This window comes from Molothrus ater, chromosome 10, assembly GCF_012460135.2.
Source record: "Molothrus ater isolate BHLD 08-10-18 breed brown headed cowbird chromosome 10, BPBGC_Mater_1.1, whole genome shotgun sequence".
NCBI lineage: Eukaryota > Metazoa > Chordata > Aves > Passeriformes > Icteridae > Molothrus > Molothrus ater.
The window spans coordinates 8,957,742-9,079,637 of NC_050487.2; the positions used below are offsets into that span (position 1 = coordinate 8,957,742).

The window sequence follows — 121,896 nt, forward strand, 5'->3', positions numbered from 1 at the left end:
CCCTCTCCAACCCTTCTCATCCCTGTCCTGAAACAGGAGCAAAGAACAGGAAAGGAAATGGAAGTGAGCTGTGCTCAGGAGTAAAGTGAATGTAGGAGAGGGCATTTATCTGGAAACCAGAGCTCTTTCCTGGCCTACAGACTGTTCACTTGTATAAATATAAATAAACCCATCAAACCATCCTTGGCTGGCTGGTTTCTTCCAAAAGAAGGCTCCTTGTTTTGCAGTCATGCTTACTAGAGCTTGGTACAAGGCTCCAGGTTTTGTGTCTTCCTACATGAAGTAGCTAAGAGGAGCTTTCAGTGGTTTTCTGATTTTTAGTCTCCTGAGCTGCTGGATGGGGTTCAGCCCTGAGCATTATTCATTCCGTGCAGTCCAGTTTCCTTTACGCAATCCAGTCAAAGGGAAGGCTACAAAACAGAGCAGCATTTCTCCTTCAGCCCTAGCAGATGGAGCCTCCTAGGTCAGATTCTTGTATGCATAGTTATGGCCTGACACAAACTGAGCCTCCAGCGAACGTCATCTGCTTTGTACTGGGCGAACTGAGTCAACCTCACAGCTCAGGGACACCCAGGGGCAAGAGAAGGGAGAGGGTGGGAGTGCACATGTGGGATGTGAGGAGGCCACCTCTTTTGGAAGCAGCTTGCATTTAAATGGGATTAAGCAGTTTCCTGAATTGACACCCTTGGTTAGATGGGATTTAGCTTCCAGGCCACTCTTAGTCATCACAGTTTGCAGCGTCCCTCCCAGAGGCTGCTCCACAAAGCGTGTGCCACAGCACACCTTCATTTCCAGCCCTTCTGCTCCCTTGTCTGGCCTGGGAGCTGATGGAAGGGTTTCTGCACGTCAGCCCCACTAGTTCCTGACCAGTCAGGGCAGCCAAAGTGTGAAGACCCCTCCAGTGCTCTTCTCAGAGTCAGAAACCAAGGGAAGCCTTGGCCCTGGGCTCTGTCCATGTCACAGCCCAGCAGGTGAGACAGCCCAGGGGACATTGCTGCTGCCCATCAGCCAGCATCAGCCCAGCTCCAGGCAAACATGCTTAGCATCTCCAGAGCAAGCTGATTATATCCTGGGCATCACTAAAAGCCACAGGCAGGTGAATTAACAGAGAACAAAAACTAGCTCCAGCCTGTATGGCTTGGCAAACTGCAGTTGGTTTCATGTCCTCAGCTGGGCTCAAACATGATAGCAGTTCCCAGCACAACACAAGACCTAGAAAAAGCCCTAAACCTGGCACGGTGGGGATGGCAGCTCCTGCTGTCTCAGAGGATGAGCTAAGCAAATTGCACAAGAGGGAGAGGGTGGCAATGCTCAACTTTCACCTTTTCTTGAACTGTTGCAGTTTTTCCAGGAAGGGTGTTGGTTCTTTCAAGAAATCCACTCATCTCCTGTAGATTCACATAGTAAAAGTGCTTGCAGGTACTTTTAAGAAGCAGCCATGGGCCACACATGTGGCTCTCAGCTCCACAGTCTGCTGAACAGCCTTGCTTCCCCTTCTCTCTACATCTGTGGCCAGGCATGGCAGCACTGTCCCAGTTCAGTAGAACTTGTGAGCATGCCCAGAGCTTTACCCAGCTGCTTTGGCTGCAATTCTGTCACTGGGCAAGTGAACCTAAAATCAACATCACTCTGATCCTCTCCTTGCCCCAGCACTGGCTGCATGCTCCTGCCTCTCTTCCTTACATCAGTGGTGATATTTTTCTGACCTCTGGAGCTGAGTGGAGCTCCAGCTGCCAATTGGACAGAAAACTAACCCCACAAGGAAAAAGGAATATGTTTTTGCTGGTTTAAACCATATCCATAAACCCAGAATGGATCTGAACCCTCTATAAGACAGTTTTGAATGGTAGGTTACTGTAAACTTAGGCTCCTCTTATCATTCTGCAATATGTCAGATTTGTTTCACAACCACAGCTAAATTTTTGAAAACATGAGTGTATCTGAAGACCTTATTCTTCAGGAAGTCTTTCTTTCTTAACTCGGGGAAAAAAAACCCAAACCAACAATCTCTTCTTTCTTTCTTAACTCAGGGGAAAAACCCAAATCTGCTCCTAGGAATTTGTTTTTTGAAGCATTTTCAGGAAACAAAAACTTGCAAGATTATTACCCACCTTCCCAAACAATGAAAAAAACAAACAAAAAGAAAAAGAAAAAAAACAACAAACAAAATAGAGAGAGAAGAAAGAAAATTTCAGTTGAAAAAGCAAAAATCTTGGATAATTTCTTATAGTCTTTTACTGGAATCCAATAAACACATTACCAAATTACACTGTATATTTTACTAGGCCAACTTATCTCTGTGTATTAGAGGCATAGCAAGAAGGAAAACAAAAAAAAAATTAACCTCCTTTGTATAACTCAGTAGAGTTATAAAAGATCTAATTGAATAAACTACATTTGACAAGAACAAATGGTGACATTTCCATTTAATGTTGTCTTTTTGGCTTCCTGACAAAGAAAAGCTTAAGGAACCATGAGTTTTGTTTCCTAAGGGCAAGTTCTTCTTCTTGTATCAACTCAGCAATCAATAATAAAGTATAAGCATAAGCACTTTTAATTTATGAACTGTATTCTTTGAGTGAGTTTATTGGTTTCATCTTACACACGTTGCTGTGTGTTTATTTTTGTTGTACTGCACAGAACTGCTTAATGGAAAATACTGCATTAAGCTGTAAAGCAGCCATATATGTAGAAAAACAGAAAAGGAATAATTAAGGCACAGTGAAATTAACACTCTGCTGGTTTCTTGTAAGCAGAAGAGCACCATTGCATTGAGGGGGAGCAAAACCCCAAACAGGGAGCTTGCACTGGTATCATCTCTCAGCAAAAGAGCACCAGCTGACCAGGCTTCCTCTTCCCTGACAACCACCTGTCACTCTTCTTTTTCCCTCAGAGAGTAGAGCTCAGCCCTCCTGAATTTTGGCCCTGGCTTAGGTGCAGTTTTGCAGGCAGCTCCCAATTCTGCCATGTGGCTTGTCCAGCAGGTCCCCTCCAAACCAGCACCCAGTGGAGCTGCCAGCTTGCATGGAGCTGGGAGTCAGCCAGGAGGGGCTACGTGTGTTGGTTTAGACTGACCTAGAAAGGGCTTACCAACAATAACACTTGCCCATAAAAATATCACTCCCATTTGTCTCTGGGAATAAGGAGTGGACTTTATGAGCCTAGCTGTGCAGTGAATCACTGCTGTCCATTACTCACAGCTGAAATTGGACGTGACCTGCACCTGGTGTTAGGGAGAGGGTGGCTCTTCCCACCCAGCTTTTCCCATTCAGACCTGACAAGGGTTTCCACAGTGTGTATTTCTCCTGTCAAAAGCACACTCTTTCACTTTGGGCTATTAATGTTAGCACACATGGGCTTCTGGTTGCCATGCAGGTGATAATGTTCCAGTGAGTTTCAGTTAATATTAAATGGAAAGTGGCTCAATCTGCAGGTCTCTCTAGAAACAACAAAGCAACCAGCTTGAGAATCAATACTGATGATACTCTGAATTTGAAGCAAAAAAATAAACACAGCAACAAGGAGCACATATGATGTGGTGACTCCAATAGCTGTTAAGAAACTGCAGTATCATGCAACAGGAAAAGCAGGACATTTAAAAGAGAGACAATTTTTCAGAACTGTATTCTAATTAAGATCATGCATTAATTATCATAATTATATAGATTGCAGATCATCTATACACAGCAAAAGCTTTACCTGCCAAATCCATATGCTGGTGTAGGTGAGCACCACAGGCAGGAGCAACACACAGGAAGAAGAGGCAGACCCAGGCCAGGTGCAGTGTAGGTCATGGACAGTCCTAGGAGCATTCAGGGGCTGGAAAGAGCCCTCTCACCCCTCTTTGGCAAGGGAACGCATTGCATTTTGGCAAGCCCACATTTGCATTTTTGGATGTGGGATTTTCGTTCTTCTTGGCCTATGAAAATGAGATGAGACAAAGCAGCAGGCAAGGAGGATTAGTTTAGTAATTCTATCTCAACCCACATCACACACAACAAAGAAAAGAGATACTTGCTCACTGAGCTGCTTCTAGCAAGGATAAAGTGCTCATGACCATGTGTGGGCTCAAGTAGCTCACATGGACCTTACCTTTCTCAGAGAAGTTTAACTTCTCAACATGGTTATGCAGTCAGTAATTCATGGAAAACTGCATTATCTGGCATTTCTACACCAGCCAAACTGATAGCCTGCTCTGTTTTATGAGTGCAGCTTTCTTCTAATTTGTGGGGGAAAGTTTTTCAGGAAAGTCTAGAATTATGGGCCCTTCCAACCCAGAGTGGCCTGGGTTGGAAGGGACCCTAAAGACCATCCAAGTTCCAACCCCCCCCCTGGGTTTTTACACTTTTTACTAGACCAGGTTGCTCAAAGAATATGGAGAGTATATTTCTTAGATCACTTTATATTACCAGTAGCCTCACTTCTGCTAAGCATTTAGCTAAAATAGATTTAATCAACTCATCAAAACAGAGAATTGTTTGAATCAAGACAGTTGGTGTGTCTCATCATACAAGCAGCATTCTCTTTTATTTAAACATGAGTGTATATGTACGTGCAAGAAAATTTAAAAAAAATGCTGTGTTCCAAACAAATTTAAAGCAAGAAAAACGTATGGGAGACAGAACTAGCAAAGACACCCTGTGGCTGGTTTGGATCAGAACCAAGAGAAATGCATTTTGGCCTTAGTTTGTCAATGTGCTTATCCCAGGGAAGTCCATGTTTCATCCTAAACTCCTGAGTGGAGGACAGCACTGAGATTGTGGACATGGGTGAAAGACAAAACATGCAAAACACTGAACAATGGGTAGTGCTGGGGCAAACCCTGGTTCAGGGCTGGTGCTGAGCCACAGCTATTCCAGCAGCCTGGATGCAGCTCCTGAGGCTGGAGGCAGGCAGCCCTCTCATTTCCTGATGAGCAGGGCAGCATCTTCATCATCCCCATGCAAACACAAAAGAGGGATGTCACAAACTAACCTGGAATGCAGAAACAATTTGTGCATCACTCAGCAGAGGGAAGGAAAGCAGTGCATGAGTGATTGCAGTCCTCGAGGAAGGGAAAACAGAGAGCAACGTTGTGAAAGCTTAAGTAAAACACAACTGAGTGTGTTTGTGTGTTCCCTGCTCTGCAGTCTCCGCTCTCCAGCCGGCTTACGCAGGCTCACCCCTCACCACGGCACAGAGACAGGAAAAATCATCTGCTCAGCTCAATATGCCATGATTTAATGCCCTAGAAGTCAACTTAATTGTTGATTTTGTAGTATTTTTTTTATAGCTTGCATTTTCAGTTGGACCCAGCTCACTTTTTCAAAAAGATCATCACAGTTTTACCTTTCCTAGTAACAGCGAAGTTATGATGGATGCAAATGATCACATTAGAGTTGTTGCCACGGAAATAAACTGCAGTGTTATAAGCACAAAAATAAAGAGCCTGCTGCAAAAGAAGATGTGGCAGCCACAGCTTCAGGGAAGTGCTTTTTTGGTAGCAAATGATGAACCAATTGCTCCAAACCTCTTGAGCTACAGGAAGTAACACAGCAGCCCCATTTTGCAACTTTATAGGACTGTGCATAATGCCTCAAGTCATTTTAGAAACAGAGTGCCACCTACCTCATGGCTTGAGGTTAAAGGGTAGTTTTGTCATACCAGGAACTCATGTGGGACCTTCTGAAGGGTTCTTGCACTACAGCCTGTTCTTCCCATGCTGAAACACAATCCCAGCAGCACAAGTGCCAAAAAAACACCAAGTCTCTTTTGCAGTGATAATGAGCATTGGTGAGCAGGACTAAGGCACCTTAGGGCAGAGCCATCCTTTTAGGATTTCCCCTTAGGCAGGAAGATTTCTCCACTGGCATATCCTTTGAGCCTGTAGCCATGTGACATCACAGAAATGCATAAGGGGGCCAGAGTCTGATGGGATTTAGGGACCCATTATAAAGGAGGAAAAAACTCATTAAGATCAGCTCTGCTTAGTCACTCTTGCACGGTGAAGGCAAAAAACACATGGACAGAAGAACCTCACCATCAACTAAACAAGGATTTTGAGAAGAGCCATCTCCTCATGCTGCTCAGAGGATCCAGCAGAGCACTGGGAACACCAAGCCCCCCAGACAGGCTGCATGCAGAGGCAGCTGCTGTGGGGGCACACACCAGGTACTGGGGTGGGAAGCACAGGAGTGGGTGGGTGAGGAGAGCAACTCTCACTGCACAGAGTTCCTGGTTTGCACCTGTGGAGTCTGACTCCAGGGCACAGGGGGGAAGGAGCTGCTCCCAGCTGCTCTCTGCTACCTGTTCACGGTGAGCAGTGGGTGCCTGGCTTTTCCAAAGGTGTGTCTGTGCCAGGGAGGGGACAGGGGACAGCAGACTTAGAGAGGACACAAGCCCACTGCTCTCACCACAAGCATCTTCCTTCAGTTAACACAAAGGCTTCTACAGAGATCCTCAATGTTTTATTTTCTAATCTGCTTTTCTAGCCCCAGCAGATGAATCAGAGGATCAGGCTTGCAGTAGCTCCATCCACATCCCTGCCTCACCTGATGCTGACCCACCCTCTCCAGCTGGGATTCTGCCCTGCCTGCTGCAATCCACCAGCCCTGGCAGCTGTCTGTGCCCAACCTGCACGGCGCTGGGCTGCTGGCCAGCCCCACCAGGCCCCCTCCTCCAGGGAAAACAGCCTCCCTGGGAGGCACAGGGGCAGGCAGAGTGGGACAGAGCCAGACCTGGCTCCTGGAACGCCCAGAGGCTGCGGTGGCACTGCCAGAGCCCACCCGCTGCCCACGCTGTGTGCACACAGACTCTGCTGTGCCAGGCTCTGGCAGACTCGTGTCACAAACAGTCAATTAGCTTTGTGAAGTTAAATTAACAAACAGAGAGGAGATTAAAACTGATTTAACTGAAGGGCAGGAAGCATGAGAAGCTGGTTTGCTAGAAAGAAAAGCTCTTGTGCTGAGATCTCCAGTAATTAGCAGCAACAAGACCTACAGAAATTTATGAGGTAAAAAAAAATCCATGAACCCTTCCTGTTTAAATGTTCTCCTTTCACATGTTTTGCTTGGAAGGCTAACTTAAAACACAAACACAGACTGGGTCTCAAATATGGGATAGAGTCATGTTCTGCAGCAGTCATATACTTGGATTGCAAAACAAATGAATGTGTATCAATGCAAGTCCTTTTTTTTCTCCCTCCAAATTATGTATTTTGTTAACACCTATCACACTGACAGCTCTATCCCTCCCTCCCAGCACCTGGAAGGCAATTTGGTTACTGCTGGCAAATGCTGGAAGTGCTCCTTGGAGCACAGTTGAGGACTGAAGCCACTGGAGAGCCAAAGGCCTTTGCCAGGACTGGTCAGTGAGATTCAGTAACAATTCAGCAGCTCCAGTTCAGCAATGGCCCACGTGAGCTGTTTGCAGTCTGCAGTGGAGCTGCTGTTGATTATGCAGAAGCCTACCTGCTTTCCTTAGGCTCAGCAGTGTCCTCCTCCTGCTCCTGGAGCAGCACACAGGCAGGTAATGAAATCCCCAGGCAGAGCTGCAACCTTGACCTGGATTTCAGTGGCACTCCAAGCTGTACTTATGCATCTTCAGCATGGCTGTGTTTACTCCCTTAAATTGCAGATAAACTGAAAATTAAAGAGAGCCCTGCAGATCCATGCCTGCTTTGCTGTCCTGGCTTTGCCTTGCTTTGTTGGATAACTCAGAAGACAACTTCAATCAAAACTGAGACTTGCTCCAGTTGGTTGCAAACCTTAGCATACACTCAGAAGAGCAGCATGAGCAGGCCAGCAGTAATTTCATTGGGAAGGGAGATGGCAGGTCTGATCCTGGCTGCGTGCATGGAGCTCATTAGCATGGAGTTATTATTCTGCTTTATGGTGTGTCCCCAGCGCAGTTACAGCTCCAGGATGCAGCTCTCTGCACATGGCTAAAGATGGTGATTACACTCCAATGCAAAGGTGGAGGAAAGAAATATTGTTCTATTTCCCTGACAGCAAATTGAAAAAAAACCTCAAGGTAAATCTGTGTATCAATGTGAACTAACATAAAGAAGCAGAGCTCTGTGGCCTGATGGCTCTGGGGAGCCCATCAGCAACATTGCTGGGGTGTCCTGCCCCCTTTCCAATGCAGGCTAGCCCTTGGGTACTTGGACTTGGCTTCCAGAAATCACCAGCATCAGTCAGACACTTCCCAGTCAGGATAAGGCCACTGCAGAGGATTCTGAAAAACCTTCAAACACAGGGCAGCCCTTCTTCCCCTTCCAAAAACAACCAACCACAGATGTGGGGAAGAACCCACAGCCTGACCATGTTCCATTACAGCATGTGGTGGCTGTTGCTGTGCTGGGGAGGCTTTTGCCACCCAGTAATATCTTGTGGGAAATGAGCAGAGCAGGGGGCTCCTTTATTTCCTTTGCTAATTTACCACTTTTGCAAGTGTGGAGCCCTTTTTCCAGGCTACAGCCACAGACACAGGAAGAGCTGTTTGACTCCTTGAGCAGTGATCTTGTAGCTGCTTAAAAACCTGCCTGTGGACAAGCTGGAGGTCCCTGGCTGGGGCTGCTCCAGGGCAGAGTGAATGTGGGTATCAATGCTCTTTGGAGCCTGCTGAAGCCTTTTTCACATTAAAAAGCAAATGAGTGGGTGTATATTAAATATACACAATTAAAGTGGTGTATATTTATATTTCTGTCTAAAAAGAGCTCTCCCACAATCCCACTCCACTTATTTCAGCAGAGTGCTGAACTGCCATTAATTTACAGCCACCAGAAGAGAGAAGAAATTAGAACATTTGACTTCTTTAAATAAATATTTTCTATTTCAGTGCTCAACACTGTGCACTTCCTCCACAACCCAGGCAAAAGGTAACAGAGAAGGTTGACAGTACTTGCAACAGTAAAAATACATTCTGAGAAATCCCTATCAATGGAGCTTCCCAGTATCCACCCTCATGGTGACACGAGTGGGGGGCTCAGGTCCCACAGGTGCAGAGCTGGGCAAGAGCTCTGCCCTTCTCAGCCCATCAGTTTGCACTCACAATAATCTTGGCTGAGGAGAAAACCAACAGGGCTGAGAGGTGGAGAAGAGTGGCAAAATCAAGGCTCTTCCTGCACTTGGAGTCAGGCAGGGCTGGAGGAGGTTTTAAGATGGAGAAGGGAATCCAAGTCAGGTTTGAATGCATGGGAAGCTGGAGGCAAAGTCTGAAGTTTCTTTTCACCTCTGGCTCTGTGTTTGTCAGGTACAGCTCCTCCCCAGCCTGCTCTTTGTGCACACCAGTGGAGACCCCACTGAGCTCAGCTCAGCTCTCTGCTGCTCCCAGGGTCTCAAGGAGCCATGGCTGTGCCCATCCTAATCCTGGAATAACGCCCTGCTCTGCTTTATGCAAAGTGAGAGAATGAGCAGGAGGTGCTGATCCCACCCTGCTGAGGGCTGCACCCTCACCAGCAGCCCCTCTGGTAACCCCTTGGCCACTCAGTGGGTCAGACTCTGCTCTCATTGGGCCAAAAGCCACCCCACAAAATGCTTTGGGGTGACACAGGGAGAGTGAGGGGAGCCAGCCCACCCCCCTCTACATAACAGCTCTGCCAGCCCGTGCAAACCCCAAAGCTCCTCCTGCTGTGGGAAATGCTTTGGTGGAGCAGGCTCCTCCTGGGTGTGCAGCTCTACGCCCAGGATCAGTCCAGCAGCCAGGCTGACAGCTGGCCAGGAGGAGCAAGGCTCTGTGCAACTGCTCCCAGAGGAAATGTTTGGGCAGTGGTCCCCATAAGGAGGGGTATGACCTTTCTGCTGCCCTGCAGAGGCCTTGTGAAAGCCAGGCACTGCCTGGCACTGCACTGCTGCAGCAGCTGGGGCCATTTCTGCTCTGGCCCTTCTCCCCACAGAGAATTCATGAAATTACCTCTGCTCCAAGCCCATTGCTGGCCCTGCTCGTGCAGCCCAAACACTGTCCTGCTGTTGACAGTCAGGGCTGCCAATGACCCTTCTGCAGGATGGAGTCCCTGTCTCTGAAGCACTTGCATCAGTAGCCTCTTCTGTTCATTGTTAATCTCCAAAGCATGACTGCACAATGATACAGTTGGTTAAATGAGGAAATCCATTTTTCCAGCCACCCTGATGGCACTCTCATGCTCTGTTGTGCTGGCCATGACCACGTGCACTACAGTGCCCAGAGAATCTCCCCATTTGGCCTTACCTCACTGCTGTGACTTGCTGGTGAGGCTGTTTGCTGTGTCAGCCCCCCTGTCCCACTGCCTCAGCTCCAGTTTGTTCCTCTGCTCCTCCATATGGCTCAAATAAGGGCTCTGATGCTGATTAAAAAGAACTTTAAAATATATCTGGTTGAATTTACATCTTCAAAGGTCTCTGAGAAATGTTAATCTGTATTTTGGAAAAAAAATTAAAAAGTACATTTTTGAAACAGCTCCTGTTTCAGTATATGATAAAAGGTGAGGAAGCAGAGGGCTGGAGAGAGGAGTGAGGTGGGGGAACCCATTTCCCCTCCTCTGGCACCTGGCTGGGGCAGGCACTGGGGGTCACAGGCACCTGCCCAGGCTTGGCCCTGCCTGGGGATCACAGGCAAGTCCAGGTGTGGGGGAAGGCACAGGATAAAATTGAGTTACAGGATGTGGGATGTGCCTGCAGAGCACCATGGCAGCACAGAGCAGCACGTGGTGGCACAGAGAGGGGCACGGTGGCACAGAGAGGGACACAGTGGCACAGAGAGGGACACGGTGGCACAGAGAGGGACACGGTGGCACAGAGCAGCACATGATGGCACAGAGAGGGACACGGTGGCACAGAGTGGCACATGGTGGCACAAAGAGGGACATGGTGGCACAGAGAGGGACACGGTGGCACAAAGAGGGACACGGTGGCACAGAGTAGCACATGGTGGCACAGAGAGGGACACGGTAGCACAGAGCAGCACATGGTGGCACAGAGAGGGACACGGTGGCACAGAGCGGCACACGGTGGCACAGAGATGGACACGGTAGCACAGAGCAGCACACGGTGGCACAGAGAGGGACACGGTGGCACAGAGCAGCACATGGTGGCACAGAGAGGGACACGGTGGCACAGAGCAGCACATGGTGGCACAGAGAGGGACACGGTGGCACAGAGCGGCACACGGTGGCACAGAGATGGACACGGTAGCACAGAGCAGCACATGGTGGCACAGAGAGGGACACGGTGGCACAGAGCAGCACATGGTGGCACAGAGCAGCTTGTCCTGGCAAGTCCACGGGTGGGGGACTCAGCCTGCCAGTTAGAGCTGCCTGAGAAAAGCAATATGAATGACCACCAAAGTACCAACCAGCAGCACTTTGCAGATGCCCTAAAGGTGATACAGGTTCTTTTATGCTCTCCTAAATTAGATTCATGGGAATTCATGTGGCAGTGCCAATACTGCAGGCTCAGGAGCACTACATCATCCTTTATGGGCACATTAATGTGGGTTTCAGTCTCTGTCACATTTAGTATCAGCAATTATTTCACACACAGCTGTAGATCAGCTCCCTTTTGATCACAATCTGCCACCCTTTCCCACCATTCAAATTTACAGCAACATTAATAGTTCAAAAGTAATAGTGTTTACTGCGTACTGGGTTTCAATAAATGAGGGGGGAGCAACACTTCCTGAACAAAGACTCCAGAAAGCACCAAAGATGAACTGAATGTAAGCTTTTCACCCCCATTAACACATCCTTGTCTATTGGCAGAAAGTTTCCATTGCAGCTGTGAGAAAATAATTCCATGGATTATGTCACATCAATTCAAAGTGGAATTCAAAGCCAAAGAGAAAGCAGAAAAGTATTCCCTGTGTTCTTACAGAAAATATCACTGCTTCAATTAGGTGCTACAGATGCTTGGGGTAAACATATTTTCCAGTGGTTTTCTTAGAACCATACCCACTTAAATCTCCAGTATTCTTCTGCATGTTCATTTCTCATCCCAGTTTAATACCACGCCTCTGGGTGTTAGTGGTTAAGGGGATACTGCCAAGCAATGAAAGCCAAGGAAAGCTGGGATAAGAAGGGAAAATATGGCCTTTATATAGTAAATAAACTTTTCAGCCTTAATGTAATGGCTGCTGTCAGCATAACTCAGAGAAAAAAAAATAACCCAGTGCCAGTTGTACTTTTCAGTTCTTGGACCATGTGAATGTCCAGTTCTCCAGTTTTGAATCTGCTCCCAATCCAATGGAAATAATGCACACAACTGAGCATTCAAGCCTCTAATAAATCTCATCTTTGTGCAGAATCCCTGGGATTCAGAACAAAACCAAAGCTAGATAAGACTTCTCAATATGTCAGTAAACACCATCCCTTCAGTAAAATCTCAAGTTCTAGTAAATCTATACATCCTTTTGATGTAACAATAAGGTTGGAATCGAAACACTGAGTAATTAGAACACATGAATACATGTCACACATCTGCAGGTCTCTTCAAAACAACAGCCACAGTTTGCAGCCTTGTTGCATCCAAAATATGAATGCTCTGAAGATACAAACCTCCTCTCTTACCAAAATCCTTCCCAGAAAATTTTCACCCCAAGTTACTGCTGTGTGTATCCTTCCCTTGCAAAAGCAGAGGAGAAGAGGGGAAGCAATCACTGTGTTTATAGGTGTTAAACTGCAGCTTACTTTAGAGCTAAAACATCCTGGCAGATGGTACCCAGCATCTGGGAGAATGCAAATGCCCAGATATAAAATTTGTTTTCTTTATTCCTCTTTATTGGGACTCCATTTGGTTACAGTGTATTGTGCTAAGATCTATTTCCTATGCTTGTCTCTTAAATTTCAATCTCAAAGCAACGTTTATAAACATTACAACCTATCAGTTATTGCTGTATTGCAGAATCACTAATCTGAATTCAGATCAGCCACAGTGTGCATAAATATGTCACATAAAAATACATCTAACAACACTTTCCCAAACAAACATCTAAGATTTTTTTTTTAAAGAGATGGCTGAGGAAGAAGAAAAAAATAGATTACATTAGCATACCTCATGAAAACAAATGGTTTGACCTTGTAGGAATAAAGGTAGGAACAGCTCCATTACTCAAGTAAAACCCCCTAAAATTATAAATGCTGGCCGTTTGGGGGGCAAGAACCATCTCTGCCCTTCCCTGTAATTAGCTGTGGGTAAGTGGGAAAATCTGGGTTTACCTGCTCTGAGTGCAGCTCCCCCAGCCCCCTAGGGATGCCATGCAGATTTTGCTTTTCATCAGTGGTGCTGGAAAACCACAGGACCTCTTCATGCATGATAGCAAGTCAAGGCTGCTCCCAGCCGAATACTGCAGGAGAAAACAACACCCAAAATAAGATAGCTTCTTCCCAGCCCCAGCACCATGCTAAGAACCTTCTGGGCCAACTTTCCCGAGGCTGAGGAGAGTGAGCATCTCTATTTTGCTTCTACATTAGCTGCTAAGGGTATCAAGGGCTATCTGCAACAGCTGTACACCTGTAAAACCTAGAAAACATTCCCACCAGAGGCCTGGGAGTAAGAGACCTGGAGACATGTCTTTTAAAGGTTGGATCTCTCCTTGGCATTGCTCTCTTCTCCTGCCATAAACACAAGTGAGAGCAGGCAGGCGACAGGAGGATGCTGCTAAACACAGCCTGCTGCAAAACCTGCAGCCAATCCAGCTGCTACCAGAAACGTAGAGGGAATGGGAATACTTTCTTCAAAATAAAGTAAAATCTAATCCAAACAGTTTGTTTCCACAGCCCAGTCCCCTCTGTGGTGCATCAGCTCCAGCCCCTTCCCTCCCTCAGTGCCACATCCCTGTCCCGAGGTCTCTGAGGAGCAGCATCACTGCTGTGCACAGGCTGCTCCCCATGCACAGGCTGTCCCATGCACAGGCTGTCCCATGCAGAGGTTACAGGTCTCTCTCATGCACCTGAGGGCCCTTCCTCCCCTCCTCCTGCCTGGCTGGCTCAGCTGCCTGCCCCTGCTCTGGCCAGCCCCCAGCTGCAGCTTTCAGATCTGGGTGGCAAGTGCCAGTCCCACACAGCCAGACTCATGAGAACTCTTACCCATTCCAAAGCATTTGGAAATCAAGCTGCTGGACTATTTATCTAATTCTGAGCACCTCAGTTATTGACTCAGTTATTTCCTTATTGCTGCCCTTGTGTTATTGGTAGTAGGTGTAGATTTCCTTCCTGCCCCCCGATAATGGGGTGGTTCATTGGTCCCCACAGTGGCATCTCTCTTGCCCATTGTCAGCTCCAACACTTTGCTGGGGATGCCCAGCACCAGGCACAGAAGACCCTGGCCAGTGTGGAGGAGGAATCTGCAGCCCCCCAGGAGCTCCCTTGGGGCTGTCTCTTGCTGTGCCCAAGGGTGTCACAACCTGCAATAAGCTAAAAGAGGTTTTTTACACTCCATACCCACAATGGGACATTACTCTGCACTGAGGTCAGGTGTTGTCCAAAAATTTTCCCTTATCTCTGGCCAAGTAAATAGCTGCATGCATGGAAAAGAGAGAAGAGAGAAACTGCCTTTTGCAAATGTTAGTGTGGTCTGCAAGAAATTCATAGGCTGACAAGATAAAATGAGAGTGTGCTTTTAATAGCAAAAATATGTTTTCTTTGGCCTGAATGCAATCTAGGGTTTTCCAGTGCTTCAGTGATATTAATTATTTAACAGGCACAAAAAGAGACCTGAGGAAATTATTTCTTCTTCCTCCTATTCAGTGTAAGGGTACAGCCAACCCTGGGTCTGGGATCACAGAGGGATTTTTCATCTGTTCTGAAAACATGATTCTTAATTTTCCCTTCATTTCCTTCCTGCTAATGACCTGCTTGTGCACAAAGCCTTGGAGTTTATCCATGCTCTCCTACCAGGAGCACAGCTCTGGGTGAGCCCAGTCTGAAGCCCATTGCCTGAGGACAAGCACTGACCCTCAGAGGTGCAGCTGGAGCCCACCAAAACCTGATGCCAGAAGTTTCAGTTCTTTATCTGGTGTCAGGAGGGAGGTGTGGGGTAGAATTGCTCCCTTCTCAGTACCAGGTAAATGCAGCTTTGCAGGAAGGTGCCACAAGGACCAATGTCCATTGGGAATGATCTCCATCCCTGCCGTCTGCCCACACCCCAAGACCTGGTGCCCATGGCTGCTCCTCCTGGTCTCACCTCTGGCCCTGCTGATTAGAAAATACAGGCAATAAATATCCTGCCTAAACTAACAGCAAACTCTTCCTGTCATGGCACAGGAACTGCTCTGAGGGATTGTCCTGGGAAATTAGCAGCTGTAACAATTTCCAGAAGCCAGTGAGTGTACAGGCAGTTCCCAGGGCAGATGATTCAGTGGATTCATCTTGTGTTTTTTCTCAGCCTCTCAGCCCCTGACACCAGAGCCCCCAGAAGAACCCTTTGCCTCAGCTTTTGCCCCACAGTTTCCTGGCTTTACACATGGCATGGGACAGACACCGCTGGGAAGCCACAGGGGAGTCACTGCACAGGGCAGCGAGCAGCGCCCCTGAACAAACACCAACAGCAAACTGATGTAAACAGGATTTTACCATCACCACCATCAGCCTTGTGGATATTTGCTGACTGTGAAATTTAATGTTGGCTGCATTGTTTTCACAAGAGTTTGCACAAGCTGGGACTACTTTAACTCAATTCAAGAAACCCAAACCAAAACCCAAATGGTCAGAAATCATTCAGATGAGTCTTTTCTTATTCTCATTTTTCAGGCTAGGTTGAATAAGATTTTCTCCACACATAACTAGGATGGAAAAAATGTAGATTTGGGGAGGAGCCCTTAGATAAAGCTAAGATGTACTGCAAAAGACAGACTTTGCAAGGGAAAGGAGCTGAAGCAGGGCTGAATAATACAGGCAAAAGGGACAGGTTCCTCATCTATCCCATGATTTTATAAGATGCTGTAAGTGAAGTTAGTTTTAAGAGCTGTCTGCAGCTGGTCTTCCTGAGGAATTTTCAAGAGAAATCAGTAGGGCTTCAACTTGATGTTAACCCTCTGTATGGGAGCTTGCTTCATTTCTATTCATCCCTCCAAGTGGAATGTGAGTGGGGTGATGCTGGGGTCTTCTTTCCAGCCACTGGATCAAGTTTGTTATCTTTTATGACCCAGGTGTAGGATTACTATTGAGGCAAAATAATCCAAATGTACCTTGTGACCCAGCTCCTCTGAGCTGCAGCAAACACCTCTGAGGTTGTTTTGGAATAGATCAGTGCTGCAAAGCCCCCAGTGAAACCTCACAACACTCACAGCCAACACAACAGCAGCCCAGAAGAGCTACAGGGAAACAATGAGGAGTCATTTCCTGCTTTTAGCCCTGGGCAGAGCAGCTCAGTCTTCTCCTGCACCCAGCAGCAGCCCTGTCACACAGGCAGCAAGGTGGGGTGCCACTGCCTGATCCCACACCTTTCCAAGCAAGTCAGTGATGTTCTGGTTCCTACACTCTTCCAGCCCAAGGGTTAGCACCTGCTTCTCCCCTGCCCCATGCCTGCTGCCCAGCCATGCAGCCCCAGCCTGCAGGAGAGCAGCACTGCAGCCAGCTGGAGCCCCAGGAAGGCCATGCTCCTGTTAAATACAGCTTTGTATTGCTCTGCAAGGGGGGAATACTCTGCAGAGGAGAGCTCAGAGCTGTGCTGCTGTCCTTAGCCAACACATTGAACTGCTCTGTCTTCCAAACTCTGTTTTCTCTTCATTTAAAATCACAGAGCTTCCTTTGAGGCAGGGCTGATGACAGAAAGAGAAAAATCTGCCCTGGCCATTTCTGTTGCAACCCTTGGAAAATATTTTGGCTGTCTCTAGGGCCACTGTGTATCTGTGTAATTAAGGCTGACTTACAACACCTTAAGGTGGGCCATGGGTGATGGCTCAAGAATCCCTGGGTTTTCCCATCTGTGAAAACTCCATTTGGCTTTGTCCCAGATCAGAACATGAAAGGTCATGGTTTTGCAACCTCTCTTGAAGCGTGGGACCTCAGAACATTCTTGGCTTAAACCTTCCTTGTGGGGAATCAGCCCCATGGACCTGCTGAGGTGGGCAGCTGTAGCATTGGCTCAGAGCAGGGCAGAGCACCTGCCCAGGGCAGGGAATCACTCCCAGGACACTGCTCAGTGCTGGCCAGAGCCACAGCCCTGGCCCAGAGCCACTGCTGGGAAAGCAGACAAGGATCAGCGTTCCATCAACATCTCCCAGAGGAAACGTCTCCTCCTGCTTTTCTTGATAGAGAATTGAATTCCCCTGCTCCTCTAAATCAAGTGCTGGAATTTTATTTCTTAAAAAAACCCCACCAAAAAAACCCACTATGTTTTACTAAAACCACCTATTTGTCTCAGGAAATAGTGAGGGCAACCTCCCAGCCAGCCCAATGCTCTGTACAGCCCCTGCCACCAAGAGACACAAGCTTTCCAGTCAGGAGGTGCCTTTCCAGCCTGGTACACCACACCACACCACACCACAGCACACTGCCTGACTGTCAGCAGAGCCTCAGCTGGGAAAAACCATGGGGAACCTGCTACACAAGCATGGGGGAATTTTGCCATACCAAGGAAGGTCCATGACCACATTCAGAACATGAAAGGTACAGAAGTTTCTCAGAATTTGTATGAAAACTTGTAAACAAAAAACCCCAATGAAACATAAAAAAAAAACCCCCGAGAAACCAACTAAAAAACCCCAAAAACCAAAACACACTCTGAGTTTTGGTTCTTACTCAGTTTGGTCACAAGAGTCCAGATGTTTTCAGGCTGATAGAGAACTCAATAGCAGGTTCAGGTCAGTGTCAGCTGAGAGTCTGTAGGATGTCAGTGCTATGGACAAGATCACCTCATATTTCTAGATTAGGTGATGACTTGAACTCAAATACCTGTCATGGTTAAAAGCAGATCTTTTGGAAGAATGGAGGGCTAAAGCAAAGGGATATGGTGCTTATTCAGTTAGGAGAGACTGTCCTTTTAATAAATTAACAGACTTAGATGAAAGATCTAATTAAAAGGCTCTGTACACAACGGCAGTTTAGGAAAAAACTTGACTGGAAAAAAACTTTGGGAAAGAACTTTTACTTGTGAGTTGGCAAACCCTTGACTGTTTGACAGGTATCATGTTGACTTCCAGAGATCAGTGATGGATGCTGAATCATGGACATTTTGGCCAAAAGGTGTTCTTACCAACAACTCTTCTGGGAAGCCAGGGCCTTTATAGATCTACAAACCTGTTGTGTTCTGCTACAGATATTGTCCTGCCAAGTGCATAGACAGGTAATTGCCAAACCTCAACCACTCAGAACACAATATGCCCTTTGAAAAAAGGTGATTTGAGGAGAAGTAACAAAGGAGAACATAGTAAGTATCTCCTTTGGAGCATATGGCAGCAATGCCATAAAGCCTGGAAGCTGATCTTTGCACTGAGAGCAGGAGTTTTCATTTATAAAGGCATAACAGAGCAGAAAGACAGATCCTCACAGACATGCACTCCTAGGAGTGATGTGTGTGAAACCTGTGCCTGCCCAAGCACAGCACATGGAGCCTGCTGAGCCAGACTCTCTAGGACATTTCCTTGACCTGTGCCTAAGAGCTGAACATGCAGAACATCAGTTTTGCAATATGTTAGTTGTGCTTATTAAATAACTTTCTGTAACATGTACAGATATTATCTTCTGTCATGGCCTAAAAAACACTTTAAACAACAGTTTCCTCAAAAATCAAACAGAAATTTATATCAAGCTGAGAGATGATGACAGACTTCTGTGGAATTAAGCAATTTCTCTCAGCATTTTTGTGGGCTTAACTAAACTGAGAGATTACAAGCAGAAAGGAAAGAACCACCCCCAGATTTTCCATTAAAAAAATAGTGAGGAAACATTCTGAAAAAACTATAGAAGATAAACAACTGTTAGACATGACGTACCATAGCCTTGACCTCCCATCAATAACTGTTATTCCCACTCAAATCAATTGCTGATATGGTTTTCTTCTCACCCAGCAGCTCCAGATGTTTCTTCCTGAACATTCCTGCTTGCCAAAGGAGAGCATTCACAGGGAGCAAAGGAGAGCACAGTAAAAAAAAACCAAAACCAGCAAAACCTTTGGCTCTCTGAGCACCAAGAGACCAACCACAAGTGCAGCATCCCTTCCAAGAGCTGCTCAGTGCCAAGGCTGGCCCAGGCCAATCTCCTGGGAGGGCTCAGCAGCTCCACACCCCTGCCTGTCCCTACAGCCAGGCTTAGGCCAAGCTAGGCAGGTACTGGCCCATCACTCACCCTCTGAGAGGAGCAGGAGCAGGACCAGCATCACAGATGAGCAGGCTGCTTCTCCAGAGCAATTCAGGGAAGTTGCAGTGACTCACTCTTAGTCACAGAGGGGGAAAAAAGCCACACAGAGGTATTAAGAAGTCAGATGGATTGATTGCACCATCCTCATAGTGGGAATCTCAGATTAAAGCCCCTCACCTGCTGCTTCAGGAGCACTGTACAGCACTGCAGACAGCAGAGTTGGTTATTTTGATTGCACAGATGTATGATTGATAGGAGAATAAACCTGAATCATGCTGGCTGCTGCTGTTAAAACAGTTAGGATAAAGTGTAGTCATCTGACAGAGAAAACCACATTGTAAAATTAGTGATGAAGTCTGCCAGGATGGATTTAGTTGTATTTATGAAGTGCCCATAAGTGATGTGGGTACTGTCCAAAAAAATTAAACAATGTACTTGATTTCTAGAGGAGGGACCAAAGATCAGCTGAAGTTCACAGAGGAGCTTATGCCTTTTCACACAGGCCACAGCCAAGGTGTTCATGGAATGCACACCCTGTACATAGGCTGGAACTTCTAAAGGGCTTCTCTAACAGGTTATTTTATCTTTTGGGGCACAAAAATGACATACCAGATTTCACATTGCTGACTGGACCTGGGAACCCTCACCAGGTTTGTAGCTCTGGCACAATCCCCAGGCTCCAGGTGCCCTCAATCCTCTGCCCAGGGAAGCACAGGGAGAAATGCTGCCTCAAGCCTGGACAGCCCAATCCCCCCTGCCATCCCCCAGCTTGTTGCCAGACATGGCAGTAGAGAGATGAGGGCACTTTTTAGCTTTTCTGTCACCTTTACTTGGTGACACAAGCCTGTGGATGTCTTTCATATTGCAGCAGGAGATCCTGTCAGCTGAGATAAATCTCACTGCAAATGCTGCTTACACACAACTCGTGATTCTGCAGGTTAATGCAGCAATTCTCCCTGCAAGTGTGTCCATGGCACAGTGTCTACACACAGCAATCCTTGCTAGGACCTGAAAACTGGTAACTCTCGAATGCAGCAAACTGTAAATCTATAAATTCCAGGATATTTAATCTGAAATAGAGCAAAAAGAGGGAAGTAAATGGCAGTACCTTATGCAGACGAGAAAAGGTGTCTATACAGATTTTCTGAATGAGCTGGGAAGGCTGATTTGACTTCTCTCTTTTAAGCCAGCAATAAAAGGGAAACATTCATGTTTTCACAGCTATTAGCTGCTTGTTCCACGATCACCAAAGAGTTAAGTACCCAAGGCCTGCAGTTTTTCCAGGGTGTTTTACATTTTTCAGGCCTTAGACTGAGAGCCATTGAGCAGCTACCACAGGCAAGCCTCTCTCCAAGCAGAGCCTGGGAGGCTGGGGCACTGCTGAGCCTGCTCTGGAGAGCTGGGACAGCAGCCAAGCCACACAGAAAAGGACAAGTCAGGTAACTCCTTACAGCAGCACTTTTCTGCTCACTCCTCTGGTGCCCGCATGAACCAAAAGGCAGCAGTGAAGCACGGCTGGGTGTGTGGGAGGCAGGCAGGGAGGGGGAACGGGGCAGAAGGGCTGGGTCACCTGGATTGGGGTCAGGGGGAAAGAATGCAGCATGGGGTCGGGAAAGGCTTGGAACACGACTGCCCAGCCCTAGTGCAGCCCAAGGACCCTGGGCAGGGAGCTCCAGGGGAGAGCAGTGCCCAAAGAACAGGGGGTCCCATCCACCTGGGCAGGTCTGGCCCTGCAGCAGCAGCGCTCTGAGTTTCATCTGCAGAACGTTTGGTTTGTTATTTTCAATTAAAAACAAGGGAGCTGTACTCACTCTGTGCAGGACGCTGCCCCTCAGACTGCCCTTCTGCCCAGCACACTGAGCTGATTTAGAGGGTGAGAGAAACTGGTTTGGAAACTCCAGTGTTCTGGGGGTTTGGCAGTGTGACAGTTTCCTGAGGAGAGGGATGCATGTAATGTCCTCTCCCTTGCTGTTCTCCTCAGCTCAGGCATCTGCAAGCACTTCTCCTGGGATCAGCTGGCAGTGAAATATGGAAGAAGTTAGATTTAAGTAGAGATAGATTAGTTAGATTTTAAGTAGAGCTGACTCTGCTCAGGCACAAGGTTGTTGGTAACCTGGATCAGAAGGGCCAGTTCTCTCTCTGTCCTCTGTGGAGGAATATTCAACAGATAAACTTTAATAGGTAACAAAAACACATGGGATTCACCAGCTTGAACAGTCACTCACCCATCATCAACACCCTAATGCTACTCTGCTACTTCATCCTCTGCTACTGCAGTTGTGCTGAGTAACTGAAGAGAGTAAATTGCTGTTGAAATACCTGTGCAAAAAAGAACACATACCCAAATACTGGATGAATTTTGCTACTAATAATGTATTTATCAACCCGATTTTGCACGGCTCTGATTTCTGATTATGCACAATGCAAGTGCCTAAACATATAATAGCATTTAGCAACTTGCACAAAACACAAAGGAAAGGTGCTCCCAAGGGCTTCATGCCTGTCTCTGCTCTCTCTTTGAAGTGGTGGTTGCTAAGAAAATAGGCAAACAGAGACTAGAACTTATCCAAACTGTGATCAGCATTGCACCACCCTGCCTTCTCCCTGGTGAGAGGAAAGGTTCATTATTTCCCAAGGGAGCTATCCAGGCCAGCCCATGCTGCCCAGAGCAGGGCCAGGCAGCGAGGCAGGGGACAGGCTCTGAAATGCTAAAATCAAGGTTAAACCAGAGACTGCAGTCCTGTACTGGACAGTTGGTGGCACACAGGCCTGACCCTGCTGATTGCAGCAGAATCTCTTCTCTCTCCAGACAGGTGCCCTGCTGTACTCAAGCAGAGATGCTTTTCCATTCCCCATCATCTCACTTTCCCAGGACAATCCTCTTCTGTCACACAGGCAGGACCCCCATGCCAAAGCAGGGAGCACAAAAAGCATCACTCTGCAGTCCCACCACAGCAGTGATTCTCAGAGATGCCCTGACTGCACAGACTCAGCCATCTGCTGTGATATCTGCATGCAGTGAAGGCTCTCTCTGCTCTGCCAAGGAGCTCCAGACCTGCCAAGGATTCCTGTGGCAAAGCCTTGGCAAGCCAGAGAATATTCCCATTCATTTTCCTGTCTCCATAAATTGGCCAAAGCCTGCAGCTCAGGCTCAGCAGAGCTCCTGGGCACAGGGATTATTTCTTCCCAGGGTCCTACACACCCATAACCCTCAGTGCTCTTTCCACTAACAAGGTTTAAAACCCCAAAAGCAAGCAAGGATGAAAACCCAGCAGCAGCACATGATTTGGAATGCAGCCCTAGGCTCATGCCCATCTTTGTGTGTCTCTGTGCCAGTCCCACTGGAAATTTGTGTAGTTTGCTCAGAAATGGAGTGCCAGTCAGGCCTTGGCTCCTGCTTGAGTTGGTGAGGATGCAGAGGTACTTCTGCCTCATGACACAGTCTTACCTCTCCTTCTTTCCCCTCAGTAATTTATGCAATTATGCCCCAAAATACATGTTTTGGCATGAGAGCAAGAGCAGATATCAAAATACTATCTAATAAAAGATTTTAAATGAAACTGCTGGCTGTCTACAACTCTAATTCCCTGCCTGCATTTAAAATTTAACCTGAAGCAGAATCATTATAGCTTTCTTTTTAATGGTTTTGTGGAGAAGTAAAGATATAGGTCAGCACCATGCAATTGTGCAGGATGCCCCCTCAATCAGAAAGAGGAATTTAGACTCCATATCACCCCTGTGCTAGAAATTGCTGCAGCAAGGAGGAGGATGGCAAACACCACAGAGCAGCTGGGAAGGGAGGGGGACACGCAGACACCTAAGGAGCTTCTCAGCATTTCAAAGCAGGGCTCTGCTGTAGCAGAGGATGTAATAAAGCAAGGTGGGTGTTTCACATTCCCTGCTGGGGCACCAGGGTGAATTTTCTCACCATGAAAGCGTGAAGGAGCTCCAGCAGCAGCAGTGTTAAACACAAGTTTTCCTCAAACACAAGTGTTCCAGGCTCACATTCCATTACCTCTGGTGAAATACACCATGGATTGGGCAGCAACTGAAACCTTCCTGCCCAAGTGCCTTGGCATCCTCAGGGCCTCCCAGAGACTGTGCTGGGTGGCATTTGCACAGCACAGACAAGCCCTGACATGCTGAGCTCTAAGCTTGCTTATCTCTCTGCTTATCCCCAGCAGCACAAGCTGCAGGACCCTCCCTGCTGGGCACCTGGGAGTGAACATTGCCAGGAAAAGAAGCACCTGGGAAGGAGCTCAGAGGCACTTTTTAAAGGCATTTTCCAGAGTATTTTTTAAAGAAATTGAAGAGCTTCTTGCCCTCCAGAGGAACCCGAGTAGGGGATGTGCATGGGTGCCAGGGCATAATGAGCATTTATTTTTAAATACATTGCAGGTTTTGTCTGTGTTTGGAGGAGGAGGCATGCCTGGCAGACAGCAGAACAAGAACCACACTGGGGAAAGGGAATAATGTTCAAATTAGGTGGGAGGAGAGGGAGAGGAGGAAAAATAATTGACTTTTCTGAAGTCTGAAGGTGCTTGGCCCAGAAACTACAAGCCTGAGAACAAGAAAACATTAATTATATTTTTAAATGCATATTTCAAAGTATTTGTCATTTCAACTCACCCAACATATTTATATTAAACTGCTTTTCTTTTCTTGGAGACTTGGTCTTTAAAATGTTAATTGGTGACTAAAGAATACCCTTAAGGAAACAGATTTGCTGGCATTTCTGGCTGGGTATGTTCAGATTATAGCTTTGAAAGGCTGGGGTCTTGGGGTGTTCTGTCTTTTTTCCTGTAAAAAGAAAGTAAAAAATAGCTCACAGTTTCATTGCTGAAACTGTATTTCCTCTGAATACCTTCCCACACCCATTATAAAGAAAAAGAGCAAGATTTGAAAGTTTGAGAGTTGGGCTTTTCAGTGACCAAGGCTGGAAGGATTTCAAAGGCTTCCAACTTCAAAACTGCAGTGGTGCCCAAATACCACTCTGACATAAGCTGCAGGCTCTGGCTTTCAGAAGAGTGGCTGCACTCCTGGTCCCTCTGCTGCAGGGAGCCACATTAATCCTTCTTATAAGGAGTGCCCCAAGAAATGAGGTTTCATGGAATGATCTCACCTGAAAAGCAGAAAGGACAGGAGCTCTGACACACAAAGCTCTGTTGTGAGCTGCTCTTGGAGCTGCCCAGGTGAGGTGGAGGAGCAACAGGGCAGGCAAAGATCCTGCAGCAGAGGCTGCTTCAGCAGCCACAGCCTGCGAAACTTTTCTATCTTCAACTTTAATTTCTAGTTTCTTATGAGCTCTGCTAAATGGCAGTTAGATTTATGCCCACTGCAGCTCCTAATGCATTTTTGCAAGTGTAATTTACTCATTTTTCAGTTGACCTACTTCAAGTCAGGCCTGGTATTAAAGGAATCATTCAGAAGGCACTGCAAGCTCTGTGCTATATGCTAAATGTTGTGATAATGGGCGATGCAGGGGGCCCAGGCAGGTGCAGAGGAGAGCCCTTTACTGCCAAAAACCTTTTGGAGCTTTGAGTTGGCTGGTCAAGAGTTCACACAGTTGTAAGCAAGCACCACACACCACAATATGGACATGCAGCACGTCTCTCACATCTCTCCATCCCTATTCCAGCTCTCCCATAGCTCCCTTCACCTTAGCCTAAGCAACAGGCCAGGCCCAGGTTACAGGTTCCCTTCCCTTTTACAGCCTTGCCTGTTGGTAACAGCTGAGCACTTACCTGTGAGTGCCCCTTAAAAGCAGGAAAGGGAAGCTTAGAATGACAGCATTGTGCTCTAATTCCTGATGCAGCTGCAGCCAAGCTGGCATGCAGGCTCTGGCTGGTGGCCCTGTGCCTGGCCAGCTGCTCCCTCCCTGCTCTCCCAGGCAGCTTCAGCCACAGCTGCCTCCAAACCTGCCCTTTCCAGGTGCCTCTAGAAGCTCCACAACTGAAATCAATCTCCTTGGGATTTATTTTTTTCCCCAAGCTAGGTATTTCCCTGAGGCTGAGTTTTTCAAGATGTTAAAAGAAACGTTTGTGTCAGGAATAGGAGGGAAAAGGAAACATTGTCATTTTGACTCAGTGAAAACCTGGCAGAAATTTATCCAGATGTGGAGCAATGCTTTGACATGATGGAAGGGTGATGTCAGCAGCCTTCAGTGTCCCTGTATCTGCTGCAGTTGGAGCATGTCCTGTGCCACTGCAGAGAGAACAAGTACCCTGTGAGACAGGGGTGAGAAGTCAGGGATACAGAGATGAGCAGGAAAGCAGCACATCACAGGGATAACAGCTGGGATGAGGGATTTGAGAGGAGCCATCAGCACTGAAAATCTCCCCAAAGCCAGAGGCAGAGCCAGTTTTGGACGTGGCTGTCTCACAGCTGCCCGTGGCCCCTGGGCAGGAGCACACAGCCCACCCTGCAGGAGAGCACTGGGACCTTCTGCTGCTGCTGATTGCAGTCCTTGCAAGGATGGTGGGAAGAAACAAGATACACAGAGCATAGGAACTGCATTTCTGGCTGTGGGGTTGAACTGTGCCTGAGCAACACCCTGGGAAGGGAAGGAAGGGAAGGGAAGTGGAGCTGGGAGGCTCAGTGGAGCCTGGAGCTGGAGCAGAGCCTGCTGGACCCTGCCGTGGAAACTCAGCTCAGGCTCCTCAGAGCCACAGGCTCCCTCTGGCTCCTGTCCGGCCTGGCAGCTGCAGCTGAGCTGGGATGGGTGGGAGAGCAGCCCAGAGCACGTGCTCAGTCCCTGCTGCAGTTTCCATCTGCCCTGCCCAGCTCTGCCTGGCATTGTCAGCAGCAGGGACCAGCCAGCAGCTCTGGAGCAGGGAGGGCAGCTCTGTCCACCTTGAAGGATGCTCCAAATCTGCAGGCAGGCAGCCCAGCAGTGAGCAGAGGGAGGGGGCAGCCCTCTGTCATGGCTGTGCTGTCCTGCAAGCACAGCAAGGCCCTGCTGCCTGTGTCAGGCTTCACCATGAAGGTGATGGCAGCTCATGTTGGTGCCCTCCTGCACTTTGTCCATGCCCCTCAACCTTTACGGCATTTGCAGGAGAACAAAACTGCCAGCGGCACCTGAGGTCACAGCCTGCACGAGGTCCTAGGGCTGCCTCTGTTGCCCAAGTGTGCCCACAGCACTTCAGTGCTTTTATGCTGAGTGTGGAATAATTCAGTAACAGACAGCCCCACACAGACTTACTGTGAGCACAGCTGCCTGCAAAAGCACCTCCCTGAGCAGGACTGAATTTGGGGGATACTCCAGTCTAAATCTGGGAATCACTGGCCCCGAAGCATCAGGACAATTAGGGTCACATCAGCATCACAGCCCTGCTGGATGGCAGCTTGCCAGTCTCTCCTTTCCTGGCTGCTGCTCAGGACTGGAGGGGGCTGTGGTGCTGGACTGTGTCCCACAGGGAGAAGGAAGGGGAAGGCATGGCCACAGCACAGCCCCCAGAACAAGCACTGCAGCAGGAGAGAACTGCAGCTCCTGCCAGCTGGGAGCCCTGGGACACACCAAGGGACACTGCAAAGAGCTGTGGTCAGCTGGAAGGGCACAGGGACATCCCCTCCCTGCCGAGCTTTCCCAGCCAAAGCCACCAGCTGTCACCATCTGTGCTTGCCAGCAAATCCCCCTGCACCATCAGCTGCTGGGGGTGTGCAGGAGCACCTTTGCTGAGCCAGCTCCCTGTGCCATGTGCCCAGAGCAGGGACCCCAGGCAGAGCCAGCACACCCCTCCCTGGCCACCACGGCCACCCTGCTGCTGTGCCAGCTCCTGCCAGGCTGGTCTCTGCCCAGCCCAGCTCGTGCATGCTCATTCAGCCACAGAGAGTAAAAACTCCCAGACAATACAGCTCATCTGAGGCAAGCAAGGGTGCTGTACACCACCCTGTGCATGGTTCTGGACATAGGATATGTTGTTGGGGGGGGTTTTAGGAGGTATTAACATGGGAAAGCAGCTTAACACTGATGTAACTACTCCAAAAATATTTTGTTTAGTTCTCCGATCCAACTTAATATTTGTATCAAAATTGACTTACTTCAAAGCCCATGGCATAATCATAATTCTCAAAGGATAGAAGCTGCCAAAGTCTTTCCAGGGAGCTGTGTGTGCTTGCCATGAGCTCCATCCCTAGCACAGGGCAGTGAGCTGTGGATGACAAGGGTGCACGCTGCCAGCTGCCTGGGAGATGCCAGCTGGTCCCCTGGCTGATTAACAGGACACAGGGACCTGAGGAGCTTCAGGCACAGTGTGCACAGTGCCAAAGGACCCCACAAAGCCCAGCACCAAGCAGTGAAGCCCTGCTTGGTAACCTGGGGCACGCAAGGCACCTGAGTGGGCAAATGCCAGAGACCTGATCTGTCCATGGGATCTTCTCAGGCAGAGGAGAAGCTCTGCAGATGGCAACTGAACAGAGCCTGGGGACAAACAGCACCTCTGAGACCAGAGAGGCCAAAGGAGGCAGAGCAGCTGTTTCTAGTTCAAGTGGCTCAACAGGCTTCACAGCATCCCAGCCCACTCAGCACTGCATTGGTAGAGCACGTGCCTAAAGGGGCAAGGTGGGCAGGGTCCTAAAACAGCACAGGGAAAGAGTGGGGTGGTGGGGCTTTGTCAAGAGGAGGGCTACAGGGAACTGCCCACCAGAGTGCTGGTGGAGAGGTTGAAAATATTTTCAACTCCTATAAAAAGTATTTAAAAATCACAATTTAGCAAAATCACCTCACCTTTAGCAAAAAAAAAAAAAAAAAAAAAAAAGTCTAAAAGGATTTTTGCAGCCCAGCATAAGGAAGGGCTATGGGTGCACTGCAACTTTACAGGCATGTGTCAGCACTGTATTTCCAATAACTACTGTCCCAAAACCCTTTTAAAATGATAGGAGGTTTGCAATAAGACTGTGACCCTGCTAACTGCAGGAGGGTTCCTCCCAGCTTCCCTTCAGAGAGATGAAAAAGAAATTATCCTCACAGAAATATCATTACTGTGAGCTCACATAATCCCACTTTTAATCAAAGGATAATTTAAGTGTAAGTTCCACTTCATGCATTTAGAAAAACATTGGTGTAATAAACACTCCTATTAAATCCTCATCCTCAAAAAAGATCATTCCCACAGTTGCCATTTAACAAGGCAGGAAAAAGAAACCAGTTCAGAATTTACGCAGCTATTTCATCTCTTTCTCCAAAAAAGATGAGTTTTATATAATATTAGACTCTCATTTAGTAGTTACAGAGCCCAAAAGGGAAACTATAGCAGATTAAGCACACAGATATTTAAGCCTGGCTTTTTTCCTTCTGCAAGATAAACCTACACCTATTCTGTTAATAGCCTTCCTCGAGTAATGCACTAACAAACAACTGCTTTGAAACCATAACTCCTGTGAAGTTTTAGGGACCTGATTTGCTCCTTACTGAAAAAAGTGTGAAAATTGGAATATTGACAGGAACATCAAGAGAGTTGAGATTCATTAGCATGAAGCTCACATCAAAAGCAAGGAGCACACTGAGATAAATGCCCTCGGAGGCCAAGCCACAGAAGGTGCAGCTCACGCAGGATGCGCTGGTCGCTGCAGAGGCCACTCCATCAGCTGGTGTGCCACAGCAGAGGTGATGAGCTGGCTCATTGTTCCTGCTAAATTATGCATGCTGGACTGGGGAGGGAGGGGGGAGGGCTGGGGTCAGGAGTGAAATCAGAAATCATTCCAGTTCTCATGTGCCAGATCACTGGAAACGGCTCCATAGCTGCTGCTGGCAGCAAGGCAGGGCACACACAGGCTGTGCAGGCAGGCACTCCCCACCACAGGAATTCCCCTGTGACTGCCCTGCTGATCAACAGTAGGGATGGATCAGAATGATGCATCAGTGTCCTCTGCAGTGAGCTGGAGAAAGTCCTCTGTGTTAATCCCACATTATCACAGGGATCCAGAATTGCCTGGCTTAATCAAGAACGAGCAAACGCTTTGGGGCCCAGCAGAGCAGAGCTCCCTCTGAGCAGCAGGAGTCTGCCTGAACCCGGCTGGGCACCAGGGGGAGGAGGGCTGAGTTCTCCTGTCATTTAGCATCTTCACATCAAAGTGTGTGAGGAAAAGGCACACAGGAAGGCTGGGCTGGCTCCTCCTCTGCCCAGCCATAGTGGAGTGTTGGGAAAGCTTCAAAGATGTGTGCTGGAGGGAAAAACACAAACAACCCATATACTTTATACATATATATGATATTGCTCTGACTTATAAAAATGCATGAGTGTTCAAACCCTTGAAACAGCCTGACAGACAGGCTCTCACTTCCCAGCCATCCCTAGCTCTGTGCTGAGGGATGCAGGGATTGTCATACTGAACTGGATATTCCAGTTCCTCTCAACAACAGCCCAATATAGATTTCAAGGCATTTGCTTATTTTAATTCATATGCAAGTCCATCCCACAATGGAAATTCTTCCTTTTGGAGATGCTTATCTGGTGGCTGGGTGTTTAGTCTTAAAAGGACAGAGTCCCAGAGGAGCTGTTCCCAAATGCCTGGGATGCAGTGGCTCCCAGCAGCCCAGGTGCTGTGAGCAGGCTGGGTGGCAGGCCACAGGAGCTGTGGAAAGCCATTTGGTGACTTCCCACCCCTTTTCCCAGCCCCACACGGTGCTGGCACTCTGTTTGCTAGCAGGCCTGGGCAGCACAGCTGCAGAAGGTGCTGGCAGAGGTGGAGCACCAGCCCTGGCAAAGCAGCCCTGCACCCTGGGCTGCTGGCACAGCAGGGATGCCCATGGATCACCCACAGCAGGAGCTCACTCGGCCCTGGGAATCCTGCCAGCAGCCCCAGGAGCTCTGCTCACCCCTGGGCATCTGTGACAGCAGCTGAGTGCTCCTTATCAGTGCTGGGAGATAGGGCAGGATGAGAGCAGAATAACAAAAGCCCTGAGACGTGATTTATGGAGGAAAAAATAAACTTAGTATTAGTTTCCAATGGCATTTAAGTTTGAGAGGCCAGCCAAAGCTTCATTTTTTTTACAAAAAAAAAAAAATCTACTTGACTGAAATACTCTTTCCTACAGGGATTTCTCTGTGTTGTGCTTAGGCAGTGCTATAACAATAAACAGGCATCCTTGCCTTAAGGGACTGCAGATACTGCCAAAGCAGGCAACATTTTAAACCTACAATAACCTTTCTCTAATTGCAGAAGTCAAGCCAGACAGCCCAAACAGGCACAGAGCTGGGAGAGCACTTCAAGGAAGAGTGACACAGCATGGGCTTTCACCCAGGCACTGCTGCCAACTGGCTTAGAGAGAAACTTTACATCACCCTAAAGCCCAGAGACTGCCTTCAAAAAACTAACTGGCTCCTCAAATGCACATACAGCTAATGGTCTGTGAACTGAAGCCAATGTGTCATTTCCCAGCCTCCCCAACAAGTGGTGGGGACCAAGGGGAACATGGAGATGCAGCCCCTGACATAGACAAATGTTTCTGCACTGAGCCCCAGGGAATGCTTGGGGAAACCAGAGGAAGGGGTTCCTCTGGCCCACAGCACACAGGCTGAGAGCTGCTACCATTATGCCAGGAAGCAAGGAGGTAAATGACTCTTTGTAATCAGTCCTCCCCTGAGAACTGAGGTTAGCAGGAACTGGGCATGCTGGGGAAGCTGCTCAGCTTTGCTCCTTAGTTGCTTTTCACTGATAAAGATCCATGGTAGCTCATTGAGCATCAGCCTGTTATGGGGTCACTAATGGTTCCAGTACAGCCTCTGGAATATTTTAACTGGGTTGGAGAGGGATCAAAAGTCTCTAAGTAGGCTGATCCAAACAGTGGCATTGAATGCACTGAATGCATTGACAGAGCCCAGGAGCAAGGCCCTGTGGCTGGGAGGACACCTGGGCTCCCTTCAGCTCCCCAGCAGCACTGGGGTGAGACCAGGCACAAAATCCAGCCCACTCCAAGCCTTCCTTCCCAAAGCCTTCATGGGGCTGTGGACCAAGGCCCTTTCCCCTGCTCACACACTAGAGGGGCTCAGACACTTAATTGTAAACCTAGTCAATTTTTACAGTAATTGTTTATGAGCTAAGAAAATTTAATGTGAAATCCTACATTGTTGGGGTTTTTAAAATAAATTAAATTGAGAGCAGCCTCCCCCCAGCCTGGTCCACAGCACTTTCCTCAGTGATGCTCAGTTGGAAGGATCTGGAACTCATCACCACACCATCTGCTCTCTCTGCCAGGTGATCAATCATCCTGAAAGTTTAAACACCCACATTGCCTACTCTATTATAGTGCTCAAATCCACCTATTTTAAACAGTGGAAGGGAGGACATGCTGTCCCCTCATGGCACAGCAGTCAAGCCCCACATTCCATGCCTGCCAAGCTATAAAACCCCAATGTTTCCTACTTTTCACACTCAGCACTGAGACAGGGAATGTCCTTAGGATGGACAGACAGAGCTCTGTGTGACACCACCCTGTAACAGGGCTGCAGGAGCATCCCAACACATCCCTGAGGAGGGATGAGCGCTCCCCAAACCCACCTTCCCTCTGCCCACAGGCACAAACTTTGCTGGGAGTAAAGAGCAAAACCAATGCCTCATCCTGCTCTGGTGATCAGCTCTGGAGGTGCACAGAGGGCCCTTCTCCATAGGACACAGGTAAATTCAGAAACCAGTGAAACCAGATCCCCCCTCTGCTAGGAGCAGGTACAAGGCTGGCCCAGACCTACCACCTTCATCCATCCCTAAGGGACAGTGATGAGTCTACAGAAAAAGTGTGTGGAAACTCATTTTCCTCATGCTGTCTGCAGGAATTGCACAAGGTGGGTGTTTTGGGCCACAGGAAATCACTGCCTGAGGAGAGGAGTGGCCCCCAGTGTCACTGAGGTTGGCTTTGCCCTTCCCTGCCTGGCTCAGGACACAGGCTGGGTGCTGCCAAGGGGGGTGGCAGAGACCCCAGCTCTGCTCCCCCTTGGGTCCCCCTGCCCTGTACAGCACTTTGTGCCTCAGAGGCATCACTGTCCTGTTGGGGTGGGGCTGTGCAGAGCAGAACCCAGCAGAGCCTGCCAGGAGAGCAGCAGGCAGCCTTGCAATACTGCTGGCTCCTCTGGCAACTGCAGCACAAGGCTCCTGTGCTCTGGACTTGGGACACGGTGTGCAAGGCACCAGGGCAGGCACTGCTGTGTGGAACTCCAGGAAATGCCACAAAGCCTTTACTGCCACGTCTGCTCCTAGCAGATCATTACACCCAGACTATTGACAGAGATCAACTGAATGCAGAGCTTCTTACAATGACCCCAGATGACACATGCTGTCACCCCTGGCTTAGAACAAATCCTGGTCAAAAAGTCTCTGTTTGTCCAGATTGGCAACAAACTGTTTGTTTTCTTAAGCAAGAACACCAGGTCGTGCACAAATTCATGATTCATTCTTCACCACAAAGATCTCCACCCCAGGTTTGTGTAACACACAAACCTGACTTACTGAGCCTCTAAAACCTTTTCCTCAGCTTACCTGGAGACACCAGCCAGCTTCACTGTGCTGATCTTCATCTACCAAGAGAAACAGCTGGAGCAGCTGAGGGCTCTGCTCATCACTTCACAGTTCCAGCTCCTGAATGTGGCTCTCCCATGTTGGAAATGGGAGCTGCAGCTGTGCAGGCTGCAATTCCAGAAAACAGGTGGAGGTTCAAAAAAGCAACTCTAAATTGTCTCTATTGGCACTCGATGGGAAAGGAAGCGATTTATGGCACTGTTATGGAGGGCATGTGCAGTACCTAAGAGTTTCCAGGCACACTTACAGACAAGCCTTCCCTAACTCCCACGAGCCTTGCTGTGATAGGGACAAAATAAGAAAATGGAGTGGCCAGGGGAGGAAGTAGAATAAAGTTGAAATATATGAGGATTTTCTAGAGGAGTATGAGATTTAGGGAATTTAGGGGAAAATTAGGCATTGAAGTTTTGTACTAAAACATCCTGGCTTTTCAGTGAAGATATCCAAGGGGCACCTGCACATTGAACAATTGCCAAAGGGACACTGAGCCATACTGTCACTTCAGAGAGGCCACTGTAGGCACCACAGGATCCATGATAACAGAATAAATCTGATAGATGCAGTGTCCAGCCCAGACCTTTGAGCCTCCATCCAGCTGAGGTTCTCTCAGTCCCAGCCATTAGACAGGACAGGACAGAACAGAACAGAACAGAGATGAATCCAAGCCTGGGTGTGAACCCCCCTTCAGAGCCACTTCACCTGCCAGAGCATTGCTAGGCAGAAAAGGATTTCCAGAAACACTCACCTGAGTAATAACTCACTGTCACTGGGAGCCAAAGGTGGCAATTGTCCCTGTGCCACTGACCAGCCAGCCCTGCTATTCTCAGTTAGAAATGACAAGGACAGCCCACGAGACCTGCTGCCTCAGGACTTCACCCACAAGTTCCCCATGGAACTTGTCTTGAAGACAGGTTTCATGAAGAAAAAGGCTTTTTTGAGCTAACAAAGCCACATGAGGATAGGCCAAGACTGATAATTAAAAACTCTGGCAAATGATCCCAAAATTAAAAACTCAGCTAACGTGTGTGCTTTGGGAAAGAACACGAAGGGCCAGGATTTAATTTTCCTTAAGTCAGCTCACAAAATAATTGGCTAATGACAGAGACACAGTGGTGCTCACTGAGATTTCTCTGGAAAGGAGAGGAAGATAAATGTATTCAAGACAGAAGTAGTGTGAGCTAAGGTGTTTTAATTCTCTCCTTCCCCATCCCCAGGTTTCACTCAGTGTCACTCACAGTGCTGGGTTTTTACCAATGTCTACATCTGACACATTTTCAAAGCCCAGAAGTGAACAGCATTTAAAACACAGAGCAAGCTGCTTGAAAGAGCTTCCCAACATTTATACAAACAACCTGGGGCCTTTGAAAACATCTCAAAGCCCCCGTGTCCCACAGAGACCCTCCCTCCGAGGGGGGAGCTCTGCCTTTGGCCCTGAGCACAGGAAAAGGCTGAGCTGCTGCAGCAGAGGTTGGTCACATCTGCCTGAACATCTGGTGGCCATCAGCGCTCCAGGCGGGCGGTGTGATCCCAGCCCTGGGCTGCTGCCATCTCTTGCTAATGGACAACGTACAGGCTCGTCATATGCTGGGCTGTTTGTTGGATTCTCCTCCTGTTTCCATGGGTTTCCTTTCCCAACAGCCATGTTGCAGGAGGAGCAGTAATCACATCCAGCAGACAGCTCCCCAGACACCCCGTGCGTACACGGCTCTGTCAGCAGCGGTGGCACTGCCACCCACCCTGCAGGGACAGCTCCACCTCGGCCTGGGAACACTCTGCTGCTCAGCCTGGGCCAGTCCAGGCTGTTTGCAGCGCTCTCAATCAGCTCCAAGTGCCAATCACAGCGAAATGCTTATAGAGTTTGCAATTATAAAGAAAATGTAGGCTGGCAATTGCATGTCCATCCCTGGCAGCAGGGATTCCCTCTCACCCCTTGAAACCCAGGCATTTTTGTCAGAAGTGCCTTCTCTGAGGCAGCCACGCTGGAAAATCCTTGGCCAGAAATGTGTGAATTAGTCAGGAGCTCTGTGAGTAACAGGAAGGGAGGTCTCAGACCAGATGAGTGCTGCCTCGTCACTCGGGCTCCATGGAAAATGAGAATGGCTTTATTCATCCTGCCACTCACTGCAGGAGCACGTTTCCCCTGCAAGGCTGGGGGTGGTGTGGCCTCAGGGATGTGTCTGGGCAGTGCCCAGCCTGGGGACACCATGGATACTGCCATGGGCCAAATGGGGAACAGGAGCTGTCCTCATGCTGTGTCACCACACACTCACAACGCGTGGAGGAACAGGAGATTTCTGCTCCTGGGAGACAGAGAGGAGCTGATTTAGTGCAGCTGCATGGGTGACAGCCCCACAGCCAGCTGTTGTCAATAAGAGAGCAGCCCTGCCAGTGGGCACTGTGTACCTCATGGGCTGCCATGGCTCCAGCAGCTCAGCCTGTGCCAGCACTGCTCCAGAGCAGAGAGCAGCACAGGGCCACTGGGCTCCTCAGCTGTGAGAGCCTGCAGAGCCCAGCAGAGCCCCCATCACACCTCTGGGGAGCTGCATGGGGCAGGCCCCACCACCCCACACAGAGCAGAAGAGCCAACCATTCCCAAAGCCCTCAGAGAGGCACCTGAGGCTGACCTGGATCTCTGAGGAGCCTTGCTGTGCACCACAGGCTCCTTCAGAGCCTTTGCACTGAGCCTGAAGGGATTCAGAGCAGAAATACTTGAGCACACACTTTCCTGAATCAAGGTCCCAGCTCTAGATTGTTTCTCTGTGTTCAAACAACCAGGTTAATAAATCAAAATAAGGTCTCAGAAGAGTCGTGTTCAAAAAGGATTAAAAACATCAGTGTTTTTGCCAGAAATAGTAGGCTCAGACACAGGGTTTGACCCCTCTTCTGCTGAACACACAGAAAACATCTGCTTTGTCAAGCAAAACTATGGAGTAAACTGGATCAAGGTGATTCTGACCATGTTTGTGGTTTCTGAAATCCTTTCTTCAGATGGGTAACAAGCTAATTCATATCCAAGTGTTACAAAGTCATGATATGCATCAATTTTATGGGGGAGCTTTTATGCTTCTAGGTAACAAAGCAATCTACAAAATGTTTAAAAGAGCACAAGACAGAGAATAGAAGCATTTCCATGGCACAGTGTGAGGCCCTCCATTGTTTGTTAGATTTAATGCACAAATAGAATAAAAAAGGAAGTCATGCTGACAAACGAGCAAGTTTATGCCTGTTCAGCACTAGACACTAAAATTCCAGTATTCACCCATCCCAGAGCAATATCACCAGCAAGTCACTGCCCCACTAAATCAGAAACATAGCAGAATTGTGGGGCATAGCACTGCCCCACTAAATTCACAAACAAAGCAGAAGACCCAGCTCTTGCCAAGAGAACTCACACTGACAAAAGCACATTGGGGCTGATTTAGGCACAAAGGTCACCAAATCCCACTGAAACCAGGTACCTCCACCCAAGGTTCTCTTCACCACTGCCTTTGCCCTAAGCTGTCGAATATCCCATAAAATCTGACTTGGAGGTACTGACCTCAGTGGGCTAAGAGAAGCAGTATTTGTTTAGCTTCTCCCTGACCCAGGTGAGGCTTTGGAAGGGTGTCTGATGCCACATTTCCCTGGCTCCTGTGAGGTGCCTGCCCGCATGGCCCATTTGGGGCAGAGACTGGGGCAGCTCCTCCGGCCTGCCGGGAGAGCACAGCCTTCTGCAAGGTGGAGGGCTACACTCAGAGCTTAGCACCACTGAGATCTTAGCACCCTGGGGAACACTCTTGGGAGAGATTGAAACAATCACGGGCACACCAAGCAGAGCAGAACATTGGAGCTAAAATTGGGTTGTTAGAGCAGCCCCAGCAATGCCCTGTGTGCCCCTGAGCCTGCAGAGCCCCAGCAATGCCCTGTGTGTCCCTGAGCCTGCAGAGCCCCAGCAATGCCCTGTGTGTCCCTGAGCCCTGCAGAGCCCCAGCAATGCCCTGTGTGTCCCTGAGACTGCAGAGCCCCAGCAATGCCCTGTGTGTCCCTGCAGGATGAACCCTGCTCCTGAGCCCTGCCCAGCATGGCTGGCCTGGCTACACCAGCCAAGGGCGTGGGCAGGAGGGAAAGGGTGGCTTCAGGCTATCACTGACAGCTCCTAATTTCAGTGATTATTTACACAGCCAGCCATCTCCTGGACTCACCTTGCCTTTGGTACCATGATGACACAGCTAAGCCACTTTGAAATGGTATGAGGTACTCCCATGTTTTAACTAGAACACTCTCATAACTGTTTAGCTCTTGGCTTCCCTCACTCAGTCAGGAGCACTTCTTACAGCACTGGGCCACCTTCCAGGCATAACATCTACCAAAGGTACTGAGTATGTCCCAGTTTTTCTCAGAAAACAGCCCAGAGCAAAGTGACTGCAATACAGCAAGTGCAGGAGAGAACCAGCAGTGAGGAGTCAAATACTAATTAAAACCAAACTGGGAAAAGAGCAAACCAAAACTGCCTAATCTCCGACCCCAGGAGAAAATTATTGCGAGCAACAAACAAAATCACTTCCAGTCATGCTTTGCAGAACCAGCAGTACACAACTCTGCAGGGCAGCAACATGTGAGCAGGGCCAGCCTCAATGTTTCCAACACCCAGGGCTGCTGGACCTGCTTTCTGTCCCTGGCACAGGCTGGCAATGAGCACTGCCCACCTGCACACTGAGAAGGGACCCCATGGGCGGGTGTGGGGCTCACCTGAAGCACGAGGCAAACCTCTGCAGATGTGTGACCTCTGAGAGGCAGCACCAGCCACACCTTGGCTGACTGACCCAAGCCACAGCAAAGAGCCCTCAGGACCTGGAATCCAAGGCATGCACAGCGCACAAGTGGAACAGCCACTTCTTGTCCAGGGGAAGGGTGGAAATTGCGTGCTGTGAAGGACTTCATTTCCAAGCACAATCAATGCTCCTGCAAAGTAGGACCATCCTCTCTCCAAGATTTTCCAGCAGCCTGTAGTAGTGAGCATGTCCAAAGACATGGGAGGAAAAAAAGACAAGAGTGGTTCAATTAATATAAACATGTATGGAAAATAGAAATAAAACCAGTCATTAATTATTTCTGTTCCCACTACGCACATCCCTCCAAGATACCCTGCTGTCTGTGAGTGCCCAGATTCCCCAAGAAGGGCATTAACTTTAGCCTAGCTGGCCTCTCAACTCCTACTTCAGATGGAAGAAAGACACACTGAATATCTCACCACTGCTCCAAGCAAGAGCCACGTCTTCACTGCCACCCAAAGGCCCCTTCTCCTCCTGCAGATATGCAAAGGCTTCCCTCCCTTCCACCCACCACTGACCAGCCTCCACAGAGCCATTCTCAGCTCCCAGCATCTCCAAATAAAGGCATCACCATTGTTCAACACATCCCTGACAAAGAGGAGTGCTAAAAACTGAAACAGGGAGTGATGGTGCAGCACAAGAAAACAGAGAATCCAGCCTGAGTACCCGAGATCACTGCAGTTTTTACATAGGCCATAACTCTGCATTCATCCTCTTCTACTTGTCCTCATCTTTCTTTCTAAACAATAATGGGTTGTGTTTTTTATTTTTTCCAAATAATAGACAGGGTTCCAACCTCTGGATGCCTGTTCAGGTGTAGAGTCTTGGTGTGCTGTTGAATTTATGTTAAGCCAGCTCATTACCACTGAACAATGGCCTGTGAATTGGCTATTGCTCAAAGAAATCACTTATCAAGGCCATGTCTACCAAAACAAACTGTTAGTGCAAAGTTTTGAAGTGTATGAAAGAAGGATAAAGGAAGAAGGATGTCGCTTTTAATCTGTAAGATTAGGAGATGAGAGATCTGTTTTTTGTTAAAGGGAGTCTCCCTGTGATGTTAGGCAAGCTATACAAAATCCCTGTATTTTCATTTCCTTCTGAATAAAATGAGAATAATACTATTTTCCTATCCAGTGGAGAGGTTTGGATAACTTCAGCCCAAATGCTCTCAATGCCAACCATCAAAATGTCTGTGAAGCGTGAGGTGAAAGAAAAAACAACTCAGCCAACCACATCTGATTGACTGAATTTTTAAACTCAAATGAATTGACTTTCATCCAACTTCCAAAACCCAAACCAACTCCACACGATTAGGCTAAGAATAAGCATGAGGAATGGCACTCTGCAGGGTAATTTTCTGCAGAGGCTGGGAGCCCTGGGAGAGGGGCAGGGATGGGAGCAGCTCCTCAGCCGTGACCGGGCTGTGACAATCTCATTAATTTGGTGCGGCGGCTCCGCGTCCCAGGGGCGTCTGGAGCTCGCTGCTCACCCTGCCAGCCCCAGCTCTGCCCTCACCACAGCCTGGTGGCTTCTGTGGCATCAAATGTAGCTCTGCACCCGGGAGCAGCCCCACTGATGGCTGTCTTGCCCTCCAGAGCAGGCTGGGGCCTGCATCGCTCCAGCGGGAACGGCTGTGAGTGTCCCTGATGGAGGAACCAGGGGTCCTCAGAGCGGCTGTGCTGTGTCCCCTGCTGGATGAGCCAGGTGTTCTCAGGAGGGGCTGTGCAGTGTCCCCCCTGGATGAGCCAGGGGTTCTGAGGAGAAGCCACACTCGGAGCTGGGCCCCGTGAGCTGCAGACGTGCATTGGTAACACCCTGGGCACACCTGGCTGGGGAGGGGATGTGGTCACTCCTCTGACACCTTGCTGGACCCAAGGCCAAGTGCATCCTCAGATTTCTGGGGAAATAACTGCAGTGCTTCCTGCATGTTTTGCCAAAGGACACAGCCCAGACCCCGCTGCCTCTGGAGCCAGATCCCCCTTCTCCATGACATGGCGCAGCTGGAGCTGCCAGCCACTGCTGGGAGAAAGGGCTTTCAATCACTAAAAGGGAGAAAAAGAACAGAAAAAAAATCACTTCAAGCTTGGCAAAGCTTTGTGGTAAATTTTCAGTGTTTCTCCCACACAACCTCTGCATCAGCAAGGTTATTATTATTGTTATCACAATTCAAGATTACAGACAAATAGCTTTTAGAACATACAACGGGTGACTGCTTTCAAAACCCATCCAAAATGTCAGTGTTTAAAAGGGGCTGCTGCATGCCCAAAACATCTCCTTTCCCATTACCAGCAGCAACCCTGTGCAATCCTCCATAAAGTAAAACCACATGCTGGAGCATTAATGATAATGGATGGACAGGCTGAGGCTGCCAGTGTGCATTGCTGGGTGTAGGTCAAGCAAGACAGAGCACAAAACAGACACAGATAGAACAAATGCTTTCAAATAATCACCCTCTGAGCAGTAACCATGTGTTGAATCAAAACCATGATAGATCCTCTTGCAGACAAATCCTACCTAGAGAAACAACTGAGAAACACAGACAAGTTTCTAGGTGGCCACCAGGTGTGGGCAGCCAGCACTGCCATCCTCATCCACCTCTCAGAGGCCCAGGGTGTCCATGGTGGGTGTGGAGGAAGGAGATCTCCATTCAACCTTTGCAATACTTGCAAAGTATTTTCATTGTCAGCACAGCTTCCCTCACAAACTGCTCAAACCCAGGCTCTGGTGACGAGCCTGCTCTGAGGATTGTCATTGCTCCTGCCATAAAAGCACAGCAGAACACAGGAAATACAGGAGTCCATCAGATCTCACAGCTACACCAGAATCAAGGAAAGCTCAAATTAAACCTGGACAAAAATCCCATCCTGCTCTGGTTTTGGTGAATTGTGTGCACTCCAGGTGCAGCAAGCCCCAGGGGCACCTTGCCAGGCAGCCCCCACCCTCCCTGGGGAGCACAGCCCCTGGCAGCACCACCTTGCAGGCTCACCAGGGATGCTCTGAGTCACCAGGGGGGTGGAAGTGGTCTCCACACTTCAAAAGGCCCCAGAACATGCTCTCATTAATCAAACAGCTGAAAATAAAACCCAGCAGCCAGATGAGTGGGGCAAGGGCTGTGAATCTGCAAGACATTAGAATAAAGTGTTTTATGGGTTTTCCTGCCTTCCTCTCCTCCCTGTTGTTTTTCTGGCTAGAGGCTCCAGGTTTTCTCTGAGCACAGCTCTCTACATGCCCCATGAGTGGAAGTGACCCAGCTGGTGCCAGCAGCCTGGCTGGTGCTGTGGGGGCTGCTGGCCTGGCCTGGCCTGGCAGCTCCCACTCTGGGACCTGAATGCCAGGAGCTCCCTGCTCCCAGCACCTGAGTGCTGCCTCTGGGTCACACAGGCTGCTGCCTTGGTGTGCTGCACTCCCCAGCAGGATCAGAGGAGACAGGCTGTGCCAGCAGCAGCACAGGGAGCAGCAGGAGCCCTTCCTCCTGCCCTGCTGCATGGCGAGGGACCAGCGCCAGCCCCTGGCATGTCCTCCCACAGCACCCTGCTCCTGGCAGCCCCTCCACCTGAGCCTGTACTGCACCTCTGGCCCCCACACACCTCCTGCTGCCACCTCTGCCTTGGCAGCAATTCCCTCTGTCCAGAACAAACACCACACAGGGCACAGATGGAGCAGGAGGGTCCTTCAGGATGCCCATGGCACAGAACCTGCCCTACCAATGCCAGCAAAGTACAAACCAAGTGCAAGCTCTCAGAGCAAGAGATGCCTGGGAACAGGGGCTGAGGGGTGCCTTGAGTGGGGAGGCACAGGGACAGCCCTGGGCTGGGCTTGTTCACAGCTCAGCTCCATGGCAAGCAGAGGCAGGGACACAGAGCCCTGGGTGCTGATGAAGGCAGGCAAAGCCAGCACACTGCCACAGGAAGAATTAAATGCTGGGGAGGCTTCTGGCCTGTCATCACTTAGAACTTGTAAATACAACAGTGGTTATGACCAGAGCTGAACAATGAGACTGGAAAGCAGAAGTCTCCACTGAGGCAATTGCTGAATCCAAGCAGCTGAGAGAAGTAAAAGATTTGCTCTTCCCTACCAGAACGTGCTTGGCCTCCCATGGCACCTGCCTGGTCTGCTTTGACACTTTGTGCCAGGGGCTGCAGGGAGAGGTGGCTGAGCTGCTCCAGAGGGTGTCAGGGAGCTGCACCTCAGGGTGGCCACACTTCCAAGCTTGTGAGAAATCTAAACCTCCTGAAATCTGGTTTCACTCCAGCTTGCAAAAAAAGCTAACACTTGTGAAATTTCTCATGACACAGAATGACTTTCCCATCTAGAAAGAATATCTGGTAAACATCAGCGTGAGGCATTTCTGCAATCAGCTGTTCTCTCCACAAAGCCCAGTAGCTCCAAATTAAAACAAGATGAGAAAACCACAGTCAAATTCTCAGGGAAACTCTGCTCTCATCCTACCCCTTCCTCTGGTGTCCCAGCTCACACAGGCTGCCTGGAAACCCTCACAGCTTGTCTTAGTTGTAGATTTTGGTTGTAGATTTTGGAAAGCTGGGAGCCCAGTGCCCTCCTCAGTGTGAAACCACTGAACCTGCCCAGTGAAAGCAGCTGGTGGCCAAAGCACCCACCCAGGGCAGTGGGGAGCCAGTGGGACCCTCAGTGGAGCCCAGACAGTGTCACTGCTCCAGCAAGGCACTCCTGGTGGTGGCAGGAGCAGCCTCGTCAGTCACCTTCCAACCACTCACCTTTGGAGAGTGCAGCAACAGCTTGAAGAGCTGGCTGGAGGCCACACAGCATCCACCATGCCCAGCGGACAAGGAAGCCCCCAGGGAAGTGGAATATCAGTGCCATGAAGTGCTGCATTTCATCTAAGGTTTCACAACACCCATTTATTCATGCCAGTTTTGTGCAGCCACCCCAGTGACCATTTCCAGTTCCCAGAGCACTGCATCCAGAGGAAGCTGCTGCTGGTGCTGCTCCCAGCACATCTGGGCATCCTGAGAGGACACTCCTGTCTAACACAGCCAACAAATAAGGGAGGGACAGGAACACAACCAAGGTCTGCTTGCTTAGTTCTGCTGCCAGACTGGAAATAAAACTTCCAGCCACTGGAATGGCCAAAATACATTCCCTTTGTGCTCACTGCACACTCAGAATCCTTTGTGTTATACGGGGAGGTTCCTTTAGTATAATCTCATTTTTTAAAAATTGTTTTAATTGAGAATCCCTGGGGCATTTTAAGCCAACTCTGGTAAAACAAAAGCAAAACCACAAACCACACTTCCACTTCAACCATGCACTGGTGAAGCTTCAGGTTCAAAAAGCAGCAAGGGGCCAGGATGGCTCAGGTGCCTGCCCAGCACCTGTGAGTGAACTGCTCACACAGTCTCTCCTTGCCAGGAGCTGAGCAGGGATCAGGATGGGCTCTGATGGCCTGGGCTCCCAGTCCAGGCACTCCTGGGAGGGCCATGAGCACGGCAGGGGCTGATCCAGCCCTCCTGTGTCTGCAGCCCCTGACCAAGCAGCAGCAGCACACCCAGCAGGGCCATGCCAGCCCCCAGCACGGTGGCACAAGGGCACAAGGGACAGTGCTGGAAGGGCTGGGAGGCTGGCAATGCCTCACCACGCCTCCATCTCTCACACCACTCCCAGGAGAGCAGCAGTGAGCCAAACCTAAGGCAGGAGCACAACCAGGAACTTTCTCCTCTTTCTCCCCACCAAGGTGCTGAAACCCAGCGAGGCCAACAGGCAGGAGGCTACTTCAGAGCAAGCATCTTTCACCTCCAGTCAGCTGTCAGGGTATCTCACATCCTCTCTTCCAGTTTTGGGAAGGGAGGCTCAATCTCCACCAGCTAACAGCCCCAGCAGCTCCTGCCTGCTCCTGCCTTCCAGGCTGCACCCTGTGAGGCTTCCTCTGAGCCTGAGATGCTGCTGGAGATGATCCCAATTAAAGAAGTGAGGCTGTCACAACTTCAGTTGCACGAGGGAGATGAGAAAATGAACAGTGTCACTGAGTGTCTGCAGGAACAAATTTACAAACCTAATCACCTCCCAGCATAGCCAGGCTGCCAGTGCCTGAAGAGGGGTGATAGGGGAGAAGAAAGCTTTTGGGACTCTTAAAGAATATAAATTCCCCCTAATAGGAATTGGATCTGTCCCTGCCTGTAATCAGCAGCAAAACTGGGATCCTGAACTGGAATATTAATACAAGTGCTCAATGGGAGATGAAAACCTCTCAAAACCTCTCTCAAATAAAAAGAATTAAACATCAGAAACACAGCACAGCAAACTGCAATGCAGTTGTGTTGTCGGGAGGAGCCTGCTGAAAGGGGAGGCTGAGAAATTCAATGGAAGATGAAACTGCCCCCTGGCAGTGCCTGGGACACCAGATCCATTCTGAATGCACACTGACTTCACACTCCAGATACCCTCCCAAACTTGGGTGTGATCCCTGTTTCTCTTTTAAAAATAGGGTAATTGAATTTTTAGTACAGATTGACCCTCTGCATCCTAAAGAAGACAAATACCTGGGAACAGGAAAGAAGCTCCTACTGTAACATTTGCTGTGTTTTGTATTCTGTATTTCTGCTGTTAGGGTTTGGGGGTGGGGAACATCTCTGACACTTCAGTGGGGTACCAAGTATTTGGGGTGTTCAATTTAGGATATTGCATTGCAAATGAGCAACTTGTCCTGGAAATAAACTTGATGGGGAGCACCTCAGACACACTGGAGCACAGCTGGGCTGGGGGAGCTGCTGCTGCAGATAGCAGGGCAGAGAAATGCCTTTCTGACACTTAATATTCCTTCATCTGGTCGTTTTAAAGAAATCTTCTCTGATAACCAAATACTCTGATCTTTAATGTGATTAATCCGATTATATCCATGTGTGTGGGTGATAAATGATGACCAAAGCTCTTTCAAATAAAAAGCTTAACTGAATTTTAGTAGGTAATTGTTATAGAGTTAAAAAGGCTAAATTATTCTGATTATGCCAGCCTGTAAAATAATCCAAGGAAAAGACTAAAAAAATATTACTTATGCCAAAAACTTATAGAGGCTAAAAGCTACTGCTTGTCCCTTTTGAATGTTTGCTTAGATACATTATGTTGAGGCATATATAGATGGAAGTATGGAAAAAATAGTGCATTGTTTATCAAGAATAGGATCAGTTCTATAATGACACCTCCTGTTTGTGCCATTGGTACTCGTAAGATGGATAAAAAATGAGTTTTGTTTAACCTCACGTTTTGTCATAGAAATTTTAGCGAAATCTTTCATGTTCGCTGTCTCTTTCCAAGAGCGATTCTCTGGCAGATTTTAAGCAGCGAATGATGAATGATGAATGATGAGTGATCTCATCACGAGTGAGGGCCACAGGGGGGGAAGGATGCCGTGTGCGGGCAGCAGGCGGAGCTGCTGTGGCAGGGACAGCCCGACCTGCCCAGCGCAGCCGCCACACACGGGGACAACAGGAACCCAGCAAACCTGACTGCCATTACAGCAATGGTAACACCAATGGCACGGACAGTGACAATAACAGCAATCATCTGGAAAGAAGGGACAGTAGAGGAGGCGACCACCACTGCCCCAGCCCTGCACAGGTGGGCACCGATTACACACAGCCCAGGCACGGGCTGGGGCTGCCACACTCATCTTCAGCAAAAGAGACAATTTCTGGTTTGTGTTCCCATCACAAACATGAGATTTCTGAAACATCTGCTCACCCCACCAAGCGGCTGCAAGGCTTTGTTTGTACTGGGTGCAGAGCAGGGCAGCGACACGGGTGAAGAGAAGGGAAGTCCCAGCCCAGCCCCACAGTGTAAATCTGGGCAGCTCGGCTGTGCTCACAGAACTGCCTCAGGATCTACCGAGGCCTTCATGAAAGCTGAATTTGGCCCGGAGTTGAGGAAAAAGTGCTTTCAGCATTTGCATCCCCGAAAGAATCAAGGCTGCCAGCTTCTTTTTAGCATGAGGCCGAGCCTGGGCTCTCACTGACCATGGCAGGGGTTTCCTGCCCACACCGTGCCAGAGTGGGGAGCCAGGGAGCCCCCCTGGCTGGGTGCTCGTATCCAGGCATCAGGGGGTGCTCCCGCTGCTCCCGGGCGACTCATCCCTCAGAAACACCACTGTGCTCGCTTCAGAGGAGACCCAATACACAGCTGCTGTTTCCAGGGGCTAAACAAAAAAAGCAACAGCACTCACCCCTTCAGGTTGTGTTAAAGTGACCCCAGAGCAAGTTCTCCTGCTTCTTGTGAGCCCAGTGTCACGGCTTGCTCTCTCAGCACACACCCGGCTCCTGCAAGGACAGATTTCCTCCCTCCATCACCCAGACTGTGCCAGGGACCCAGGAGAAAAGCCTTTCAGTTCAGATGGGACTGCTCATCACCTTCCCCCGTGGGTACATGGCAGCATCTGTGCCCCTCTGGGGTCACCCCGTGGCTCACAGGAGTCTCAGGGCCATGTCCCCACTCCTGGCATGGCACTGCCTGGCACAAAGCAGAATCCCACCATCCCCGAAGAAACACGCAACTCAAAATTAGAATCTCAGTTAGAGGGTGTTAATCACTGCTGCCCACCTTGGCTGCTGTCCATCAAAGGAACCAGCAGCTCAGCACCCACAGCACCACGGCCCCAGTGGTCACAGCTGTTCCCACCAGAGCGAGTCCTTTATACCAAGCTCAACACACACCAAAGGTAAAAATCCAGTGAATGAACTGGCCTGTTCTGTAGGTTTTGGCCCCCAAATTGAAGGGTTCGTGAGAATTACTTGGCAGGGCAGAACCAGCTGTAAGGGCCCAGAGCAGGGACTTCCCTATATCCCCTCCAGAATTCAGATATATTTAAGGGAGAAAATACCTCTTTGTTGTACTGTTTGGAAGGTAAGTATCCCCAGATATGGCTCTTCTTTGAATAATTTCACCCCTCCTTCATATTCTTCACATCTATTTCCCGCTGAGATTTATTTAATCCTACTTGAGTAAGAAAACTGATCAAGATGGGAGTTATTTCAGCATCTGTTGATGCTGAATCATGACTTCATTTCTCCTGTCCTTTTTACTCTTGAGGATTTAGCAATTCCCTCCAAGATTCTCAACTTCTCTTGTCTTCTGTTAATTAAAAACCAGCTAGGATTGCCAGCTAATTGCACACTGGTTTATAACAAAGCCTGGCCTGTTGCTGTGTTTATTTTAAGTGTCAAATGAATAGGCAGCAGCAGGTTTTACTGGCACTTCTCTTCAAGTGTGTGGTTTTTGCATGTACTGTGCTGAGCTGGGAAAAAGGTCTCACTAGAAATATTTATCGAGAAATATTTAAAAGATTATTCTTATGTTTAAAATCTTGCATAAAACTGACAACACTGATAGATTTTAAATACCAAAAAAGGAAAACCAGCATGACCACAGTGACCATGCCACAAGCTTGTTCCAGTGTGTCCTAGCAAGGGACAGGGAGTCCCCATGGTTGGGGGCATCCAGCTGCTTGGGCAGCTCAGCCGAGCTGCACCTTCAAAACCCATCTGAACTTGTCACTGCCTATTTTTTAGCATCTTAGAACAGCTGTAGGAGTCACATGGCTTATTCCTATTCATTACACAACATACCTCTCACCTATTGTGCATTAAAAAACAAAACCAAAGCAACAACTTTCTGTAAATACAGTGTTATTTTTTTTTTTTTTTTGCTGCAGCCTTTTAAGCATCTTTCCATGGAAATTCAGTGTCTGCCTCAGTGACCCCTAGTGGGATGTCACAGGACAGAGGTACACCCTGAGCAGCAGCAGCAGTCACAGCACATCCCAAAGCTCTCCGCTGTCCTTTGCCAAGCATGAGTCCATCAAGCACGTTTGGTTTCGGTCATATATAGAATTCCTGCTCCTCGTCCGCTGCTGGCGGGGCCGGGCTGGCCCGCGGTGCTGGCGGGGGGCAGCCCGGGCCTCCGTGCGGGGCTCTGTCCGTCCGGGCGGGGGCTCCGTGCGGGGCTCTGTCCGTCCGGGCCGGGGCTCCGTGCGGGGCTCTGTCCGTCCGGGCGGGGGCTCCGTGCGGGGCTCCGTCGCTCCGGGCCGGGGCTCCGTGCGGGGCTCCGTCGCTCCGGGCCGGGGCTCCGTGCGGGGCTCTGTCCGTCCGGGCCGGGGCTCCGTGCGGGGCTCTGTCCGTCCGGGCCGGGGCTCCGTGCGGGGCTCTGTCCGTCCGGGCCGGGGCTCCGTGCGCGGCTCTGTCCGTCCGGGCCGGGGCTCCGTGCGCGGCTCCGTCGCTCCGGGCCGGGGCTCGCAGCGCCGAGCCGGGCAGGGCAGCCCCGGCTCCGGGGTCCGTCAGCGGCCGGAGGCTGCTCCGCAGGGCCCCGGGGAACAGGCTCAGCGGGCGGCGGCCGCTCCGCACGGCCAGCCCGGTGTCCACGTCGGTCTCGGTTCCCCGCTGCCCGCGGCTGTCGGCCGGAGCAGCCCGCAGGCCCCTGCCCGCCTGCCCGCGCAGCGACAGCGCTGCCCAGCCCTGCTGCGGTGCTGCCGCACCGGGAGCAGAGCGCAGGGGCCTCTGGAGGTCACTGCCCGCCCGCTCACAGCCGGGGGCGGCTTCACTTGGGGCACATTTGGTTTTACCCTTCGGAGCTCTGACCTCCTGGCTCCTCCGCCCAGGATCACCCTGTTTTACAGCGAGAGGGGCTGGCACACAGTCCTGCGGGATTCTTCCACTGCCTGTACTGTCATGCTGCTGGGAAAGCCCGATGTTTGTCTCGAGGGTCCTGGAGCTGCTTTGAACCTGTTGAAAATTAGAGAGAAGCCGGTTATCACACATTTCTAGCTTGAGTAACGATGATGCTCTCTGTGCTGGGGTCACCTGCAGCCTGACTCAGCACACATGGGGAAGTCCCTGCCGAAGGAGACTGTGGATACAAAAAATCCACATGCATTCCAGGGGAAACTCGATAGTAAAGGAGAGCCACTGCCAGTTACCACAAGGGGCTTCAGGGAGGAATAACAATTCCATGTGGAGTCTGTGAGCAGAGCCTGGGATTTAGTTTGCAATATGGCAGGAGGTCAGGCCAGGGGGTAAATTGCAGGTACTCAAAAGAAAGATATACAGTAGGGGCTGAAGAGTTGCAGAATAAAGCACTAGGCTGCCAGCCTGCTCTCTGGAGCTTGGACACAAGATACATCCTTGAGTTCAAGTGGCTTACACCTTCCTTTGCAAGGAGCACAGTGCAGCATGGTCACATCCCCAAAAAAGCTTCCAATTTTCCTGCCAGTGAATTCATGTACATCTGTCAGCTCAAAGACCTTGTATCTACAGAGGAAGAGCCACAGAGTAATTTAGGAAGGGAGCTCTGGAGGTCACCTGGCCCAGTCCCCTGCTCCAGTAGGACCAACTTCAAAGCTATGTGTAGACACCCAGGGCCTTGACCACTCCAAAAGGGTGGAAACCAGTTTATAAATTGATATTGATTGAGGCGGCAAGGGCTGCCCTAAGATTAGTGTTCAGAGCAGCACAAAAATAGGCGGAACCAAGTAATTAACTTTACCTCTAACAGAGAACTTCTGGGAGGAAAAAGCCAGGTCAAATAATTTAAAATCCAAATTACAAGAAAAATAACCAGAGGTGGGAGGGGTTATTAGAATAACCCAAACTTCCATTCTACTCACATGTGTAATTCTCACTACATATGATCTCAGCACAGACTTTGTCCTTGTTTTTTTTTTTTTTTTAATTTATATTCATATAACCTCTGGACTGCACACTTAAACAGAAAAGGCAGAGATTTCCTAGGACACAGGTCTTTGTCACTTTTGTCACCTTCAACTCACTTGTGATCTCACAACCTCAATTGCAGGCAGTGCTGTATCAACATTACACTTACAAAACTTCTGGTTTTGGATGCCAAAAATCTGCTTTGAAAAACATTTATACAGCAATGATTTATCAGAAAAAGATTAGGCTGCTACAATCATTTTTTTGAGGCAGAGGAGGGAAGATGTTAAACTAGTGAACTAGTTTGCCCTAGAAAACATCAATAATCTGCATTTCAGGCAAGCAGTAATGATGTTAATTTAACTGTATAAAAACATTCCAAGGATCAGTGCTTATATTTATCAACAGCATCACAGCACGGGCAGACACCGATTACTGCATTCACAAATTCGAAAGAAAACATGAACAAACAAAATCATAATTTCCATTTTGAACCAGTCCTGCTTCCCTTGGAAACAAGTAGATAAAAGAGTCCCACAGACACATACCTTGAGCAGAATCGTATTTCCTTCATAGTCCTGTGTTTGCCACCTGGTGCTGCTGATGGGCACGCAGGGGTTGGGCAGGAGGGGCACCAGCTGCCCGATCTCCTGCACCTTGAACTGCAGGGCCGCCGAGTCGGGGGGCTCGGCCGTCACCCCGATGGGCAGCTGCTTCAGGCACAGCTGCACGGCCACGTGCGGGCTGGAGTGCAGCACAAACACACACAGGGTGCCCCTCTGCACAGTGCCTTCCTTCTGCAGGATCAGCTCGTAGAGCCTCACCGCATCCTCGTAGTTGTCGAAGCTGCAGTGGAGGGTGATGCGCAGGATCTCGGGGCCGTGGCGCACCCGCCTGATGCCCCACACGGGCAGCTGCTCCTCCAGCCCATAGAATTCCTGCTGGGATGGGGCACAGCGGGAATTGGCAAACTGGGCACGCTGGTACCGCCAGGGAGGGCGCTGGAACTGCTCGTGCACCTGGAAGATGCGTTCTTCTCCCAAGTCCTCGTGCAGGAAAAGGAGGATGGATATTCCAGGAAAGCTGCAGCTCCTCCTGTGGTATCTCTCGTAGTATCTCAGCGGAGGAACTCGCTCTGACACCAGGAAAAGGCGAATGTCCAGGCAGAGCCACTCCAGAAGCCGATCCAGAGTTTGCTGCAGAGGGAATGAGCGTCCCAAATGGGTGAGGAGATGCACAGTCATCAGACACTCTGCTCCATCATCCATCGCAAACACTCCAGGCAAAAAATTAAACCAGACAAATTGGTGCCTTCCTTTTACTCTGCCTGGGGAACACAAGGGTGGACTCTGAGCCTTGCAGAGAATGAGTCTGGACTCCTACAGGCTTTGCAGTGACCAGATGAAACACGTGGGTGAGCACAGTGTGCCCCAGAGGGGCCAGGTGCAGAGTGACAAGGCTTTAAGCGAGCGGTCCCAGGTCACATCCCAGCAGAGCTCGGCTCAAGGCTCACTCCCAGCTCTGGAGCTCTGGGCACTGAGTACCTGTGACCCAAGTGTCCAGGAGCAGCACTGCATCCTCCTGCTCCTGCCGTTCACAACAGGGACAGCAGAGTCACAAGCAGCGATTTCCCAGGGTGAGGCGATGCCCACTTGTCTCCGGGCAGTGGAAGTGTGGAAGTGGCTGCTCCGGACCCAGCCCAGTCCCACCGGTGCAATCACTGCCTTTTGCAAAGCCCATGTGGCACTCGTGGCTGAAGCCCTCAGCAAATTTCCTTGTAGTCAGCAGGCTGGCTTTGGCTCATTGTAAAATGCCTGTGATCTCTGTGAGTCCCACCCTTCTGGGGCACACAGATAAGCTGTTCTTTGAAAACAAGGAAGGAAAACAAAATAACAAAAGAAAAAACCCAACCGTGTGAATATGACAGATAACAATAAGGGCAGATATAAATCAGGAAAGAGGAGCTTTGGGAAAAAGCCTAGACTCCCAGTTACACCCTTTCTCAACACAGGTAACTTCCTGCCTAACTGGAAACCAGGTCCTGGGTTATTGTACATAGCCCACTAAAGCTGGGTACCAGGCTTTCCATTCTCAGTGCCCTCTTTGCTTCTTTTTCCTCCTTTACTTTTTTTTTCCCTGAGATACCCATGTACTCAGCAGCCTTAGGCAAAGTCCAAGGGATTTTTTCTTGCTCCTTGGGTTTACATATTGGTACTTAACTTAGCTTACTGCATAAGCTGCAATAGGAATGCTGAAAATACACTGCTTTCCAGCTCTCTTCTAGTGTGAATAATAAATCACACTGTCCCTTCATCCCCCTATTTGCCAGCCCAGCAGCAGCACAATACAGGTCAAGCCAAACCCACTTCCTGTACAGAGCTGCCCCCACTGTAGCCAGTATTTAAATCAAAACTGGGGCCTCTGGTGATCTGTCCAGCTCCATCTAATTAAGAGCAGCACCTCTCTCTCTGCTGACATGCCAGCTTCCCTCCAAACAGCCAAGCACACAAAGCAGTGGTTCACTGTTAAGAAATCCCAGCATCAATAAGTCAATTAATTGTTCAAAATTCAGAACATTTTTTTTTATAACATGACACTAACTTTATATCCTAATAAGTAAAATCTCCAAGGTCTAAAGGTATAAGCAGCAGTGCCTTGGTTTCCTTTAGGGAGATCTCTCTCACGGTAGAAACACACATTCATGCTTTAAAAGATACACTGACACCTATGTACAATAAAAATTAAAAAGACTGTCTAGAAAATGAGGAAAAAGATTATTTTGCACCCACCTGCAACACTTCGAGCAAGTAACTGCTGTTGGGAGGGAGACAAAAAACAAAATCCAGCCTTCAGACAATTGCAGGAAGAGAGTGAAGAGTGCAAGTGCTGAAAACATTAAAATGCTCTAGATGAGCTCTGAACAACACAATTTCACTAAAATATGGAAAAGGAAATGATTCATCAACTCCTTGCTACAGGGCAGGGGCAGGCAGTCATCTGCCTTCCTGCCTGTGAAGAACAGGGGAATTTGCCTGTACAGGAAAACACTGAAACACAAAAAAAAACCTGAACAAAGTCAATTCATCAGGCTTGGGTTGTGGCTGGAAGCTGCTCCCTTGAGCAGGGTCCCCTATTCCCACCCCAGGTGAAGATCCTTGGGCTGCTACAGCACCCCAGCCCCACTGCCCCCTCCCTGGGAGCAGGACCCCCACTCCTGCCCTGCAAACTGCTCCTCCCTCTCAGGGCCCTGAGGAGGAGCCAGGGCAGGCTCTCCTCGTGCAGAGCCATCACTGCTGCCTTGGCAGCTCTCACCCCAGCCCTGCTCCAATCTGCTGGAAAATCTGGTGGGCAGCTGCAGCTCTGGGGTGAAGGTGACAAAGGATAGGGGCTGGGAATTCTTGCAGAGCAAGTGGAGGGCAAGGGCTGGTTAGGGAATGATGCAGAAACCTCAGCCCTCTCCAGCTCCTGCTGTGGCCAGGGGGAGCCAAATTGTTTTCCAGATGGGTAGGTGCCTCCCACAGAGGCTGCTGAAAGTATGCAGCATCTCTCCTGTTTTTACAACAGCCAAAAACCTGAGCCTTACTCACAAAAAGGGCTAAATCTTGAATCCCCCACTGTATTTCTTCTGTGCTTGCTGGGGTGAGACAGGGAAACAGTCACAGCTCTGAAACTCTACCTGATGAAGCTGTCTGGAGAACAGCTTTAGGTCTGGCTCTCAGCTCCCCAGCAGCTCTGGCTCAGGAGCACCCACCAATCCTCCTGCAAGGAGCACGAGAGGAGCTGAAGCTCAGCCTTTGCCTGACCCTCTCCCTCAGAGGAGGGCAGCCCCACCACCCAGCCAAACCCTCCTGTTCCTCTTCCCCTTGCTCTGACAACTCAATATCCTTGGGGAAAGGCTCAAACCAGGCTCCTCAGCCTCGGACAAGGGTGTCCTCATGCCCTCCCTTTGTGTCCAATCCCCAAGCCTTGGGATAAAGCCTGGGTGCATTGGCCCTCACTGCTGCAGCTGCTGAGCTAAGAGCCTCCATCCACTGCTGGGCTCAGGGGAACAGGGATGGCTGCCACCAGAACAGTGCTGGCTTTTGCTGGGTCATTTGAGAAAAGCAAAGTGCTGATTTCACTCTGATCCCTGAATGGAATGAGTCCTTGCCTTCCTCTCTGCCTCCCCTTCCCCCAGCTTCCCAGTCTGTCTGCCAAACAGAATAGCACATTTTTCACAGTGACCTACTGACTGCGCCAAGAAAGATCTCTTCAAGAGATTAGAAAAATATAGCAGGTCAATGGTACATGAAAAGTGGCTGTGCTGAGGGGAGAAGGGGTGAACAATTCTGATATGGGACTCAAAAAAATCAGGGCCCCATTCCCAGCTGGCAGTGACTGGTAACACAGCAGAACAGAGAGGGAGCTGCTGGGGCACTCCAGCTGTGTGCAAGAGCAGGACAAATAGGAGCGGGCACTAATGCAGACACTGGTAAGCCATGCTAAATTAAAGTCCAAACATAAACAAGTAATAAACACTTTATGGTATGAAACCTTAGAGAATACTGTCTGCTCTAAATCTAAAATTCTACAGTGGAAAGGCTTTTAATTAATTTAATTAAAAATTCCTTTTCATAATCAATTCCTGAGTTGTGCCTAGTCATCTGCACGGTTCCAAAGGGCAAAGAGCCCTTAGCTCCAGCTGACACCACCAAAACTGATGATGCATCACAGGATTTAATAAGTTCAGAGCAACATCTGTAAGGAAGGTACTTTACAAAGATTATTAGAATGTAATTAACTGGAGAGAGACTGAGTATGTATTACCTAAGCACCTTGGGAGAAGGCCTCATTAAATACATGACTCAGGCTTCCTAATTTCTTTTAAAAACTTTTTTTTTTTACACCAATCTCAAGCTCTGCCTATAACAAGGACAAAACTACTAAATTAACCTGCTAGATGACAGTTATATACAGCATACACAGTACTGAGATAAAAACCAAGATTAAGACCTTACTTGAATACAAAACTCTTTTCAGAGGTTGTCTCTGGCTTCAAACCCTGTGACTCCAATCCATCACCACTTTGGAGGAACTAAAGACCAAAAGACCAAAACCCCATCTAGCCTACTGCATTTATTTAAGTAGACTTCTTTCCCAAGGTATTCTTATTTCTTATTTTTAGCAAGCTATCAGAAAGTAGTGATCCAGCAAGAGTCTGTCAGCAGGTGATGCAGGCTTTGGGGCAAGGGCAAGGCTGAAAGCAGCACTGAGACACAGAGATGAGCTTCCCAGTAGTAACAAACATGCTGCAGAAAGGCACTGCATGGCCTTGGCTGGTTGTCATACTCAACTCTCACCAGGTGATGTGTGCTCAGCCAGTTACAGGGCACTTGCAGACAGTTCCATTTTTCCTCAGTTTTCAGTTTGTCTAAAATATTTTTTAAAAAAGCCAAGACACTCCATGCACCCAAACCAAGACCCACTAAATGTAATGAGCCAGTTGGAGGTTATAGCAGGAACAAGTATTTGTAACAAAGATCAGAGGAGGGGTCAGGTTGGAAGGGATCTCCATGGGACATCGGGTCCAACCTCCCTGCTCAGGCAGGGCCAGCCCAGAGCACATGGCATAGGATTGGGTCCAGACTGTTCTGGAATATCTCCAGTGAGGGGAGACTCCACACCCTCTCTGGGCAACCTGATCCAGTGAAGTTCTTCCTCACATTCAGGTGCAACTTCCCGGGCATCAGTTTCTGCCATTGCCTCTTGTCCTATTGCTTCACACCACAGAGCACAGCCTGGTCCATTCTCTGGACACCCTCCCTTCAGTCTCTTATAGACACTGATTTGATCCCCTCTCAGCCTTCCTGAGACTGAACAAGCCCAACTCTCTCAGCTTTTCCTGTGGTGTCCTGACTTTGAAGAGGCAGCTTTTAGCACTGACCCAAGATGGCATCTCCAGGATCCCTCTGCCACATCCCCAGTGTCACCCTTCCACAGGTCAGAGTGGGACAAGGGGGAGGTCAGCCTGCTACGTGTGAATTTAAGTGCCCAGCTCCAGAGACTCATTTCTGAAAGATTGAACCCAGCAATGTTTATATACATTACACCTCAATTAAAAATCATCCAGAAAAAGAAAACAGGCAGATCTGAGCAAACCCAAGACTTGCAGGGCCCAGTGAAGTGTTTAATCAGCTCTCATTTGGCATTGTTGAAGGGCACTCAGAGGAGCATTCTTGGAAGGCCAGCAGCAGCCCGGCTGTGACTGCTCCCTGCCGAGTGCTAATAAGGGCGAGTCCCCAGGAGGCGCTGACCCCGCCAGCCAGGCCAGCTCCAGCTCAAGGAACAAGTCAGACCCACGCACTCTGAAAGCTTCTAATTACTCCCTTTCCTGAAGACAGCCTTCCTGAGATACAGAATAATACACCCAAACTTCTAATTAAAAGAGTCTTGGCCTGGATCCCACATTATTCTGGAATTGCAGATTTGCATAATTAAGTTGATACCAAATGCTGTGACAGACAAGCTGCAGGAGATTATTAGCCTCATCTTTAACAGAATTTCAAAAGAAGCAAGATCCAAATAGCCAACAAATATTAGCAGAAGTGGCTCTCAAGGTCTAGGAAACTCAGACTTTACTGGGATCTGGTAACTTTACAAAGGAAAATGTGCACATGAACTCAAAAGCCATTGTAAGGCACCACCAGGCTCTAATGTAGCATCACTCTGAGGACTCCAGGACTTCTTATTGTGAATTTTTCCTCCCAAAACCAGGACTGCTAAAATGACTGCTATTCATAAACAGAGGCTGGAAGTTGCACCTTCTGGTGGATGCCCCTTTTCTCCCTCCAGTTTTACTCAGGCAAACAGGAGCACAGGGCTCTCCAGACAACTTCCTTGTCCTGCCTACAGCTAGTCCAGGTCAGCAGTTCCAGGACTGGGGAGGTGAAACAGGCCTTTCCCTCCTGGGCAGCAATTTGGTTCTTGCTCTAGGACATACTGCTGAGAGCAGGCAGACTGTCAGCTGGCTGCAGACCCAGGCAGATACTGATGTGAGGTACAATCACACCATATTTGCAAGATTTTCTTTGCAGGTAAAAAATGTGGAAAAAAACCCTCAGAGATTGTGTTTGAGAAGCCCAGAACCACCAGCCTAAACCTCAGTGGCTTAGAGTGGAATGGGACAGAGTGCACCTACCAGTCTGTGAACTTCTCTAAAAAAGCTGGGCTGTCCTTGAAAAACTTGGCTTAATTTAAAAGATTGTAAAAATAGAGACATTCACATGATCATATTTCCTTAAAGCAAGGACTAATGCTGCGGCTTTCTTTCCACATATTGGATAAATACAGTGTGGTCAAAAATGAGGCTTCAGGTACTAACCTAATGAGAACAAATAGCTGAGATTAAAAACAAGAGGATAAAAATACCTAAAACATAAAACACGATCCTAACAGCCCACCTGGACAGGAAGCATGATTGTCCTTGGGCAACAAGACCACATCCATGGATTTTTCAGAGCACACTTTTTACTACAGCTAAAGTGCAGAAGATGCCAAAGAAGCTAAAGATGCTAAAAAGTACAGAAGCAGAGTGATTTGAAAACCTGGAGCCTATCTCCTATCCTTTGTGATAGTATTTTCACTCTTTTCTACTATTCACCAATTTCTAAAAAGCTAACTTTTCTGTTGCTCTTCCTTTTATGATGCCATTATTACCTGAGCAGATTGAGAATAAATATTATTCCATGTTGATATCATTCTGTATCACAACCATCAGACAAGAGCAGAGTGGTGCAGTTTCAGACATTACTCCCTCACCTGTGTTCAAAAAAGACCAGCAGTTTCATTTGAATCACAAGAACTTATACTTGCCTCTTTGTGCAACTTGCATCCCTGGAGGAACACAACCCCCAGCTTCATCCAAGAGTGCAATGAGCAGCAATCTCTCCAAGGGAAGAAGCAGCTGAGCTGTCTCTTCATGGAGCACCCAGGGCTCAGTCATGCAGCCTGGGGCTTGGGATGAATTCCTGCAGGTGTCACAGGCGAGTTTCCCAGCTCAGGCTGGATCACCAGTCACACACCAGCACTGGAGCTGTCACCCTGCTGGCATTAGCACTGCTCATCCAGCAGAGCAGTGTCAGCAGCAGACCAGCACCTGTGGTGAACACACCAGAGCAGGGCTCTTACAAGAGCTCAGTGCTGAAGGATCTAGCAGGTGACATTGACTGGTGTGTTGGTGCTGCCCCTGCTTTCACACTCCCCTCTGGGTACCACACCAGCACTGACCAGCTGCTCACTGCTGCCTGGGGAGCCAGCTGCAGTGTCATTCTGCCCAGTGCAGCACTTCATAGCAAGAACCTCTATACAACTGAAAAATCACAGTTCATGATCAAATTTCATCACTCAAAGAACATGACACGTGCACAGGAAATACCCTGTTTCCAAGATTTCAGGTAATACTCTTTTTGGGGGGGCTAAATCCCCTGATTTCCACAATACCTGTTTCCTTTTAAAGGTAATGACCAGTGAGCCCACGTCCTGTCACAGTGTGTAACTGCGGACTGACTGCTGGAACAACAGAGCTCAAGACACCAGGATTTCAGCCTTAGACAGGGTTGTTAGTATTTTTCTGTTCATTTCTTGAAACCACTCCAAGTTCAGGATGTGCAAGACTCTCAGTACATGCTAAGTCTCATAAGTCACTCCAGCTGTGCCATACTTATCTAAAGAAGTGGTTACAGCAAGGAAGAAATAAATAATAAATATATTTATCACTGTCAACTAATCCACATCCTTCTGTGGCCTGTGGAAATCTCAAAAGGTCTTCAGCTCCTAAGAAACATGTTCAAGAAATAAAATGTGGCATCATAACTTAAAAAGGTGTCCCATGACTAGATTAAAAAGCCATGATTTTCAGATTCAATTTACAGATGTGTTTCGTTTCATCATCTGACACCGTGTATGTAACTCTCAGTCCTCATTCAACTCAAACATTTCTTGCACATGGGAATTTGCTTTTCCTGCCAGTCCATGCTATTCCAAAACACATTCTTAAAAGTTTTGAGACACAAACTGCAGGAGCAGCTGGTTAAAGACGCTGCTGGGTATTTAACAGAGCTTCAGTCAAGGAAAGCAGAGGGTGGGAAGGTACCCAGGACGCCCTATAGACAGCCGGCAGTGGGGTCCCTGCCCGGGGCACAGCTCCGGATGTTCGCAGCAGGTCTGCTCTGCACTCCCCACATCCCAGGAACACACAATGGCATGCTCTAAGTGCCCCAGGCTGCCCAAAGCCACCAGCACGGGTAACCTCTTACACATGGTGAGCACAAGTTACTGAAGCTGCCTTTTGCACCCCTTTGCCCTGTGACATCCAGCACTACCTCAAACACGTTTTACCCCAGCTCTGTCGCTCCCCCCAGAGATTCACCTTCCTCCCCGCAGGGCAGCCTGAGCGTCGACAGCAAACAGCCCTTGGGAGCAAACACACCTCCCTCTGCTGCCCTGAGCATCCCCCACCTTTGCTTCAGCTCCTGCCACACCAAATACCACTGCTCTGACAGGGTTTGAAGGAGATGGCACGCAAATGAAGTGAACCACAGCAGCACAGTGTTCACAGAGGAGGAAGAGAGGAGCTCTTAAGATCCAAGGATTCCTCTGTTGTATCTGGAATAAAAGCTTTAAACTGCAGGAGAAAGAATGATTAACAAAACATCACTGCTATATGTTCAAATGTTACTTCTTTTCCTACCCTGTGTTCATCTCAAAGCTACTGCATGCATTAGCTCCCATGGACTTACTCCCCGTGAAAGCTCCAGTTTTGGAGAAGAAAGGAAGGAAGCAAAGAGCAGAAGTGAAGTTGTTTATACAGTTGACACATACTGATGCCAGCTCAACAGGACTCTGCTGGGGCAAGAGGTCCAGCCATGTCCATGCAGTTACACCCAACCACAGCTAAAAGATTCAGAATATTAAATGCAGTTTGGGGGCACAATCTATGAACACTTCCCTGCACAGTGAAGGACAGAAAAGTGGGTGAACTATTATCCTGTACCTTTATCCAGCTTTCAGCTGGACATGTAAGTTCTGCATCGTACAATCTTTTCAAATGAACATTCCAGAGGACCAAGGAACCATTAAACTTTGGACTGAGCACAATGGTTATTGCATTTACTGTCCAAGCTATCAAAATGAGAGTTTCAACAGAAATTCACCTTTGTCCCAGACACACACAAGATGATGCCAGCTATGCACATTATTTAGTCCAGTTCTAGGCTGTCAAACCAACCCTTGCTCTAAAGGGCTCCGTGGAAGGGGGAGCTCAGGATCAGAGCGCAGCTCCCCCTAAGCACCACGAGGAACAAAGCAGAGCCAAAGGGTTGGATTGAGCTATAGAGGTTCTGGCCAGTTTTGGACATGCAGAGGCCACAAGTAGTTCCAGTTTTTGATACTTCTGAAAAGACTGGAACCCCATCTCTGTGCAAGCTTATCCCCACAAATCAGCATTATGAAAGGCTCTATTACCATACGTGTATATATATATATATATACAAGTGCCACCCATCAGGTACTACACAATTTGATTGCAATACATGGGAATAAAAATACTTCAACCACCCAGCATATTTAGTGCAAAGCTTCTGTTTCCACAGGGTGAGGGAAAGTAAATCTGACACCAGTGGCTGATTCTAAATGAGCAGTGGCAAGTAGAACAAATTGTGTTACATTGGAAGCTTCAGGGTCAACAGAGCAAAGTTTGTCTTTGGAAAAGAGGAAAGACATTGCATTCAGGAGTAGTTTAACATCACAGACTTGGTCTGCTTGGCATTCATTTATTCTGTGAATTGCCAGTGGGGAAACTGTATGGATTAATTCCAGGGGACACAAAGAGTAAACCAAAGCTGTAAAGGTAGCGAACATGGAAAAGAGCAAGAACTGCACCAGGGATCCATAGGATCATCACATTTGTTATGATGGTAAATGAGGAATACTCTAAATACTTTTAAATAAACTCATGTACAAGGAAAGTATATACCTACACTTCTTCACACAGCTATAAAACTCAAACCCTACTTCTAATTTTAAAAATTCCAAAGAACTAAACTCCATGTTTATTAAGTCTTGTTAATGCCTTTAGCTGTACATTAATGCAAAGAAACCAAACTTATTAATAATTGCACTCACACATGTAACTACAATCCTACTAATGATATTTTAACAAAATTACAAAGAAGCTTTAAGTAGAAATTAAGAAGGAACTGAAATTAGATAAGGCTTAGCAGAATTCTACTATAGATTGTAAATGAAATCCCAGATACAAACGTGTAAACATCAAACTCACCTTAAGCACAGTACTAGTGATGTCTTCTTGTCTCTTACTGGAACTTTCACGTTCTCCATTTTTCAATCCTCTACCTCATGTTCAATGGCCAAGGGCATATTTTTGAAATCTGACTTCAGCAGAAGTCTCTTCCTGAATAGTGTCTTCAAAATTCTATTAAAATGGAAACTATGCTCTTAATATTTTTTACTGAAAACAGCCATCACCACCTGCTGTTCTTCTGGCAAACACTCTTGCCCACACAGCTTTTAAAAAGACACTCTTCAACACCTAATTATACAGTCATTCACACAACATTCAGCCTCCCAAAAGCCACCAGAAGTAGGAAACTTCAGCTGATGTACAACAGAAGTACAGAGGCAATGCACAGGACAAAGACATCCTGTCCCAAATCACAACACTCATGTCTCTGTAAACTTCACAGGGAAAAGGACTTGAACTCATTTCTCCCTGCAAAGCACATGGGAAAACATTAATATGCAATATCACAACATTGATGCTAATAAAGAGTCCTTTATACATAAAAGAAAACCTTCATATTGGTACATGGAAGAGTAATTTACATTTTGAGGAAGATGTTTCTGATGACTTTAAACAAAATCAAAACCCCAGATCAGCTCCCTGTGTTTAGTACTGTTGTACTGGCTGTACAATGACCACATCTCTACTAAGATTTGCATACCCTGTGCAGAGACAAAGGTGTTTTAGTAACAGCCAGAAAACACCTTTTCAATAGGGCCAATGGTCCAGCTCTTTCCTTTGGGGCTAAATTCCTGATGGACAAGGCAAGAAAGTTCTTCAGCCACCACCTCCTTCTGCTGGTTCAAAAACTACTCTGTGGGTGTGTAGGTGTGTTGGGGGTGTGCAGTAAACTTAAAGCTTCATAAATAAAGCTTCCAAATAGCCAAGCTAAAATATCATCCTAATTCCAGTCCCTCTCTTTAGAAGAAATATCCTGCTCTTGAACAGCAGCCAGGACTTGTACCTTAACAGGCTGCAGAGGGCTAAAATTGTGGGGACACATTGTGAAAAACACCCTCCAGTCACACTGAAATGTTGCACCAGCACCATGCATTTGTTCAGCACAGCCCATCAAGAACTGCTCTGATGCTCTATAACCAAGCTTTTCTTTTTGCTTCATTTCCAGCTCTTCATATTAGAAAGCCCATCCCAACTAGATTTATCAAGATCTATGGGTGAAAGTAATGTGAACCAAGACAAAAAATACTGTTTTGAATTAAAGCAGAAAAATAGTTATGCTGGGAAAGCACAGAATATGTGCACTGGAATGTCGGTTTAATAAAAACTGCAGTACAATGCACACTCAAAAATTTCTAACTGTGAGAAGAATGATGCCACCAAACTGCTATTTTTAATCTATTTTTGCAGCGTACTGTCAAGAAGAAAAAAAGTTTCAGGGTAAGAACTAAAAATTTCATTACAGTAACAATTTTTTATTGCATGTTTAAAATGCATTTTTAAAAACAAATAGTGCACGCTGGCTTCACTTTAATCTCCTGAAATATGCATTTATGATGGGAAGCCCTGGGGCTACAGCTCCATCTATGATGTTTATTAACAAAATATAATCCCAGTACATCCCCAGGGGACAGTATTTAATTCCAAAGATTGTCAACCCTGTACTCTAACACACTTGAATTAGTTGTTTGTGTACACTAAATCCATTTATTTTAAATTTATTTTGTCTACATTTAGTGAAATAAAAACATCGCCCTGTACAATCCACCATCAGCAGTGAGTACAACAGCAAAAATTATTATACAGTTTATACACACTAAAATCTTGTCCTTTTTCCTATAAAGAAACCAGAAAAAACCTAATCAATATAGAGTTTAATTTAGAAGAACTCAAATTACAGAAGGGAAAGCCAAAATTATTACGGTCTTTTCTGAGCCCCCAGAAGTTCCTGATTCATGTTGTTGGAACAGTGAGTGCAGCTGGAAGAGTGAAGCATGCTCAAGTTGTCTTCTTGGGTCTTCAAAAAATTAGCAAGTATTTAAATTAAACATGTCTAGTTAAAAAAAAAACAAAACATTTGAAGCAGAGCAAGGTAAGTGGGAATTTTGCCTTACCACTTGTGGTTTCTTTTAAACCCAACTTATACAATGCGCGAAGTGCTAAGCAACACTACAGAAACACATTTACATCAACACTGAAGATCTGGGGAAATGAAATTCCAACAAATTTATTTTTTTAAATGAGCTGTATTTTCTAAAGTCATTTTTATTTCTCTGTTTTCATACAGTATTGAAAACAAACGCAGCACATTCACATTTTCCCGAAGAATTGTAAGGATGATCTCTACAGGGATAACGTTGAAAAGCCTGAAGCTCAATTAATTCATGTCAAAAACTCTCAAAAGGAGTAAAAGGCTTGATCTGAATGGTCTAGAACATGTACTGTAATTTAATAGAGAAGATGGTCGTCTTAATATTAATGATTTAAAAGAACTTCCCAGTTCATGCGAAGAGTATAGTCCAAGAATAAATCAAATTTTCTGAACGCATTTTATGCTACGTAAGTGTATACTTTGCGATCCTCAGGTGTTCGTGCCAAATATTCTCTCTCAATAAGTCCTTCAATACGTTTTTTAATAACAACTGGACTTGGTAAGAATCGGGCCTTCAGCTGCTGAGTTACCTAAAACAAAATAAAGCCAACAATATAAAATCACAGCGCAAGGAAGATCTTGATGTACCCTAACAGAACACAACAACCAGAAAAATGTATTAACACAGAGATGGTGACAGCTACAGAGCATAAAAAGCAGCTTGCAGACTTCTGACAGTGCCTCCACTTGCTTGCTCATGTTGGGGTATGATTCAAAGCTCCACAGAGGCATGGTCACAACCTGAGAATGCTCCCAGTTTCACAGCTCTGAGGGAGTTCAGGAGGGCAAAATGTGTCATGTCCTGGAGCTGTGTGAGCTTAGCAGTGAAAAGCAGCAGGACTGCTTCTCTGCTCAGTAACATGATCAAAGCCAAAAATAATGTAAAGCACACTGGTTTGCTCTTCAAGCAATTTAACATCCAAGCAGCACTAAAAGTAGGAAGGAAAATTAGATACACCCGTGAGTACATCCTAAAGTGAAGAGTAAGGATTTAGGTGTCTTCAGAGAGACATGGAGAAAAGAAAGGATGGGTTAAATACAGCATCCCTCAAAAGCCTTTCAGAATCATGTTAGTAAGAGCTGTGTAACTTTAATGAGATAATAGCAAAAGCAAAACTCAGTACCAGCATACCTCTGCTACTAGCACATTGTGTTGCATCTTCTTTCTAGATTTCATTATCCGAACTATAGCAGCTTCTATCTCATGTTTTCTGTCATCATCTACTTTCTGCCTTGTTTCTTTCCTTTCTGGATCAGATTCTCCTTGTTTGGCAGCAACTTAAAGAAAATAGAGAATGTAAATTATGTTAGCAAAATTAAAATGTGTTTCATTGTGTGTTAGCTTCACTATTTATTTCATCTAGACATCAAGTTATATTTTCCTGAGTTTTGACATTTTCAAAGTTGATTTTTTTTGTTTAAATGAAAAGCAGCCACAAGAACATACTAACACTTTCTGGCATATTTTGATAGCAACTGACAAGATAACAAACTGTTATTTAATTACGACTATGTTAAAATTTGAACAGTACTCAAATCTGCTTGCAGGCACAAGCACCAGCACTGCTATAAGCTAATGAAGTGGTTATTATACACTCAGCTTCCCTTATTTGTTAAACCCAAATCACTGCCCAAAACCATTATAAGCTACCTGGTACTTGAAAATGGCTGTTGTATCATGGGCTAAAAACATCACTCATTTCACTGCAGTACAGCAACTTATGAGGCAATTTTCCTATTTCTGAATCAATCAGTAGCATATTTTTCATTTTATTATTTAATTTGGATTTTATTTATCTTTCAGTATTTCCTGTAAGAGATAATTACAAATTTTGTAAAGTAAAAGGCTTAACTGACTTCCATACTGTTCTTGGCATTTGAATTTTCATTTTGATGCAACTAATCACCAAGAAAAAAAAATTCTCTCCTTTTACCTCTATGGACATCAATCCTGCAAAAGATAATTTGAAGTTTTAGGGCAGACTGCAAGAGAGTAGAATATAAAGCTGACTTACCCGTCTGAATCTTGACTCTGTGTAGTTTGGATGTGAACTGATCATTCACTGTAAATATGTGACCATTTTCTATTTCTTTTGACTTGGGCTCTTTTGTGAGGACACGTTGTGTTGGTTTGCCACATGCAAGGGACTGTAGGGCTCTAACCAGTTCTCTTTCAGGGATATCAGTTTCTTGCTGAATTTCCTAAAGAAGAATACTTTGTTAGCTCATGGCTGTGGCAGAAGTTTGTGTGTTGCACACAACATCAGGGATTGCTTAAAGTAAAACTGTGATAGTTGTGGCACTTGAAAGGTCAGGACTCGTTCAGCAGCAAGGTCTCAGTGGGTACTGTGCAAAATGATCCACCTGGGTCAACACTCAGTGAATTCTGTCACATGAACAGTCACCACGAGCTGAAGGAGAAGAATGAATAGCCAGCTGTTCCATTTCCCTGTAACTTCTGAGAGGGCTGAAAGGATTTGTTAACTGTTTCCAGGGTTTGCTGAACAGGACAAAACCAAACCTTCTGACTAACTCAGTGATGGAAAACATCCATGATGTTCATGACCATTCATGACCATTCCTGACCAAGAGATGCACAAATACTTTTGTGTTCAGCCACGCTGCTAACAGAGATCTTTACAAATGGAGCAAACAATGTCTGGTTTCACTGTAGCAGACAAATACCCTAGATCATCATACCTCCCTTCTGAATAGCTCCAACAATTTATTTACAGCCCAGATGCCTTTGGCTAGGACTGCTCCAGGTGAAATACAAAAAGAGCCCATTATAGTGCAGCAAATATATGAATTTTGAAGAAGACTGTTTGTAAAACGTGTACATAACCTGGTGTACCTCTGTCAGTGCTCTCAAGAGTCAGCTGAGAGATGGATGTTAGGCAAGTCAACAGTGGTCCTGAGCTAGTAAATAAATTACACTGGATGCAGAATGATGCCTTAATATGCTCTAGGAGAAGGCTAACTATGCTGCTCTCTCAGACCTTATGTGTTTACTGAGCTCTCTTCAGTAAAAGTTCATTTCTTCTCATCTCTTTTCTTCCTATTTCTAGCCTGAGGAAACTGCAGACACTTCTGATTTCACATTCTTATTCAGACTCTTGAGGGACTTGTAGGAGCTAAAGAGACAAAACAAACCTTGCAGACAAGCAGCTGTCCCCAAGAGCTATCCCTTTCTCAGCTTCCCCAACTTTGGTTCCAAGGGCAGTATCAAGCCCTTTTGTCCCCATAAATTCCTGATTCTCGTGGCACACAAGTCCATGTGATGACCTTAGCTTAAAAACAGTAACAACTCCAAGTGATCGAAATGCTAAGATCTGTAAAGAACTATAAATCACTTGTTAAAAGGTCTTTAAAGAGTGACCAGAAGAATCAAACTAAATTCTATCAAATAATGTTATTTCTTGAGTGTACTCAAGTTATTTCTTAAATCAACCCAGAAAAAACAGCTACTTTTCTGTCTTCAGGCACCACTGACAACATACAAGAAAAATGATTTGGATGTAGTGGCTTTGACTCAGACTTTAATCAAGAATTAGACTGCACCTCATGCACAGCACCTCACTACCAGCTCTCTGTGATGCCAAGACTCAGACAAAATGGGCATTATTTTTCACCTTGACACTACACACAGAGGTGGTGACTTTACGTGAAGCCACATAAAACTGTTTTTGACATAAGGTCAAGTGAACTGGAATGAGGTAAATAGAATAAAATCACCCAGTCAAAAAAATAAAAAAATCAGGGGTTTTGGTACCTTCTCCTTATAGATGATTAGGAAATACTATAATGTTCCTAAGAGTATTCTTAGCATAATGCATTCAGAAATACTTATACCATTTGAAGTTGTTAATATCCACATATTTTAACTATTTCCTAGTATCAAATAATTTCTTCCCAAGTTGCTCATAGAAAGTTACTATTTCTTCCTTTGCTGCTTTATTTCAAACACAGTTGTCACATTCACACATTTTTTTTCAGATTCACTACAAAGTAGTATTAAAAAAAAAATCCCAAGAAGCTATAATCCTTTACATGGTCACAACACAAAAACCTTACTGAAATGGACTGATCAGCACAAAATTTACCAAACCAAGGGAAGGTGCAAGATTTTAGAGCTTAGATAAATGAAAAGCCTTAAAGGCTACAAACGAAACCCAGCTTATTAATGATGTAATGCCAGTGACATGCAGGCTCCCAAACTTTGATTTTTGATCAACATTTAAATTAATCCTTTCAAAACTACATCAGTTCTACAAAGCCATATATACATACTCTGCTTTTAACAAAAGTGAAACAAAGAGCAAAAGGGAGTTTGAGGGGGTTTCATGCCACCTATCCTTATATAAACCACTATTTGCTGTTGTACTTCACACTGAGCCATGAACACACTTGAACTATTTCACTTTTAGAATTTATGACCCAGCATTAAAGTAAGGACCACAAAGAATTGCACTGCAATATGCTGCCTCAGAAGGAGCCAAAAATTTCAAGCTGAATAAAAAAAATGCAGCTATGAATGTAAATGGGAATAACAGATGTTCCTGTGCTCTCTTTCCCTCAGCCTGCAGCATAATGTTTTCCTGAACATATTTTTATGTAGATATTTGATGTAGCAGTGAGAAATGTATACTTCTTCCTCATCTCCAAAAATGCCTTATTTTAAAAACCACATTAGATTTGTCCACAGGAGTAGTACTGCTTACACAATCTCAGTGCTAAAATATTATCAAGTGATAGCTCTATCTGGGGGCTACAAAAGAAATCATTCCAGGTATGGAACTCTGACAGTTCTATACAAGAAAATAGATTATTAGAAGGAAAATGTGCAGGGAAAAAAAAGGAAAATAATTTTATCATTTTTATAATAAAAAGTATTTTTAGTTTAATTTACAGACTGCAACTTGTCTGCCTTCCAGAGAATACAGCAAAAGAGGGAATTTCGTTTACAGTTCTAATATCTAGTTTACGGTTCTAATTTCTCATTTTTGTGGAATTATTCCACAACTTCTACTATGGTCACATCTGTATTTCCTGTTTGTTAAACATAAAGAATCATGCTTATTTCTGATGCCATTACAAAAAGTGAGTATCTCACCTTTTAAAATACTGAGCTGTAATGTAAATCAACTGAAAAATATGTTGAGTATAAGACTTGATTAGAAATTGAATTTGTAGAAAAAATTAGCATTCTTAGAAGGCCTGCATGAAGATTCTTCCTCTTCCACTTCAGAAGCATTAACCTACATCTATATGGCCAATAGCTATTTTGCATATACAAATAAAATGTTGCTGTGCAGGACTACAATAAATGTATACACTTTTTTTGTGAAGAAATTTTTCTATGCAGCAATTTTTTAAGTTTCCATAGTATTTTATGGATAATTTTTGCATTATCAGTATCCCATTTTTTCCTCAATCACATGGCCTAATGGTTATTAGGATTATTATGACGATCTCATCAAGTTTGCAATTAATAATCACACTGAATGCAAAATAAAACAGCAAAGTCTGTTCAGCTGTGAAGGCAACTTCAGATGAATCTGTTGAGCTGTGAATCTGCAGAAACACTTTGTGTATCAGACAGTTTTAGGATACAGCAGCACACACAAGTCAGCTCACGTGCTCTGCTGCACTGAAAGCACTCATCTGACACAAGAGAGAAGGAATGGGTGTCCAGCACTCAGCAGTTCATCAGGGTGTCCAATAATCAATGAACAAAGATAAAATGCATTCTCCTCTGAAGTTTTCATAAGCTTTCCTGGCTGGGGTTAAAGACAACTCCCACACACTTCACCAAAGAAACCAAAGAACACAAATATGCCTCCTTAACGTTTTAGTTCAAGTGGGACACAAAGCAAGAGCTTAAGAACTCCCAAACCAGAAATAAACAAAACATACAACCTAAAAGCAGATGGACATATTTCTCTATCACCTGGTCTTGGTAAAATAAAGTATAATTTAGAGCATGTATTAAAAACTGTATGTTTCACTGCTCTCCCAAGTGTTACTTATTCATATGTAGGTAAGGCTCTACTACTCATTAAGCTTTCAATTTGGTGGAAAAAGGCAGCTACCAGCCCAATTTCAAAATCAGCTTCAAGAAAAAAAGAGAGCTGTTAAGTTCCCCTCCTTGTTTTCACTCCCTCAAATATTCTGCAAAGTACTCAAAGCTGTAATGCTCCTGCAATGGATTTCATAACACACAGGACTTTGTGTTCTAAAATAATGTTCTAAATTATCAGTAGTGTATTAAGAGTCCCTTATCAAATCCTGCCTTCCTTAATCACTACTGAGACCATTTCAAAGAAACCTTCTTTATTAACAGGCTAGAAGCATGCCAAGTAAGCTGAAAACACAATCCAAACAAAAAGGCAGATGATTACTATGCATAGCACAGTCAAAAGCAGATGAGAAAACCTGGAAATCAACTGTTTCAAACTGCACCCATACTGCTTTTCAAGGCTGCCAATGCTCTCTCAAACAGAAGATAATGTCCAAAACAAAACTATCAATTTATCTAAACAATATAGTGCCCACACAACAAAGCACATGATCCTCCTCCTCTCCTTAAGCCTTCATCATCATCATCATCATCATCGTCTCTTAGCTGACATTTCAGACTTTCCCAGCAACACCCCTCTAGTCTCCTTGTTAAGAATCTATCCAGACCCTTTTTCACTGTCCTTTCTGGCTGATCAGCTCAGAGAAGGGCTGGAAATTCTTTGATTCATTCTCCAAGCTCGGTCCAGCCTGCCAATTTTACTTATGTATCCAAGAAGCCAGGATACAAACCCTTCTCCACCCTTTGGCCTCTAAATCCAGCTTCTCAAAGACAAAATGAGGAAATGGAGCCACCTGCTGCATTTCAACTTCAGCTTTTCTACAGCTCAATGGCCTAGAACAACCACACTCACAATTCTCAAACATTTCTGAAACCTTCAGCTCCCACATAATTTCCTCCCCAAGAACTGCTTCCCAGGTGCATTGCTAATGATCTGCTTGGCCTGATCCATACTCAAATAAAATGAGAGGCACCTGATCTTCAAATGCCTAACTCAAGAGGACAAGAAAGTGCCCAAAGCAGTTACTTAGAATCAGGTGAGAAACCCACACACTTACCTCAAAAGTGTATTTTTCTCTGTTGTTAAATAGCATTAATATTGTCATCTGGAAAGTGGAGACTTGCAATATGTGCTTCCGTGTGTTTGAGCCAGTTACTTGGGCACCTCCTACACCGACTTCTGAGCCATCTTCCTATTTTAAAATTCCAAAACTACTGTTAGATTACTCTTCACTGAAAAGTGTTTTATCCTGGTAAGATGAAAATTTCATGTGAAACATTTCTCCAGGAGATCAGCCTACAGAAGTGACAGAAAGGCAAACACCTGGGGGCATGGCCAGGATGCTCCTCCAGCAGCTGCCTTACAATGCCAGGGAGATTGAGCTCCATACAGAGCCCAGGCCAGGCCATCTACAGCCACCAATCAAACACTGACCATTGCTAAGGATGGAGACTCCACCACCTCTGAGGCCCCTGTTCCATTACTTATCCACCCTTCAAGTTTTCTTAAGCTTACCTTTAAAGTTATCAACCTATTTATCCCACAGTAACAAAATTTCAACATCCTCACAAGTGCATGTTATTAATACTTTGTTGTAAGAATTTTGCTTTCAATTTGCATAGCCTCCTACATCCCCAAGCATCATACCATTACTAGTTCCAGCTCAGCATTTTAGTACTGGTCTAATCACTATAAAATTCCTTTCTTGTACATATACAAATTAAGCATTGTACTTCTATAAACTCTGGTTTTGAAAAAATGCTGTCTACAGTGCACTCTGCATATGAAAAGCAGGCTAAACTTGGCTTATAAGTAACAAGTTTCTTTTCACTTTTCACTGACAGTCAAAAAAATCCAAACCGCTTAAACGGCTGAGGTCCCTTCAAGATCACATTTATTACTTTTCTACAAGTAAAAGATGATGCTGAGTGATGCAGTCAAATTAAATTCAGAGGGGAAAAAAAAGTCAAAGCAAAACTACTGCACAGAAAGAATCAGACTATAAGGCTGATGGAAGGCATCTTTTTCTTATTACATTCTCAATGGGTTTGCTTCTATTTTACAAAATTCTGAAGTTACAAAAAAATTGCATTTGCTTACTTGTAACAAGAGATACAATATTTATATAATCTTGATTCTCTACCTTTTTAACAGGCCCATAGAAAGTGGCATTGAGATCTGCAGAACCCATGTGATGCTGGAGTGTCAGCTGTCGCCCACTGTGTTTGGCTAAATAAAATCTGTAATAGAATTGAAATGAAAACAATATATAGGTCACATTTTGTATTGAAGAGAAAATAAATTTTAAAAGTTACATAGCCTTTTGGAGCTATTGAGGACATTCTTAAAACTTTTTTGCTTTTTCAAAACATTAACTTCTGTCAGAATTTTATTTAAAAATCTCTCAAAACCTCAGGCATCAAAATACAAGTATTGCATTCTCCAATTTTTACATAAGCCGAAAAAGAACAGTTTGCCAGCACATCTTTAACAGTAAAGCTGTTAAAGCACTAAAAAAAACATCTGTGCAGGTAAAAAAAATTTGTACAGGTAAATTTAGAAAGTTTCTTCGTAAACCTCTACCTAAAAATCTGCAGTAATACATACCTTCTAAATATTTCAAAAGCATGTCTGGGAGCTGGAGGGATGTTGCACTTTGGTGTGGCTGACTGGGTAGGCCAGTAACCTGTTGTGAGGACACGCACTGTGAGATCAACACCTCCTAGTGAGACCTAGGGGTAATTGGAAGAAAACACACTATTTTAAAACAAGACCATGTTTCACCACTTTGTATCAGTGTAAAATATTTAGAATTTTGTCTAGCTACAAAAGAATTAGACATATCTGTAAACATTCTTTTTACAAAACCAGACAAATACATTGATTCATCACTATCAGAGTAGATGGTACAGCAAAAATCCTCTACATTATTCCCCTCTGGCATTTAAGAGCACACAGAATTGAACAAAAGGAATTCTTAATCAAGAACTAAGTGTGTGTGATCATAAACAGAACTTGTGATACGTACAACAAATCTTTGTAAATGGGTTTTTTGATGACATGCAATAAAGCTGGGTTGCATGAAATGTGTCAGTTTCAAAATAACTCTTTCTAAATGTACTCTCTGGAAGAAGGGAGGAGATACTGCTTATCTAATATTGAACCATAGGGAGCTTATCTCTGGACTGCAATGCCAACAGTGACTCACTTTTGCACAGCCCACCTACTCCCTTTCCCTAAGGACAGCCATGACTCTGAATATTCAGCACTGGTGAGGAAACATTCCCCAGCTCAAGTGCTGATCTATAAAGATGTGTTCGTAGATGATAAAGGTCTGGCTACCAGTGATGCATAATCCTCATTAGGTATCCCAACTAAGCTGAGCATTATTAAGCTTAAAATGGACTACTTTCAGCTTTAGGAGTAGAACCAATATCTTCAAAGAACACACATTATGGGCAAAAAAACCCAAAGCAAACAATATTCAACTTACATAAATCCACTACACAGAAATAGAACACATTATGTTTTAGAAGGTCAAAAACTGCTACCTGAACTCTAACTTTCACTATCCAATAGCAGAGCAGCATTTCCATGCACTACAGAAGAGTTTTTTGTATTGTGTGTACTGAAAGTCTGTGTGCACCAACCAGCTTGTGCCCAGGAAACTTCTGACAAACCTCAGCAAGTTTCAACAATTTTCTTCCTCCAGACAAAGTGTGGAAAAAGGCCATCAGTGCAGACAGAAAGATACAGAAAATATATTTATCTGGAACTGAAACATTTGAGCTGAGATGGCAACAATTTCCCAAAAATTTTTGGTCTTTGCCAGACCAGAACAGAGCACTAATTCAGAATGTCTCCCATCCTACATGATAAGCACTAAGCATTTGGTAACACAAAAAAAATTTGGCAGCACTTTATTTTACAAGATGTCTTTTCAGCATGAAAATGGTATGAACTAGTGGAAAGTACCCTGAAGTGACCCAGTCTTTACAGAACCCCAAGAAGTGTTCCAGGATCACAGTTACAGAAATTTCTCAATCTCTAAGCCTGGACTTCCCCTGGTGCTGAGCTTTCCACTTTCTGAGAGCAAATCAATCATCTACACAGCCCTTGGCACTGCCTGTATCTCAGGATAGAGGATCCAGAAGGAAACTTTGCAGGTGGGATTACTGTGAGAAAAGCAGATCCCTGACACCTCTAGGAGGCACTGTACACATTCAAGGTACTGAAACTGTTTAAAAAGGAGCAGAACAAACTATTTAATAAAAAACACAGTATCACCAGCAATTTAACAGTAACAAAATCCCCCAAATCTTCCTGCATTTCCTGAATAGTACTTCTGGAAATTTCATTAAAAGGCCACTATTAGGCTGACCACAAGGAAACCATCACATAAACTGCTGGTGTCTTGCCAAGAGAAAGAAGTAGTTTTAAATAAAGCCTAACAGAACATCTGTTAACATTTTAAATTCATCTTCTTAGCTGTATATAGTTAAAAAGAAGATAGAGATATCATTTATTAACTCATTTATTTTAAGATTGTCATGTAAATGAATCTTTAAGCACAACCCCCTCTTTCCCTACATGTCCAAGCCTGCCATGCTACCAAAAAAGGGGAATACTCCAACAAATTTTTATTGAAATTTATATTACAAGCATTCCAGAAGCAAAACATGACTAGCCTCTAAAGCAGAGAAACCAAACAAACCAGTAGTAAAGCTGCCTGTCCAAAACCACCTTTATCCAATTCCTCTCCATCCTTTTCTGAATCCCCTTAGAGAACATGCTGTTCTCCCACTCATGATGAGTCACAGAATGCTGATGAGGAGGATTTCAGCCAACTGCTTCAAGACAACAAAGACTTCGTATCACCTTGCACAACCAGGGACACTGGACAGAGTTTATCCATGAAAATATTCCTGGCACCCAGACTTCTGAAACTGACCCAAACAGCTTCATGTACTGACCCTACTTACCTGCACACAGGGAACTACTTGGCTGTTTATTATATACTATTAAGTGTTACTGAGCATCAGTACAAAAAAAATAATGTTTTAGAGAAAGTAAACTGATATCTCAAAAAGAATGATGTCTCCCTAAAATACTCCAGGAGCCTACTCTTACAAGGCGGTGTAATTTTTCTAATTAAACAACTAAATCAATATTTGACAATTTGCAAGAAAACTTCAAAAACTAAATTTTGACATCTGCAATAAAATAGCAGTTTTAGCAAAGGCATTGATTGTGCCAGGAAAGCTCAACTTGAGATGGTGTGCTTTGCAAATACCTGCAGCATGCAGCATTTTTCTTGCTCTTAGCAAGAAATACACATCACAACTGACCATTAACCTTGAAGAATGGGAGGCTTTGCTGAGAAATACTCAGGGGCACAATACTGGGGTGGGCACAGCTGGGGGGCACAGCTGGGGGGACGGGCACAGCTGGCAGCCGGGGGGCGGGCACAGCTGGACAGGCACAGCTGGGGGGTACGGGCACAGATGGGGGGTATGGGCACAGCTGGCAGCCGGGGGGCGGGCACAGCTGGACAGGCACAGCTGGGGGGTACGGGCACAGCTGGCAGCCGGGGGGCGGGCACGCGGGCACAGCTGGCAGCCGGGGGGCGGGCACAGGGCGCCCCCTGGCGGTGCCGCCCGGCAGAGCCGCTGAGCCGCGCAGCCACGGCCCAGCCTTTTGGACACACAGATTTTATGGAATGGAACTGGCACTTCTTGAGCTGTGGATGGAAGTCCCAGCTGACTCTGGCATTTCAGGAAATGCTGATACACTTTATAAGATAAGGCACACAGTGAAAAAAGGAACAAGCTGCACAAGCTGACCAAGTCCTCAGCACACACATTTTCCAGCAAATGAAGAGGCACAAGCACAAGAATGGACACAGGTGCAGGGTTTGTACTGAAGCAAAAGATCAAGCACACAGACCCCAGCACTTACCCCTGTTGCCTGAAGATGTTGCCTGAACTCATCCATCGTTGTGTTTGAGATGCTCATGTCCCTGAACATTCCTTCCAGTTTCGACGTGAATTGACATCCACATTCAGTCTAAAACCACAAAATCATTTGTTGTACCAGCACTATGATAACAAAGCTTCTGACAGGCAAACTGCAAGACTAAAGTTAGCTTATAAATCCCCAAAATTACATTTCTGTACTTTTGCTTACTGGAATTTCCATTTGCATTACATTCAGCTCTCAGAAAAGACTCCGACCTTGTACAAAGATCTAACCCTACACAGATCTTGCTTTCCTTCTCTTTTCTCCATTATTGTATTTATGTCTTAGATTTCTATATCATATTAAAAAAACTGTGAAAGCTTATCAAATCAAGACATGCACTTTCACCTGCTTTTAGCACAATTCTGTAAAGGGGAATGACCCTATTTATATCACAAGGAAACCTCTGTTGTCCTGGGAGTGTTTTATTTTGAAGGCTGACTGCAGACTACCCAGCAAGATTCCTAGGCCTTGTGAGAATCAGGAACACCTGCACACGGACAGATGTGCACAGGCAGGACTGTGTGCCCATTTCTAACACATACTGGGAATAGATGGGAAAGGAAGCCTGCTAGATTCAGCATCCTGACCACTCTGCAGCTCTGTAAGAAAAGAGGGCACCTTATGTGCACTGATTCATCTTGCAAATGCATGTGTGCCCTGTGCTTTCTGAATCACCAGGCTCAAAGTGGTGGAGAGGTAATTGAGAAGGAATTAATACTGAGAAATTTGGAGAAATCTGATACAAACAGGCTTGGCTCACTGATAGAATACGAAGTTCAAAAATAAGCAGCAGTGCAGTTTTAGGATCCCTCTGCTTCAGAAGTGCTCTAATTCTTTGTCATGCAACTTGAGAAGAAGCTGCAATAGAACTTTGTTTAAGGTCTGTTCAACTTTAGGCTTTACATTCTTCTCCATCTCGTGGTCTATTTAATCAGTATTTACTCAGCTAAGGAAAATGTGTTTCTAAAGACTGATATGAAGGTTTTTTTTTTTCAAACCACTTAATCAAAAAGGAATTGAGCACTATCACCAGTCTGCTGATGGAGACAACTAAAAAACAACAATACAAGCAGTAACAAAACTGTACTGCAAATAATGGAAAATCCAGGACAAAACATAGTCTTCAAATTCAGTCACTGCAGTTCTCCTATTATTTAAAAACTTGGAAAAAAAATTGTTTTCTAGGTTGCACTCTCATCACAGGGGCTTTTCAGTACTTCCTTCCTTTATTTCCATGAAAATATTTGAAAAATCTTTTGTAGTTTCTGTTGGGGCTTTCAAAATCTGCTCTGTATTTAGCAGCCATTAAGATTATGTTATCTGTATGTCTCATGTAAAACCAGAAGAAACCATATTTATGGAAAACAAAAAAAGAAAGAAAACCCCCTAAAATTATACAAGTACTGTCTTACCTTTAATTTGGAGATCATATTTTTCTCAGAGTCATCTGAAACACTCTTATTTGTGAGAAGCCTTCTTGCCAAGTGCTGCTTGTAATAGCGTTCAAAAACATCTTTCTCTTGCATAAACCTGAATAAAACCATTGCCTTATCCAATATAGTTTCTACTTCTTGCTCTGTTAGCTGTAAAAGAAATAATTTGCTGGTTTTAATCTTCCAGCACAAGTGTCTTACACAACCTAAGTACTTCAAGTAATTCACAGCAGCAGATGGTCTAACAGTAGCCAACAAAACTGGTCCAATATATGATTGACAGCTTAAAGAACAGCACTAACTCAATAAAGTGGAGTAAGAAATAGATCTAAAATGAAGGGAAAGGCAAGAGCAAGGGAAAAGGGAAACAATGACTGAGTAGAATTTGATAAATACAGTAAAATTTCCTGGATAAGTTTAAAACAGCATGAGGGAAATCAGTATTAGGAGTAGAAAAGTTCATTTGGAATGAAAGCTTTTTACTGTTAAGACATCTTTTGCAAAGCCTGCCTAGTGCCACACAAATAAAACCGATTATTTGTTTTATAAAAAACCAAGATTTACTATTTGATTCCCAATGTCTTAGTTGTATGCTCTAATACTAAGTTTTATTTAGAGTAACTGAAGCCTCAGCTGAACCATCCTGTCCAGTCTGGATTCTGTACCTCAGAAAATGTCATGAAAGAAGCTAAGACTGAAGGCAACAGATGTACTCAGAATGAGAACACAGATATGGTAACAGTTCTCTGGTATGTAAAACCAGTAAAAAGCAGCAAAGACAAACCCTCTTCTCTAACCAAATTAATTTTCAAAAGATATTATGAGATAAGGAGCATAGCTGCCAAACTATAAATATACTTAAGGAAATTATACATAAGGTTTGAAAAGAAGAGAGCTGCAGAATCTACCACAACCTAATTGTTTTTTGAGACAGTATCTGCTATAAGTAGTTCAGGTATACTGCTTCAGAGAGTGGTGACAAGCCACAAAGACTTCCTTATGCCTGATTTTTCTGTAAGTTTAGAACTAAAGTGTTATGAGCTCAGACATGTTACATACGCCTTTTTAAGGTAAAATTATAATTTCTCTTAATATAAAAATAATTCTGCAAAAAGCAGCTTAGTTTAATTCCATCCAAGTTGACAGCACAAAAAGCATGATATTTTGAGCTGATTTATACTTACCCCCTTGACTCCCTTTTTCAGCTTATCATCAATAAATAATGAGAGGTACTCTGGAGACCTGGAGTTGAGGTTGAGGAAGTACTCAAAGTCACCCGCAATCGTCTGCTTGAAGAGCCGGTCGTTATTGAAAGACTCCTGGAGGAAGCGATCAAACCTACTCTTCAAGTCCAGCAAACCCTGTCAAAAATGAGAAGAAAGCAAAACCATTTTCACTGATGTGAAGCTGTAAGCTGGGAAACAATAATAATAGATGAGGCTATAGAGAAAACCAGATCTACAGTCAGAGGTTCTGCAATGCTCTCTGTTCAGAATTGTTAGAAAGTATCTGAAATGTCATTTGCCTTTTCAAATTTCCATTGCTGCCATGAATCTCTTATAGAAGCAATTTTCACATAAACCGGCTAAAATATTGGTGTCAAACACTGGTGCAGTTTGTTATAATACACTTCTCAGATTAAGAAAGCTTTTTAAACACCCTTGTTAAACAGGTTGACTTCCTGTGTTTTTGAATCAACAACTTAAAGGGGTATTTGTTGCACTCATTAAGCCTTTTCTATTCCAAACAACACAGACAAAGTCAGTATCATAAACAGCATATGGGAAAGCTGAGGCTAAGCACCCATTAAGTGCATCCCTAGAGCTACTGAACAAGTTTGAGGAGAAAACACACTGCAACAACAGGCCTAAACTTGTCAGTGTTTGTTTCCCTCTAATTTAATCCAGGGACATGTTCTGCATTATTCAGTTGCGTGTTTCTTGCTGATCATTAGGAGTCACTGGAAGCATATGAAAATTAGATACATGCATTAGGGTCCTGAACTGAACTGCCTCCTCTGAACTAAACCATTGGACTCTCAGCATCATTTTTAGATCTCCACTCAAGGTTAAAGAAACTGCAGCTAGAAGGGGGAAGCATCTTAAAATCACCTGAGCACCTTGTTAAGTAAATATGATACACACAGGTTTTAACTGCGACAGCATTTGGCAGGCAGGGGGAGAGAATTTCACTTGAGTTAGATTTGTCATGGACAACCACTGCCTGCAAAAACTCTTTAACTTAAATGATATTTACGTCTTCAGGTTCTTAAGAAATTATTCATATGAGGTTACTTAAAGAAGCCATTCAAGAATTACTCAAAGAAGTAGTAATATTTCTTAGGAACTCACCATCTCACTTAAAGGAATGATCTTTAGACAGGCTAATTAATGCGTATTAGAAATTTTAAATTCAAAGTAAATCCCACTATCTCTCTGTTTACCAAGGTTAGCTCATGTCTCCTCTCCAGGAGTACACCATCTGAACAACCTGGTGTTAAACAGGAGAAACTGTTAGTACCTTGAATTACAAAAGCATTTCAACATCCCTTCAAACTATTATACAAAGTTTTAAATCTAATCCCCTGGCAATGCTGTTGCAAGCATCTCACCAATTATGCTCAGGGTGATGTCATGTTGTGGAAGCAGTGCTGAGCTATGAGGGAGTTTTTTTCTTGATGATTTATTGCAGCCTCCATGTCTGTCTCCTTAGTGCTATTGTCCTTGACAGATTCACATGAACGTGGCTGAGATGAAAAGAGCAAGGTGCTTTCTCAATTCATAGATATTCCTCTCTGCTTCCATCCCCTCAGTGGAAGTGGTGGATAAACCATTCTGGGGGTTTTTCAGTCTGAATGTCAGTCCCTGCCCCAGGATATCCTCATGAGATGGAGTCCATACTGAGGGGCTGAGCTCTGCCAAAGCACATGGGCAAGTCTTCCTCAGCCTCATTTTGCCTTCCACCTTTGTGACAGGAAACCTTGATACTATCTTTATAATTAAGTTTTTAGATCTGTCTTTCTCACTTAAATTTTTTATGATACCTCTTTAGGCCCATCAGGAACTAAAATTACTTCAAAGTAATCCAGACCCTTATTTTTCACATAATTTGCACACATTCCCCTTCCCCTGTTTTATTTTTTTCTAAATCACACCACCACAAATGTAAGAGTCCTTAATCATTAAAGCCAATAAATTTTCAAGGGCATTCTCTCTTCTTTTTACCAGGCCTTGAAGAGGTGATTATTGTGCAAGCCTGGTAAGAAGTTTGCTTCAGCACTGCCAGAAAATTAATGATCCAATCAAAAATGTTTTTATACTCAAATGGCTTCTTCAAAGAGTAACCAGCTCTAGCACAGTTATTGTCTTCAAACAAAACAGCAGATTGACAGACATACATTAAATGTTTCTCATGAAGAACAGACACAAGGACTTGAACCACACATTTTAAAAAAATGCAATGTTTAATGAATACACACTTTCACAAGAAATATAAAACATCTTCCAGCTATAGAAACACAGCTTTAAGGTTCAATAAACTCTGAAGTTTTATATGCAAATTTCAAACCTTCTTCTCAGAGACAATGGAAGAGAAAAGATGACAAATAATTCTGAAGCATATTTTGTGATCTTGATAAATTAATGGTACACATCACTTAGTGAGAGAGAACAAGAAAGAACACTCACATCTTTTAACATGCAGAGCTGTTCTGTTTCTTATGGAGACAGAGAATGGAATGAGTAATTTGTTATGACTTGTAAACACATTCACCTCTCAGTCACAGCTTGCCATGAAATATTGTTATGTTATTTTTGCCTCAATAAACACTGATAGCTAATGTTACATAAAATTAAACAAAGTGGACACTATAAAGCTATTTGTCAGCAGACATACAACCCACTCTGAAGGCATAGCATTTAGGGAAATCCAAGAAGTTTCCAGCAGTTAGATAATTAGGCTGAGTAAGCTGTTTATTAAAAGCAAGTACTAAAAGCACAAAAACTTAGTATGTGCTTTCTAACCAATTTTACTGAAAGTTCTAAACATGTCTGAAGATTCAGAGAATGTACATTAAAAAACATTTATAAATGTAGCTTATTAATAACAGCCCCTTTTGAATCAATACTAAGGTATACCTTATAAATTGTGTATGGTGAACTGCTAACGTGTGGGATGTGGGAAAGAAAAGGAAGTTCAAGTATTTCACTACCTGAATGTAGTCAACTGGATTCTTTCCTTCTCCCTCTTCAGAAACCAGTGCTTTGCCTTGCTCTCTCAGGTATGAGCTCATGCACTCACACATTGTCTTCAGACCATTTGGCACACGGCTGAACAGCTTGTACATGCAAGCAAGGTCTGCAAGGAAGAATGAGAGATTATTCAGGACACCTCTGTGTGTTACACTTCTGTAACTCATTCATCTCAGAGCTAAAGCTGACAGTTGAAGTTCAGCCTCTTGAGCCACAGAAAGCATCCTGTAACAGCTCAGGCACCACATTCTTCTGATCTCCTCTTTGCTTTAGCTGCTGACTGCAGCAGCATCAAAATGAAAATCAGAGACTGTATTCAATTATTCTAGGTTGTCTGTAGCAGGGAACCTGTCATTGCTGACCTCCAGGACAGCAAAAGATGATGCTAATTCTAAAGGATAGTGAACCTATTAGACCTTCAGCAAGATTATGCTTTCTAGGGGTATTTAAGAAGTAGTGTCCAAGATTATCATTCCCAAAATCAAGCATTGCATCCAACTTTTTTTTTTTTTTGAAAGCAAGTTAAACCAAATAGGACAGCACTAATGAGATGCTTGTTTCTGTATTAAAAGCAAAAACTGGTAAAAACTCAGAGTTGAATTTATATTTGTCTTAAAGCCAGTCATACACTTTTACACTACTGTGTTTCATCCACCTAAAATAATGAGAAGTGGCTTAGGTTGAACACTGCTTTCCAAAAGAACAATCCATCCTTGTACCTTGGTGAAAAATCTCATCTTCACAAAGCAGCATTTCCACTCTACTAGTTAATTGAATCAAACCAAGGCCTATAAAAGTTAAACAAATTCCTGTATTTTATGAATACCCTGCAATATCCTTGCACCCTCAGCCTGAAGGTTATCTAAACTGGATATTAAAGAAGAAAGTTTTAAGTATAGTATTATCACTTTCTTTTTAAACAGAGTAATTCTTTTTTACAGCTAGGAAATGTGCTCACTTTGTGCTCTGACTATCACCTAGTAATTGTGAAGCTGCTTTAATGAACAAAGGCCATTAATCTGAGCAGCAAAGCTGTTCCCCATTTCTCATGGCTTTAGAGTGAGCACTGATTTCTAAATATAGATATACTACAATCCCTCTCTTCATTATGCTGCTTTAGAAACTTAGGTTCTATTTCCATAATATTTTCATTCAGTCACTCTGTCCCACATTAACCTCTATTAGGGAAAAGCAAATCGAGCCAAGCCCTTCTGTTTCAACCACTTCAATAAGCTGCTTCTTATCCTCAGAAAGAGCCAACTCCTTTCTGCAACAACATCCCCTCCCCAAGAATTGGCCCTGCAATGCTTCTGTTTAAGTCTTTTACACAAGTACTTTTAAAATAGCTGCCTGTGGGCCAAAAAATTGTGATGCATTTTCACAAATACATATTAGAGGAATGGAAATAATAAAATAAAATGGCTCATGGTCAACTGCTGACAAAAACCACTAGAGTAGTATTCAATATTCAATTCAATAGTATCTCATTTCTCATGAGATACTTGGTTTACCAAAAAACTACCTGTATCTGGTACTAAACAGAAACAAGTTAAGTGTATGGGCTCTGTTTTAAGAGCCATTTAATAGTCACTGAATATTCTCAGATGTTTGTGAAACAGTTACTAAATGTTTCCATGATTACACAGAAACACAGATGTTAAACTTGACTTATCCCATGTTTAAAAACAATAAGCAGTATCAGAAGCATTTGTGTCTCACAAATGATGCAGTCTTACCTTCTGTCTTCCCATTTTTCAGCATATGAACTAGCCCAGAGTTCTCCATTTCCACTATAGTTTTCATATGCTTGGAAATAAGCTCCCTCTCAACAACTTTCACAATGGGTTCTTCTGTTGATTTATCCAGACAGTGCATCACCCGTTCTATTTCTTCATTAATTCTAGCTTCTACTTTCTTTATATATACAGAAGCACTGTTTTCAGCTAAAAATTTCTGACTTTCCATCTGTGATTAAGACAAAGTAATACTTTAGATTTTTTTTGTAAAGGGTAAAAAGAAAACATGTCAGATCAGCATTTATAAGCAAGTTTAAATCAAACACAGCACGTTCAACACATCAAAGATTCACATACACACTTAACATAAAATAAAGGTTCTATTATACTAAATGTGTTACATAAGGGGGTACATGCAATATAAACAATGTGTTTTTCATAGTAAAACAACCCAAGCCAACTTAGTTTCCAGTTACCAACTACAGTTTTAGCCACAGGTTCAAAGAAAACAAAGATGGGGAAAGGAAAGAATCAAAAATTCCTTCCAAATACCAGTTGATGGCAGTTCTCCTTATTCTGATTAGCAACAATGCTGAGCACATTATTGCATGTCAAATTGTTTTTATTCCTACTGGACACCAGAATCTTTGGAGAAAAGATGTCTTATTTTTCAGGCAAAGCTAAGTAATAGAACTTAAATGAAAGTAATTATTTTTCTTAATTTTATATAAACACCAATGAAAAACAGAACACTGACATTTAAATGGCTGTGCAACATATGCTTCTATTTTTCTAGGAAGTTAGGAGATTAGAGCATATGACAATTGATCCTGCATAAGAAATGGGACACTCACAAATTACCTTATCTAGATATTTTTAACATGATTTTAATTCTATCAATTTCCAGCAATAGATGACCATGATTACACTCAACAAGCACTTAACTGGCTTTCCTCCTCCAAGTATCTTACAAAAAAACCCTCAGAAAATATTTGGAATGTATTATTTGGTGGTTGATGAACAACTGGAGAGCCACTTGGATATGCTTAGTTCCTTGACTTGGTTTATTTCATTACAAAAAAACCCTCACAAATGTGGAAACTATGAAGGTATCAAAGTTTCCTCAAAGGCAGTTTGACAGGTTTCCAAGCCTGAAACATTTTGAACCTTTCATGCTACTGGCATTTCAAAAAGACTGTGGGGCAAAGCAGATCTAGATTAAGTTACATGAAATAATCTAAAGCAGGCACAAGATTAGCATGATGATTACTATACATGTCATTGGCACCCATAGCTCAAAACTTCATTCAAATTATGCTAATTCTGTAAAATCTTGGTTACTTTTCCTGGCAAAGTTACTGATTCTTTTTCTTATTTCATTTAATGGAGATGGACATACTCATCAAAAAAGCAACAAGTATGTAAAGTACCACCAAATCTGACAGTTCAGAGATCTGAGAGTTATAACAGCATTCCAAATATGATATTAGAATATTGCTGTACCTGAAAAAATTCTGCAGACATCTCCAAAAATGGAGCCTCAAAGTCTTCTTCATAGACTGACCTTCCTTCAAGACCTAGAATCATTAACATCTGGCAAGCATTTCTTATTGCGCCTCTGCCAAAAAGTAAGTTGTTAACAACTTGAGAAATCTACATGGTTGTAAGACAGAGTACACAGCAGAATAACAACTCATAAGACAACATTAACTTTAATAAAATGTAGCAATAGAAAGTCCATTCTAATCTGTTTGGTACATGGCATTTTCAGGAACACTACACAAGCACAGTCTTTTGGTTTTGTTCAAAACTAAAGAGCTGACAATGTTTATTAAGTATTTTAATGCAATTATTAAGTATTTTAAATGCAATGACAGGGACAAACAGCTCAAGTTCCACTAATCCATAAAATTATGAAGAATATATATGAATATATAGGAAATACAACCCAAAATAGTACTTCAAAGAAACCTGCACACATATGTCAGAACTGAGCAACTGCAACTTCAAAACAACTGCACATGTGGAAGTTGCTATGCAAAGTCTGAGGTTTTTGGATGGCTGGCTGTTTAAAACAAAACCAATCACACAAAAATCTAAAAAAATGAAAAAAACACAGCTGAACACAAAATAAATGCCACCAAAATTCAAATGTATCAGCAAGTTAATGAAAACAAAAGAACTGCATCTAGAAAAAGATTCCACTTTCTGGCAGTAGGGGACAATACACAGCTGTAGCTGGGGAGTCTTTCTTTTCCTGAATTGCATGTTGGGCAATCTTAGTCACAGAAATGCAGGCAGAGTAGCAAGGAAAATATTGAAAATGGTATTAACAAGCTTCCCTGTTTACCATTATGCTAAAATACAATACACAAAGAAATGTTACTCCAGAATTGAAGAAATTTTAGTCACACATGTGATCTTAAATAATGAATTACTTGTGCATGTTCTTGAGTCACTCTTTATAAACTGACAGCTATTATTTACAACAAAAGACTCCACTTACAAACATCTTACCTGTCTACAACTTCTCCTTTCCTCTCTCTTGCAATCATATCCAGCAGAGTTTGCCTCAGGTGATCCCTGATGCAGCCATAACGTACAACCTGATCTCGAAAAATGATCAGGCCCAAGTTGTAGACATTCTCCACATTGTTCTGCTGCACATACACCCGGTCCTGCAGCAAGGGCATGAACGGAAATAAAACTGTGAATTCACTGCAGCAATGCTATTCAAAAATGCAAGAGATTGATTGCTTCTCCACGTTGGAAATATGACCAAATGTATCTCTTCTCTCAACAGAAAGAAATTATGTATACCCTTCAAAATTCAAAATCAGTCCCATTATCCAAAACTTCATTTACACTGGAAGTTTTATTTGGCTTAAGAGTATAAGCACAGCATTTATGACTAAAGCAAGCCATAGCACATCTACAGCCTTCCCACATTTTAGTCTGGGTGCAGAGGAGTCTCCAAGCACTGACTAAATGCATAGCACTATTTGCAAGAGGTTTTACTTACCTACTCAAACTCTTCCATCTCTTTCTGATCTTTTAAGAAAAATAATTTAACTTCCCCCTCCCCTCTATGCATCTTCCTACCACTCCTTTTAGGCAAGAGATATTCAATATTCAGTGAAATTTCCTGAAATAGCATCATTAGATAAAGAGCAGCAAATACAGAGCCAAAACAAAAAGAGTTACAATCAAAATCTTTATGGATTAGTACTGCAAAATTTTACATAAGACTTCTGTAGCCATCCCTCCCTCCACCTCCCCAAATCCATTTTCATTCCACTTGAGCAATATTTCAAAACTTTGTTATGCTTCATTATAATCTCACCCATACACCACCTCCTCCTCAAAAAAAGAAGAGGGAGAGAAGAAAATATTTTTTACATTTCCATGTATGTTTAAATTCTATCTCCTAATATAATCTCTATCTATGGGAAGGATCAAGCTCCTCAACTACCCATTTTTATGCACCTACATTTAAAAACCAACACTGATCCTCAGATCAGCATTTTTAAGAATGCACTGTCCAAAATCCATCGTACAGATTTGACTGAGAGTGCTAAGCAGCCCCCGAGTCTCTTACTGCTACCCAAAGAAATGCTCCAAGCATTTCTTAAGCATCAGGACAATGACATTAGAAAAAACTAGGAGTTTTGTACCCACTCACAAATCTGACTAGGATGAGGTTTTGTAAGAATGTATCTAGCTATAACAAAAACAATAATACTAAAAAAGAATCAAATTCTATAAAGGTTGATGGTTAATTTATGAAAATGAGTATAAAGATTAGCTTCTCCACCGGTTCCATCACTATCGTGATGGAATTAAAGAGTAAAGCTACTCAACACAGAATTAAAGAGTAAAGCTACTCAAACACCTGGAAAATGAAAGCATCACAAGAACAAATGTTATGCTTCAGACTATGGAAAAAATATTCCAAAATTGCAAGTTTGCATAAATTCCACAATTTCAAAAAACAAGAAGGAAGAGACACCCCAGCATTTAGCACCTGTATTCACATGGCAAAATTACTCCATGACTAATTATATGCCAGATTGCCACTTGGTGACCAGAGGAAAGCAAAAGACTGGGTTCAGCAATTAATGTGTGATTTCCCACTCTCTGCCTTCAGACAGGCAGCCCTGAATTTAAATGAAAAAACAAAATGGGAACATGTCAGATATGCCTCCTCTGTGGCTCCTGAAGCAAGCTCAGCTGTCTCAAAGCACAGCATTTACTAATTGCTCTCATGAAGTCAGTTCAGAGATGTGTGGTGGGCTAAGTCTTTGCAATAGGTTACTTTTGCTTTTCTGTTTTTAGAAACAGGGTTGTTTATTTCACTTCCTTATTTACACACTTACATCAAGAACAGAAGTAAATGCGATTCTCAAGTAAAACAAACTTAAAATACATTTTCGAAGAGATGAAAGAGCAAATTAAAATGTAGTGTCTAATGCTATAACTTGAATAGAAAAGAATATAACTATTATTTCAAAAAAATATTCAGGCCTCTGAAGCACAGGCAACAGGGTATCTAAAAGGATTAAAGCCATGGCCATGACTCATCTGCATAGCTTCTGTTGTGGCAGTGCTGAACACTGCCATTGTGGAAGAGTGACTCCTCTCAGTTTATCAGCAGCCTCTATAGTAAGCCAGACCTCTCAACAATACCCAAACCAGAGCAGCAAGATTAACATTTCTGATCCTGCTGATTTGCTCACCCTTGGTAACAGATCACATTTGCTGGAAGCTCTCCCAGTCTAAAAAAGAAAATCCCAGAGAGCCCTCTTTGGGAGCAAGGTTTGACTGACAAGGCTCCACACTACTGAACAGAAATCACTTCCCATGGGGAGAAGTAGTGGGTGCTTAAAGGTAGGAGTAACTTTCAGGAGACAAGGATGGAGTTTCAGACAGCAATTACTGATGAATCACAATCCTGCTTACACTCCACATTTTACCCATCTCTACATGGATGCACTACCTGGATGATGGAGCAGCCTTCAGACACCCTTGTGTATACAGTAAGTGTCTCTGAGCCTAGTTCTGGAAATAAAAACAACACTTCTCTCTATTACCTTGTGTGTAAGCCATGGACAATGAGAGTCATTTGTCAAAATGCCCATATCCAACCTGTCAGTGCTGGCCTTAAAAAAGACACCAGCTCTGTGCACAGCAAGATGAGAAGGGAATGCTCTGCCCTCTGAAAAATCCACAGCTGTATCTGCAGGAGCAATTGTTCACTTCTGACAGTGTGTAACTGGCACTACCCATAGGCCTGTAATGCAGCCAGGGGTGTGACTGCTGCACTTGCATACCTGAAATTGCTTTAAATTTAGCAAGCACAAGTAATAGAGACACCACAGAATCCAGTTTAACCCAGTTTCCATCTGACATTCTAAGAATACAGACATCCACACTGCTTGGAGAAAAGCCCAAACAACTCCACCTGCATTGCTCCCATTCCATACACAGCTAAATAAAGCCCACTGTAGGCATGTGTACCTGCACTGCCACTGTGAGGCTGAATTCCAGATATGCCCAAATCTTAGTACCTGATTTGACTCAGCAAAGATGTGAGCACATGACTGCTTCAGCGCCTCACTGCTTGTCACAGACAGTGCCAGAATTTACAGTGTATTACATCTACTCTGGCACCAATTACTGCAGCCTAAACATGTAAAAAGGAAGAGAGCTTGTGTTATATCAAACAAAATTCAGTGGAACTACATAAACTTGAAATTCAATCAGGGAACCTGGAATGTCTCAAAATAATCAAGACAAAACTTGCACAATAAGTGCAAAAGATTGCAAAAACCTCATCCTACACCTGCAACAGAAATGAAAGCAACAGACTTTTACCAAAGAGCAATCACAAGAGACAAGGCAATACACATTTTTAAAAGCATAACTATAAGGCAAACTTGAGAGTGTCTTGTGGAGGATGTTCTGCACGAACAATGAAATCCTGCCATAATCTCAAACAGCAAGTGTTCTAGTCATTAAGCACCATAATGCACAAATCCCTCCGTACAAAACACATAGCTTCCTAAAAAAGATTTGTTTGTATTGATTTTTATTTTAAAAATGGAAAAATTAAACAAAGGAAAGAAATTAGGGTGGCTTGAAAAGGTGTTTGTTTTGACTTAAATCATACGGCAGCTAATGGGTGAAACAAAGTTGGAAAAAAACCGTGGCATTAAAACAGATACAATTTAGTTTAAGATGTTCAAGATGTAAAATCACTCGGCTGAAGCAGGAATTCAAGAGAGTAAGACCAGAATTCAGGAGGGTACTAAATGTTTGACTTTCACTGATGTCACAGTGTGGCCTGTTGGGCAATAGGTACATTTCCTGAAACTGATGTGTAATCAAGATGGCCTACAAAACAAGAGAAGGATTGGGTCATGCTTTACTTACAAACATAAGATAATTGCAGATACTTCTCCTGCTAGAACACAAGCATATTAATTTACAATGCCAGGTGACTCAGGTTATACAGTGTTTGGTGCTGTTTTTAGATAAAGTATTTTTAATGTCAGTTATATTAGATTTGCTTGAATAGAAGTGTATAAATTATTTCTGACATAAGCATATCATTATAAACCTCTGTGTCAGGGAGACTCAACATCAGAAAGTAAAATTTTATTTCATAAAATTCTTGAAAATTGTTTCTTTGAAAAGCAGTCAGGTCTGATCTTTCACAGGTGCTTTATAATTCTGTGGTACTGGCAGCTTTCCCAAACTTTTTGAATGAACACATGTTCAAGACAGGGATGTTTTTACTCTTAGTCTTTTGTGAATGAAGAAAATTATGTTTGACTCAAGAAGACAACCAAGTGACAAAGGTGAAGCTTCAAATCTTTTAAAGTAGTCCTGTTTTAAATCATTGATTATTCTTGAATTTGTAACCAAACATGTATTACTGACAATTTGTCTTATGTCCATCTAAGTCAAAGGAGGGAGACTGCCCCTTGTATTAGACCTCCACACTAGATAGTTCTACCTAATAAAAATTAAAATTATAACTATGAACCCCACATTACATTACAGAGGTTTAACAAACAAACATCGGTGCCTCTAAGTTTATATAAGCATTTTGAAAGAAAATTTTGTTCTATTTTTACTACTATACTATAAATATATTTTATTGTGGATAGTTTTTTTTCTGTTTCTGTGGTACAAGGGGAAAAAAAATCTGTGGGAGTCAAATAATTAGTCAAGCAGAGGGCTCAACTGAACACTCACTTGAAATAATTAGGAACTATCAACAGCACACAGAAGGCTACATAGTCCAGAGGTATTCAAGCTTATTTATTATTCTGTTTTCAATCTAAAAGACAGCCAATGAAGTTCAATTTACACTTGAAGGAATGCTGCAGCTTTCCTTCTCCTGGAATCTTGGTGGAAAAGAGAAGGCTGGCTGAATGTTTGAACAGCACTCTCAGGCTTCAAAACAAAGTCAAGGCATTGCTCTTCTGACTGCAAATAATACTCAGGTAAAGCTCTCCTGCTCCCCCAGGAGTGGTAACTGAAGCAGGCAACCCTTCCTCAAAGAGAAAAGGTTTTGGCCTTTAATATACTGGTCAAGCCACTAAAACAAGGAAAGCTTATAAGCTTGTAAGTTTTCTCTGCCACTGTTTGAAGACCAGAAATTTATTGATTTTAAGAGCAGCAGATAACATTGCATTATCCATTACTTTGGACCATCCAGCACCTCTTGTGCTGAAATAATATATAATATTGGGTTAAAACACAACAGCTGCTCCCCTAGAAAGCTCTGGATTCCATCTTCTAACCTTTCTGAAAATTCACCACTACCTTTGGTAGATTAATCTAATCATTAGATATTCTTGATTATACCTAGATGCAGCTAGCAGCATCTATTTATTTGTACTTGTCCTTCACAAACAAATTAGGGAGTCCAGGATCTCTCACAGCAAGGACAGTACATCTTGAAAACAATCTGTCCATCTTCCTTTTGGCACACAAATCATTCAGTGTCACTGATGGCATGTTATCCAGCACTCTGTTTTTTGATATGTGGCCTTTTCCCTACTGAAATAAACCAACTCCTCCAACATAAGGCCAGTAAATCAATTAAAAATAATTGTTTGTTATTCTGTGATTACTTCAAATTCTTTAACTTGTAGTAGCTTATTGACCAAAGATGACTTCACAGCTAATACAAACACGGTCAATGTCACAGCAGGAGATCTTTAACAGCTACAAGACAAGATCTTAACTCCTGCTGTTTAGCAGATAGAGTACAATTCCAGTTCATCTGCTTTTTGGACCAAGAAAGTCCATTATTGTCTGTCCTTCACTGACAAGTACTGCATCAATTATTCTATTTAGGATACTTTGGAGGGGAAAAAAAAATTACACAAAAAACACAGCATCTCAACACTTCCTTCTGAAGTCAAAACCTTTGTCTAGAAGCTAAGCAAAAATATTCTCTTGCATCCTAAAACAGCCTCAATTTCCAATATTATGGGAATTTTAAAGCATAACACAATCCAGACACAAAAATGTTAGGCCCTCTCTCTTAAAAAAACCCTCTTTTCTGTTGGCTATAGGTGAGAAATGACAAGCATGCAACCAAAAATCACATTCTATGTACACTGCTTAATCTTCTACACAAGTTTTTCATGAATAGCAAAGGATCCAACTACAATGTAACATTCTGCACACACTACACCTAAGCAAAGTTATCCTCTTTGAATCCTAAAGCTTAAAGAACAACCACACTTGTTTGAGGAGGCTTTACACCATAGTGCTTTCCAGAGTAAGAAAACACCGCTACCTGAACTAACATCTATAATCTGCCAGAATGGGTCTGACTGGCTTATTTTTTAAGAACTGCAAAGTTCAAACATTTTTAGATCAATTTTTCAGGTGATGATGAGATAACCCAAAACACAAATCCAATTACAATTTGTCAAACACCTGTAGCAGTCTTGCATGCACACAGAAAATTGAAAATAAGGGACAGAGAGTAGTTGTTGGAAGAAGACTGGTAAGCATGGTAAGAGGACAATTTACTACACTGTGAAATGTGTGGAATAGCAGAATACCCACCATATACATCAGGATGTCTCTAATCATCACCATTGCTGTTTGATGATCATTCCATGCTTGGTTTAGTGTTTGTAGAAAATTGTTATTCAAGGAGTTTAACACATCTTCTCGCACCTGAAGTGAAAAACAAAAAAGATATATTGCCATAAACTCAAGTCAGTTTCTCCTGGAGCGTTTAAATCTTAAACTTAGCTTCAGCACAAGAATTCTTGCTCTTCCATGGACCTGAATTTTACAGGTTCTTACTTTTCCAGGGTGCTGACTATCCCTACCTCATATTTCCCTTCTGTGGAAAAATAAGTAAGAAAAATTATGCTAGAAAAAGAGAAACAAAATAAAGATGGGTTTTAAATTTCAAAGGAATTCCTGGAGTTTCAAATGTTAAAAATAGTCTTTGACGACTCCTCATAGCTTTCATTTCCTGTGTTATAATGTTTCAATTGCTGGTAATTTTACTATCACAAGTCATTTCAGAATATTGGGTAGCAGCAGTTAATGCTACAAACAGGAACAAGTACAGGTGGAAAATCAGCCATGATGACATTTAGAGAGACAAGCTGAGATAGCACAAAGATACAGCAAACAACAGTTCTGAAAGGAAGCAATTGCTTGGTAAAGATCAGACTCTTACATTAATACCAACACAAGACTTAATAGAAAAAAAGTCATATTCGTTTTTTATGAATGTATTTGCTATTTGCAATTTGCACGTTAATCTTTCTCATCAACTTCAGATTTTATGCCTCTTTGCCACTACCCTCTCTACTAATAAAAAAGCCCATCCAGTTTCATATTTTGATTTTTTCCAATAGGCATATACTGCAGTGCTCAAACTTGAAACTAATGTACCTGTGAGAATGTAAAAAGTTGTTCCAGAGTTAATAAAATGTGGGAATTGACTTTTTACATAACATGTAAAATATATTCTGCCCTCTTTTGTAACCAAACAGGATGTTCACATTCATTGATTTGGACTGCTATCTGTCTGATAGTGTAAATTTCAGTACAGAGATCCAAACAGGAAAACAAAACACACAGGCCAGGCAGTCACAAGCTGCAGCAACATCTCATGCACTCACCTGACAGGCTGCACTCTGTCATTCCAGTTTTATGAAGTTATTAGGCCAAACCAGGGTAACAGAGTCCTGTCTGCCACACTACTGTACACAGTCACAAACTCAAATGAGCAAACCAGAGACACAGTGTGGAACATCATCCAACACAATGGTCTTACAGAGAAGAGGGACAAAGGAGAAAAGGAGAGGAATGAAGGAGCAGGAGGAGAAAGAGAAGAGGGAGGAAGGAAGAGGGGAAACTTATCCCAATAATATTCACTTTGTTACTGCATCTAGGCAATATAGGTATGCATAGGTCGTTCAAAGCCTTCTTACATCTTCAAACACCTACTCTGCACACCTGAGCAAGGCCTCTCCTCCTTGCTTTTGGAAAACATAATATGCAGTTATGAACACTGCTTAACTGCATCATTCTTTCTGATCATGATCATCATTTACCCTTTGGTCTCCCAAATGTGTGCTCTGTTGTCACCCAGTCCAGGTAGTTTTTAGTCAAAACATAACTACACACTAAAACTTCAGCAGACATACTTGTAAGAATATGCAGAATCTCCCAGAACAAGAGAAACAAACATGACATGGTTGCTTTCACTTCTTTGGTCAGTATGGAAAAGCTTTATAAACATTATTTGGTAGTTCATCCACACTGATAAAATTTATCAAAGCATGATTAGATCATAAGCACAAATAACCAAGGGTAGTTACTGACCAATTTTATGACACCCTTTACTTTGACAACACAGAGGCAGTGTGCCCTTGTAACTGCACACATCCCACATCCCTCACACTAACCCTGCTGGGCCAGCCAGTCACCTAGAAGGGGGTGGACACCTGCCACCAGGTAGCAGTGACAACTTGCTTCCAAGCAGACATTGGCACGTTCTGCAATAGTGGCACCTCTGCTCCACATGGTGTGCCACGTGGATTTCTGGAAATGGGCCTGAAACTCAGAAATGGGTGCTGTACAACAGAGCTACCTTCAGAGTTTCCCTGTGAAGCTCCTCAATGACATTCTTCTAGGCTTATTTGAAACTGCAGAAGAGGCTTGGAAAGCCATGCTTTCAGCTGCTACAAAAGCCAACCAAACTACTGCCAAGCAAATTATCATTTACAGCAACTTTATAGTTAACAAGTGTTCAACACACTCCTTGTATGGGCCATGAATTCAGCAAAACTACAGTGAAACTGCTATAATGCACAAAGCATCTCAGCCATGCAAAGGTGCAGAGTCACACCACTTTGGCAGAATAAATGATCTCAAGTAAAAAATGTGCATACTCACACTCTTTGAACAAAGAGGACACACAGCTGCTGCTCTGCCACAGCCTTAGAAAATTTCAAACCTTAAAGATTTTTATCAGCAGAATGTTACTTAGAATTAGCTGAGCTTGTGGTGATTTCTGTGACAGTATTTGCAGTTACGAAGTAAACTGCAGGGAAAGCCAGCTTAAATGAGACTGTCCATATACAGAGGGACTTGAAAATAAATTAGCAACTTTGTAATATATGTAAGGTCTTCTGATAGTTACAAGGATGACATTTTGTGTATAACTTCAGGCCCAACTGTGTTTTCTACTGGATACAGGTCTTCAGGAAATACAGAAATCTTCCCCCAATAAGAGTAATTTGTTGGCATAAGCTTTCAATACCTTTAAATAACTCTTGATTAATTGTACATAAAGAAGACTTATGGCCTACAATTTCTATCTTACAGTGCCTGGCCTGATGCAGCAGCACAAATAGTTCAATTATGTAATTTCCACTACTGTAAGGACAGCCAGAACATCCTGAGGGGAGGAGCAGTACAGAACAGCACTTTCTGAACCAAGGCCTCAAGCTCTCAGAACTTTTATTATAGTGTTTCTTTTAGAAAAATCCAAGTAGTCTAAAAGAAAGTATTCTAAAATCTTAGGAGTCCCAAGTAGGTTAATGGATTGACTACCAGAAATGTCTGTTCATCCCTGCAGCTGCTATCCTATTGCTAAAAGGAAAAAACAAACACTGAAGAATACTGGGGATTCTCAACGGTTACGTACTTTCGAGCAATTCCCTCACATCCTTTTGCCCTCCACATAATAGCAGACTTGCTCAAGATCATCTGAAAACATCATTAAGAAAATATAAAGACAGATAACACTCATACATTGCCAGTCAGGCTCACTCTAATGCTCAGTAGATAATTTGCCTCCTACACAACTTCTACTGTCATTCCTCCCTATTTCATTGATATTATGGAAATAATTTCAAACTCCCTGATGGAGATGACTCTCATCTCTCCCTTTTCTCTGCAACACTAAGACAGCAAATTTTAAAGCTTGCAAAGGACCCCAGACATAACTTTCTAAGTCCCAGAGCAGACATATTTCTTTCAGCCTATACCTGCACTGAGCAGCTCTGTGCCCTCCTGAGCAAAGGTGCTCTCACTGCCTGTACTGTTACTGACACAGCAGGTACTGGACAGACCCCTGAGGGGCAGCTGTCACTGCTGGCCATCAGGACTCTGAGCCACTGACCACCCAACCAATTTCTTATCCATTGAACTCCACTCATTGAATCCACCTCTTTCCAATTTAGTCACAAGGTTATGGGGGACCATGTGGAAACCTTTACAGACATCCAGAGAAATGACATCTGTAGCTCCTCCCTTGTTCACTCCTTCATAGAAGGCCACTGGGTTGGCCAGGCAGGACTCATCCTTGGTGAAACTGTGCTGGCTGTCCCAAATCACCTCCCTGTCCTCCATTTACCTTAGCATAGCTCCTAGGAGGATCTGCTCCACGATTCTCCCAGACACAGAGGTGAGGCTGACAGGTTGGAGTTCCCAGGGTGCTCCTTTCTACACTTCTGAAGGATGGGTACAAAAAAAAAACAAACCCTTTCCCAGCCACCTGGAACTTCCCCTGGCTGCCATGACTTCTCAAGTATCATGGAGAGTGGCTTGGCCACTACATCAGCCAATTCCCCCAGGATTCTGGGATGCCCCTTATTGGGCCTCACTGACTTATACATAAAATGAATATTAAAAATATTATCCCGTAAACTTTCAAACTTTAACTTGTTTTTATTCTAACACAAATGATGTTGCTTATCATCAAATGGTTTAGAGAGCTGTAAACTAAGCTCTGTGTGTTTTAAAAACACTTAACAACCTTTGTGTGATGTAATAACAGACTAGGCTTGAGAAGTGTGAAGGAGGGCCATCCACATCAAGCTACAAGATTGTTAGTGGGCAAGAAAGGCAGAAATTAGTGAAGTATCAGAGGAACAGGAATTAAATACTTGAATCAAGATGAAAGGTTTCAGTACTTTCAAAATTCAACAGTATTTTTAAATAGCTCTACACGTACCATACTTAAATAATGATGTCAATACACAGGTAAAGACAAGTCTCAGCATGTTCTTACCCTGTAGTAAAAACAAGGTAGCTCAAGAGAGCTGACTCGTCTCAGTGATGCTTACTACAGCCTTTATCCCACAGCCAGAACAGGCTGATTTAGAACTGCAAACTATTGGGGTCTGCAAGTCTGAAACCAACCACTCTTGACAATAACTTGCTTGCACACACCTTGTATTGATCATATTTGCAACTATTATTTTATTTACAATTAAGCTGTCATGACAGTGCATTGTACTGTTTTCTTGTTGAGAAGTTAAATACTTTCTCATTAGTGTTTGATTGCTAATTAAATGCTGAATAAGCACAACTTTCACCTGGCAATTAAATTAGCATAAATCATAAATACAGCTCTTAACCATGCCTCACCAAAAATGAAGGCATGCTTTCTGAGCTTTCATACTATTTGTAAAAACAACTGAAACTATACACTGCCTTCACCTAGTCTCTTAATCTATTCCTAATTTAGCAGCATGACTGGAATACCACAAGAATGCAGCTTTTTCTAAAAAGATAACCTGGAGATGTGGGCAGCAAATGACAGTTATGGCTCAAGGATTACTGCAGTTTCAAATTTGGAGTAGGCTCCTCAGCAATGCTCCCTGAACTGAGTAGAGTTCTTCAGTAAAATCTATTCATCTGTGAACATTTCCATTTTTATAAAAGTTAAAGAATTTAATGAACAATATTTCAGTTGGCAAAACCCCCTCTTCTAAATTCTACCATTCACCACTGAATCTCTGAATAGAAGTTTTACAAAGACTTGTGATAATTTATCATTCATTAGCTACTTAAAATTTACCAGAGAATTGCTCTTGGAAATAGACAGTGAACATAAAAGATTTTACTAAAATTTCTATGAAAAAATGTGAGATTAAACAAAACTCATTTTTTTAATCTTACAAGTACTAATGGCTCAAACAGAAGATGTCATTATAGAACTGATTCTATTCTTGATAAACAATGCACTATTTTTTCCATGCTTCCATCTATATATGCCTCAAGATAATTTGTCTAAGCAAACATTCAAAAGGGACAAGCAGTAGCTTTTAGCCTCTATAAGTTTTTGTTATTTTTCAGAAATTTTTGGCGTAAGTCATATTTTTTTAGTCTTTTCCTTGGATTATTTACAGGCTGGCATGATCAGAATAATTTAGCCTTTTTAACTCTATAGCAATTAACTACTAAAATTCAGTTAACCTTTTTATTTGAAAAAGCTTTGGTCATCATTTATCACCCACACACATGGATATAATCGGATTAATCACATTGAAGATCAGAATATTTGGTCATTGGAGAAGATGTTATTTAAAGGACCAGATACAGGAGCATTAAGTGTCAGAAAGGCATTTCTCTGCAGTGCTATCTGTGCAGCCCTCTCAGCCTCTGCACTGAAATTACAAACTCAGAACTTTCTGCTCTTTTGTCAGCCTGCCACAATCAGCACTTCAGAATAATTAATTCTGCAAATGCGTAGTTTTTAATATGCAAAATAGCTAGGAACTAAGATAAGTGGCAAAATACCTAGGAACAAAGATAAAAAGACACCCATCAAGTTAAACCAGGATAAACTAAAGCCTAGGAATAATAAAAGTTTAGTGTCACGATTATTAAGTGCATAGACATACAAGAACAAGGCAAAAAAAAGCCTCAGGCATTTGCCACATTTTATATGAATAGTACAGATTATGAATGCACAGATAATGAAACCAGAAGTTTTTGAGAGTCACAGATGTGCTACAATTATAGAAAAGAACTGCAAATTATTTAACCACTTCAGAGAGGATGTCTCCTCTGGTGCACACAGTAAAAAAAACCCCACACTGAAAGCAGTTTTAGACTATACTTATCTGGATCACACCTTTGAAAACTAGGATTTTAGAAAAGAAATAACACATTTCTCTGCCACAGCAGTAACTCCACTTAGAACACACAAAAAAAAAGTCCCCAAGCATCCTGCATTATTTAGCCATAAATCTCCCATCCATTCTCTGCAATTCAGCTAGAAATAATCATCCAAGACACATGATGGTATCTGACTTTCCTTTTCAGATCTTGTAAAAACAGGACAAAAATCTGATACTCCATCTGAAGCATGGCCAGAACATGGGCTCAAAGTAGACATGTACCTCTCTGCTATGGATGCTACCATGAGGAGTAGGCAGGCAGCTCCCATAGGCTTAGAATCCTATTGCCATGAAATATTATCTGGAGTCCTAAAAAGTGACTTCCTACTTTTTCCACTTACATATTTATTAATCAATTCTAAACTTCTCTCAAAGACTAAAGAAGTGGTTCCATGGTTTAACACAAGACCTGAAGATTCCTTTTCTCTGATGACAGATCTTCAGAAAGTTTCTACATGTCATTTTGACTGACCTACATGGTTTTGCAAAGGCTGACATGGCAGAATGTGAGCTACTCAGGACTTCTGCTATTGCTGAGTTGTTGTTTTTGAACAGTGCCTACTGCCTCTTTAAAGAGCATAATCCCAGCACAACTGTCTCATTAACCTGGGAATTAGTTCATTAACCTATAGAAAACAAGTTCTTACATTGCTATTTACTTGCTCCACAGATGAAAAAAAGTGACTGGCAAACAAGACAAAATGTGGCCTAAGAAAGTCACAAAATGGACCAAAAATGACACAAACTGTTAAAAAAATTATCAGCTCTTAACAGTTATTCTTCAAAAAAAAAAGAGTTGTTTCCTGTTACACTCTTTCAAGTGCTTCCTATGGTCTGCCTTCCATCAGTAATTTACCAAAAACAGTACCAGGAACATGAAATCATCTGAGCTTGATGTTAGCTCTATGCTACCATTTTTGAGAGAAGTTACCCAACTGCAACACAAGGTAACATAAAAATCAGATTTTCTGTCATTTAAATAACTGTTCAGAATTCTTTCACATAAGACACATCTATTTTAATTCACAAATGGACAAACCTTATTTATTAGATGCTCAGTGACCACTTCTCTTAGTCCAGTGTAGAGTTTTTCACCATGTTTATGCAACACCATTGTATAAGCATTTCTATACAGCTCCTCAAAACTGAGACCACTATTGTTCTTACGCTGAATCTCTTGGATTGCATTTTTCAGAAGATCCCAAATGCTGTTCACATATTTCTCATCCATAGTCATCTGTAAAAATAAAACATTACGTTATTGTTTTGAACAAAAAAAAGAATATAGATAATATGAGGTAATTGCTCTGCCCCATCTTGTTGATTCCATTATCACAAGATTTCTCAAACTTCATCCAAAAAAACTCCAGTATTTATGAGACTAGTACAGATTTCAAGAAAATTGTAATTTGCAAAAGTTTAATGCTTTCTTTGTTTCTGAACTGCAAATGCCCAGAGTCCAACCCCTGCAGGGGTGGACAGGCAGGTAATCGTGGACAAAAGTCTCTTGCCCACTCTTCCTACACAGGTTAACAGTGATAGATGGTTAACTCCCATTCCATATTAACACATTATTTGGCACCTCATAAATTGCACTGCAATACTCATCTGCTTTACCAGACCTGTACAACAAAAGATAATGATGTCTGACACAGATTTAGGAAACTTGGTCATCTGCTTGAGCTAACTAGGGATAACAGCTAAAGAATTACATACCTACAACACTGTACCTACAATTTAAATAATTATAGGTACCACTGAAAACCCACAAATGCCCCACATAAACACCTGCATTGAACATATTCCCTCTGCACAAATACAATTAAATACCTTTCTAAATGACATGTACCAAGCACTAAGCATCTGCTTGGTCTGTTATTCAGATGCTATAAACTTCAGCAAATACACAGAAAGAAGGTGTAAAAAAAAGATTCAGAGAAAGAGAAAAACTCTTATAAGAAATAGTCTCAACACAACAGCAAACTTCTATCTAGTACCTAGTGTGAATCATCTCACACTTGTGCTTTACCAATGCAAAGGTGCTTCAATATATGATGTTTTATAGATAAAGCAGTATCTGGGATTGAAAGTAAGCATAGCAAAAAAATATCAGATTCCAGTATTGCTTAAAGTCTGTGATTCAGCTAAGTTTTATCACCCAAATAAAAAAAAAACCAAACCAAACACTTTTAAATGGAACCAATTTCATTTAAAGTTAAGTTTGGTTTAGTTTATACAAAATCAGGAACAGATTTAGCATTTTATAGCTACAGAAAAGGGCTGAAGAGAGAAGGGAAAAAAGCTGCTATTCCCAGAATTACTATGGGAAGTGAAAATATCCCAGAGTCTATCAAAACTGTCAAAGTAGTCTTGAAAATAGGAACTGAAAATATTAAAAGAAAGAACAATGGTATGACACTATAGAGAAAAATCACAACCAGTGCTAATCCACCTCTCCTCCTCCTTCCAACACAACCCACTAAGTGAACAGAGGAAAGATATGAAGACTAGATTTGACTGCATTTGTAATCAAATGCAATTATTTAATTATTTAGCAGAATTTTTTTTACTCCAAGTATATTTTTACATGTATTTTCAAAATATCCTATCAAGTTTTCTAGGCATGATAAATAACAATACAGCTCACAATAAAGAGAAGCCATTCACTGCCTTGGGAGGGAATGGGCTGCTGAATAAAATGAAAACAAGACGTACAATCTTCTATCCTGTGCATCTTTTGGAGTTTTGGTTAAATACAAGGATTTCCATAATAAAAACAACCTTTTAGTTACTTTTTCCACTTCTCTGATACAAGATCACTTGACTACTAAACTCTATGTACCCCAAACTTAAGATGTGCCATTATATATCTAAAAGCAAAAACAAAATAAAATCACAAACATGTTGAAAAATTTGCAGCTCCCTATCCCCCAAATGCAAAGCCTCAAAGTAACAGAGGAATGGTGGATGGAATGTCACAGGTCCCTCCACACTTCCTTTTTCTGCTATGCACAGCATTGAAAGGTCAGTAATTTTGTTCTTCATTTGCATTTGCTACATTGGTGCTCCTTCAGGGAAGTTATTTTCTACAGCCTTCCTGAACCAGCAATTTCACAAGTACTGATAATGAAGGCAACTATTTAGATTGCAGACAGCAATCCAAGTAAAAGCTTTTCAGCTTTCCTTTCACAAACCCGAGGTTTTGTTTTCAAACAAAGGAGAGGCTCTCCCTGCTAATTAAAAAACTCTCAGCCAACACAACCTTTTTATCTCAACTGCAATTTAATTGCACTTGTATTCTGAGCAAAGGTATGATCTGTGTAAACCAGGCAAATCACTGGGCACCAGTGTGCAGAAGTATTACAGTGCTCCTGTTTCTGGGCTGGTCACAGGGAACATCTCAGTACATTACATACAGAGATAAAGCAGCACATGTGGTAATTCAGATTCCTTCAGCAGAAAGCTAAAAGCAAACTGTTAATTCTTGTGCTTTTAATCCAAATGCTATAAAATAGAAGGAATGATTGCAACATTATTTGCTCCAAAGTCCCTGAATACAAACAAGAACACAAAGCTTTCTGCCACTTAACAATTGACACACCACGAGCTACTCTGACAGCACAAGAAAGGTCAATAGAATGCAATTTTAAGGAGTACACATCTCCACGAGGTAAATATTTGAAAAAGTACTATAAAATTATCTTATTACCTTTTAGGATTAAGCATTAAAAACTCTGCTTTTCAACCAGCTTCTTATTTTGTTTCTGACTCAGATTAACATCAGTGAGGTTTTATGGGAACAGGTTTGCTCAAGTTCTAGAATATCATGTTAGAAGAGCACTGTCTTCCAAAAAGATCTAGCATAGCTAACTTGTTTGCAGCAGTGTTTTCTAACAAAGCAAAGACTCCTAATACTTTAAATAATCCCATTCTATTTGGCAGTAAGTTGCTGCAGTAAAGTGTGAGCAAAAATGTACAATTTCCTCCCTGCTGCTGAAAAGTTGTTTAGCATTTGAGCAGAAGAGATCTTCCTGTCTTCTCAAGGGTATGTAAGAATTGCAATGACTAAATCAATTCTTGGATTATTTAACTCACAGGTTCATGTCTTTCCATCCCATTCCTTAAGTCAGGCTTGTAGGCAGATTTAAAAATCCAAACAAAAAACCAGTAAGTAAGTTGTTGATGCTATTAGAACACTGGCATTTTTCAGAATTCTCTACAAAAGCATCTCTGACAACAGAACTGCAATCCTAATCCCCCAGTCTGACCCACCAATGAAGATTTATGCAACTCTCTAGATCCCTAGCAACAAAGTCTGTAAGAGATCTTCTTCCACAAACACAGGATCAGAGCCAAGATGCTTTTCCCAGATTTCTTCTAATGGTTATATTCTAGAACTAAAATCCACAGTTAGAATGCAGTTGCCTTGCTTGTGTCTTTGTATTCTCGCAGATTTAAGCAGAACGCAGAGTGCTGCTTCTGCTGGTCTTTGAAAAAAACCACACAGGTTTGGAAAGGCTTTCAGAAGCAAAATCCCAGTAATTTCAGTAGTGTCTACACCCAGATTCACCAAGATAGCAAGAAGCCAGTGTCCAAGCAGAGGAAACGTGTTAATGTACTCATGCTTATCTGAACATTACCTTTCTTGGGGAATGGGAAAGCGACCAAGTCTGTTATTGGCAGGAGAGAGAGCTGTTTATAAGAAGCCGCTGCTTGGAAAACTTCCACACGCTGCTGCCCAAATGCTGATGATTCAAAGATGCAACTCGAGCACAAACATCTGAACTCAGAGTGTAACACAAGTACATCTTGAGGAAATTAGACTAAAATGTCAGTGTACATGAAAGTACAGTCATTTCACAATAAAGAGACTACAAAGGACCCAAAAGATCCTTTATTCCACAGTGTGGGATCAGATACAGCCAAGCCCCTTCCTCTAATAATGTTTGTCAACCCTATTAAAATCATCAAGTCAAATAAATAATCACTGCCAGCAATCTATTGCTGTTATCACCTGTAAAGCAGGTAAAGCTGGCAACAATCCTGAAGTCTTCTCCCTCCTAGAAGCTTACAGCACCACCTGTTCCAAGTAACCTACCACAGCATTCAATCAGAATGAGCAAACAGCTCAATTCTCGTTATTTTCTGATCAACATGTAACTTCATACAAAATGTTATCAGCCCCCTTCTAGACATGTAGTTCAAGGAGAAGTGCAACATCTCATCTCTAGGGGAGGGAACAGCCCCAGGCATTAATGCCTGCTGGGGCAAATGGCTGGAAAGCACATTTGGCAGGAAAGAACCCAAGGCTCTTGGTGGACATCAAGCTGATGACTAACCCATGGGCCCTTAAGGCAAGGAAAACTAATGGCATCCTAGGCTGCATATGGAAGAGCTGCCAGCAGGCCAAGGGCTTTATCAGCCCTGGAAAGCCACATGTAGAGCACTGTGCCCAGTTCTGGGTTCCCCAGTACAAGAGAGACACTAACACACTGGAGACAGTCCAGTGAAAGGCCACTAACAAACCTCTGGAGCACCTCTCATAGGAAGGACAGAGTCAGCCTCTAGAGCCAGCCTAGAGAAACCCTGCAGGAATCAAATCAGTTATGTAAAATCCAAAGGGAGGGTGTACTGAAGAGGGAACCCCCTCTGCACTGGTGCAAGTGACAAGAGCAGATCACCAGGCACAAACACAGGAGATTCCTCATGATCATCACGAAAACTTTTTTGTTATGTGGGGGACCAAGTGCTGGCATAGGTTGCCCAGAGAGGCTGCAGAGTTCTCCATCTTTAGGGACATTCAGAAGCCACATGGATACAGTCCTGAGCGACCAGCTCTAGGTGACCCTGCTTGAGCAGGAGCAGTGGGGCAGGACAGGATGACTTCCCAAAGTGCCTTCCAGCCTTAACCACTGGGTGATCTGGTGACACACATCACAGCTGGAGGCTGAGGAAGCTGGAAAACCAGGGCTCCCTGGAAATGTGACCTTTTCAAACTGCCCGTACCAGTCTTCCAGTGGAAATGCATTGTACGGTAACAAAGGCGAGCAACAAAATACTTGAGGTCACCAGTGGTACCTGGTGTTTGCTCCCTAGCTTCTACCAACTACAGTCAAAAAAATCCACTAAAGCTCCCAGATTCAGGAACATCCAACATATCTGTTGCTGGAAATCCAGATTACTTTGCAAAGAAATAAATATTTTGGGGTATAATTTCCATTCTATTTACTTTAACTTCTACAACAGTTTCCTCTGAACACAACTTCACATTCGTCATCTTTTAACTTGTCATCATCTTGCCCTTAACACTGCACAGCACACTCCTCTTATATAACCATGCTTGAAATGCTGTGAATTGCAAGGAAAAATTACAGAAGTAAAAACTGCTAAGAGCCTGCTGAAATCTTGATAGTTTATAGCAGCTTTAAGTAGCTATTTAGTCTTCTTAACAAGAGGGGGTTAAGAAAGCAGCAAGGAAGAGGTAAGCAGATGTCCTCCAGTGCGTTATCAGGAGGATCCCCAGAATTCCACCAGCAGCAACAGGGCACACAAACCAGTACTCTCAAGATTAGTGACCAGACACAGCTTCCTAACCCTCATGCAGAAGAAATTTCTAGACAAGTTCTAGAAAGTTCACACAAAGATCTCAGACCAAACTTGCTAAATCTCAGGAGTTTTAATAGACTGTCAAGACATTTGCAGGACATTTTTAGTCTCAAAAATATTACAAACACTGCTACTCAGTTTTTCTACAGCACAGCTGGAGAGTGTTTACCATGGTTCTACACATTAGCAGGTGAAACACATCCGTCTGGAAGTGATTACTGCAGAACAAGGCTTCTCAAAGTTTTCAAAAAAAGCAACCATCTGCCTCATTCCTTCCCATGACATCCTTCACATGTCTAATACCACAGCGCACTGGGACAAGAACCAAGTGGAATTACAGAATACAGGTGTTTATGCTCTCTACCTTGAAGGAAGTGAGTGGATACCAACAATTAAAGTCAGTTACCAGTGCTGGGAGTAACATTTGCACCTAATAACTGCCACCTATTCTCACTCCCCCATTTCCTATCCCTCGCAGAAAAAATGAGATGGGTCCAGCTGCTGTCATCTAAAACTGCCACCACAGGGGCACAGTCCTTGAGGACAAGGAGACTGTCACCAACACTGTCCCTTCCACTGCAAGACAGGGCATTCATCAAGATGCTGTTAAATAGTCTGTCACACAGTAACTCAGTATCCTGAGCCTGGATCCTTCATTCTGGATGAAGTTTGGCTGAGGTTATCCAGAAAAGGGCAAGAGCAGCACATTTCCTGCCTCAGAACCTAATCACTATTTGAATTTTTATAAACCCTTTGAATATTGTTAATTTAAAAGACAAGAATTTACAATGACAGAGATACATTGTCTAGCATTTGCTCCAAGAATATCTTTGAAAAATGGCATATTAAGATATGGAACTACATTTTTTTCAACTACAGAACAGATAAAATGTACTTCTATGAATGTCAAATGGAGAGTTCAATGTCCACACTTTTCTGAGTTCTTAAGTTTTCCTCACCATGTAACAATGAGTACATCTGGAAGAGGATGCATGGGCTACACACACTCTCCCACCAATAAAAACAACTGATCTCTGAACAACCACAACAAACAAAGTTCCACAAAGTTCCTCAACTGTGTTATCTGAACAGGTTGGCTGTGACACACAAAAGCATGACTGAAGGCTAAGAGAAGGAGCATGAAGAAAGTAAGGGGCACCCTGTCTCACTGCTCTTCTCCTGCATCTGGGCTATACATCTTAGGACATCTGTCAAGAGTCACAGGGAAGTCCTAGAAATGCTCTACCAAAACTGTCCTGATAAGTAGGACACCTTTTGCTCCTAGGTGACCTTTAGCAACAATCAAAGATGACAATACAGTATTATCCCCATCTCCTAAGGAGTGTCAGGAAATGCCTATTACAGTATTATACTCCCTCAGAGGGTGTGTGTGGTGGGGGGGAATCAATGCCTATAACATGCTTATGACATCTGCCAGTTGTCATTTACAAGATTAAATACTGACACAATTTTTAATATCTGTGTTTTGTTCTTCACTCTTCCCCTGATATTCAAGCATTGCCCTTGTTTGGGTGGGCAAACCCTACACTAAACTTCTCCAGATTCCTCCTGCAAGGAATATTCCCAGCCTGCACCATGTTCCAGGCTCAGCAGGTGAGTAACCAGTGCTGAGAGAAATCCTCTGAAGGCCAAGGGAAGAATCAACTCTGGTCTCACCCTCAGAAAGGCTCAAGCCTCTGCTGGCAGGGCTCCCTGACAATACTCAGTCAGGGACAGAAATGCAGAAATTGCCATATCCACCTCTCCTTCCCAGGCTTTGCTCAGCAGAAGCAAGCAGAACATGCAATGAAATCAAAGAAGAGTCCTCCTTCTCAACAAACATCCAAGAGCTGCAGTGTTTTAGAGGAAACCCTTTTCTTCTCCACTTGGCTTGGATGGGTTCTGCAGCACTGAAAGGCCATTCTGCCAGCACGGAGCAGTTGGGTTAAGCAGCCCCAAAAGTGATGGCTCCTAAAAAGCAGGAGTCACTCCTGCACCATGACTGACACACCTGGTTCACCTCCAAGGCATTGTCTCAGAGCATGCTGGGCTCCTCACAACACAAGGGCTGCTCTGGGCTAGGAGCTTGAAGAGGAAGGGTTGGCTGGCTGGTTTTGAGCTTTACAGCAAAATGCAATATGCTCCAAGAACTTCCTTTTCTAGTAAATCCCAGGAAAAAGGATTTGTTTCTTCTCTCAAAATGTAACACCTGCCTGCATTATAGCTAGGCCTGACAGGAGTTTCACTACACAACAGCAAAATTTAACAGACTAGATGAAAAGTTTAAAAGAAGTCTTTATTAGAACATGCAATACTGCAGCAACAGTTTTGACATGTTTAGGCAACTGAACAAAATTAAGGATCAGATACTCATTTATCTGTCATATTTTAGGAACCAATTCAGAAGGATGAGACTAATCTTGAACTACCAACATACCTCTCTCACTCTAGATTTCAACTGCCATTTAATACAGTTTCTTTGTTTTTCCCAAATGCCCTTCCTCATCTTTAGTCTTGCAAATCTATGGAACATAAAATGCTGAAGGGGAGAAAACAGAACAACAACTCCCAAACACCTGCTTCATCTGAACTGAGACTATGAACTATGCAATTTTGAGCAGCCATCACTTACCAGATAAACACAAGGCAAAAGATAATCATAAAGTTTGTTTCATTTCTTTAAAAAATGCAAGAAACAGAGACATTCTGAAGAGGCAAACAAACTGAAACATGAAGTTACACAGTGGTGATTCTGTGAACAAAGACAACTTTCTTCTTACAGGCCTTTGCACACTTTCCCAACACTATCTCATAATAATGGGCAACTACAAACTGTGATACTCCCCAAAAATCAACTTATGGGTTCACTTTGCAATTTATGATGCTCAACTTACAAAAGGCTCCTTCAGGCACTTTATTACTACAGATAAAAAGAACTCTTATTAATACAGACAAAGGCAGAATACTGCTAGTCTGTGTGGGCCAGTGAAAAATGAATGCAGTCTCATTTTTCATCCATTTATTGGTGTATATATATGGATTCACACAGACTAGTCTTCAAGGCTCTCTCTAAAATCTCTATCAGCAGGTTAAGTAACAGCAGGGGATAAGTTGGGAGCACCTGCATCTGTGATCATTTATACCAAGCTTAACTATGTCTCTTCCTCACTCATTTGCCTTGCTACTTATTTCCCACAAGACCCAAATTGCTTGAAATAAGCATATGCTTTATTCAGCATGGATTAATGGATGTTGTCCTCCAAAAGGGCTGGATACTGAGGAAAAGCAAAGCAAACACACCAAAATAAACTTATTTTCAACATAAACTTTCTAAGGTGCTACTATTTACACTTAAGACTTTATTCTACAGTTGCATGCTTTGCCCAAAGAAGACATCAGAATAATATTTAATTAAAATACAGAAATTCAAGTTTTTAAATAACATTTTTTCTCTAGCATGTGCAGACAAATGTAAATGCCTTTCCAATATCAAAAGGCATTCACTGTGAATGAGTAAATCTCCCCTGCCATGATGCAAGCTTTTGCCCACCTGACATTATGAAACTTATTTTTTTTAACGTTGTATTTAAAAGAAAACAATTAATTGGTGTTGTTCAAGCTTCTAGAAGAACTGAACTGCTAAGAGGCTAAATCTAGAAAGTTCTAGCTCAAAAGACAGTTGTCACTGATACAGAATGGAAATGCTTAAACAGCCAAAAGTGACATTATTAACCAAGGCTCTTTTCAAAAACATTCAGTGACACTTCTACAGTACCTGAAAACAGAGGAGGATTATAAAACACCTGCAATGAAAGGACTGATTTCCCAAGAGCACTTCAAACTAACGAGGGTAAAGCAGAGCTGTCTATACTGCTGTATATACACTCCATATACACTATATACTGCTACATGCTGTCTACACTCTTCTCTGCAAACTCAGAGCTGAAGTCCAGATCTAAGCCACAGTTCACAAAGTGTGATCTTTCCCTTTTAGCTTTGGAAATTACCAGAAGCATTTTCAGACCTGAAGTAAGTTGTGGACTAGTTTTAGTAGATGTACTGTCACTTATGGTGCAGATAACACGTGAGGGAAAAAAAAGAGTGTATTGTGTCAGGATTGCTTAACTCAAGAAAAATCCATTCTGAATGAAACAGAGGAAGAAATACAAGGATTTGACACCAAAGATCTATCTACTTCCTCTGTCCTACCCAAAAGAATAAAAATTGTTATCAGTATTTTGAAAACTAATGAGACGTTTAGAGTCCTCCTGACTACTTCAGAAGTAGTAATCCTAAAACAACTTTCCTCAAACTAAAACTATGGAAAAAAATGTAAAAGGCTCGTGTAACAGGAGGAATTATGTTCCTGAAAGAAATAAAATAGCTTTGTTTCTACGCTAAACAAAGTTGGTGTTAAAAGAAAATATTTGAACCTAATAAGAACAGCAGACTATTGAACAAAGAAAATCTGGATTTCTGGCAGTGAATCATTCCTCTCACTTGTCAGTAGGATCCTGGAGGTCTGTAAGTGTGGGGAGGCACAGGTACAACTCAGCTGTGTGTCTGCAGCTGTCAAACAGGCTCTTGGCAAAGGTGAAATGACAAGACTGCAAACAGTGGCACAAAATATATAAATTACTGGGAATGCCTTTTCCCATTTACGAACAGGGCCAAATCCTAAAAATTTCATTCAAGCCATTTTAGCATCCTACTGCAATAAAAGCTTGTAAGAGCCAAGGACAAAACCTGAGGATGGCATGACTGTGAGCAAACTACATAAATTACAGTCACCTGCAAATTTCCTCAAAGCTGCTTACTTGGGATAAGGGGCCATGTGCAGGCTCTTACACTGCAGGAGGAGGAAGGTGGCTCCTTCCTCTTCCACTGGAGTTACTTCCAATTTACCAAAGACTTGAAAGCAGAAAGGGAAGGTGTTTGTTTACATATAACCTAACAAGATTTACTAGCAAAGACTGAAGATAGCTGGAAATCTCAAATTTCAGTGGGATTTAGGTCCCTGACTCTCTTAATTTCTTTTTACAACAGTGGAAGCTCAGCACTCAGGTGAGGAGCAGCAGGTTGTCCTGAGACTGCCATACTTGACAACAGGTCACAGTCAGAAGAAGCACCATCACTATACCCCAGACTGCTCAGATCATTCCTAACTCTAAATTAACAGAAATATTGCTTTTAACCTAGTCAGAACAGACTAAAACTTTGATTCAGTATGTGATCGTATCTCCATTTAGTTTTAAGACCATCTTACTCAACAAGCACTACAAAGTAGAAATAAAAAGTCTTAATTTAATAAGGGATTAAATTTATCAATTTTTTTTGGTAAATCTTTTATATTGGTAACTTCTATAATATGAACATTATAATAACCTTAAATAATGACAGATGCTGCATGCCTCAATCCCAGTTAGGAAGTGCCAAAGGAAAGAGCAATGCTGTTCTGCCCATCCCTACCTCCTGTGGAAGGCACTGAGTCTCCTCAGGGGTATCATCTCTCCAAGAGAAAAAATCTATTAGTTCATTAACTTTCCACCTTTGATGACCTGAATTCAGAAAGCTTCCCTGAACCACAAATAGCCCATTCCTCACCTACTCAACACTGAAGGCAAATCCCACAGGAATTGTTTCTAGCTTTTTTCAATTAACCTACAAGTAGCTCAGTATTTTACAATTGTCCAAAAATCAACACTACGTAAAGAGGAAATCTGTGAAATACACAGCAGCTTATACAGATTGCAGACACATTTCCTGTAGTCATTTCAAAACAAGGAACACAATGAATGATGAGGGGGATGAAGGAAGAGAGGGAGATGGTGGGGCTGAAGGGCTTTGAGGGGTTTTGGGGGCTTGATGAAAACTCCTCCTCCATAATAACAGCAGCAGAACAATTTGAGAACTTGCATAGGAACAGAAAGAGAAAATTTTATGGTAAACAGAGGCCAACACAGGATGATTCTTTTTTCCTCCTCAGCTTCAGGTAGGAGAAAGAAGACACAATTAATAAACCTCTTACAAATTTACAGATCATCAATACCACTGTGTCCTGACAATAACCTCTCTCTGGGGCATTTCTGTACCACGTGGAGCAAACTCCACGATCAGATGCACAGATCAGCAGTGCCTGCAACACTTAAGACTAGCACTGAAATTTTTGCAAAAGAAAAAAATTCACAACTATACAGAAAATTAAATCCATGTATGTAATATATAAAAACAGGTCTACTCAGATGCTATCAACACTTTAAAAACAAAACTAGTGTGGAAGTAAAATGTTTATTTCAACAAAGATCCTTCACTTACAAAACGTAAGAAAAAGACATCACAGCCTATGCTCAGACCACATGCCATCTAAGAAATTCATGTTATGAATTTATTATATAAGCTTGTCCAATTTTGTATCATTCACATGTATAATTTAAGTTATTGCCTTAATTTATGTTTATTCTCATTAGCATTAAACAAAAATTGTCTTTTCCACAAATGCACCTCATTCATAACCATACACCAATAAAGCCAGTTATCTGCTCACATTTTACATAGTATTCTACCTTATTTAAACTACAAGCAAGACAGTTTCAGCCCTCAAACACTGATTTTATACACAGCTAATTAAAGAATTGAGGCCACTCCACTGCAAACACCATTCACACATAAGTGTTTATTACAGTTTTGTCCTCCTTGCAGCACTCATGCATTAAGTGCACTTTTTACCTTTCTAAAATGTTGAAGTCAATATGGAAGTTCTTTTGTTAAGCCATTTAACAGTATTTACTTATGCTGAGATGCCAGTACCTGCACTTTCAGAAAAGAAACATCAGTCATTTAAAAATTCTACTGGCTTTAACTGACCTCAGAAAAATAAAATAATCATGTGATTAAAAGTGTGCCTGGTTGTGCTGGAGTTTCTACAATGCTACTTTCCTGCTCTGTGTTTCCACATAACCTGACTCAGAATGAAAAGCATGACCTTACTTCTCAAGAGCTGCTTTTCCACTTGTACAGCTACTAGAAATCAAAGATAAGATCCAGTGAGCATATGTACAAGGTCAAGAACCTATCACAGACTGTAACACAATCACTGTTTTATGAATGGACTCACTCAAACTATCTTAAGAAAAATCTGTCCCAGTCTATCACAAAATGTTTTCACCACATACAGAGACATTGACACTGCACATCAGTCGTGGTGATGGAAATTTAAAAGCACCTGCAAAGCCCAAGACCTCAGAATACCTGCTTGAAATTCTGAAAAAAAAGGGTCACTTATGCTGTGTGTACCTGTCCAGAACAGATTAAAAGGAAAATTTTGAGAAATTCTACTATCTTTTACAGAAAAAAGCCCAATTTTATGTTACATACCACTATTACAATTATTCATGTAGAATATCAAAAACTATCAATTTTATAGCTACTCTCATAGAGTTCTTTTACCTATCACTACCAGGGAAAATTAGTAATCCCTGTTTAATAATGCATTACTATACAACTTGAGTGAAGAACCCTAATGAAGCCACTTGAAAAAGCTCAGATTGAATTGGCAGTATAAAAATCCTAACAGATCACTTCAGCTTTAGTCTTGCAGTCCTGTGCAAAATCAAGCAAATTTCAAATACAGGAAGATTCATAAATGGCACTGCTCCTTCCTGAGCCATGCAAAGGCACTGGCTCAAAACTCTATGCCAACACAAATGATGATTGCTCAGAACTTATAGCCCAGTTAACAAGGAAAAACAAGAAAATTTGTAACTGAAACCTAAACACCTACAGAACTGAGGAATGCTAACGAGATGCTAACAAAAACTAAGTGATAATATGCACCATGTGTTACAAATAAAACAACCAAATAAAAACCCACCTACAACAAACTACTCAGACTGCCCTGGAATTAGTGCTCTCACCTTTTAAAAATTCTAAATGTATTATCAGGACATTCAGTTTGCTCACAGCATTTCCTTAAAAAAAATAAATTGTGAAAACTGGTAGGATTTCATAAGTTTAACTGTCCAGTAAGCAAGTATTTCCATGTTTTTCTCAATTTGCACAAACCCCCTTCCTTTGAATGTTTTAGTGTTTTGGTCTGTTTTATTCCTAGTTTTTAAGCCTACCAAATTTCAGGTTCTGAATGTGAACTCATGACTGTGAATGCTACATGGGTCTATCTAACATGCTCTCATAAATATGTCTGAGAACACAAAGTAATCAAGATTCACAAGCCAAGCATGTAAAGCATGGAGTTAACCAGGTGATCTCACAGCACTTGGTATGTTCACATTATTTTATTCAGAGCAGAAAAAGCCTGCAGTGAACCACCCCCCATTCCACTCTTTTCCCACGTTCCCTGCCTCTCCCTGCTCTCCCCAACACCTCACACAAGCTCTGAGGGTTACAAGCCACAGCAGATCCTCACGTACTGCTTACATAACCTGAATGCTTCAAAATTTAACCACACTTCAGTGGTTTTTCTAGGGGCTATCTGCTCTAAGATGCTCAAGATGGACCAAATTTACACCAACTTCTGGAACTGATAGATCTTCATGCTGTAGGCTGAAGCATAAATTTAACAAACCTCATCTCAACTTGCATCATCAATTCCCCAAGACTCAAAACAAACCACAGAAGCAGTTGGTGCTCCCTGAAAAAAAAAAAGCCTTCTGCCTACACAAAGCCTAGAACAAGTGGCTGTTAGATGGAGGAGAAAGGAGTGCTGGCAATGAAAATATGAGTCTTAATACTTTCTCATGGAAGAGCTGGAGTTATTTACTTCTAAGTTTATGTAACTTTCTTCAAGAAGAAGTCACATCAATCAATAAACAGTTGAAGGAAACCAAAGGTTGTCTGTCTTTCTGCACAAGATTGATCAAAATGAGAATTTCCTTGGGCACAAGTATTTCAAATAAAACTAGTCAGAAGCTTCCACATTTTTAAAGACTTGTTCTACTGCAAGTGCACATGTAGAATCTCTCTCTAAATGCTGTGCAGAACTCATAACGTAACTGTGTAACACTGATCCACCAAAATAGTTCTGAGAACAGGCAACACACTACTTTGTAGCACTGCTCTGGAGTTGAAAGATATCTCTGCAGGAAAGGAAAATTATTGGAAGCATTCAAAAAAAACCCCTCCAACTGTAATGATCAAACCCAATAAGCTACAGTGGGTCATGCTGGCTTTCAGAAAGATCTGTCCAACCAATTTTATGGTGACACCTGCATTGAGAGAAGAATGAGCTCTTGCAAAAAAGTTCATTCAACACAGCTTAATGTTGCTTGTTTAAATTTTGAAAACTGATTCCCAAAATGCTTTCTGAATTCCTACATTCTAAATATTTCTCTAAGAAATGTCAATTTTTTTTTACTATGTACAACTTTCCCGTCAAAATACATTTAAGGCTACAGTTTTCCACTAGCTAACCAGTCACAGCAAAACAGCTCAAATACACTTACAAAAACCATAATTTATACATTCTAGACCTCCCTTACAGAAATCACATCTCTTCAAAAGTTTTAAGTGCAAACCTACCATTTTTGGCAGCATTTTTGACAGATCAACTAAATCATCTTAAAATCAGATTTGCTGCAAACTTGAGAGCTTTGAAAGTATTCCTGCAGCCAGCAGTAATGGGCTCACTGAGAGTTAAGGAGTGACAGCCAATTTGAGACCCTGAGACACCTTTAAATCTGGAAGAAAACAACTCCCAACACTTCAAAACAGGTGCAATTAATGTTCTGTAGATGTATCAGACCTGCATTTTCATATAATGCACATGACATCAGTAGACCACTGCACTCTTCCAAATAATTTTAAAAAACCTAACTTACTAACTGCAGTCAACGCACATCATGGACAATTACATGAATTTCTGAAATATTGTTATTTTTAGCATCCATATTCATATCTGTTGCAGTGTGCCTGAATTTGAAACACCAAAGTTTGAAGACTGCTTGAGAAAAAGGAACCTTCTGTCTTTTGAAAGCCCTCTTGCACTGTTCCATCTCTGGCTTTTACATCACCCTGAATGCTGTCTGGATAGACCTTAGGTAAATGTGGAACAGCTACATTTTATGGAGGTGTTAAAAGTACCAGAAGTGGAAAGTAGCACAGTGGAAATCTTCTGTGATGGTACATAAGGATAACTGCACAAGCTTAACCTCATGAGTTTGCTTTCCTGAATATACAACAAACTGTCTCAGAAATTTATTTCTGTTGTTTGAAATATGCTCAAGTCTGAAGTCTCAGAGAATGCATCCTCATCTGGATTACCTCGAATACAAAGATTATCACCGTCTTTAAGTCAGGATGAACACGAGAAGGCAAAGTTCTTTATAGTAAGATAGTTTATAAATTAGCAAAGGACAACTGGTGAAACATACAGAGAAACGTTCTTCTCAGTTATTTTTGATTACTCTACAACCCATTTGTGTACAAGCAAAACAGTGTGCCCCATGCCACTGCCCCGAGGTACGAAAAAACACATCACAGCACACACCAGGAGCTACCAAATCTTAATGGATACTTGGGAAGACAGATAATGTGGCATCAACTACAAGAATTAAAAAAAATCTAGAATGAAACTAACTCCTGAGTATTAGGATCTCCAGGTGCTTTTCCAATGTTTTGGTCCACTTCTATCAAATTTTTCATAAGGTAGAAAAGGTAAACTTTGGTAATGTTTGGCAAATTACTATTTCTCAATTCCTTTAGCTATTATTAAACATAATAACAGGAGTATGATGAACATTATAAAAATGTAAAATATTAAAAAAACCCAGAACCTGCATGAAGGAAGTTATGCTAATATTGCTATGCTCCAGGAACACCACCATTCCAATTTGGCTGTTTCTAGCCTAATGTAATAGTAAATAGCTACCTCCATGCAAGAAGCAAACCAATCTAAAACAGAAAGACCTCCTGAGGAAAGATGATCAATAAGAAGACAAATTGAAGCAGCCTACAAAACCACCTCTGGAAGCACTCTTAATTGAGAGCCAAAGAGTAGAACCACCACATTTGGGACAAAGGAGCCAGGGTCCATAGCTGCTGCATGAGTACCACATTTTCTAAACACAGACTCTACTCCCCACGAAAATGCAGCTCATTGACACAAACAATCCCACTGCAGTCTCTAGCACCAAGTCATTTCCTGGACCAAGCTTCACAACCACTTAGGCATACACAAAATGTGTGCTAAGATTTTTACATCAACAGCTGCTGACTTCTGCAATTAACAAAGGGAAACCCCTCCAAATCTCTCAACAAAGTACATCTTCTTTTCTATAAACACTTTATCAACAGGATTGTCAACAAAATGTCTTAGGTAAAAAAAAATATCTGAGGGGACACCTGGAATGTTGCTATCAACAGATGTCCCCATACAGTTGCAGGCCTTGATGACTTGTGACTTACTGAGTTATTTTAGGAAGAAGACACTTTGTTTTTCACATTTTAACCTAGATATTCTTTAAGCAACTGAAAAGAAAGACAATGCTAGTAAAAACAGTTTTAAAAAACTTGACAATATTTAACTTTATGTAACAACAGGGCTCCATTAGAGTATTTCTCACCCCTACAAAACAAATTTCACAAACAGAAGAGGTGAAATATACAGACTTCAGTTTATCACATTGCCAAGTCTGCCTTTGTTGTCTGACCCATAGCTACATATTCCCAGTTGGAATATATGAATCTGTTTATCAAATTAAAAGACTGCTATCTTAGGTGCAGCTTGTTACAAGACATACACGTTGCTTTTGTCATGGTTTATTTTTGTACAGGTTTCCCTAGTGCTTGTTAGTAAAACCGTGGCCACATGGCAGGAAGTCTTCTCCTTTATTTCTACAATCCAAAATTGACATTCTTGGAAAAGGCTTTTTAAAGAAATAAATGAAATATGGAGATGAAAAACCTATCATCAGCTAAAATTCCTGATCTCATAGCCCACTTTTTCCTTATACCACTAAATGCAACTATCAGTGATTAAAAGTAGAGGAAAGAGTAAAACAGTGTAACTCAGATCGCTGTAAAGCTGGCTGCTGAGACTATAAAGAATCTTCTAATTTCATCAGCAAGAGTTTGGATGAAGCAAATATATTGATATATGCCTTGCCAGTGAAATGAGATAAACAGGTATGTCCAGTTTCTCTATAAAGGCACAGCACATTAGTTCTACACCACTGCCTACTGGGATCAGACAGAGCATTGAAAAGTTCACACTAAACCTGAAAAGCCAACGCTAAGCCTTAAAAGCCAGAGACTCAACTAAGTATCTTCTTTTTAACACACACCCCGCTGCACACACACACACACACACGCTTCCTGGTCATCCTCCGGCAGCCCGAACCTTTCCTATTCCTCTCGTTCCCCAACGCCATTACTCGTGCTGTAGTTGTTATTCTGTTGTAAGCTTTAATTGAACCGACTGTCAAAACACAGCAGCGTTATGGCACCTCAAATTAATAATCTGGCTCCTTCCCCTCTGTAACTCAAAGCTAAGGAACGCTCAGGACTCTAGCGAACCTGCAGAAGTTACCTATGCCTACATGTTTATAGTAGCACCTTCTGAACAGCTGGCATTGCGCCACCTAAATTTTATAATCGTACGACTTAGAGCCTCTTCTACGGAGCGGAGAGATAAATTCAGCAAGAGGAAACTCCGCAGAAGACATAAATAAATATTCCCCCCCTCACCTTCCGGGGCTAACTGATTTTGTTGATGAAGGCGCATAACCTTCGGCTCCCTCTTTGAGGCCTTTTCCTTGAAAACAAAGAAATCGGTGCCCACTGCCCCCCTCCCCACTGCCGTCCGTGGATTTTCATAATTGATTTGTTTGATGAGGGAGGCGATAATCGCAGGGACCAGTTCCTCCGCCTCCCACTCTCCGTGCGGCACCGCTTCCCCGAGGAGCGCCTTCCGCACGCTCGCCCCGGGGGCCGCGCCGGGCCGGGGGTGCCCAGGCCGGCTGACAGCTCCAGGTCCCCCCGCTGCCCGCGGCCCCGCCGCACAGCGCGGCCCACGGGGCGCCGGGGCCTGCGGAGGCCGCTCGGCCCGGCCCGGGGCCGGTACTCACGGGGAAGGCGCGGATCCGCATCTTGGTGTCCTTCCGGCTGCCCGTCCCCTTGCTCAGGTTCGACATCTTCGGGGCCGGCGGCGCCTCCGGCGCGGGGCGGCAGAGCCGGGGGACGCGCGGCGGGGCGGTGGACCCGGGAACGGGGCCGGGGGAGGCCGCTGGCGACCTTCGCTGCGAGTGCGGCCCCCGGGGGGGCGCGGAGGGCGCGGGGGCCGGGCCGACCGGGCCGGGCCGGGCGGGAGAGGCGGCGGCGCGGGCCCCTCGCTCCGCTGGCGGCGCTTCCTTCAGCCTCCGCCGCGATGGCGGACAAACATCGCTCACTGCGCAGGGCCGGGCGCCCCCCCTTCCCTTCCTTCCCTTCTCTTCCTTCCCTTGCTCTCGTTCCCTTCCTTCCCTCCCCTCCCACCGCCCGGCACACTCGGATCCGGCCGCGGCGGGGCGGGGGCGGCGGGAGGGCCGGGGGCGGGGGCGGAGGGGGACCTCGCCGCTCTCGCGAGCTTTCCGCCGCTCTCGCGAGACGTCCCGTCTCCGGCGGGCCGACACGGCCGCGGCGGGCGGGGAGTGGAGGGCGGGGAAGGCGCGCGGGCGGGGAGGGCGCCGCTGATTGGCGGAAAGCAGCGCCGCGCGAGGGGGGCGGGGCTAAGGCGGGCGGGCGGTGCGTCCCGTGAGGGGCGGCGGGGCCGCGGCTGCCCGGGAGGGGTCCGTGTACCGCCGGTGCCACGGGAGCAGGGAATCGCGGTGTCACGGCATCGTCGGGGGCGGAAGAGAGCTGTAAAATCATGCAGTCCAACCGGCCACTCACCCGTAGCCCCTGAGTAACTGAACCACATCACCCAGCGCCAGACCCAGACGCCTCTTAAACACCTCCAGGAATGGCGACTCCACCACCTGCTCCACATCCCACTCGTCGGGCTTGTGGCAGTTGTTTTATTAGGTTTAAAGCACAGGTTTTGGTGGCACTACAGGGTTGTGCCAGTGGGCCTCGCAGCTGCTGCAGCCCCGCGGGCAGACGGGGCCACGGCAGCACCTGCCCCCTGCCTGGTACCTGCTGTCAGCCCGGTGTCAGCCCGGTGTCAGCCCGGTGTCAGCCTGGTGTCAGCCTGGTGTCAGCCTGGTGTCAGCCTGGCACCGCGGCCCTTTTCCTATTCCCTGCCCTTGGAAAGCTCCCGGCTGCCAGTGCTGCCCCTGTGAGTGAATCGTGCCAGCGGCAGGCGAGTCCCGCCGCACAGTGCCGTGATGCAAGGCAGGTGTATTCAGCGATGCTCTGTGTCTGTGCAGTTCCAGGTGTATTCATTGATGCTCCCTGCCTGCACAGTGCCAGGTGTATTCACCGATGCTCTGTGTCTGTGCAGTGCCAGGTGTATTCACCAATGCTCTGTGTCGCAGTGCGTGCTTGGGAAATGAGGGTGCCACCTGAGGCAACGCTTACCATGTGCCCAGAGTTAAATATAGGTCGTTCAGCCAAGGGCAGTTGCTGTAGAATGGTTAGAAAATGTCAGATTCTGGAAGTTAACAGAGGGGCACTTCTGGAAGTTAGGCTGGTCAGCCAGAAAGAATCTAGGTCCCAGATGCCAGGGGGCTGACTGAAAAGTTAGTGGGTTTTGAAGTGAAATGTGCGTCAAAACATGTCTTGCTCAAGATTCCCCAAAGGAAGGAGGTGGCATGGCCAGGAAGAGAATTTCTCTGGGGTGACTCTTGAACTGGACTCTGAATACCACGGCATTGTGTGATGCACATTTTGCACTCCATCATCAGTGTTTTCCACACTGCACCTGTTCACAGGGCACAGAAACAGCTTTCCTTCTCTGCGCTATTTTGCCTTCTGTCCCAGTGATTTCACCAGTTTTGTCTCTTGGAGTTGGTTACAAACACTTCCTCTTGGAACTATGCATGTTCATATATGACATATTTTTTTAATCTCCTAATCAGAATTAAGTATATACGCCTAGAGTAGGTGTTATATAAGAGCAACACAATAAACAATGATTGCAACATGACTATGCAATAGGAACCAGTCCTTTTCAAAATTACAGTATAGTCAAAATGCAGATCAAAGATGAGAAGGGAAAGATTACTGGTTGTTAATATGAAGAATATGGCTTACACATTGTTTCAATATAATTTCAATGTAATTTCTCCTCCTAAGTATTTTCTTTGCCAAATGAGGATAACCTCTTATGTTAATGCAGGTTTTTTCCCAGTCCATAACAGTTAGGATAAAATAATTTGAAAATGTTTGACTCTTGAAAAAACAGTTTGCAGAACTAAAATGAAAGTAAATTTATACTAAAACAGATTTTTTTTTTTTCATTTTGAAAATGCTGCAAGAACTCTTTTCAATAAATTTAGTGCACTTTTCAAAACCCAAAACTTTCCCCACAAACCATTTTTGAAGATCTGGCATTTCTTCTTTCAAGAAAGAAAAAAACCCCAACTTTTGCTGTCCCCAGTACTGCAGAGAGTTTGGGATTAACTTCTCTGATGATTGCTTCTGTGCTTCCAGAAGCCTTATGCTTATGGCAGCCCTGGACAACCAGCCTCTTTGCCTTCTAAGTTAATGTACATTTTTTATCTAAAAGTAGAAGAGTGCTGACTCACCCTCAGACACTGTTCAGGCTGGCACATAACACCCAACAAAAAATAAAATATTCTCCTACTAAGTAATCTCTATTCTCACATCAAAGAGCTTTCTTTTACACAGGAGTTTATAGCTACCACACACTAGCTCAAGTGTAATGATAGCTCTAATTTTATTACTAAATGCCTGAATTTGGAGCCTGAGCTTCTCTTCATGCAGATTTATGGCCCAGTGTGTCACATCTGCTAGCACAGATTCCTCTGGAGCTCCTTCTTTAATGTCTGAGCTCTGTTCTGTGGCTGTCCAAGGTGCAGACAATTACCATCTTTAGTGCAAATTTTCTATTTCCATACATAATATCCAAAAGGAGGTTTCACTATAAGTTACCCTTTAAGCTTACACAGGGAACTAACTGAGATGTTTGTTAAGTGCTTATAGTGTTGATCCAGGTGGGTCTAACCAGAAGGAGGACAGGCAGGTGGAGGAGGACAGATCAGCACAGGAAGCGTGATGCACCCTGTGGCTTCCCAGGTCACCCCAGCTGTGTCCCAAACCTCTCGTGTCCTTCTGTGGTCCAGCCACGAGGGAATGGTTCTTGTGCACAGGAGGGTCACCCCTGTTGGAATGTGAGCGTTGAGCAGCCTTAAACCCAGCTTACAGCAACCACAACATGCAGAGCTATGAACAGCCCCAGGACCATTTACCCCAGTGCAGAGAACAGCTCAGCATGATCCTAAGAAGTCATTTACAGTTTGGGTTTTATGTTTTCCTGAAGTCCTATCAGTCCTCTGATTTCAGATACTGCTGATCTCACTAAATGACAGGGGACATTGCTTAGGTGCCTGCCAGTCCACACAGAATATCTCCACCTGAATAACACATCACCTCCTTGCTGTCAGCACCAGAAGGATGGCCCTTTGCATTGACCTGGATGTCTTGAAGGTCACAGCAAATCTTTAATTATTTAAATACTGGGTTTATAGTCTGATCTACATCTTAACATACAATTTTAATCATGTGAAGGGCATCAGAAATTTTAGAAGAATGTAAAGAGCACATTATATTGGAATTGATCTAAATTTACATTTTTATAATTAGGCCTCTAGGCAGAACATCGCTTGTGCTAACTTCCAGAAAAATATTCAATATATACCTGTGCAAATACGATTTCTTTATTTCAAATCATGACTTTGGCTTGGTAAGGCTTAATTGTGTTTCACCAAAGCCAAGAACTGTGACTTTTTTTTTTAAGTAATCATCCGTTCCAAGGAATCATACATGCATATTCTCAGGTCTTCCTTATGCAGGGGTGAGGGATTGAAATACAAAAACATAAAGAAAGAAAAGTATTTCTATCACAGAATGACCACATCCTGGTCTGCAGAGCACTAAATGCCTGACTGCAGACTCAGGGACAAACATTGCAGGGCTTGAACTCACTGTAAGGTAGAAAAAAAAATTTCCTTGTGTGGTGGGAAAAAGTGAGATCCCTCCCTATAAAGCCCAGATTCAGAAGGAGGGCTCTGCCCACCCCAAATCTTTTTATTTTTTTCACTTTTTTTTCCTGTGAGTGCCTGGATCGGTTTGCACGCAATGGTTGCTTTCACATTTGCATAATTGATACGTGACACACTAACCATATACAAGACAGTTCAAGCATCCTATGAATGAACCACAGACTGGCTTTTAACTGATTATATTGAGGATTCTGCCAAAAGCAGAATCTTATTCTAAGTCACTGAAAGAACAAAAAAAAAAGCTCAGGACAACCTGATAAATGTATACTTGTAATGCCTTAATTCCTTTCCTGCAAATCACAACCAACTGACTGATTTGTGTTCAGGATTCCTAGATTTCAGTAGGTACAGGGACAATAGCTTCCTGTAGAAACAGGATCAATATTTAGAAATATGATTTACCAGGATGGTATTACATTTCTCTTTGAAGAAACAGAACAATT

At 43.8% G+C, this 121,896-nt stretch overlaps 2 protein-coding genes across 3 annotated transcripts; both read right to left on the reverse strand.

Annotated features, from left to right (window-relative positions):
- Positions 1 to 46,265: 46,265 nt before the first annotated feature.
- On the reverse strand, positions 46,266 to 52,120 carry FAM124B (family with sequence similarity 124 member B). 2 transcript variants are annotated; one of them, XM_054515861.1, is made up of 3 exons: positions 52,025 to 52,120; positions 49,784 to 51,093; positions 46,266 to 48,308 (listed from the first exon to the last, which is right to left on the reverse strand). In XM_054515861.1, the coding sequence occupies exons 2-3, from the start codon at positions 50,501 to 50,503 to the stop codon at positions 47,409 to 47,411; spliced, it is 1,620 nt and encodes a 539-aa protein (XP_054371836.1). In that variant the 5' UTR covers positions 50,504 to 51,093; positions 52,025 to 52,120; the 3' UTR covers positions 46,266 to 47,408. The 2 variants fall into 2 exon arrangements, with proteins under 2 accessions (XP_054371836.1, XP_054371835.1); XM_054515860.1 differs by having other exon boundaries at positions 49,784 to 51,098.
- A 10,612-nt stretch (positions 52,121 to 62,732) lies between these two features.
- Positions 62,733 to 117,824, reverse strand: CUL3 (cullin 3). Its single transcript, XM_036388604.2, has 16 exons — positions 117,359 to 117,824; positions 98,713 to 98,910; positions 91,297 to 91,410; positions 84,721 to 84,881; positions 83,707 to 83,821; positions 82,204 to 82,432; positions 80,428 to 80,573; positions 77,402 to 77,578; positions 76,197 to 76,367; positions 74,722 to 74,829; positions 71,371 to 71,495; positions 70,907 to 71,003; positions 69,821 to 69,955; positions 64,699 to 64,885; positions 63,816 to 63,961; positions 62,733 to 63,213 (listed from the first exon to the last, which is right to left on the reverse strand). The coding sequence occupies exons 1-16, from the start codon at positions 117,422 to 117,424 to the stop codon at positions 63,082 to 63,084; spliced, it is 2,307 nt and encodes a 768-aa protein (XP_036244497.1). The 5' UTR covers positions 117,425 to 117,824; the 3' UTR covers positions 62,733 to 63,081.
- Positions 117,825 to 121,896: the final 4,072 nt, after the last annotated feature.

Excerpts from the sequence above, each read along its gene's own strand:
- FAM124B (XM_054515861.1), bottom strand. The coding sequence starts at position 50,503 with ATGGATGATGGAGCAGAGTGTCTGATGACTGTGCATCTCCTCACCCAT. Across the intron at positions 48,309-49,783 it reads GAAATACGATTCTGCTCAAG|GTTCAAAGCAGCTCCAGGAC; the intron begins GTATGTGTCTGT and ends AATTTTCAACAG.
- CUL3 (XM_036388604.2), bottom strand. The coding sequence starts at position 117,424 with ATGTCGAACCTGAGCAAGGGGACGGGCAGCCGGAAGGACACCAAGATG. Across the intron at positions 98,911-117,358 it reads TGCGGATCCGCGCCTTCCCC|ATGACTATGGATGAGAAATA; the intron begins GTGAGTACCGGC and ends TTATTTTTACAG. Across the intron at positions 80,574-82,203 it reads GAAAAATGGGAAGACAGAAG|ACCTTGCTTGCATGTACAAG; the intron begins GTAAGACTGCAT and ends TCTTCCTTGCAG.